The following is a 109,382-nucleotide window of genomic DNA, read 5'->3' on the forward strand; positions in this document are numbered from 1 at the left end:
AAATTAGGCTAGTTTAACTATATTTTTTCTCAATTAATTAAATGTTTATGGTTTTAGTTAACAATAATAACCCTGATCTCTATATGCTACTGAAAAAGCAGTCGTTATACTTATATTTTCAGTGCTTTATATAATAGTAAATAGGCTATCCAGTGTGAGTTTCTCAAAATTCAATTAGCTACAACTCAGAGGATACTGTCAGTGAATTAATTTTTAAATATTAAATTTTTACAAACATTCTATAAATCATAAACATCTTAAAGACATTTTCTAAATGTCTATCTGACAGGAACATTATTGCAAATGAGCAAACACTTGCAGATGTAAATGCAGACATCAAGAAGTCTCCGTGATGCAGCCTATACGTGTGTGTGCTATCCGGGAAAATCCGAGTCACTGGAATCTGATAACAGGATAACATTAGAAGAAGTGATCAAAAATATAGGAAGGCCTATGAACAATTTGTCGGCAGCCTATAAGCAAGAGCAAATGGATGGATGGATGGATGGATGGATGGACAGCATTTTGCTCCACTAGGCTCTAGTTGGGAATTTATATTTGTATTCATTTTTTTTTAATCACTTTCAATTCCTTTTCAGATGTATTAAATATAAAATATTCTAGAAATGTATTAATGATATCATTAAACACATTTTATGTTTCGTCCAAACAACTTTGTTTTCTTCAGTATCAAGATGGGGACATGAAAGGTCAGTGAACAACATTTATGAATTGTGTGTTGCACAAACACAATATCTCTGCTTGTGGATAATCACCTGTGCGATTTTAGATAAATGAAAGATACACTGTGTAAGAATCTGCATATGTGGTGCATGCACAATTTAACAGGCCACACAAACTTTTTAAATATATTTGTCCTCAGGTTAAAGAAAACTGTGTTTTGGATGATGACCTATAGTGTCAGTTTAGTGCTTTGAAAATCTAGTTTTTCGGGAGAGGGAAGCTAATATGCATTCTAAAAAATCACAAGAATTTGGATAAAAATTGTTATTATAATATATAATAATATTGACTCATCCATTTTCTCAAATAATGGTTAAAAGGGTTGAAATGTGATGTTTATTATTTTATATACTTTTTTTGTTTTGAGGACTGCTGATTCTATTTTTCCAAACAGAATTTAAAGAGTATCAATGAGTTGGTCTTCCCCTCCTTCTCACAACCTGTTTCATAGTATGAGGTTATGATGCTATTTTTACTCAATGAGCTGCACAATTTTTTGTTAGTTTAAAACCGAGATTACAATTCAGCACGATTCTGAAGAGACAGCTAAACAATATGTAATATATTTACTAGAGGTTCTGACAAAATGTTAGTTGCTGCAGTCCATTAAAAAAATCTTTAATTCATTTGAATAAATGATTCAATAACTCACTCATAAAGACATCACTTGTTTCATTACTGGGTGAATCAGTGATTTTAATGAATGATTCAATGACAAATACAAAAACAGTCACTTGTCGCCACCTACTGGCGTAACGATGTAATTGATTACATTTTTATTTACTTTCAAAAGTTGATCTACTCTATTTTGATCAATAACAATAACCTCAGTATTTTGAACATTAACAGGATGCAGTGATAACAGAGTGTTGTAAGGCCCGGCTGGATCGGCTCAATGGAGGCATCCGATCGGCGGGGAAGGTCTCTGCGTGTTAATGTCTTTCCGTGTGGCAAAGTAATTTTGATTAAATCAAATGCATTTCTCATATGTATTTTCTTGTTATTTCATCTGACTCCATAAATTAAAAGATTTAATGATATCCGTGCATCATTAAATGTGAGCGAATGTTTGACTATTCTTTTTAAACTCTTGAATGAAAACACTGTCAAAGTCAATTAGAATAATCAAATGTAACAATTTATTAAGTCAGGTAAATGTATCATGCCAATTTCATAATCAGTTCAAATATAATCAATACAATAACATCAAATGCTCTGCAATATAGAGACGAGATGCGAACCCGACATTAGGAAATACATGAAGCTGAGAGTCCCGGTGGCTCTCAACATTCACGGGCTGATCTGAGATACAGAAGGCCCCGATCCTTTTGCTGCATTTCTTTATATAGACAGAACCTCTTTCACATGGAAACATGTGCTAACAATGGAAATTTGCATTTAGAGGTTACACCTTCTGAGAGCAGAGGAACATGTGCCTGAAAGTCACACCCTTCTGTATGCAAGATATTTCTTCAAGATAATATACTTTTGGTTTACTTCTTTGGAAATGAGACATTTGTACCAGTCGCACTGAGACATTTCAAATGATACCAAACATGTATGAAACAGTATGATAATTGTTCACATTAAAACCATATATATTTTGGATGAATTTTAGGTGATCTCAGCATGAGAGAGAGAGAGAGTGAGGGTAGAGGGAAAGAGATGCAGATTAGAATGATTCTGAGGTGAGACTTGCGTCTCGAATGGTGCACAAGAGTGAGTTCAAATGGCAATTTGCTTTGTTTTCTCAGAGAGTAGCCCTCTCTTACAGTTCTTCCAGTCTTACAGTTTAAAGGACTATATTTAATAAAATTATTGGGACAATAAAGCCCTCTACACCAACCCTAACCGATAAACATTTTATTAATAAACAGTCGTTGGGCACTTTATTTCCATTTTTCAAATATTTTCTTAATTTTTATTGAAAATAAATACCTTTCTGATCAGATATGTGATGGGCAAAAGGCGATTTCGAACTCTGGTCAAATGTGTCAAAGGCTACATGCAGGTGCCACACTCCCTACGGCATCCTCCACAGCAGACATTAAGTGGACTGTGTCTTTTAGCCAAAAAAACTATTTACACTTAGAGCCACTCCATTATTAGAAATATAAAAGGGAAAAAAATTGTTTTCTTCCCCCTGCTTGCGCCCCAAGTTCGCATTGGCCCCTGGCCCCGTGCCCATAATGCCCATTGGATAATCCGGCCCAGACTCTCAGTGGCGGCTCGCTCCCATCCCCTCGAACTCCACTGGGACTCCCGCGTCAATGGATGGTACAGCCACTCGCACACCTGGTCAAACGGGCTTCCCTCAGCTCTGATGTTGTAGAAAGTACACAAACACAAAGATGAAGATGAAAGCCAGTCTTTAATAAATCCACACGTGACGTATAGCATAAAGCAGCACAAAGAGAGCAGCATTAAAACACATCTAGACACAGACGAGACAACACAGCAATGAACAGAAACAGGAACTTTGGTACACATGCAAACAAGGATAATTAAAGGGGTCATATAATGGTACATGCACTTTTACAAGTTGATTGTACTGAAATGTGTGTTGGCAGTGCCTGTACACAACCATCATCTAATGATAAAAATCAATCCAGTGTTTTTGTTTTAATCTCCTTATAGGTTTTCCCCTGCCTCAAATTGAGCCGTTCGTTTTTGTGACGTCAATAAAACGGACGCCCCTCCCGCGATTGTTGATTGACAGGAGTCAGCACAGGAGTTTCAACACAGACCCGCCCTCGCTCGTGAGAGCTGTCAATCATAGTCTGCGCGGACCGGCGTGGTCATTGTTGATATGCTGGAGCACTGTCTATGAGCAGAATGGCGTCTAAGCGATTGTGGTGTTCTGTTCTTGGGTGTAATAACGAACACAGCAGTCATTTTAATGTTCCTAAATCCGAACCGCTGAAGACGCAGTGGCTGAGTTTGTTTTCGAAGGGAATATTCCCCACGAGCAACGTCAATGCTCTCATGTTTGCGCGAATCATTTCTCAGTGGACTGCTTTATAAACGAGGATCAGTGTAAAGCTGGTTTTGCTGAGAAGCTGCACCTGAATAAAGGATCGGTACCAGCTATTCGTGTTCCTGCTGAACCTTCAGAAGAACTAAAGTGAGTGTAACGTTTTATTAATCTTTATATTAATATTTATATAATCTTTGCAAATCGCCAGCTGCACGCTTCACGATAAATGCGTCGGTTTACACTCAGGGTACATTACGGCATGTTTTCTATGTACAACGTTCTCAATATAATTCATAATCCCACGTTTATAATGAACAACGCGTGGTTATTGTGTTATTGTGTTACAAACGGTGTACACAGAACAGAGAGGCGGGGTGAGCAAAACTCATTATCATTTAAAGTCATATGCCCTGAAACGGCGTGCTCAAAACAGAGCTGTTTTTGACCAGGTAAAATAAGTGTTTTCTTACAATACTAATGAGAATTTTTAATTAAAGTATATTACAAACTTTTAATTTAGACCCTAAAGAATCATATTAGCTTGTACAAAAATGGCATTATATGACCCCTTTAAAGACACACACCTAAACTGAATGAAAACTAATCTGAAACAATGACAGCAGACTCCACCATGGAAACATTGCAAACTGAAAACAAAGTCCAGTGGGATAGATAGACTGCACACAATATTATAAATAGTAATGTCGATATATAAAAAAGCACTGTTAAAATAAGGTAACATTGGATTTTTTTCTATTATACTGTATTATAGTATATAGGCCTATATACAGTATATGTACAGTATAAATAATTATCATCTCACACATTGTTAATCTGAATTCAGAGGGGGTTTTTTTCGCAACAGGACGTTTTCTATGCATAATGTGAACTATAATAACAACATATATGATATATCTTATACCTTTCCAGCAATATGGAAGCAAAATGACCAAACATAAAACATGAACTTCACAGCCATGTTATCTTTGCAAGCAGAGACTTAGTTTAATCAGTCTTTCTTTTTATTATATAATTAGCATCAAACAAACAATATAGTTCTTATTCACAGTGATTAAATATTATTAAAATAAAATATTGAAAAATGAAATACAACCACCAAATAGGTGGCGATATATTTACCAAGTATCGCCATTAAACAAAAGAAGAAGAAAGTAGAATGGCGCGCTTTCGTCCATTTCCATGGTGACTCGTCGATTCCTGTTGTGACTTGTGAGTTAACCGTGAACAACATACTCTAGGTTACGTTAGCTGATGTTACTCCCGTTCGAGTGTTTAGAACCAGCATACCTCGAGTAAGCCAGGTTTGGTTTATTAAACCAAGAGTTCAGTGTATGTTTGACGGCATAACCTTGCTTTCTTCAGCGGCAGCGCAAATGCATATTTGAATGTACGCTGTGATCGTAGCCTATAGCTATTAGCTGCTAGCTTACTTGTCAAATGTTTAATAGACACAGCTTAGTCGTTAAAGTAAGATCGTGTGTTTGTTTGAATCGAGATCGCGATCTTTTAATTAATCGTGCTGCTGCTATACAATATGTGTCTCAGTCTCTTTTCAGGCTAGACATCATTATTACAAAGAGTTTACATTAAATGCGATTAAACCTGTGTAATTTCAGATAGGCTACGTAAACGCAGTTTACGTAACAAACGTAATCCACATCAAATTTTCAGTTACGCATAAGCCCCGCCCACAGAGTGACGATGGCCAGTGACGCTGAGCCTGCATTGGAATGCATTATAGAACGTGACGTCACAATCGCGGGTCAATTAAAGCACACTTTCGCACATTCTCTTCATACTTTGCTGACAATTTTCTACTGGCATTTATTGCAGCATAGTTATTTAGCATTTGAAAATGGGATCACACTTTTCTTGTGTTAAATGTGTAGATGTTTCTGACAGTGTGGACAATTTACACAAAAAGGAGAAAGGCAAGAGGAAGGCAAAAACCAATAAGACCAGCTCAAGTCAAGGTAAGAAAGAGGACCAGACATGTCAATGTTATTGGTATATGTAGAATATGTAAAGTTCTGTTTTTAAAGTCTTATAGATAATAATAATGCTTAACTATTAATTGAAAACTTTTACTAGAGAACCAGTAACATAATTATACTTGACATAGAATGTAAACTACACACCTTTGATGACAAATGCGTGAATGCCTTTAACAGACATTCAAATGTATTACCTTCGTATTACCTCAAATTTTATTGAAGGTGAAATTGCTCTCGAATTATAATTATGCCGCATGACGTTTGCCCAGTAGGCCAAATTCATTGTCTGAAAATGAAGATGTTGTGCTAATCAGATGGCAAATTAATGAATTCTACATTTGCATGTATGGTTACCAAGCAACATCTGGATGGCCCAATTAAAATTTACACACACACACACACACAACTAAATGAAACTTAATGCAGGGGTCTAGGTGTATGTTTTGAAATTTGAACTATTTTTAATTTGACACTTAAACAGAACAGAACATTTCTGCCTGTGCTCACTTACCGACAACTGAGAAAGCAGAATGCACGAACTAGACCTGTGTGAATGCCCCAAAAACTCGCTTCATAATTTACAGCAAGCTTAGTTGCAGCAATATTAGTGTCTAGTAATGAATACGGTTATGCAATCTTTTATTAATAGTATTTCATTAAAACCAACTCTTGGTTATATCATTTCCCTCTTTAGATCAGACTTCTCAGCATGTCACCAGTACCAGTGAGGCTGAAGTCCTCAGCGTTGCAGAGGAACCTGGTCATGCTGAAGTCGATGACGAGTGGAGTGACGACACCTTCCAGGACTTATTCGGAGATTCGTCGGAATGGGGTGCCGACGTCCTCAACTCTTTGAGCTGTTTCTTGAGTGTTGACGTCCTCCAAGCTACAGTCAGTGCCACATCTGACTATAGAGTTCCAGTCCGAGATGTGGCCTCTTATAGAGCCAATATCCCTCGAGTTCCAGTCCAAGATGTGGCCTACTATAGGGCCAACGTCCCTCGAGTTCCAGTCCAAGATGTGGCAGACTGCAGTGTGGACGTCCCTCAAGTCCCAGTCAGCACCACATCAGCTCCAGGCTTGGATGTGGCTGACTGTTGTGTTGATGTCCCTCGCGTTCCAGTCCAAGATGTGGCAGACTGCAGTGTGGACGTCCCCCAAGTCCCAGTCAGCACCACATCAGCTCACTGTGATGAGGCTGACTGCTGTATTGATGTCCCTCAAATTCCCATCTGTGTAGGCCGGTGCCGGTATCAAGTTTTCAGGCCGTACATCCCAGTCAGCACCACATCAGCTCCAGGCTTGGATGTGGCTGACTATTGTGTTGATGTACCTCGAGTTCCAGTCCGAGATGTGGCAGACTGCAGTGTGGACGTCCCCCAAGTCCCAGTCAGCAACACATCAGCTCACTGTGATGAGGCTGACTGCTGTATTGATGTCCCTCAAATTCCAATCTGTGTAGGCCGGTGCCGGTATCAAGTTTTCAAGCTGCGATTAACTGATTGAGCTTTTATCAAGGTATACGGTATTATCACAATATTTTAATTGCACAAGAGAAACGGATGGATTGGGGAGATGTTAAAAAAAAAAACTTGCATCACAATAGGTGTAATTGTGATTGTCAAAACATTTGGTAACTTAACAGAATTTTATTAAGTTTAGTGACATGTTACAATGTTTACATGGTAGCCTACAATGACATACGTGTTTTGCTACAGACTGTAGTGTCAACGTCCCCCATGTCGGACCGACAGGGGACACTGTATCACCTCAGTTGAAGCAATGAGATTATTAGTAAATTCACTGTCATGACTCCAACATAACACAATGCAGACAAACTTGTGTTGTGATATTATATCTGTCTTTACTCATGTCAACTCCTCCTATTTTTCTTTTAACAGACGTCGGTTTCTGCAGCTATGAAATCGGCAGGATGCTCGGTGAGGAAGCGTTTATGCTGGGATTCGCTTGAGAGATGGCCTTAAGGTATCACACTTGTCTCACTCTCCTTAGTGTATCTTATGTTCACTACTTAGGGCAAATCTGTTTAAATTGTTAGACATGCTCTACATGCTTAGAATTTAAATTCATGAAACTGAACATGTCTATTCAAGGATAATGACTGAAATATAAACTCTGCACACACATTGTAACTAATTCTAACAAAAATCAATTTTGTGTTTTGTTGATCAGGTGGCGCTGAAATTCGCTGATAACGTGGGTATAGATTCATTGGATCGACATTGTAAGTACTCTGTTTCTCTTAGTCCATTTTTTCATAGAGACAAACGGCTATTGTCAGTAGTTTAGTAGTGTTCTACATCTTTTCTCCATGTAAGATCATTAGAATTGTCTTTCTTCTAGGAGGGTAATCCTGAACCCGTTCCACAGGAGATCGGTCTGCTAATTCTTGCAAACAAAGGCCCCAGGGTTCCCTAGATCATCCAGCTTCTGGCGAAATCCTGACCAATGCGGGATAAACGTCCTTTTCTGGTATGTATTATTCCTCAGAGCTGTAATGTGGGTCTCAAACTTTGATGACGAGTCAGAAGCTGTTCGACTTGAATGAGTCAAGGTGTTACAAAGCATCATGTAATGGAATCCACCATTGTGAATCAATAGCATCAAATAATTTCTAGCATGCTAATGAATACTTAGTCAAAATGTTGCTTTACTATCCTGGCAGACACGACCTGTATATGCCCAAGAAGACCCTCTGGAAAAAGGATGGCTTGTCACAAGGTAAGATCTTCAATTTCACAAAGATTACTTGTAATTATGTATCATACAAAACAGAACAAACAAACAGTGCACATCGTCTCCTTCCACAGACTGACAGACTCGTGACAAGGCATTGGGACCTAGGTTGAGACATCCTTTCCTGTGATGTACTTGGAAGTTGAACTGCTGCAACCTGAGAGTCCACCGGGTTAATTGAGAGGAGGTTTTGGGACTCTTGAAGGCCCATGTTAGAGCAGCATGGTCACATCTTCATTTGCTTTTCAAAAATGAACAAAAGTTTTATAGGTTTGACCATTTTCATATTTGGATGAACTAACTCTCAAATGCAATAAATGCAAATCTGCAGAAGCTACGCTGATTCATTTGTTGTGACATGCTGTAAAATTCACAGGATTCATATTTCAGCCCGATATTTTGTTGGCCAATTTGGGGGTTCATGCTTGTCTATCTCTTTCATGTACGGTTCAGCAAAAACATGGATTCTCCAGAGGTGGAAACTAGACATGCTACCAACATTTGATGCTAGTTGATGAACATTATATATTTAAAGATAGCCTATACAGCGATTCATCAATGACAAACTAGATTTATTTGGGAACTTCTGGAAGCTTATATTAAACTATCTGAGAATCGCTTCATACCTTTTGTTTCATTTTTTAATGCTTTTATAATGTTTTGATCTTAGATGACCTTATTAGTAATGATAGTTTGTGATACTCTTTCCTGGGGCTGTCCCCTAATATTCAACGAAACGTTGGTTGACGAGAAGAGGCTTAATTGACCAAATTTTGTTTATTCAGTTTGTCACAAGAAAAAAAGTCACACAGTCCGTGACGGACAGATCATTAACACGGCTGGTCCACATGGTAATTATCTATATTGGTAATTGGCTATTATCAGGAACATATCCAAGTGTTTGTGTGGTTAAATTAGTACAGTACAGTGCTTATTGCATGACATTTAACTTAACATTTTCTCTCTATTAGCGCAGCCATTATTCTGTGTAGATGAGAGTGTCAACAACTTGAGAATCACATTTTTTTTGTTTTCAAACATCACATTTCAGCCACGATTCTTAATAGACAACTAAACAAAATAATATGTAGGCTAATGTATTTACTAGAGGTTCTGACCAAATGTTATTTGCTGCAGTCCATTAATAAAAAACTATTTAATTCATTTGAATAATTAAAAAAAATCAGTTTGAATAAATTATTCAATGACTCACTCATAAAGACATCAATTGCTTCATTACTGGGTGAATCAGTGATTTTGAACGAATCTCTTAATGAATGATTCAATGACAAATACAAAAACAGTCACTTGTCGCCACCTACTGGTGTAAACATGTATTTGATACAATTTTTATTTACTTTCAAAGGGTGATTTACTATATTTTGATCAGTAACCTCAGTATTGTTGTACATTAACAGGATGTAGTAATAACATAGAGCGTAAAGGACTATATTAAATGAATGCAGTTTTATTGGGACAATAAAGCCCTTCCAACCCTAACCTATAAACAGTCATTAGGCCCTTTATTTTCACTTTTCAAATATTTTCTTAATTTTTATTGAAAGTAAATGTCTTTCCGATCTGAGACGTGATGGGAAAAGGAAGAAGATCGAGTTAGGCAAAAAAGGTGATTTCGAACTCGCTTCACTAGTACTGCAGATGTTAAGTGGACTGTCTTTTAGACAGGCTATTTACACTTAGTCATTGAAAAAAAAAAAAAAAAAGGTCTTCCCCTCGCTTGGGCCCCAAGTGCGCATTGCCCCCTGGCCCCGTGCCCATAATGCCCATTGGATAATCCGGCCCAGACTCTCAGTGGCGGCTCGCTCCCATCCCCTCGAACTCCACTGGGACTCCCGCGTCGATGGATGCTACAGCCGTTCGCACACCTGGTCAAACGGGCTTCCCTCAGCTCTGATGTTGTAGAAAGTACATAAACACAAAGATGAAGATGAAAGCCAGTCTTTAATAAATCCACACGTATAGCATAAAGCAGCACAAAGAGAGCAGCATTAAAACACATCTAGACACAGACGAGACAACACAGCAATGAACAGAAACAGGAACTTTGGTACACATGCAAACAAGGATTAATGACACACACCTAAACTGAATGACAACTAATCTGAAACCATGACAACAAACTCCACCATGGAAGCATTGCAAACTGAAAACAAAGTCCAGTGGGATAGATAGACTGCACACAATATTATAAATAGTAATAGTTAAGGTTTTCCAAAATTTTGAATTTTGTTCTACTATACTGTATTTATAGGCCTATATATGTATACAGTATTATGTACAGTATAAATAATTATCATGTTGATCTGCATTCAGACTTTTTTTCGCAACAGGGCGTTTTCTATGCTATGATGTGTTTCTATAATAAAAACATATGATATATCTTTTACCTTTCAAGCAATATGGAAGCAAAATGACCAAACATATTTTTTTACTTTACAGTCATGTTATCTTTGCAAGCACAGACTGTAGTTTAATCGGTCTATCTTTTTATTATATAATTAGCATCAAGCAAACAATATAATTCTTATTCACAGTGATTAAAGATTATTAAACGAAAAGATTGAAAAAGTGCACAACCACCAAATAGATGGCGATATATTTACCAAGTAAATCGGCATTAAACAAAAGAAGAAGAATAAAGAATAGACTATGTGCACGTTAGCATATGCTACTTCCGGCTGCGAAACCGATAGGGGGTGTCTAGTTTCCGGTAGCCTGATGGACGACGTAGAAGTAACGTTAAACATTGTTTACTTTTCACAATGCAGCAGCGCCTGGTTACCGTAATTCCTCAAATAAAAACCGGTATTCAAATAAACGCCGGGCCTCTGATAATGGCCGGGTGCGTGATCAACGCGGACAAATAAAGGCCGGGGGAAAATTAGTGTGGATAATCTCCTAAATGACTTTCATTGAAGAGATGTTACTAGTGATGTGTCGTTCATGAACGATTCGTTCATTTTGAACGAATCTTTAATATGACTCGGGACTACCGAGTTGTCTCAGAGAGTGATTCGTTCATTTTGTGTTGATCGCGCATGCGCATTGCGCAACAGATGGTTTCTGAATCTGTACTGGAAATGATTAGTTCATCTCTCTCGAGTTCGGGTTCGGGCCGGGTCCGAGTCTTTCGTTCTTCCTGTCAGTCCCATAGAGGCTATGCTGTCAGTACCGGAAAGAGTAATGATTAGTTCATCTTTCGAGTCTCGAGTTCGGGTTCGGCCGGGTCCGAGTCTTTCGTTCTTCCTGTCAGTCCCATAGAGGCTATGCTGTCAGTACCGGAAAGAGTAATGATTAGTTCATCTTCTGAGTCTTCGGGTTTGAGTCCTTCGTTCTTTTGTCACGTGACTTGTCACCGTATTGAATAGCCTACTAATTCACAACCTTTTTACAAACAAGCACGTAGTTAATGTATAATATAATAGTAGTTAATTAATGTATAATATATAATAAAACACACCACAGATGCACAAGAAACATTTAAAGAAACGGACAGGGACAATAATAAGATGGAACTTTTATTTTTCAGATAATGTTTATTTCACATATTTTGTATTTTAATTCCTAAATATAAAACAATATACATTCAGACGCAGTCAATAATACGAATCTAATATTGTATTTGATGCGAGATACCAGCGGTCACGTGACAAAAGAACGAAGGACTCAAACCCGAAGACTCGAAGAAAATGAACTAATCATTACTCTTTCCGGTACTGACAGCATAGCCTCTATGGGACTGACAGGAAGAACGAAAGACTCGGACCCGGCCGAACCCGAACTCGAGACTCGAAAGATGAACTAATCATTACTAGAGATGGGATTTATGGCTCTTTGAGGAGATCCGGATCTTTGCGATCCGTTCCTTTCAAAGAGCCGTTCAAAAGAACGGCTCTTTTGGCTCTTTTTAAATATTAAGTCAGTTTAAAGAAGCCAGCTTGGGGGAATCTCAGTTTATCCTGGAAATAATCACTGGGAGGAATGATGAGGTGAGATTTGTAGTCAATTAATTAAAACTCAGATATCACACACCAATATCTGAGTTTGAATTATTCTGAAATATTGATTATTACCTCATTTGTCATGTGTGGACTATATTCCATAGGGTTGCACAACATCCCTCTGCTTAGAAAGTGATATCACTATTTTGGATTTACCTTTAGTACAAAGTATGTGTATGTGTAAAGCTATGTTGACTTATGTTATTCATACAATACCACAAGAACATTTTGATAAAAAACAAAAACTATTTAAAGTTGTAAATATATACTGTAGATACAATAACATGAACACAAAATGCAATGTAAATAAATACAAAGCAGTTCCTTTGTATTTATTTACAAAGGAACTTAGTGTTACTTTAGTGTTTTTTTTTTTTTTTTTTTTTTAACTGGAGTAACCATGTGACGGCATAAGTCATTGGCTCTGCTCCTACCCAATGACAGCACGTAGGGTTTTTTCCCACTGGAGTACTCACGTAAAGGATGCGCGCGCGTGCACAACTATCATCATGCTGTTAGGCAGTAGCACCCCTGCGCTGGGTGCGCCCCTTCCCCTATAACTGAGGAGCTAATTTGTGTGCATCTGTGTGAAACACGCATGAAAAAAGAACGACAGAAAGAACGGCTCCCCTCCAGCCGCGATTCGGCTCCCATCGTTCATGTTTATGAGCCGTTCAAAAGAATCGGTTCGTTCGCGAACGTCACAACTCTAATCATTACTCTTTCCGGCCCTGCTGTATCACACACGGCACGGCCCAGCAGACAGATCAGAGTCAGACACTGACGAGTCGACAACTAACGTTTTGAGACACAAAAGGAGGAGAACAAACCTGATAAATATGAAGTTGCAAAGGAAAGAACGTCTCGGATGAGGAGGTGAGGTGAACTAACAGAATCAGACTGCAATAGCCTGAACTTAAAACCCAACAACTAATCAATTCATAAAAATTTCGGTTTCTTATAATTTGGCTTTGGCTGCATTACCCTATAATTTTTTTTTATTCTTTTTACAAATGTAATCAACATTTTCGTAAGTTCTAGATGTGTTGGGATATTTAACATGCCATTTTAATTATATTATGCTGAAATGAACGAAATGAACGAAATGACTCGAAAAAAGATTCGTTCATTTTGCTGAACGAGACTCAAAGATCCGAGTCAGTAAAATGATCCGAACTTCCCACTACTAGATGTTACACCTGTCCACTTCATGCGTGTTCTGTGATCTGATCGTGAAAAGACCATGTAAATGCCATCCGAAGCACATTCGAGACAATTTAAATCCGATCGCTCAAACCACTTCTTCAGGAGGAGATCTGAGACGAGATTCCAGACGAAACTGCACAAGTGTAAATCAAATGCATCTGATTGTTGAAACCACGTATCTAAATTTTACTCCTCCCAAAAACGCTAAAAAATAAGTGTGAGAGCGTGTTATAGGCTATGTAATGTTATAGCAAGATGTGACAACGCTACTGCAACACGCATCACGGCAGCCGAGCATCTATCCATAAAGCCAACGTGCAAACTATTGCAAATTAAAGTGAAAGTAAGTCGCAGACAATTCTCCTCATCATTAAAAGTAAAGAAACGAATTAAATGATCTTACCAGGCTTGTTGCCGCTCTCGCTTATTGCGGTCTTTTGATTTAGAAATGAGCTGATCTATCAAATGCAGCTCATATCTGTTGCTTTCGGTGACGTCCACTCCATTAAATCCGCATATAGCGTGGGAATTGAAGATTTATATCCGTTTTGCGAAAACGCATTTGTGAGCAGATTTAAGTAGAATTGTTTTGATAAATCAGAGAGCTTTCCGATCTGAGAAAACACATGAAGTGGCCAGGTGTAAACATCCCCTAATATGCATTCAAGTTCATCGTAACGTACAGCCAATAGATGGTAGTAGACAATAGATGTAACACACATATAATTTAGTGCTGCTAGTGTAACGGTCTTTTCAACAACTTTAATGAAAACGAAATTGTCTTGAGGAGCATGGAACCCAGACGGAAATTTGATTTAGATTTTTTTTTAAATAAAGCGCCTGCCTCTAATAAAAGCCTGTTACCTTCTGCAGTTTAGGTAAATAAAGGCCCCAGCTTTTATTTGAGGAATTATGGTATTACCACCGACTGCCCTTTGAAAAGTGAATCGGGTTTTTTTATGTTTTAGGTCCATTGCGAACGATTAAACTAACTTAACGCCGGTCCACTGATGTAAACAAGACGGCAACCGGAAACGAAGTACCCAATTTCCACCCTCAAGCCGGAAGTTAGCATTTTTCTCGTGCACAGAGCGAATAGAACGGCTCGCTTTTTCTTGAGTTAACCGTGAACTAGGTTGGCTGATGTTATTCCCGGACGGACGTGTAGGCTACTTAAACTTTTAAACCTGTACCTCGAGTAAGCAATGTTTGGTTTAATTAACCAAGAGTTCAGTGTATGTTTGACGGCATAACCTTGCTTTCTTCAGCGGCAGCGCAAATGCATATTTAAATGTTCGCGCTGTGATCGTAGCCTATAGCTATTAGCTTAACGTTACTTGTCCAATGTTTAATAGACCCAGCTTAGTCGTTAACGTAACGTGCTGCTGCTATGTGTCTCTTTTCAGGCTGGACCAAGGACCATAGACTGTAAAAATAGAGGGCAGACATCAATATTAAAAACATGATTAAACCTGTGTAATTTCAGATAGACCTAAACGCAGTTTAATCCACATCAAATTTTCAGTTACGCATAAGCCCCGCCCACAGAGTGACGATGGCCAGTGACGCTAAGCCTGCATTGGAATGCATTATAGAACGTGACGTCACAATCGCGGGTCAATTAAAGCACACTTTCGCACATTCTCTTCATACTTTGCTGACAATTTTCTACTGGCATTTATTGCAGCGTTGTTATTTAGAATTTGAAAATGGAATCAGTCAGCACCACATCAGCTCCAGGCTTGGATGTGGCCGACTGTTGTGTTGATGTCCCTCGAGTTCCAGTCCGAGATGTGGCAGACTGCAGTGTGGACGTCCCCCAGGTCCCAGTCAGCACCACATCAGCTCACTGTGATGAGGCTGACTGCTGTATTGATGTCCCTCAAATTCCAGTCTGTGTAGGCCGGTGCCGGTATCAAGTTTTCAGGCCGTACATCCCAGTCAGCACCAAATCAGCTCCAGGCTTGGATGTGGCTGACTATTGTGTTGATGTCCCTCGAGTTCCAGTCCGAGATGTGGCAGACTGCAGTGTGGACGTCCCTCAAGTCCCAGTCAGCACCACATCAGCTCCAGGCTTGGATGTGGCTGACTATTGTGTTGATGTACCTCGAGTTCCAGTCCGAGATGTGGCAGACTGCAGTGTGGACGTCCCCCAAGTCCCAGTCAGCACCACATCAGCTCCAGGCTTGGATGTGGCTGACTATTGTGTTGATGTCCCTCGAGTTCCAGTCCGAGATGTGGCAGACTGCAGTGTGGACGTCCCTCAAGTCCCAGTCAGCACCACATCAGCTCCAGGCTTGGATGTGGCTGACTATTGTGTTGATGTACCTCGAGTTCCAGTCCGAGATGTGGCAGACTGCAGTGTGGACGTCCCTCAAGTCCCAGTCAGCACCACATCAGCTCCAGGCTTGGATGTGGCTGACTATTGTGTTGATGTACCTCGAGTTCCAGTCCGAGATGTGGCAGACTGCAGTGTGGACGTCCCCCAAGTCCCAGTCAGCACCACATCAGCTCCAGGCTTGGATGTGGCTGACTATTGTGTTGATGTCCCTCGAGTTCCAATCCGAGATGTGGCAGACTGCAGTGTGGACGTCCCCCAAGTCCCAGTCAGCAACACATCAGCTCACTGTGATGAGGCTGACTGCTGTATTGATGTCCCTCAAATTCCAGTCTGTGTAGGCCGGTGCCGGTATCAAGTTTTCAGGCTGCGATTAACTGATTGAGCTTTTGCAGTGACGTGCGGTCTGGGTAGGCAAACTAGGCACTGCCTACCCTTCCAAAATTCAAAAATAAAAATGTTTATTAAATAATACACTTGTATTTGTATTTTTACTGTTTATTCTTGTTATTTATATATGCAATATGTGTGTTATTTCAATTGTTTAGACGTTATGATTACAAATGTAGCAGTTACGCAAAATCAAAAAACAAATGGTAGTGTTAAAAATCCCAATAAGTCACTCTATTGGGAGACACGCCCACTTCCTGGAACTTCCTTCACCTGAGGATAATTACCAATCAACCTCACTAGTGTGTCTCTCTTTGTGCTGACTGTTTGCTCCTCTGCATGAGTCCTGGGGCCTGATGTATAAACGTTGCGTACGCACAAAATGGGCATAGAAATATGCGTACGCATTTTTCCACGCACATATCGGGATTTATACAAAATAAACTTGGCGTAAATAAGTGCGCACCGTAAGGATGCTCTTGACCGTGCGTACGTACTCTTTTAGAAGAGAATGTGTTTTGGCAACACCAACTGGCCCAAATAGCAATAACTATTTAAAATGAAAAACTTCTAAATTATCCTATTACATCACCCAATAAATCAAATTGCATCAACCTGAATTATCATTATCAGCATTCTTAACTAGGTGCAAATACTATTTTTTTGTAATGAATGGGCTATAAAAAGGTATGTGCGTATATAACATATCATCATAATGGATGCTCTAGCGCTGTTAGAAGACCTTGCTAATGACGCTCTACGGAGGGAGCGTGTTTTCAGAGACCGTGAAGATTTCCTTGCTCATGATGATGATTGGCTCATGAGCCGATTTCGATTCCCAAGAGCCATCCTCTTGGAATTGTGTTCTGAATTACGGCCAGTAACATGAAATCATTACTGAGAAGTTACAACATTTTTATATTCAATAAATATAAATATTTGTTGTGGATGTGATGCTTTTGAACACTTTTCCTCTGGCATGCTGTCTGTGTTTTAATATGTTAACATAGATAATTGCTTATCATGATAGCAGATTGTCTGAGAAAATGGTTTCGTGCAAATAATGCACAACAAGGTCTATCTGTTTCCATTAAAAATATAAATCAATTAAAATACTATTTGGCCAGTGGAAAAGATTGAGAAAAACTTTCTCTGAAATGCATTTTGCACTATTTTATTTTATTTATTTAAAAAACAAGGGAAGGATGGGCTACTAAATGATTTTTATTAATGTAATGTGACGGCACATCTGTATTTCATATTTTCCTAATGTCTTGTACCGTTAAACATGTTACCATGTGGATGAATAATCATATGCAAATGATATGCAGATGAGGATATGCATAGTAAAACTAGGCGTTATAATCTCCATATATGGTTATTTCGGGGTGGAGACGCATGTGCGCACAATCTTCCGCTGACTGGGATTTATAAAGTGAATTCTGCGCAGGTTCTGGCGTACGCACGGTTTTATAAGTCGGAATATTTTTTTGCGTATGACATTTTTGGCTTTCGGGCGCACGTACACTTTTAGTAAGGATTCTACGCACAGTTTTATAAATGAGGCCCCTGGTGTATACCCCATCATTTAGTGGAGCACAATGGCAAACACCGCCTTGTGTTTAATTGTTCTTACCAGTACCACGGTGAAAACCTTAATGCTTACCTGCTGCCAGGTCCAACATTAGGCCCTTCCTTGCTTGGAGTCCTCATCCGTTTTCGAGAGCATCAGGTTGCCATCAGTGGGGATATTAAAGGAATGTTCCATCAAATCCGCTTGCTACCCACTGATAGGCCCCTGTTACGCTTTCTTTGGCGTAGCATGAAGAGAGACATCCCCCCTAAAGTTCATGAATGGCAGGTCTTGCCTTTTGGCACTACGTGCAGTCCATGTTGTGCCATATACGCGCTCCAAAAGCATGCTCAGAGTCTTGCTGCAGAACATTCGGATCTTCAGACTTCAGTCCTGAGTGCCTTTTACATGGACAACTGCTTACAAAGTCTACCTTCTGCTCTTGAAGCTAAAGCCATGGTCAACAAACTGCGTTCCACTTTGATTGAGGGTGGTTTCGAAGTCCGTCAATGGGCCAGTCACCATGCCTCTGTAATCAATCATTGACCTGTTGAAGCACGGTCTGTCCATTCTGAGCAATGGTTGAGTCATGACTGCTCTGAGCCGTGTGAGGGGACTCTTGGACTTACCTGGTATTGTTTGTATGACACCTTGAGGTTTCAAACACCGTCCAGTGGAGTACACAGTCCTCACCATGCGGATCCTATATCGTATTCTTGCCCGGCAGTATGACCCTCTCGGGTTTATCATTCCATTCACCACTCGTGCAAAAGTCATGCTCCAACAACTGTGGATGAAGCCAGCTAGGGGATGGGATGATCCATATATCCCAGAGGGCATCAGATTGGCTTGGACCACATGGGAGAAGGAGTTACCGGGAATAGTTAACATCCAAGTTCCCCGGTGGTATAACTCAATAGGAACCGATGAGCCGGCTGGCACTCGAGAGCTTCACCTGTTTTGTGACGCCTCTGAACAGGCATATGGGTCAGTTGCCTATCTTCGTGTCACAGATAGACATGGAAATCTGTTTGTTTCCTTTGTTATGGCCCGTTCTAGGGTAGCTCCAAAGAAGACCATATCCATTCCACGTCTTGAATTGTGTGCGGCTTTAGCTGGGTCTCAGTTGGCTTACTTTCTGCAAAGAGAACTTACCTTGTCCATTAATGATGTCATGCTTTGGTCCGACTCCACCTCTGTTCTGACCTGGATTTGCTCTGACACCTGTAGATATAACGTCTTTGTGGCAAACCGCATCACAGAAATCCTTGAGCACACTCAGCCTGAACAGTGGAGGTATGTGGATACCGCCAATAATGCTGCCGATGACATCACAAGGGGCAAGAAGTTGATAGAACTCATGAATACCAGTCGCTGGTTCTCAGGGCCATCTTTCCTGTACTTACCCACAGATCAGTGGCCAAAGTCTCCAGTTTTTCCTTCCAATGAAGCCGTGCCAGAACTGAGAAAATCCCTGTTCTGTGGACATGTAAGTAAGTAAGTAAAATTTATTTATATAGCACATTTCACAGATAAAAATCACAAAGTGCTTCACAACAAGAGGGGAATACACAACATTAATAAATACTTCATATTACTTGATCCAAATAGAACAAAAATATTTAAACACATCAGACCGGCCTAACCACCCTGCAGTCTAACTGAAAGCCTCTTTGAATAGGAGAGTTTTCAACTGTGTTTTAAAATTTTCCACTGAATCCAGGCAGCGTATGGAAGGAGGCAATGCATTCCACAGCCTAGGTGCCACAGCTTGAAACGAGCGGTCCCCTCTAGTTTTAAAAAGTGTATGGGGGGCAACTAAAAATCTCTGACCTGTTGATCTCAGTCTACGTGAGGATGTACGCAGCTGTATCAGGTCCGAGATGTAACGGGGCGCCTGTCCTTGTAGGGCTCTAAAAGTAAGAATCAAAATTTTCAAATGTATTCTAAATTGCATTGGTAACCAGTGAAGTGAAGCTAAGACAGGTGTGATGTGTGCTCTTTTACTAGTATGGGTTAAAAGCCTTGCAGCAGATCTTTCTTATTAAGACAATTAAAAAGACTGTTACAATAGTCTAAATGAGATGAAATTAACGCATGAATGATCATCTCCAATTCGGCCTTTGACACCAGGACTCTTATTTTAGAAATGTTCCTTAATTGAAAGAAACAGTTTTTAATTAGTTGATTTGAGTGTTTATCCAAGGACATGGCAGAATCAAAAACAACACCTAAGCTCCGAAGACTCGGCTGGACAGATGAGCCTAGGCACCGATATGTTGTTTTATCTGAGGGATGCTTTGCTCAGGGGCAATGATTGGTGTTTCAGTCTTAGCGGAGTTCAAAAGTAAAAAGTTATCATTTAGCCACTGCTTGATACTAGTCAGACAATTGATTAGAGAAGACAGTTTATGTAACTCATTAGACTTAAAAGAGCAGTACAACTGAATGTCCTCTGCATACAGATGATAAGAAACATCAGTAAACTGGCAGATTATCTGTCCTAAAGGAAGTATGTACAAAAGGAAAAGAATAGGTCCCAGGACAGAACCCTGTGGTACACCACTCGATATACCTACAGTATCTGAGATGATCTGATTTATAAAAACACTAAAACTTCTACCGGAAAGGTAAGAGGAAAACCATTTCAAAGCTATTCCAGATATCCCCACTAGCTCCTGAAGTTTACTAATCAAAATATTATGGTCAATAGTGTCAAATGCAGATGTAAGGTCCAATAAAACTAACACTGTGTGCTTACCAGAATCAGCTGACATCATAATGTCACTCGAAACTTTAAATAATGCTGTTTCCGTTGAATGTTTTTTACGGAAACCTGACTGATATTTATCAAAAATATCATTTATCTCTAAGAAAGTAGTAAGCTGCTCGGCTACCACTTTCTCTAAAATCTTAGCCATAAAAGGGAGTTTAGATATTGGCGTGTAATTCATGGGTTGTGATGGGTCTAAACTGGGCTTTTTAAGAACAGGTTCAACAATAGCATGTTTAAAAAAGTTGGGAACCACACCAGTTAAAAGAGAAGTATTGATCATTTCTACAACACAGGGGCCAATACAATCAAAAACCTGCTTAAACAGCATACTCGGGAGAACATCACTGTGACAAGAGGAAGGTTTCAACTTATCTAACAGAGTGGTTTCCTCATGTAATGTCACTAGTTTAAAGGAGAACCACAGATGGGGAATATCTAAAATACATGCCTTGATATAGGCAGGTGGAGGTAAAATACCAGCTCTGATATCCATAATATTCTCCACAAAGAAGTTAAGGAATACATTACTGTCTGATGGCGAGAGCACTGCAATTGGGGGAACAGATGGCGAAACAATAGAATTAATGGTGTCAAACAAGAGTTTGGGGTTTTTCTTATTAGAGGATATTAGCTGAGAGAAGTATTTTGTTTTAGCACTTTTCAGAAGTTCATTTAGGGAAACAGTTAGTTTCCCTAAGTAACTATTTAAGATAAAGCCTGTGAACTTCGAGTTTAGTTGTTTTCCATAAGCGCTCTATTTTTCTACGCTTACTTCTACAACTCTGGATAGATTTATTTATCTAGGGACAAGGCTTTTTAAGAGAGACAATGTTTGATTTCACAGGTGCCACCTTATCTAAAATTGCTAAACATTGGCTGTTAAAAGACTCCGCATACACATTTGCATCACTGCAACCCCTAAACCAGCATGGATCAAACAAAATAGAAAACTTCTCAGCAACATCCTGGTTAATAAATCTCCTTTGAACCTTAATTCTCATGGGCGGGGGGTCCTGAGGTAAGTTCAGATCAAAGAAAACACAGCTATGGTCACTCACATGTACATCCTCTACACACACATTTACTATCTCTAGACCTAATGAAAAAACAAGGTCCAGGACATGTTGCGTAAAGTTGAAAGAGTCAGTAATGGATAGGAGATCTATAGCTGCAATACATGAGATATCATCAATATGAAGATTAAAATCTCCAATAATTAAAACTTTCTCCAGCTTGATTATAGAGGATAAAAAATCAGTAAAATCAGTAAGGAAGATGCCTGCAGGACCAGGAGGGCGGTAAATTAACACACAATAAAACATGTTAACAGAACCGACCTTAATCATCTGTGACTCAAAAGAGGAGAAGGTTTCAGAGTGTATTACTCTGCATAAGAATCTGTCACGATACACAACAGCAAGGCCACCGCCTCGGCGTGCCGTTCGAGGTGTCCCAATCACAGAGCAGCCTTCAGGGCAAAGCTCATTTAAGTGTACAGCTTCCTTATCCTTTAGCCACGTTTCTGTCAGAAACATAAAATCCATATTTTCCTTGGTAAAAAGATCGTTGATGGCATGCACCTTATTAGAAATGGAACGAGCATTGAGCACCGCTAAACGGAGCGATGATGGCAGGCCGACCTCCTTAATGCCAAGATGTAGTGGCCGCAAACACCTGGTACAGTCACGTGATTTCCAGCGGTGCCGTGCGATCAATCGTTGGTCAGGCAGGTTGGCCACAAACTGTATTTGCCTGACTGCGTCTCCACCACCGCCCCACGATGACCAAAGGGGATCTCGTCCAACGGCGCCCCCAACACCTATATCCCGGGGGGAAAACCGGCAGTAGCCACCGCGGCCGCCGCCCGTAAAAAAGCTTGGGCACCCCCATCCACGAAGACAGCCTCATCCCGACCTGAACGCCGCCTCTGCAACCCCTTCTCCTTCGTCTCTTCTTGGGATTACCACGGCCCCGAATAGCAAACAGAAATCGGTATTCATGTAGGCTGGGTACACACACATCGGGGGTGGAAAAGTTTGGCTATAACTCTCCCAACTGTTACAAAGTCCTTCCATAAACACTTCAATGTTCATCAGGGTGGAACGATCGTACGTCCGAGCGCCAGTGACACAGTAGTTTAAAAGCAGGGTTGATGTGACCATAAGAGAGACAAAAACAAACACAAAAAAATGACACAAATGTGACGTAGCAGCGGCCATGCCGAACAAAGGCGCCATCTTGCTGACATGTCCAGCAGACTGACAGCCTATTAAAATCTGACTATTCCCAGTTTAGCACCTGGACAGCTTTACTTGATGCTACTGCTGAGAGTATACAGCTGGACTCCACCAAGCCCCAACATGTTCAACCAGAGCTCCATCTAATATGTCAAGCCCAAAAAGAGGATTTCCCTGAAGAATATAGGCTACTTCAAAGTGGCCGAGATGTCCCTCCTCAAAATCGCCTGGCTGAATTAGCCCCAGAATATGACCCGGCTACAGGATTGATTAGAGTGGGTGGCCGACTCCGTCAGAGTGAGGATCTTGAGCCTGATATTATCCATCCCATTGTTTTGGACCCTAAGAATCATATTACCTCACTGATCATCGTGGAAATTGATTCTTCTTTGCGTCACCCTGGGCCACAAAGAGTGTTTGCCCATCTTCGGCGGAGATACTGGGTCTTACGTGGCCGTCAAGCCGTGAAGAGGGTTCGGCAAACATGTGTAGATTGTAAGAAATGGAAAAGCTCTCCTTCTGTTCCCCGCATGGCGGACTTGCCTGCCTCTAAACTCCGTCTCCATAAGCCCCCCTTCTGGTCAACTGGTATGGACTGTTTTGGCCCTTTCACCATCAAGATAGGCCGAAGGCATGAGAAGAGATGGGGCATTCTTTTTAAATGTCAAACCACCCGATGTGTCCATCTTGAGCTCCTGTCTAGTCTCGACACTGACCGAGCTCCTAGCTCTTCGGCGATTCGTAGCCCGGCGAGGACGTCCTCATGAACTTATATCCGACCAGGGCACGAATTTCCGAGGTGGCGAAAGGGAGCTCAGAGAGGCCTATGCTCTACTTGTCCCTCCACTTCAAGAGAAACTGGCACAGCAGCAGATCAAGTTCTCATTCAATCCGCCACATGCTCCTCATTTTGGAGGAACGTGGGAACGTGAGGTGAGGTCTATTAAAAATGCCCTGCGTGTCACTTTGGGAACTCAAGTTGTGACCGAGGAAGTCCTCCACACTGTAATTATAGAAGTTGAAGAGATAATGAATTCAAAACCCCTTGGCTACGTGTCATCGAACATCTCGGACACGGATCCGATAACGCCAAATATTGGGCGGCGAGACGCGTCCCTTCCACAAGTAATGTATGCTGACTCTGAGCTCTTGACCCATCGGAAGTGGAGACACAGTCAGATCCTTGCTGACAGGTTCTGGGTTAGCTTCATCAAGGATTATCTCCCAAGCCTTCAGTCCCATCAGAAGTGGAAAATGGATGGTCCCTCTATCTCACCTTCTGCTGTGGTCATGGTGATGGATCCCCAGCTCCCTCGTAGGTCCTGGCCCACAGGGACAGTCTCTAAGGTTCTGCCCAGTTCTGATGGCCGCATTCGAGTGGCTGAGATCATCATAAATGGCAAACAATTTATCCGTCCAGTTAGCCAATTAACCGTTCATCCTGCCTTTCCCACTGAGCATACTGTATGAGTGGGATTTCTTTGGACAAATATGTTGTCATATTTGGGGCGGCTGTTAAAAATCCCAATCAGTCACTCTATTGGGAGACACGCCCACATCCTGGAACTTTCTTCACCTGAGGATAATTACCAATCAACCTCACTGTTTCTCTTTGTGCTGACTGTTTGCTCCTCTGCCTGCTGCGTCTATGACTTTGTACGTTTATTTAAACCTTTTGTATTGATATTAATTTGATTATTGTTGATTTGTTTAATTTGGTTAAAGACTTTCTTTATGGTTATGTGAATGTATACTTATTATTATAATGATTTGTATTAGTAAAGATAACTTTGTTTGATTTTAGACACCAGCAATATGCAGCAATTAGAAGGAACTGGGATAACGAAGAAAGAAAGCAAATGGCAATAAATCAATTGAGAAGTAACTTCTGGACTCTATGGGTGACGTCAGACGCTTTGTCCATTTTTTTTACAGTCTATGGATTTATCTCATTACCGAATACCGGCACATGTCTAAGTCTCTCAGCTCTCAGCTCCAGTCTGTGCCACTTCAAACTGTAGTGTCAACGTCCCCCATGTCGGACCGACAGGGGACACCGTATCACCTCAACTGGAGGATTATGAGATTATTAGTAAATTCACTGTCATGACTCCAACATAACACAATACAGACAAACTTGTGTTGTGATATTATATCTGTCTTTACTCATTTCGAGGCCACCACAAAGGCACCATCGAAGAGGACGTAGGTTTTTATTTAATTTGATAATAATAATAAAAAATCAGTTTGAATAAATAATTCAATGACTCGCTCATAAAGACATCAATTGCTTCATTACTGGGTGAATCAGTGATTTTGAATAAATCTCTTAATGATTCAATGACAAATACAAAAACAGTCACTTGTCGCCACCTACTGGTGTAAACATGTATTTGATACAATTTTTATTTACTTTCATAGGGTGATTTACTATATTTTGATCAGTAACCTCAGTATTGTTGTACATTAACAGGATGTAGTAATAACATAGAGCGTAAAGGACTATATTTAATAAAATTATTAAATGAATGCAGTCTTATTAGGACAATAAAGCCCTTCCTACACCAACCCTAACCGATAAACAGTCGTTAGGCACTTTATTTCCACTTTTCAAATATTTTCTTAATTTTTATTGAAAGTAAATGTCTTTCCGCTCTGATATGTCATGGGAAAAGGAAGAAGAGCGAGTTGGGCAAAAGGCGATTTCGAACTTGGGTCGAACACCTCAAAAGCTATACATGCAGGTGCCACAATCCCTATCCCTACGCCAATGCAGATGTTAAGTGGACTGTCTTTTAGCCAACAAGACAGGCTATTTACACTTAGAGCCACTTCGTCATCGGAAATAAATAAAAAAAAATTCTTCCCTTCGCTTGGGCCCCAAATGCGCATAGGCCCCTGGCCCCGTGCCCATAATGCCCATTGGATAATCCGGCCCAGACTCTCAGTGGCGGCTCGCTCCCATCCCCTCGAACTCCACTGGGACTCCCGCGTCGATGGATGCTACAGCCGTTCGCACACCTGGTCAAACGGGCTTCCCTCAGCTCTGATGTTGTAGAAAGTACATAAACACAAAGATGAAGATGAAAGTCTTTAATAAATCCACACGTATATAAGTAGCATAAAGCAGCACAAAGAGAGCAGCATTAAAACACATCTAGACACAGACGAGACAAGACAGTCAGCGATGAACAGAAACAGGAACTTTGGTACACATGCAAACAAGGATAATTAATGACACACACCTAAACTGAATGACAACTAATCTGAAACCATGACAACAAACTCCACCATGGAAACATTGCAAACTGAAAACTAAGTCCAGTGGGCAAGACAGACTGCACACAATATTATATAAATAGTAATATCGATATATAAAAAAGCACGATTAAAACAGGGTAACTTTGGATTTGTTTACTGTACTTATAGGGCTATATACAGTATATGTACAGTATAAATAATTATCATGTTGATCTGCATTCAGACTTTTTTTTTCCGCAACAGGGCGTTTTCTATGCTATAATGTGTTTCTATAATAAAAACATATATGATATCTTATACCTGAATCAATACAGTTAAAAAATCCTGATATATTTTGGAAATATGAAGGGGAGATTTTGTGCTGGATGTTTGAAAATTATGTTTTTGCTTGGGAAAAATTTATAGAAAAGGCCTGGTATCTGCGGTAAAGAATTTTGTATCCCATATTAAAAGCCATCTCTATTTGTATGTGTACTTATTTTTAGTGGTTTAGTTATGCTATGTTGAGTTCTGTGTTATGTCACGTGGCTACTTGGAGATATTTGTGAAATTATTACTGTAGTGTCTAATAAGCCCATGAGGGCTGGGCACTATGGTGTTTGACACTTAAATAAACAAATCAATCAATCAAAAAAAATCTAAATATTTTTTTTAACTTTACAGACATGTTATCTTTGCAAGCACAGACTTTAATTAGTCTTTATTTTTATTATATTATTAGCATCAAACAAACAATATAGTTCTTATTCACAGTGATTAAAGATTATTAAACGAAAAGATTGAAAAAAAGATTGCACAGCCACCAAATAGGTGGCGATATATTTACCAAGTAAATCGGCATTAAACAAAAGAAGAAGAATAAAGGAGTAGAACGGTTCGCTTTTTCTTGAAGTCCGTCTCGTGAGTTAACCGTGAACTAGGTTGGCTGATGTTACTCCCGGACGGACGTGTATTTAAATCTATAGCAGCTACCTCGAGTAAGCAAGGTTTGGTTTAATCAACCAAGAGTTCAGTGTATGTTTGACGGGATAAGTTAATAAATCTTGCTTTCTTCAGCGGCAGCGCAAATGCATATTTGAATGTTCGTGCTGTGATCGTAGCGTATAGCTATTAGCTTAAGTTACTTGTCAAATGTTTAATAGAAACAGCTTAGTCGTTAAAGTAAGATCGTGTGTTTGTTTGAATCGAGATCGCGATCTTTGATTAATAATCGTGCTGCTGCTGTACAATATGTGTCTCTCAGTCTCTTTTCAGGCTAGATATCATTATTAAAAAGAGTTTACATTAAATCCGATTAAACCTGTGTATTTCAGTAAAAGTATTTCAGTGTGTATTTCAGTATTTTCATAGTAAAAATTGAATCCACATAAAATTTTCAGTTACGCAGAAGCCCCGCCCACAGAGTGACGATGCCCAGTGACGCTGAGCCTGCATTGGAATGCATTATAGAACGTGACGTCACAATCGCGTACCGGTCAATTAAAGCAAACTTTCGCACATTCTCTTCATTACTTTACTGACAATTTTCTACTGGCATTTATTGCAGCATAGTTATTTAGCATTTGAAAATGGGTTCAAACATTTCTTGTGTTAAATGTGTAGATGTTTCTGACAGTGTGGACAATTTACACAAAAAGGAGAAAGGCAAGAGGAAGGCAAAAACCAATAAGACCAGCTCAAGTCAAGGTAAGAAAGAGGAGCAGACATGTCAATGTTATTGGTATATGTAGAATATATAAAGTTCTGTTTTTAAAGTCTTATAAATAATAATAATGCTTAACTATTAATTGAAAACTTTTACTAGAGAATTCAGTAACATAATTATACTTGACATATAATGGAAACTACACACCTTTGATGACAGATGCGTTAACGCCTTTAAACAGACATTCAAATGTATTACCTCAACTTTTATTGAAGTATTATAATTATGACGTTTGCCCAGTAGGCCAAATCCATTGTCTGAAAATGAAGATGTTGTGCTAATCAGATGGCAAATTAATGAATTCTACATTTGCATGTATGGTTACCTAAAGGGTTACCAAGCAACATCTGGATGGCCCATTTAAAATTTACACACACACACACACACAACTAAATGAAACTTAATGCAGGGGTCTTGGTGTATGTTTTGAAATTTGAACTATTTTTAATTTGACACTTAAACAGAACAGAACATTTCTGCCTGTGCTCACTGACCGACAACTGAGAAAGCAGAATGCACGAACTAGACCTGTGTGAATGCCCCAAAAACTCGCTTCATAATTTACAGCAAGCTTAGTTGCAGCAATATTAGTGTCTAGTAATGAATACGGTTATGCAATCTTTTATTAATAGTATTTCATTAAAACCATCTCTTGGTTATATCATTTCCCTCTTTAGATCAGACTTCTCAGCATGTCACCAGTACCAGTGAGGCTGAAGTCCTCAGCGTTGCAGAGGAACCTGGTCATGCTGAAGTCGATGACGAGTGGAGTGACGACACCTTCCAGGACTTATTCGGAGATTCGTCGGAATGGGGTGCCGACCTCCTCAACTCTTTGAGCTGTTTCTTGAGTGTTGACGTCCTCCAAGCTACAGTCAGTGCCACATCTGACTATAGAGTTCCAGTCCGAGATGTGGCCTCTTATAGAGCCAATATCCCTCGAGTTCCAGTCCAAGATGTGGCCTACTATAGGGCCAACGTCCCTCGAGTTCCAGTCCAAGATGTGACAGACTGCAGTGTGGACGTCCCTCAAGTCCCAGTCAGCACCACATCAGCTCCAGGCTTGGATGATATGGCTGACTGTTGTGTTGATGTCCCTCGAGTTACAGTCTGTGCCACATCAGACTGTAGTGTTAACGTCCCCCATGTCGGACCGACAGGGGACACTGTATCATCTCAGTTGAAGCAACTGGAGGATAATGAGATTATTGGTAAGTTGACTCCGACATAACACAATACAGACAAACTTGTGTTGTGATATTATATCTGTCTTTACTCATGTCAACTCAGGCACAAAGCAGCTTTCATGTCAACTCTTCTTATTTTTCTTTTAACAGATGTCGGTTTCTGCAGCTATGAAATCGGCAGGATGCTCGGTGAAGGAGGCTTTGGAAGCGTTTATGCTGGGATTCGCTTGAGAGATGGCCTTAAGGTATCACTTATTTAACTTACAATATATATATTTTTTAATTGCCCTGTTTTACACTTGTCTCACTTTCCTTAGTGTATCTTATGTTCACTACTTAGGACAAACCTGTTTAAATTGTTAGACATGCTCTTCAAGCTTAAAAATTTAATTCATGAAACTGAACAGGTCTGTTCAAGGTTAATGACTGAAATGATATGAACTCATTGTAAATAATTCTAACACAATTCCATTTTTTGTTTTGTTGATTAGGTGGCGCTGAAATTCACCGATAACGTGGGTATAGATTGGATCGACATTGTAAGTACTCTGTTTCTCTCAGTCAATTTTTCAATAGACAAACTGCTATTGTCAGTAGTTTAGTAGTGTTCTACATCTTTTCTCCATGTAAGATCATAAGAATTGTCTTTCTTTTAGGAGGGTAATCCTGAACCCGTTCCACAGGAGATCGGTCTGCTAATTCTTGCCAACAAAGGCCCCAGGGTTCCCCAGATCATTCAGCTTCTGGACTGGGACGAAGAGCCAGAGCGATACATTATGGTTCTAGAGTGGCCTACACCCTGTGAGAACTTGATCGAATTTCTAGATCGCCACGACGGCATCATCGAAGAAAACATAGCAAAGGTTATTATGCATCAGGCAACACTCGCAGCTCAAACATGCTGCCAACGTGGAGTGTTGCACGGCGACATAAAGCTGGAAAACCTGCTGATCAACCCGTACACCCTGGATGTCAAATTGATTGACTTTGGGTGCGGCGAAATCCTGACCAATGCGGGATACACGTCCTTTTCTGGTATGTATTATTCCTCAGAGCTGTAATGTGGGTCTCAAACTTAGATGACGAGTTAGAGACCGTTCGACTTGAATGAGTCAAGGTCTTACAAAGCATCATGTAATGGAATCCACAATTGTGAATCAATAGCATCAACTCATTTCTTGCATGCTAATGAATACAAGCTTATAAATCAGACATAATCTCTTTCTTCTAGGCACAAAACCGTACTGCCCCCCTGAGTATGATTTAAACGGCGAGTATCACGGGGAACCAGCGACAGTTTGGTCACTCGGGATACTCTTGTTTGGACTGCTGTATGTGAAATATCCAGAGTCAGAAGACTTGGACGAGCTAACTGATAACATCTGGGCCAAAGATGGCTTGTCACAAGGTGAGATCTTCATTTCAGCAAAGGACACTTTTAATTATAAATCATAGAAAATAGAACAAAGTAATAAAATTTGTCGTGTGGGTAATGCAGTAATATTTAGATATTTCAGCTTAGACTCTTAATCAAAGAGAGCGAGTGTGAAGTTTAAGATAATAATAGGACTTCTCTTCTCTTTCTTCACAGAATGCTGCGAATTACTTTGTTCTCTCCTGCAAAGAAACCCAGAGAAGCGGCTTGAATTGGGCAATGTCTGTCTCCACAACTGGTTTAAGTATTTTAATTGTCAGCCTGAGGATAATAAGATTATTGGTAAGTTTGCTGTCATAACTCCGACATAACACAAGACAAACACACGTTTGATACAATATCTGCCTTTACTCACTCAGGCACAAAGCAGTTTTCATGTCAACTGTTCTTATTTTTCTTTTAACAGACGTCGGTTTCTGCAGCTATGAAATCGGCAGGAAGCTCGGTGAAGGAGGCTTTGGAAGCGTTTATGCAGGGATTCGCTTGAAAGATGGCCTTGAGGTATCACTTATTTTACTTGCATTATCTATCAAAGTGTTCTTGCACTATCTTATACTTAAATAACTCTTCTTTTCAAGCATTCTCAGTGTATCTTATGTTCACTACTTAGAGCACCTGACCTCTCAGAACTGTTTAAATTGTTAGACATGCTCTACATGATTAGAATTTAAATTCATGAAACTGAACACGTCTGTTCAAGGTTGATGACTGAAATATGAACTGCACACACATTGTAAATAATTCTAACACAAATCCATTTTTTGTTTTGTTGATTAGGTGGCTCTGAAATTTGCTGACAACGTGGGTATAGATTGGATCGACATTGTAAGTACTCTGTTTCTCTCAGTCAATTTTTCAATAGACAGACTGCTATTGTCAGTAGTTTAGTAGTGTTCTACATCTTTTCTCCATGTAAGATCATAAGATTTGTCTTTCTTTTAGGAGGGTAATCCTGAACCCGTTCCACAGGAGATCGGTCTGCTAATTCTTGCAAACAAAGGCCCCAGGGTTCCCCAGATCATCCAGCTTCTGGACTGGGACGAAGAGCCAGAGCGATACATTATGGTTCTAGAGTGGCCTACACCCTGTGAGAACTTGATCGAATTTCTAGACCGCCACGAAGGCATCATCAAAGAGGACGTAGCATCGGCCATTATGCATCAGGCAACACTCGCAGCTCAAACATGCTGCCAACGTGGAGTGTTGCACCGCGACATAAAGCTGGAAAACCTGCTGATCAACCCGCACACCCTGGATGTCAAATTGATTGACTTTGGGTGCGGCGAAATCCTGACCGATGCGGGATACACGTCCTTTTCTGGTATGTATTATTCCTCAGAGCTGTAATGTGGGTCTCAAACTTAGATGACGAGTTTGAGACCGTTCGACTTGAATGAGTCAAGGTCTTACAAAGCATCATGTAATGGAATCCACCATTGTGAATCAATAGCATCAAATAATTTCTTGCATGCTAATGAATACTTAGTCAAAATGTTGCTTTAATACAAACTTACAAATCGGACAAAATCTCTTTTTTCCAGGCACAAAACCGTACTGCCCCCCTGAGTATGATTTAAACGGCGAGTATCACGGGGAACCAGCGACAGTTTGGTCACTCGGGATACTCATGTTTGCACTGCTGTGTGGACAATTTCCAGAGTCAGAAGACTTGGACGAACTAAATGATAACATCTGGGCCAAAGATGGCTTGTCACAAGGTAAGATCTTCATTTTGGCAAAGGACACTTGCAATTCTAAATTATACAAAATAGAACAAAGTAATACAAATGGTCGTGTGGGTAATGCAGTAATATTTAGATCTTTCAGCTTAGACTCTTAATCAAAGAGAGCGAGTGTGTAGTTTAAGATAATAATAGGACTTCTCTTCTCTTTCTTCACAGAATGCTGCGAATTACTTTGCTCTCTCCTGCAAACAAACCCAGAGAAGCGGCTTGAATTGGACATTGTCTGCCTCCACAACTGGTTTAAGTACTTTATTTATTAATTTAAGCTAAAATCAGCACCCAATGACCGGACGGGCCGGCCCAGCTCCAGAACTCCCTGTCCCCACACACCAATGCACACCCTGCATTGATGTGCAGCAAAAATCAGCACCCAATGACCGGATGGGCCGGCCCAGCTCCAAAACTCCCTGTCCCCACACACCAATGCACACCCTGCATTGATGTGCAGCAAAAATCAGCACCCAATGAACGGACGGGCCGGCCCAGCTCCAGAACTCCCTGTCCCCACACACTAATGCACACCCTGCATTGATGTGCAGCAAAAATCAGCAGCCAATGACCGGACGGGCCGGCCCAGCTCCAGAACTCCCTGTCCCCACACACCAATGCACACCCTGCATTGATGTGCAGCAAAAACCAGCACCCAATGACCGGACGGGCCGGCCCAGCTCCAGAACTCCCTGTCCCCACACACCAATGCACACCCTGCATTGATGTGCAGCAAAAACCAGCACCCAATGACCGGACGGGCCGGCCCAGCTCCAGAACTCCCTGTCCCCACACACCAATGCACACCCTGCATTGATGTGCAGCAAAAACCAGCACCCAATGACCGGACGGGCCGGCCCAGCTCCAGAACTCCCTGTCCCCACACACCAATGCACACCCTGCATTGATGTGCAGCAAAAACCAGCACCCAATGACCGGACGGGCCGGCCCAGCTCCAGAACTCCCTGTCCCCACACACCAATGCACACCCTGCATTGATGTGCAGCAAAAACCAGCACCCAATGACCGGACGGGCCGGCCCAGCTCCAGAACTCCCTGTCCCCACACACCAATGCACACCCTGCATTGATGTGCAGGCACTATCCAGGCAGACACGACCTGTATATGCCCAAGACCCTCTGGAAAAAGGATGGCTTGTCACAAGGTTAGATCTTCAATTCCACAAAGATTACTTGTAATTTTGTATCATAAAAAACAGAACAAACAAACAGTGCACATCGTCTCCTTCCACAGACTGACAGACTTGTGACAAGGCATTGGGACCTAGGTTGAGACATCCTTTCCTGTGATGTACTTGGAAGTTGAACTACTGCAACCTAAGAGTCCACCGGGTTAATTGAGAGGAGGTTTTGGGACTATTGACTTTATGCACAGCTGCACTACTTCCTTAACTTAAGCCAGCTCCTTTATTGCCTGTCTTACATTATTGGACACACTGACTGTGTCTGGTTATTGTTGCTATGACTACTGAGGTCAGGCACACCTGAATCAGTGTGTCCAATAATGTAAGACAGGAAATAAAGGAGCTGGCTTAAGTTCAGGAAATAGTGCAGCTGTGCATAAAGTCAATTGAAGGCCTCAAACTGCCTCCCATCAAGGTAATTCCTCTACTTTTCCACCACCAGGCCACAGCCAGACACTCTTTTTCTGATGTGGAGTAATTTAGTTCTGCTCCTTGTAATGTCCTTGAAGCATATGCTATTACTCTTTCCCCCTCAGGTGTTTGCTGGGTGAGAATAGCTCCCAGTCCCACATCACTGGCATCAGTATGCACCTGAAAAGGTTGGTTGAGGTCAGGCTGCATCAATACAGGTGGGTCTTGCAACAGAATTTGCCAGGACCATTTCTGAGCCGGCATGGAACGGAATTGGAATAGCCCCTGGTTGGTGATAAATGCGGTTTTCTCTTTACTCTCTTCCTCCATATCCACCTGCCAGTATCCTGACTGCAAATCCAATGTGCTGAACCAGGTGGCACCATCCATGGATTTCAGGATGTCATGAATAAGCGGCATTGGATAAGCTTCAGGTATGGTCTTGCTGTTAAGCCTCCTATAGTCCACGCAGAACCTGGGGACGAGGACTACGGGTGATGACCATGGAGAGAAGGATGGCTCAATGTGCTGTCACTTGTCACTGTCTATCTGTTCATCAATTATCTTTTTCTTGAAGGGTGAGACCCTGTATGCCCTGGATTTAATCAGCATTTCATCTGGTAGAAAGATCTTATGTTGTTCCACAGATGTTTTGCTCAGGACATTGGAAGTTATACAAGGCCATCAGCTTCTGTAACTCCTTTTGATTGTCGGAATCCCTGCCTGGATCAACCTCAGGGTTCTGAGAAGTGGGTGTTAGTTCCCAGGTTGGAGGTAAGGTGTAGGGTAGTATATATAACCTCTCTCTATTTTCAGGCCATATCTGCCTTGGCCTTCGTCCACGATGGTTTCAGCGGGTCTCAGGAAGTCCAAGCCAGCTATAATGGGAAAAGCCAGGTGGGCATCCTTCATTATATAGGTGTCCACTCTGCATACTTTATCATGCCACTTATAACTGACTGTTTCCATAGTGTTGGGAACTTTTCCTTCGACGGAGCAGAGACCAGGAGACGTTGGGATATCTTTCAAGCAGATGTTATTCTTTTGAGGACTTCGTGCATCGCTATAGTCATCCAAGTCTGACTAAGGGAACTTTACATTGCAATTTATCTACATTTAGGGGGAGGGATTTACATCGAGGTGGCATGTAAATGAAGTACAGGATTCAGCTCGTTACCTGATCTCATCAGCATAACAGTGTCATTCAAATGCATAGATGCTAATCCAATCAGCCTGACAGTATCACCCATACCTTCACATTATCATAGCTTAACTTTGGACAATGACACTGTTCAGGAGGTGGATATTGCATAATGACAGACACCTGGGTTGCTTGACTTAATCTTCTTTGAATCTCATCATCTATGCCTCAAAATGCCTCAACTATGCCTCATTTTATAAATTTGTAATACAACAGTTCCCCCTTCGAGGGTTCTAATAAGTCACAAAATAAAAATGTAGACACTTAAAAGTTAATTCTTGTAACCCGTGATCGTTACAGGCACATAGCACATGCTCTGTGTTGATTTTCTGTAATAGAATGCTGACACAGAAACAAACATGCAATTAGGGTCTGTGAAGTTCTTAGGGTAATAGTCTTTTCTGGTTCGAACTGTCATTTTCTCTGAGAGGCGTGAGTCATTTGTTGAATGAAACACTTGATACTGTGGACGCATGGATAGTACGCCAGTAGGAGAAACAACAGCAGAATTGCTATTTCCTTAATCCACAGCCTGGGTTTACCTAACAAGTTTCCAAACCATGAAGAATTATCTTCAGTCATCTGGTGTAATTTTGCTTAAAGATCAAGAATGTCTTGTTGGACTTTGTTCAAGTTCTCTGTTGGATCCATTAACCCGGTGCAGCACTCGGGGCCGATAATGGTGCAAGCTCCCCCTTGCGTTGCAAGAATGTAATCCAAGGCCACTCTGTTCTGTAAGATCATTATCTTGTGCGAAGCAAGAGGGTCTGTGATGTTACCCAGGGCCAAAGCTGTATCATTGGCCAATTTCTGTACAGAATTCGATAAGCTTCTGACTTGATCAATGGCCTGCATGACACCATAAGACTGGATTAATGCTCCAAGAGTTCTTGACCACCATGTTTGTGTACAAGTGATTCCTGGAATGCAGCCATCTTCTTTGTTTGTGGTAGAAGCTGAATTTTGTAGATGTGGAGAGCTTGGCGTGGAGTGTGTATTTTCTCTGATAGCCGATAGAACATAAACCAGGGTGCACCTGCCGTTGAATTGGCTGAGTTAGATGTTGTAGACAGAAGTTCAACATAACCAAAAAGTGCCAGTTGGTGGAGGAATCATACACCACTGATTTATTGCAAAGAGTTTCAAGAGGGATGGTGTCCTATGGAGACACGGGGTCCTATGGAGACACCCTTCTAAGTTCCTGGAATCTGTGTAGATTTTTGCAACAGATCCTGAAGCTAGCGTGCCATGCATGCTCTAGTTAAGGCTACTAGTTCTGCAGCTTGTAGCTGAAAAATGATCTGGAAGACAACGCAGCAGCTCGAGTTCTCACCAGAACCAGGAAGTATGACCATATTAGCCCGGTTCTGTCAACACTGTATTGGCTCCCTATTAAACATTGTATACGTTTTAAAATATTGCTGATTACTTACAAAGCACTAAATGGTTTAGCTCCGCAGAACGTGAGCGAGCTCTTAAAGCATTATAGTCCTTCACGTCTATTGCGATCTCAAAATTCCAGCCAGTTGATAATACCTAGAATATCAAAATCGACTGCTGGCGGTAGATCCTTTTCCTATTTAGCACCAAAACTTTGGAACAGTCTTCCTAACATTGTCCGGGAAGCAGACACACTCTGTCAGTTCAAAGCTAGACTAAAAACACATCTCTTTGACCTAGCATACACATAACACACTATAGACTTCTATGTTAGGCTGCATAGATTAGGTCAGCCGGGACCGGGAACACTTCCCATAAATCCTGATGTACTCGTTAGTTACATCATAAGAAGAATGGCATCTACGCTAATATTAGTCTCTCTGTTTATCCCAAGGTTTACCGCAGTCCGCCGGATCCAAGGCCGTATCCAGATCTGATGACGGACCTGCGTCTGGATGCGACGACAACGCAGTCCTGATGTATCAACTAGTCCCTCCCCTGTGGCCTCCTTCCCTTTACCTCTGTACAGATAATTGTTGTAAAATTCTGTATTATAAATGTTAAGACCAGACAATTAGTTTGTTGAGGGTTGTTTTTTTAGGTAAGGACTACATGTGCACATATATTCAAACAGGCATACCTATAAAATGAACTCTTAATACGAATGTGCATCAGCGTTCTTTCGCGTTTTTAAAACGGTGTTTTGTAAGCGGCCCCTAAGTTAATAACTAATGATCGTTGCGACGGAAGTGAATCAATCAAAACTAACTTTAGCTGGAAAATTACTTTATTCTAGAGCTGTCATAAAGCCAAAACAATCTCTGTTACTTTAATTTTCTATTATCACTGTAAAGCCGCTTTGGAACAATCTACGCTAAAAGCGAAATATAAAATGGTAAATGGACTGCATTTATATAGCGCTTTCACAGACCCAACGGCCACCAAAGCGCTTTACAATTTGCCTCACATTCACCCATTCATACACTCATCCATACACCGACGGCGGTGTCAGCCATGCAAGGCGCCATCCAGCTTGTCGGGAGCAGCTGGGGTTAGGTGTCTTGCTCATGGACACCTCGACACTTGGTCAGGTGGAACCGGGGATTGAACCACCAACCTTCCGGTTTGTAGACAACCTACATGAACCACTGAACCACTGCCGCCCTGCTTCATAAATGAAGATGACTTGATGACAACCTGAGGCTTCCACTTCAGTGGTGGACGTTACTGCATAACCTGATCGTCTGTTACCTTCAAGGACTTGAGCTAGGCCATCAACAAACAACTCAAATTCGGATTTTTCTATGGGAGTTTCTTTTACTTCCCTCGTAGGTGTGTATGAAAGCGTAACACAATTGTGAGTCATTTCTCTTTCATCCTCTAACACAACGTCAGTCATTGCAGACATCATACATGAGGATGGGTTCGTGAATGGCACACGCTGTAAAACAATGTTCGGGGCTGTAAGGGTAGTTAACCAATTTCCCCAACGGGAGGAGGTGACAGAAGTGACTTTTGCTTGATTCATTACTGCGGACACTGCATGAGGGCATTTTACGTTTACAGTCTGACCTTACACCATTACTGATGAAGCCTGAAGAGCTAGATGAACTGCCTGCACTGCTCTAAGACATGGGCCCATACCTTGAGCGACTATGTCAAGTTTACCAGAATAGTAATGAATTGGGCGTAAACTGCCCCCATGATCTTGCATTAGACATGCAGTCATAAAGCCTAAGTGTTCATCGACATAAAGCACAAAGGGTCTATCAGATTGGGCAATTCCTAATGCTGGTGCTTGATATAGTGCTCTCTTCAAATGATTGAAAGCTTTGAGACGAAGTTCTTCCATACAAACAGTATCGGAATCTTTAACATGGCCTTTCAACAAGTCATAGAGCGGCTGCACAATCAAGGCATAGTCTTCAATCCAAGGTCTACTGTAACCTGCTGTTCCTAAAAATGATCGGAGTGTTTTAATAGTAATAGGCAGAGGTATGGCTTTTACTGAAGAGGCTCGATCCTGTGTAATGGATCTATTTCCTGCACCAATTGTTTGAGCCAGAAACATGACTTGGTTTTTAGCAGTTTGAGTTTTGTGAAAGCTGCATTTGTGTCCTTTTTTCTGCAAATAGTCCAACAATGCTGCTGTAACGCAGTTCAGATGTTATGGGAAGAAGGAGGCGGGAACCTGTGAACATTCAACAATTTTAATATGAAATAAATAAATATAAATTGAAAGGAAAAAAAAAAGCAGTCGTCCGTGAGGGGCTGCTGTCTTTTACTTTCAATTTGTATTTGTTTATTTAATATAATAAACACATAATAAAACAAAACACAACATAACTTCAGGCCTGTTCCTCTCTCGATCTTCACTGTCGTCGCTCCTCCTTTATGCTTCCACTCCTCCGTGAGAGATACGAGCATACCTGTCAACACTCCCGTTTTTCCCGGGTTTCTCCCGTTTTTTAGCCCTATCTCCCGGACCCCTCCCAGTTTGTTATTTCTCCCGGGAAACTCCCGTAATTTGCATGGCCCAAACTCCTTTATGAATAATCGGACCAATATGTTTGTCTAATGTTGACCAGTTGCCAGATTGTATTAAATGCATTATATTCACACAATCCACAGACCATTTACAATTTCAACCCGTTTGTCACCTCAACCTGGCAACCTATAACCCAGTTGCGCAGTCGCGGAAAATTTAACCCGAAAGCGAGCCGATAGACATGATGGCAGGTGAAGGTTGTGTCCCCGCAATGAAACTGAAGTACAGTTTGTAACGCGTTGCTTCAGGAAGATTAGGGATAGCTCACAACTGAAGTTATTGCATGCAGAGGCCAGACAGACACACGGAGGCGATTGGCATCTCACAACTCGCACTTTATTCCCAAATCGAACTCGTGGTGTAGCCTAACTGCCTGTCACACGTTCTACCGTCCACATCGTTACTTAATAAACAAAATAAGATAAAAATTAGCATCAAACAGAAATTACCCGCATACATGGGGTGTTCGCATACAGTAAAAGGTGTGTTCGAGGCCCAAGGCACATACAATACAATACTGCCGACAGTTCAACAGGGAGCGCACAGCTCTTAAAGTCCCCGTGAACCGGAAGTTGCAAACGACTTTTCTGCAGTGTTGTGACGTATTTCCGAGAGAAACGGAATACTAAATGAGGCAAAATAGTGGGCGTGGCTTTTTTCCCAACTAGCACCTGATTGGATCTAGAAAAGTAGGCGTTTCATTCAGCCTGTCTACTGTCAGTTGGAGGGGCGTGATTACGGATGTTAAGCAGACACCCAAACCGTGAAACCTACGTCATCAGGGAAGGTCCTCCAACGCAGAGGGGAGGGGAAATTTCAGATTTTGATTAAAGATTACAAAGCCCAAAAAAAAATTTGTGTGGATTGACTTGCATGGATGAATTGTTACCCACAAAACGATCAATTTAGGCAAACAAAGTAAGTATGGTCAATTTTGAATTCATGGGGACTTTAAAGGGGCCACACCTTATTTCCAGTCGTTAAGTTGTACATTTACCCAACCAAACCCCAACTCCCATTTTTTCAACACTTCATATTTCTAATTAAAATATTTATGCAAATTAGTTTACACTGACTTTATTTGATACAACAGCCAGTTATTCATTCTCAATTATAAAGTATTCAGAGGAAAATCTAGTCTAGTAGTTTAACTACATCTATGTATATTTAAGAAATAACAGTCTAGTCTAATACAAATACATGTCTATTTTGTTGATTTTAATTATGAATTACCACAGTACTGCAATGTATCATGATACTAACGTTACTTGGTATCTTGATATTTCAGCTGTTAAAGTATCGTAAGATATGTTTTTGGTAACGCGAAAAATTTGACTGGAAGGGTTCATTAAAATACAACTGGTTAGATCCAGCGCTCCATACGCTCTAAATCAGACACAGAGATAAAATTGTGCGGTAAGACTACATTTATTTGAGTGAATTACAGAGATGTACGATTTTGCGTGTGAAGTACATCCGTGCAGCATCTCAACTAACTAATGATAGCGGTAAGTGTAATAATTCAAAAGCAGCGATGTCACCATCTCGCTGCTGGGAAATATAATGTAAGTAGTAGCAAAGTCGCGGGACAGCGTTGACAATCTGTGCTCATATTGGTCTGGGCAGAGCGATCTCCCATCTCTCTCTGTGTGTGTGTGTGTGTGTGTGTGCTTCAACAAAAGCAGCGTATTAATACAGAGCGGCGATCAAACTGACCTACCGGTGCATTACATGGCTTGCAGCCAATCAGAATCAAGTATTCAGACAGCCCATGGTATCAAGCAAAATAAAATTAAGATTATGTAGAACAGGCATTAATAAAAGAACTGTAAAAATTCAAGTGCAATGATTTAATTTTACTACCAAGTTCGAGTTAAAAACTTTTAATTGAGTGAGAATTCTCTAGAAAATTAAGCTGAAAGATATTCACAATAAATTACACAGATAATCTATGGCGGGCAGACAAATGAGCATGCTATGAGATGTAGCAACAACTGAAATAACAGAAAACTGAACAGGAAGAAAAACAATAAAAAAAATTGCGCACAAATCAAGTACCCACAGTCAGTTAATATTCAGGTACAAATCAAATGTAACCTTTTTGTGTTTTTAAAAATCACACGATAGCAGTAAAAAGATACAAAGCACCAAAGTAAAACTACTTACAAAAGGACTGTAGTAAGAGAAAAAAAACACAGGTGGGCAGTAAAAACAGACGACTTGAATTATTTCTTGTTTTTTGCCTGATTTCTTGGAGAGCCTTTTAGTAAATCTCGAATCTTGAGGTAAACCCCCGTTGCTTCAGCAACTTCTGTAAACTCAGGAGTGTCCTCAAAAGGAATTATTCCCTCAGCAAATCTGCTACGGTGCGGGACGAAAGCTACTTTATTCATGGCAGGTTCCTCCGTGTCATCAGCCACTTGAGCGTTCGACTCTTGTGTGCTTATCTGTGGAGATGCTGAAGTTTCATTCGTTGCGTCATTATTACCGTTTTCCTCGTAAATTTCATCCAGGACGATAATATCACTCAAATCGATCACGTTTTCATTGACTGAATGTTTTTCCTGACCATCACAGGTTGTTTTATCTCCTATCTCACCCTCGCAATTAGTTACTGGATCACCGGGTGAAGTTGGTGTGCTCTGGATTTCAAAAGCATGACTCAAGTCCTCCATCTTTTCTCCTTCTTTCTCGGTGTCAAGCTTAAGCGAAGTGACAACACTGGGTGAACTTGGGATGGGGGTCCCAGAAGCTCCAGCTTCAGAATCACTGTTGGTTGTAGTGTCTGCCTTTTCAAGAGCTGCCCAAAGCAGCCGTTGTTGCTCCTCCAGTTCCTCCAAAGTCAGCCCATCCTCTGACTCCTCCCCCTCCGTCATTCCCCTCCCTTGGGTGGATGGAGAATCACTTGTAGGTGGAGTTGCTGGAGGAGTGCCCTTAGGAACTGGAGGTGTGCTTGGAGGCGTTCCCAGCGGTAGAGGTGGAGGAACGCTCAAGGATGAACAACCAGGAGGGAGTGGTGGGTGGAACTGGAAACCATCAGATCCCCTTTGGGGCGTGTCATGATCTGTAGAAGAACGAAAACTAAATCATCATGATTGTCTTTCACGATAATGAAGTATTTATTTAGTGAGACACTGAAATGTCGGCAACCAAAATAGACCCTGACACATTTAAAGGGAAAATTCACCCAAAAATTTAAATTCACAACTACCACTTTGACACTTCAAAAAGTTCATAAAGAGATCGTAAAACTAATCCATATGAATTGAGCGGTTTAGTCCAAACTTTTCTGAAGAGACTCGATCGCTTTATATGGTGAACAGATTAAATTTAGGCTTTTATTTTGAAGATGAACAAAAGTCTTACGGGTTTGGAACGTCACGAGGGCGAGTAATTAATGACAGATTTTTCATTTTTGGGTGAACTGTCCCTTTAAAACGTGCCACCTGAGAAGCGCTAATGAAATGTCACCGCTATGGTCCTTGATTTTGGCCCTACAAAACTATTTCGTCCAAAACCAAAAATTAATCTCTACCACTTTACTACTTGTTACAGCACAAAATAAACATCAAAAGATATGTAATCATGTAATCGCTCAGTCAGTTTCTACAGCGTAAAGACGTCAATAAAACAGCTTGTAAACAATGTCACGAAACATTAGTTACCTCAGGAAAATCATTCAATGTCCACAAACTCAAGAAAAAAATTACTCTATAGTAGGGCTGGGCGATAAAACGGTATCGGTATTTATCGACGGTACACCATTGTCGGTAACAATATAAAAGTGTTCGATATAAAGCTCGATATTTTCATTAAAATGTGCGCGCTTCGCCCGTAGATCTTAGTTCATTTGAATTTGCCACAGAAGTAATAACATCACTGCGAGATCTAGTGAGAAGCATTCACATTTCTCCGTTATTAACCCTAGATCTCTATTAGATCAAACAGCGCTGACGTGGAAACCAGGAGAAACATTGTGCCGTGAATGAACTAGTAATAGGCTTTAAGTCCACAGATCAGCAACATTCACCATGGATTTAATGTAGTAACACTAACCTGCAACCATTCAAAGTTTGGCAGAAATAGTAAAATGCTTTCAAGTACATGTAACATCTTTTTCCAGCACTTCACAACACAAATATTATCATATTTAAATGTTATTTTTAATGTGATGACCAAAAAATCATTTGTTAATCCTTCAAAGATTACCCCCATTCATTAAACTAAAAGTTTCAACACTCACACTTATTTAAAAATAATTTTTCTTTTAATAAATTATTATTTTTAAATCAAGGAAATTTCTCTGGCATTTCTTTCTTTTTGCTGTATCGAAAACGTACAAACCGTGACAATCAAACCGAACTGTGAATTTTGTGAACCGTTACACCCCTACTTATTACAGATGTTGATCTACCTCAAAGTGTGCCTTGATTGTTCTATGTTTACACTTTTTTTTTTTTGAACACATTTTGTAACATTTTATTTAAGTTCAAGAGTTTCTTTAACACTTACTTTTTTATCTTAATATAAAACAAAGAACTTTTCTACTTGTCTTTAAAAAAAAAAGATAGATATGAAACATTATATCGGATACTTTTTTTTGCTATATCGCACTACTCCATAGAGACGAGCATTTTGATAAATATATGCACTATTTCATATTTATTATATTTTTTACTTAACTTGTCTTTATTATTTAATGTATGTTTTAATAAATCTGCCACGAAAACATGTTATTACAGCCATGTCTAAATGTTTATATTTCAACAATGAATTAGAGTAGAAAGTATCATTATAAAGTTAATATAGAACTGCCTTATGTGCAATTTAAATGTTTAAATTAATTCTACAATTCCATTTTCACTTGAGTGTTGATTATTAAATAAATATGATTGATTATTAAACTATTGTTGTTGTAGCCTTTTGGCCAATGAAAACGTTCATTTTGGTGTTTCTGTAAAAAAAAATATATATATATATAATATACACTCACCGGCCACTTTATTAGGTACACCTGTCCAACTGCTCGTTAACACTTAATTTCTAAGCAGCCAATCACATGGCGGCAACTCAGTGCATTTAGGCATGTAGACATGGTCAAGACAATCTCCTGCAGTTCAAACCGAGCATCAGTATGGGGAAGAAAGTTGATTTGAGTGACTTTGAACGTGGCATGATTGTTGGTGCCAGAAGGGCTGGTCTGAGTATTTCAGAAACTGCTAATCTACTGGGATTTTCACGCACAACCATCTCTAGGGTTTACAGAGAATGGTCCGAAAAAGAAAAAACATCCAGTGAGCGGCAGTTCTGTGGGCGGAAATGCCTTGTTGATGCCAGAGGTCAGAGGAGAATGGCCAGACTGGTTCGAGCTGATAGAAGGGCAACAGTGACTGAAATAACCACTCGTTACAACCGAGGTATGCAGCAAAGCATTTGTGAAGCCACAACACGCACAACCTTGAGGCGGATGGGCTACAACAGCAGAAGACTCCACCGGGTACCACTCATCTCCACTACAAATAGGAAAAAGAGGCTACAATTTGCAAGAGCTCACCAAAATTGAACAGTTGAAGACTGGAAAAATGTTGCCTGGTCTGATGAGTCTCGATTTCTGTTGAGACATTCAGATGTTAGAGTCAGAATTTGGCGTAAACAGAATGAGAACATGGAACCATCATGCCTTGTTACCACTGTGCAGGCTGGTGGTGGTGGTGTAATGGTGTGGGGGATGTTTTCCTGGCACACTTTAGGCCCCTTAGTGCCAATTGGGCATCGTTTAAATGCCACGGCCTACCTGAGCATTGTTTCTGACCATGTCCATCCCTTTATGGCCACCATGTACCCATCCTCTGATGGCTACTTCCACCATGTCACAAAGCTCTAATCATTTCAAATTGGTTTCTTGAACATGACAATGAGTTCACTGTACTAAAATGGCCTCCACAGTCACCAGATCTCAACCCAATAGAGCATCTTTGGGATGTGGTGGAACGGGAGATTCGCATCATGGATGTGCAGCCGACAAATCTGCGGCAACTGTGTGATGCCATCATGTCAATATGGACCAAACTCCCTGAGGAATGCTTCCAGCACCTTGTTGAAACTATGCCACGAAGAATTGAGGCAGTTCTGAAGGCAAAAGGGGGTCCAACCCGTTACTAGCATGGGGTACCTAATAAAGTGGCCGGTGAGTGTATATATATAATACATTTAAAAAAGTTTTTTTTTTTAAGTAAATAGTTTCACTGCAAAGATGCCATGTCAAGTATGTATTCCTGTATAACAATCTGTACTCAATAAAACTGACAGTGTTTAACAAAATTGAAGCTGTGTACCTGACTCTATCTCCATATCCGATGCCTGGTGCGTTTGCTCTGAATTAGTTCTCAATTTCTTTGTCTTCTGGGGTGTGGATTCAGACTCTTGACGCCTCTTACTGCAGCTGGTGGCCTGCTGTGCACATACAGAGGTCATCAATTCCTTGGGAAATATCAATAAAGGCAATAAACCAGAAAAAAACTCAAATATATCGAAAAGGGTTTTTACCGATGGAAAGTTACTGCTTAAAAAAGCAGCAAAATTTTGCTTCCATTGCTGAGGCTGCATTGGAATAGACCCGAAAGACCTGTAATCCTGTATATTGGGGGGGGAAACACACACAAACACACACAAGGGTTTGTTGGATTTCAACAGAACAGGCTCAATAGAGGGAAAACAGGTTTTTGAATTAACAGCCATCCACAGACACATTTGTAGACTGTCAGCTTGTAGAAAAAGGCTCCCTAGTTCAGTAATCAGGGAGTCATCCATTTTAAGGGCCGTCTCAATCCCAAAATCCTTCTCGTGCACTGAAACGTTCGCTCCCTAAAACAATCTACTGATTCATGATCTAGGGAGCTGATTGAGACGCACCCAAGATGTTCTACATTTCCTGAAGAGAATGTCAGTGGATGTTACATCATCTTTGTAGCTCAAGTTTGACCATACCAAGTTGTATCATGATGTGGGAACAAGCATTTCTTTGTTAGAGTATCTGCCAGAGCATGTGAGCGGAGTGGAGCGGGAGCGCTACTGGACGGATATTGGACAGAGCGGCATTTTTAAAAGGACGGAGCGTCGCCCTAGCCTGACTTCGTCATACTCATCTTCTAGTCAGAATGTGAGTCTGATACTGCTCCATAGGGCTTTGATTATGAGGCGTGTCTTAATCGAACCAGGAAAAAAAAAACCTCTGCACTCAATTGGATAGACCTACAACCAATCAGAGCAACGCAGTAAGTGATGTATGTTGAGCGACTCATATCAACAGAACTGAACTGCACGCACTCACGAAAAAGTATTTCAAAGAAAAATGAGCGTTAACGACCTTTGCCGGTGTTGCAAAAAGAATTTAAGGATTTGCAAAGTACTTGCAAACTCGAAAAACATTTTTGAACGAAATAGAAAATGTGAATGTATATACGAACAAGTTCTCCGTTTAGGATTAGATCTCGACAGTAAAGCCAACAAATCTACTCGCATTTGTCTGACCTGTCTCAATTTTATAACAGGGTTGGAGCGTGACTTGACTGATTTTAATAAATGGAGAGACGACGAAAGACACCAGGCTGAAGAAGCGTGTTCATTTGAGTCTTCAGAGAAAAGAGACCGGGAGCCAAAATGATGTTTTAATGATGATTTAAATACAAAATGATGAGTAATTCTTGTACTTGTACTTTGTCTTGTTTATTTGTTCTGTCTTGCGTGGTTTTGGACATAAGTCTGGCAAATAAACTGAATTGAGTAACATCATCTAATCTAGTTTGATGTAGCGATGGCTTTGACATGAGTTGCATCGCCCTGATGCCCATTTCGGTTGCTTCTTTTACTTGGTCCTCCATGAGTGCGACCAAAGGAGAAACAACAATGACAACAGGCTTTTCATTGCGTCCCATATTGCGACCATCGGAGCCTGCTGATAAATTAAACTTTTGCCGAATCCCGTAGGAAGGACGGCAAACACATCTTGACGATCGACAAATGCCTTGATTGCAGTTCTCTGTTCGTCTTTTAAAATGAATGCCCTGTCGATTTCTTTTACGACAGACGCGATAGTGGAATCTATACATCTCAATTCTCCAGCGGCTGTCATCTGTGAGGGAAACCAGTTCAACCCAAGCGCTCTTTGATGACGTGAGGATTACGTATCTGCAGATCATCTGTCCATCATCGTATAAAGCCCGCCCTGGCAATTTGATTGGCCCGAACATTTTTTGACTGATCATAATTACTCCTCAATGGATCGAGTCCAGACCGAACTTCCCGACCAAAAAATGTTGTGGGCGGGGTTCGGGCTGGCATCCAGGCTAGCGTCGCCCTATTTCCCGCTCCAATTTCGCTCCGCTCCGCTCACACCACGAGTCTGACTCCACGTCTTTTCCCCGCCTGGCTAAAGAAACTCGCATTGTGTTCAGCATCCCAAGCGGGTCTGCGAGCGCAGAGAGGGTTTTCTCCGCAACCACCGCATGAGTCTGAAGCCACAGACATTGTCCAAACTTGTGTTCTTGAAGGTGAACTCAAAAGAACTGTAGATAAGGAAAGCAATTCATTTTCTTTCTTTTTTTTTTTAAGATTGACAACATAAGCCAATTCAAAGGCGCCATCTTGCTGACATGTCCAGCAGACTGACAGCCTATTAAAATCTGACTATTCCCAGTTTAGCACCTGGACAGCTTTACTTGATGCTACTGCTGAGAGTATACAGCTGGACTCCACCAAGCCCCAACATGTTCAACCAGAGCTCCATCTAATATGTCAAGCCCAAAAAGAGGATTTCCCTGAAGAATATAGGCTACTTCAAAGTGGCCGAGATGTCCCTCCTCAAAATCGCCTGGCTGAATTAGCCCCAGAATATGACCCGGCTACAGGATTGATTAGAGTGGGTGGCCGACTCCGTCAGAGTGAGGATCTTGAGCCTGATATTATCCATCCCATTGTTTTGGACCCTAAGAATCATATTACCTCACTGATCATCGTGGAAATTGATTCTTCTTTGCGTCACCCTGGGCCACAAAGAGTGTTTGCCCATCTTCGGCGGAGATACTGGGTCTTACGTGGCCGTCAAGCCGTGAAGAGGGTTCGGCAAACATGTGTAGATTGTAAGAAATGGAAAAGCTCTCCTTCTGTTCCCCGCATGGCGGACTTGCCTGCCTCTAAACTCCGTCTCCATAAGCCCCCCTTCTGGTCAACTGGTATGGACTATTTTGGCCCTTTCACCATCAAGATAGGCCGAAGGCATGAGAAGAGATGGGGCATTCTTTTTAAATGTCAAACCACCCGATGTGTCCATCTTGAGCTCCTGTCTAGTCTCGACACTGACCGAGCTCCTAGCTCTTCGGCGATTCGTAGCCCGGCGAGGACGTCCTCATGAACTTATATCCGACCAGGGCACGAATTTCCGAGGTGGCGAAAGGGAGCTCAGAGAGGCCTATGCTCTACTTGTCCCTCCACTTCAAGAGAAACTGGCACAGCAGCAGATCAAGTTCTCATTCAATCCGCCACATGCTCCTCATTTTGGAGGAACGTGGGAACGTGAGGTGAGGTCTATTAAAAATGCCCTGCGTGTCACTTTGGGAACTCAAGTTGTGACCGAGGAAGTCCTCCACACTGTAATTATAGAAGTTGAAGAGATAATGAATTCAAAACCCCTTGGCTACGTGTCATCGAACATCTCGGACACGGATCCGATAACGCCAAATTTTGGGCGGCGAGACGCGTCCCTTCCACAAGTAATGTATGCTGACTCTGAGCTCTTGACCCATCGGAAGTGGAGACACAGTCAGATCCTTGCTGACAGGTTCTGGGTTAGCTTCATCAAGGATTATCTCCCAAGCCTTCAGTCCCATCAGAAGTGGAAAATGGATGGTCCCTCTATCTCACCTTCTGCTGTGGTCATGGTGATGGATCCCCAGCTCCCTCGTAGGTCCTGGCCCACAGGGACAGTCTCTAAGGTTCTGCCCAGTTCTGATGGCCGCATTCGAGTGGCTGAGATCATCATAAATGGCAAACAATTTATCCGTCCAGTTAGCCAATTAACCGTTCATCCTGCCTTTCCCACTGAGCATACTGTATGAGTGGGATTTCTTTGGACAAATATGTTGTCATATTTGGGGCGGCTGTTAAAAATCCCAATTAGTCACTCTATTGGGAGACACGCCCACATCCTGGAACTTTCTTCACCTGAGGATAATTACCAATCAACCTCACTGTTTCTCTTTGTGCTGACTGTTTGCTCCTCTGCCTGCTGCGTCTATGACTTTGTACGTTTATTTAAACCTTTTGTATTGATATTAATTTGATTATTGTTGATTTGTTTAATTTGGTTAAAGACTTTCTTTATGGTTATGTGAATGTATACTTATTATTATAATGATTTGTATTAGTAAAGTTAACTTTGTTTGATTGTGGACACCAGCAATATGCAGCAATTGTAAGGAACTGGGATAACGAAGAAAGAAAGCAAATGGCAATAAATCAATTGAGAAGTAACTTCTGGACTCTATGGGTGACGTCAGACGCTTTCTTTGTCCATATTTTTTTACAGTCTATGGATTTATCTCATTACCGAATACCGGCACATGTCTAAGTCTCTCAGCTCTCAGCTCCAGTCTGTGCCACTTCAAACTGTAGTGTCAACGTCCCCCATGTCGGACTGACAGGGGACACCGTATCACCTCAACTGGAGGATTATGAGATTATTAGTAAATTCACTGTCATGACTCCAACATAACACAATACAGACAAACTTGTGTTGTGATATTATATCTGTCTTTACTCATTTCGAGGCCACAACAAAGGCACCATCGAAGAGGACGTAGGTTTTTATTTAATTTGATAATAATAATAAAAAATCAGTTTGAATAAATTATTCAATGACTCGCTCATAAAGACATCAATTGCTTCATTACTGGGTGAATCAGTGATTTTGAATAAATCTCTTAATGATTCAATGACAAAAACAAAAACAGTCACTTGTCGCCACCTACTGGTGTAAACATGTATTTGATACAATTTTTATTTACTTTCATAGGGTGATTTACTATATTTTGATCAGTAACCTCAGTATTGTTGTACATTAACAGGATGTAGTAATAACATAGAGCGTAAAGGACTATATTTAATACAATTATTAAATGAATGCAGTCCTTCCTACACCAACCTTAACCGATAAACAGTCTTTAGGCACTTTATTTCCACTTTTCAAATATTTTCTTAATTTTTATTGAAAGTAAATGTCTTTCCGCTCTGATATGTGATGGGAAAAGGAAGAAGAGCGAGTTGGGCAAAAGGCGATTTCGAACTTGGGTCGAACACCTCAAAAGCTATACATGCAGGTGCCACAATCCCTATCCCTACGCCAATGCAGATGTTAAGTGGACTGTCTTTTAGCCAACAAGACAGGCTATTTACACTTAGAGCCACTTCGTCATCGGAAATGAAAAAAAAAAAAGTTCTTCCCTTCGCTTGGGCCCCAAATGCGCATAGGCCCCTGGCCCCGTGCCCATAATGCCCATTGGATAATCCGGCCCAGACTCTCAGTGGCGGCTCGCTCCCATCCCCTCGAACTCCACTGGGACTCCCGCGTCGATGGATGCTACAGCCGTTCGCACACCTGGTCAAACGGGCTTCCCTCAGCTCTGATGTTGTAGAAAGTACATAAACACAAAGATGAAGATGAAAGTCTTTAATAAATCCACACGTATATAAGTAGCATAAAGCAGCACAAAGAGAGCAGCATTAAAACACATCTAGACACAGACGAGACAAGACAGCAATGAACAGAAACAGGAACTTTGGTACACATGCAAACAAGGATAATTAATGACACATACCTAAACTGAATGACAACTAATCTGAAACCATGACAACAAACTCCACCATGGAAGCATTGCAAACTGAAAACTAAGTCCAGTGGGCAAGACAGACTGCACACAATATTATATAAATAGTAATATCGATATATAAAAAAGCAAGATTAAAACAGGGTAACTTTGGATTTGTTTACTGTACTTATAGGGCTATATACAGTATATGTACAGTATAAATAATTATCATGTTGATCTGCATTCAGACTTTTTTTTTCCGCAACAGGGCGTTTTCTATGCTATAATGTGTTTCTATAATAAAAACATATATGATATCTTATACCTGAATCAATACAGTTAAAAAATCCTGATATATTTTGGAAATATGAAGGGGAGATTTTGTGCTGGATGTTTGAAAATGATGTTTTTGCTTGGGAAAAATTTATAGAAAAGGCCTGGTATCTGCGGTAAAGAATTTTGTATCCCATATTAAAAGCCATCTCTATTTGTATGTGTACTTATTTTTAGTGGTTTAGTTATGCTATGTTGAGTTCTGTGTTATGTCACGTGGCTACTTGGAGATATTTGTGAAATTATTACTGTAGTGTCTAATAAGCCCATGAGGGCTGGGCACTATGGTGTTTGACACTTAAATAAACAAATCAATCAATCAAAAAAAATCTAAATATTTTTTTTAACTTTACAGACATGTTATCTTTGCAAGCACAGACTTTAATCAGTCTTTATTTTCATTATATTATTAGCATCAAACAAACAATATAGTTCTTATTCACAGTGATTAAAGATTATTAAACGAAAAGATTGAAAAAATGATTGCACAACCACCAAATAGGTGGCGATATATTTACCAAGTAAATCGGCATTAAACAAAAGAAGAAGAATAAAGGAGTAGAACGGTTCGCTTTTTCTTGAAGTCCGTCTCGTGAGTTAACCGTGAACTAGGTTGGCTGATGTTACTCCCGGACGGACGTGTATTTAAATCTATAGCAGCTACCTCGAGTAAGCAAGGTTTGGTTTAATCAACCAAGAGTTCAGTGTATGTTTGACGGGATAAGTTAATAAATCTTGCTTTCTTCAGCGGCAGCGCAAATGCATATTTGAATGTTCGTGCTGTGATCGTAGCGTATAGCTATTAGCTTAAGTTACTTGTCAAATGTTTAATAGAAACAGCTTAGTCGTTAAAGTAAGATCGTGTGTTTGTTTGAATCGAGATCGCGATCTTTGATTAATAATCGTGCTGCTGCTGTACAATATGTGTCTCTCAGTCTCTTTTCAGGCTAGATATCATTATTAAAAAGAGTTTACATTAAATCCGATTAAACCTGTGTATTTCAGTATTTTCATAGTAAAAATTGAATCCACATAAAATTTTCAGTTACGCAGAAGCCCCGCCCACAGAGTGACGATGCCCAGTGACGCTGAGCCTGCATTGGAATGCATTATAGAACGTGACGTCACAATCGCGTACCGGTCAATTAAAGCAAACTTTCGCACATTCTCTTCATTACTTTACTGACAATTTTCTACTGGCATTTATTGCAGCATAGTTATTTAGCATTTGAAAATGGGTTCAAACATTTCTTGTGTTAAATGTGTAGATGTTTCTGACAGTGTGGACAATTTACACAAAAAGGAGAAAGGCAAGAGGAAGGCAAAAACCAATAAGACCAGCTCAAGTCAAGGTAAGAAAGAGGACCAGACATGTCAATGTTATTGGTATATGTAGAATATATAAAGTTCTGTTTTTAAAGTCTTATAAATAATAATAATGCTTAACTATTAATTGAAAACTTTTACTAGAGAATTCAGTAACATAATTATACTTGACATATAATGGAAACTACACACCTTTGATGACAGATGCGTTAACGCCTTTAAACAGACATTCAAATGTATTACCTCAAATTTTATTGAAGTATTATAATTATGACGTTTGCCCAGTAGGCCAAATCCATTGTCTGAAAATGAAGATGTTGTGCTAATCAGATGGCAAATTAATGATTTCTACATTTGCATGTATGGTTACCTAAAGGGTTACCAAGCAACATCTGGATGGCCCATTTAAAATTTACACACACACACACACACAACTAAATGAAACTTAATGCAGGGGTCTTGGTGTATGTTTTGAAATTTGAACTATTTTTAATTTGACACTTAAACAGAACAGAACATTTCTGCCTGTGCTCACTGACCGACAACTGAGAAAGCAGAATGCACGAACTAGACCTGTGTGAATGCCCCAAAAACTCGCTTCATAATTTACAGCAAGCTTAGTTGCAGCAATATTAGTGTCTAGTAATGAATACGGTTATGCAATCTTTTATTAATAGTATTTCATTAAAACCATCTCTTGGTTATATCATTTCCCTCTTTAGATCAGACTTCTCAGCATGTCACCAGTACCAGTGAGGCTGAAGTCCTCAGCGTTGCAGAGGAACCTGGTCATGCTGAAGTCGATGACGAGTGGAGTGACGACACCTTCCAGGACTTATTCGGAGATTCGTCGGAATGGGGTGCCGACGTCCTCAACTCTTTGAGCTGTTTCTTGAGTGTTGACGTCCTCCAAGCTACAGTCAGTGCCACATCTGACTATAGAGTTCCAGTCCGAGATGTGGCCTCTTATAGAGCCAACGTACCTCGAGTTCCAGTCCAAGATGTGACAGACTGCAGTGTGGACGTCCCTCAAGTCCCAGTCAGCACCACATCAGCTCCAGGCTTGGATGATATGGCTGACTGTTGTGTTGATGTCCCTCGAGTTCCAGTCCAAGATGTGTCAGACTGCAGTGTGGACGTCCACCAAGTCCCAGGCAGCACCACATCAGCTCCAGGCTTGGATATGGCTGACTGTTGTGTTGATGTCCCTCCAGTTACAGTCTGTGCCACATCAGACTGTAGTGTTAACGTCCCCCATGTCGGACCGACAGGGGACACTGTATCATCTCAGTTGAAGCAACTGGAGGATAATGAGATTATTGGTAAGTTGACTCCGACATAACACAATACAGACAAACTTGTGTTGTGATATTATATCTGTCTTTACTCATGTCAACTCAGGCACAAAGCAGCTTTCATGTCAACTCTTCTTATTTTTCTTTTAACAGATGTCGGTTTCTGCAGCTATGAAATCGGCAGGATGCTCGGTGAAGGAGGCTTTGGAAGCGTTTATGCTGGGATTCGCTTGAGAGATGGCCTTAAGGTATCACTTATTTAACTTACAATATATATATTTTTTAATTGCCCTGTTTTACACTTGTCTCACTTTCCTTAGTGTATCTTATGTTCACTACTTAGGACAAACCTGTTTAAATTGTTAGACATGCTCTTCAAGCTTAAAAATTTAATTCATGAAACTGAACAGGTCTGTTCAAGGTTAATGACTGAAATGATATGAACTCATTGTAAATAATTCTAACACAATTCCATTTTTTGTTTTGTTGATTAGGTGGCGCTGAAATTCACCGATAACGTGGGTATAGATTGGATCGACATTGTAAGTACTCTGTTTCTCTCAGTCAATTTTTCAATAGACAAACTGCTATTGTCAGTAGTTTAGTAGTGTTCTACATCTTTTCTCCATGTAAGATCATAAGAATTGTCTTTCTTTTAGGAGGGTAATCCTGAACCCGTTCCACAGGAGATCGGTCTGCTAATTCTTGCCAACAAAGGCCCCAGGGTTCCCCAGATCATTCAGCTTCTGGACTGGGACGAAGAGCCAGAGCGATACATTATGGTTCTAGAGTGGCCTACACCCTGTGAGAACTTGATCGAATTTCTAGATCGCCACGACGGCATCATCGAAGAAAACATAGCAAAGGTTATTATGCATCAGGCAACACTCGCAGCTCAAACATGCTGCCAACGTGGAGTGTTGCACGGCGACATAAAGCTGGAAAACCTGCTGATCAACCCGTACACCCTGGATGTCAAATTGATTGACTTTGGGTGCGGCGAAATCCTGACCAATGCGGGATACACGTCCTTTTCTGGTATGTATTATTCCTCAGAGCTGTAATGTGGGTCTCAAACTTAGATGACGAGTTAGAGACCGTTCGACTTGAATGAGTCAAGGTCTTACAAAGCATCATGTAATGGAATCCACAATTGTGAATCAATAGCATCAACTCTTTTCTTGCATGCTAATGAATACAAGCTTATAAATCAGACATAATCTCTTTCTTCTAGGCACAAAACCGTACTGCCCCCCTGAGTATGATTTAAACGGCGAGTATCACGGGGAACCAGCGACAGTTTGGTCACTCGGGATACTCTTGTTTGGACTGCTGTATGTGAAATATCCAGAGTCAGAAGACTTGGACGAGCTAACTGATAACATCTGGGCCAAAGATGGCTTGTCACAAGGTGAGATCTTCATTTCAGCAAAGGACACTTTTAATTATAAATCATAGAAAATAGAACAAAGTAATAAAATTTGTCGTGTGGGTAATGCAGTAATATTTAGATATTTCAGCTTAGACTCTTAATCAAAGAGAGCGAGTGTGAAGTTTAAGATAATAATAGGACTTCTCTTCTCTTTCTTCACAGAATGCTGCGAATTACTTTGTTCTCTCCTGCAAAGAAACCCAGAGAAGCGGCTTGAATTGGGCAATGTCTGTCTCCACAACTGGTTTAAGTATTTTAATTGTCAGCCTGAGGATAATGAGATTATTGGTAAGTTTACTGTCATAACTCCGACATAACACAAGACAAACACACGTTTGATACAATATCTGCCTTTACTCACTCAGGCACAAAGCAGTTTTCATGTCAACTCTTCTTATTTTTCTTTTAACAGACGTCGGTTTCTGCAGCTATGAAATCGGCAGGAAGCTCGGTGAAGGAGGCTTTGGAAGCGTTTATGCAGGGATTCGCTTGAAAGATGGCCTTGAGGTATCACTTATTTTACTTGCATTATCTATCAAAGTGTTCTTGCACTATCTTATACTTAAATAACTCTTCTTTTCAAGCATTCTCAGTGTATCTTATGTTCACTACTTAGAGCACCTGACCTCTCAGAACTGTTTAAATTGTTAGACATGCTCTACATGATTAGAATTTAAATTCATGAAACTGAACACGTCTGTTCAAGGTTGATGACTGAAATATGAACTGCACACACATTGTAAATAATTCTAACACAAATCCATTTTTTGTTTTGTTGATTAGGTGGCTCTGAAATTTGCTGACAACGTGGGTATAGATTGGATCGACATTGTAAGTACTCTGTTTCTCTCAGTAAATTTTTCAATAGACAGACTGCTATTGTCAGTAGTTTAGTAGTGTTCTACATCTTTTCTCCATGTAAGATCATAAGATTTGTCTTTCTTTTAGGAGGGTAATCCTGAACCCGTTCCACAGGAGATCGGTCTGCTAATTCTTGCAAACAAAGGCCCCAGGGTTCCCCAGATCATCCAGCTTCTGGACTGGGACGAAGAGCCAGAGCGATACATTATGGTTCTAGAGTGGCCTACACCCTGTGAGAACTTGATCGAATTTCTAGACCGCCACGAAGGCATCATCAAAGAGGACGTAGCATCGGCCATTATGCATCAGGCAACACTCGCAGCTCAAACATGCTGCCAACGTGGAGTGTTGCACCGCGACATAAAGCTGGAAAACCTGCTGATCAACCCGCACACCCTGGATGTCAAATTGATTGACTTTGGGTGCGGCGAAATCCTGACCGATGCGGGATACACGTCCTTTTCTGGTATGTATTATTCCTCAGAGCTGTAATGTGGGTCTCAAACTTAGATGACGAGTTTGAGACCGTTCGACTTGAATGAGTCAAGGTCTTACAAAGCATCATGTAATGGGATCCACCATTGTGAATCAATAGCATCAAATAATTTCTTGCATGCTAATGAATACTTAGTCAAAATGTTGCTTTAATACAAACTTACAAATCGGACAAAATCTCTTTTTTCCAGGCACAAAACCGTACTGCCCCCCTGAGTATGATTTAAACGGCGAGTATCACGGGGAACCAGCGACAGTTTGGTCACTCGGGATACTCATGTTTGCACTGCTGTGTGGACAATTTCCAGAGTCAGAAGACTTGGACGAACTAAATGATAACATCTGGGCCAAAGATGGCTTGTCACAAGGTAAGATCTTCATTTTGGCAAAGGACACTTGCAATTCTAAATTATACAAAATAGAACAAAGTAATACAAATGGTCGTGTGGGTAATGCAGTAATATTTAGATCTTTCAGCTTAGACTCTTAATCAAAGAGAGCGAGTGTGAAGTTTAAGATAATAATAGGACTTCTCTTCTCTTTCTTCACAGAATGCTGCGAATTACTTTGCTCTCTCCTGCAAACAAACCCAGAGAAGCGGCTTGAATTGGACATTGTCTGCCTCCACAACTGGTTTAAGTACTTTATTTATTAATTTAAGCTAAAATCAGCACCCAATGACCGGACGGGCCGGCCCAGCTCCAGAACTCCCTGTCCCCACACACCAATGCACACCCTGCATTGATGTGCAGCAAAAATCAGCACCCAATGACCGGATGGGCCGGCCCAGCTCCAAAACTCCCTGTCCCCACACACCAATGCACACCCTGCATTGATGTGCAGCAAAAATCAGCACCCAATGAACGGACGGGCCGGCCCAGCTCCAGAACTCCCTGTCCCCACACACTAATGCACACCCTGCATTGATGTGCAGCAAAAATCAGCAGCCAATGACCGGACGGGCCGGCCCAGCTCCAGAACTCCCTGTCCCCACACACCAATGCACACCCTGCATTGATGTGCAGCAAAAACCAGCACCCAATGACCGGACGGGCCGGCCCAGCTCCAGAACTCCCTGTCCCCACACACCAATGCACACCCTGCATTGATGTGCAGCAAAAACCAGCACCCAATGACCGGACGGGCCGGCCCAGCTCCAGAACTCCCTGTCCCCACACACCAATGCACACCCTGCATTGATGTGCAGCAAAAACCAGCACCCAATGACCGGACGGGCCGGCCCAGCTCCAGAACTCCCTGTCCCCACACACCAATGCACACCCTGCATTGATGTGCAGCAAAAACCAGCACCCAATGACCGGACGGGCCGGCCCAGCTCCAGAACTCCCTGTCCCCACACACCAATGCACACCCTGCATTGATGTGCAGCAAAAACCAGCACCCAATGACCGGACGGGCCGGCCCAGCTCCAGAACTCCCTGTCCCCACACACCAATGCACACCCTGCATTGATGTGCAGGCACTATCCAGGCAGACACGACCTGTATATGCCCAAGACCCTCTGGAAAAAGGATGGCTTGTCACAAGGTTAGATCTTCAATTCCACAAAGATTACTTGTAATTTTGTATCATAAAAAACAGAACAAACAAACAGTGCACATCGTCTCTTTCCACAGACTGACAGACTCGTGACAAGGCATTGGGACCTAGGTTGAGACATCCTTTCCTGTGATGTACTTGGAAGTTGAACTACTGCAACCTAAGAGTCCACCGGGTTAATTGAGAGGAGGTTTTGGGACTATTGACTTTATGCACAGCTGCACTACTTCCTTAACTTAAGCCAGCTCCTTTATTGCCTGTCTTACATTATTGGACACACTGACTGTGTCTGGTTATTGTTGCTATGACTACTGAGGTCAGGCACACCTGAATCAGTGTGTCCAATAATGTAAGACAGGAAATAAAGGAGCTGGCTTAAGTTCAGGAAATAGTGCAGCTGTGCATAAAGTCAATTGAAGGCCTCAAACTGCCTCCCATCAAGGTAATTCCTCTATTTTTCCACCACCAGGCCACAGCCAGACACTCTTTTTCTGATGTGGAGTAATTTAGTTCTGCTCCTTGTAATGTCCTTGAAGCATATGCTATTACTCTTTCCCCCTCAGGTGTTTGCTGGGTGAGAATAGCTCCCAGTCCCACATCACTGGCATCAGTATGCACCTGAAAAGGTTGGTTGAGGTCAGGCTGCATCAATACAGGTGGGTCTTGCAACAGAATTTGCCAGGACCATTTCTGAGCCGGCATGGAACGGAATTGGAATAGCCCCTGGTTGGTGATAAATGCGGTTTTCTCTTTACTCTCTTCCTCCATATCCACCTGCCAGTATCCTGACTGCAAATCCAATGTGCTGAACCAGGTGGCAACATTCATGGATTTCAGGATGTCATGAATAAGCGGCATTGGATAAGCTTCAGGTATGGTCTTGCTGTTAAGCCTCCTATAGTCCACGCAGAACCTGGGGACGAGGACTACGGGTGATGACCATGGAGAGAAGGATGGCTCAATGTGCTGTCACTTGTCACTGTCTATCTGTTCATCAATTATCTTTTTCTTGAAGGGTGAGACCCTGTATGCCCTGGATTTAATCAGCATTTCATCTGGTAGAAAGATCTTATGTTGTTCCACAGATGTTTTGCTCAGGACATTGGAAGTTATACAAGGCCATCAGCTTCTGTAACTCCTTTTGATTGTCGGAATCCCTGCCTGGATCAACCTCAGGGTTCTGAGAAGTGGGTGTTAGTTCCCAGGTTGGAGGTAAGGTGTAGGGTAGTATATATAACCTCTCTCTATTTTCAGGCCATATCTGCCTTGGCCTTCGTCCACGATGGTTTCAGCGGGTCTCAGGAAGTCCAAGCCAGCTATAATGGGAAAAGCCAGGTGGGCATCCTTCATTATATAGGTGTCCACTCTGCATACTTTATCATGCCACTTATAACTGACTGTTTCCATAGTGTTGGGAACTTTTCCTTCGACGGAGCAGAGACCAGGAGACGTTGGGATATCTTTCAAGCAGATGTTATTCTTTTGAGGACTTCGTGCATCGCTATAGTCATCCAAGTCTGACTAAGGGAACTTTACATTGCAATTTATCTACATTTAGGGGGAGGGATTTACATCGAGGTGGCATGTAAATGAAGTACAGGATTCAGCTCGTTACCTGATCTCATCAGCATAACAGTGTCATTCAAATGCATAGATGCTAATCCAATCAGCCTGACAGTATCACCCATACCTTCACATTATCATAGCTTAACTTTGGACAATGACACTGTTCAGGAGGTGGATATTGCATAATGACAGACACCTGGGTTGCTTGACTTAATCTTCTTTGAATCTCATCATCTATGCCTCAAAATGCCTCAACTATGCCTCATTTTATAAATTTGTAATACAACAGTTCCCCCTTCGAGGGTTCTAATAAGTCACAAAATAAAAATGTAGACACTTAAAAGTTAATTCTTGTAACCCGTGATCGTTACAGGCACATAGCACATGCTCTGTGTTGATTTTCTGTAATAGAATGCTGACACAGAAACAAACATGCAATTAGGGTCTGTGAAGTTCTTAGGGTAATAGTCTTTTCTGGTTCGAACTGTCATTTTCTCTGAGAGGCGTGAGTCATTTGTTGAATGAAACACTTGATACTGTGGACGCATGGATAGTACGCCAGTAGGAGAAACAACAGCAGAATTGCTATTTCCTTAATCCACAGCCTGGGTTTACCTAACAAGTTTCCAAACCATGAAGAATTATCTTCAGTCATCTGGTGTAATTTTGCTTAAAGATCAAGAATGTCTTGTTGGACTTTGTTCAAGTTCTCTGTTGGATCCATTAACCCGGTGCAGCACTCGGGGCCGATAATGGTGCAAGCTCCCCCTTGCGTTGCAAGAATGTAATCCAAGGCCACTCTGTTCTGTAAGATCATTATCTTGTGCGAAGCAAGAGGGTCTGTGATGTTACCCAGGGCCAAAGCTGTATCATTGGCCAATTTCTGTACAGAATTCGATAAGCTTCTGACTTGATCAATGGCCTGCATGACACCATAAGACTGGATTAATGCTCCAAGAGTTCTTGACCACCATGTTTGTGTACAAGTGATTCCTGGAATGCAGCCATCTTCTTTGTTTGTGGTAGAAGCTGAATTTTGTAGATGTGGAGAGCTTGGCGTGGAGTGTGTATTTTCTCTGATAGCCGATAGAACATAAACCAGGGTGCACCTGCCGTTGAATTGGCTGAGTTAGATGTTGTAGACAGAAGTTCAACATAACCAAAAAGTGCCAGTTGGTGGAGGAATCATACACCACTGATTTATTGCAAAGAGTTTCAAGAGGGATGGTGTCCTATGGAGACACGGGGTCCTATGGAGACACCCTTCTAAGTTCCTGGAATCTGTGTAGATTTTTGCAACAGATCCTGAAGCTAGCGTGCCATGCATGCTCTAGTTAAGGCTACTAGTTCTGCAGCTTGTAGCTGAAAAATGATCTGGAAGACAACGCAGCAGCTCGAGTTCTTACCAGAACCAGGAAGTATGACCATATTAGCCCGGTTCTGTCAACACTGTATTGGCTCCCTATTAAACATTGTATAGGTTTTAAAATATTGCTGATTACTTACAAAGCACTAAATGGTTTAGCTCCGCAGAACGTGAGCGAGCTCTTAAAGCATTATAGTCCTTCACGTCTATTGCGATCTCAAAATTCCAGCCAGTTGATAATACCTAGAATATCAAAATCGACTGCTGGCGGTAGATCCTTTTCCTATTTAGCACCAAAACTTTGGAACAGTCTTCCTAACATTGTCCGGGAAGCAGACACACTCTGTCAGTTCAAAGCTAGACTAAAAACACATCTCTTTGACCTAGCATACATATAACACACTATAGACTTCTATGTTAGGCTGCATAGATTAGGTCAGCCGGGACCGGGAACACTTCCCATAAATCCTGATGTACTCGTTAGTTACATCATAAGAAGAATGGCATCTACGCTAATATTAGTCTCTCTGTTTATCCCAAGGTTTACCGCAGTCCGCCGGATCCAAGGCCGTATCCAGATCTGATGACGGACCTGCGTCTGGATGCGACGACAACGCAGTCCTGATGTATCAACTAGTCCCTCCCCTGTGGCCTCCTTCCCTTTACCTCTGTACAGATAATTGTTGTAAAATTCTGTATTATAAATTTTAAGACCAGACAATTAGTTTGTTGAGGGTTGTTTTTTTAGGTAAGGACTACATGTGCACATATATTCAAACAGGCATACCTATAAAATGAACTCTTAATACGAATGTGCATCAGCGTTCTTTCGCGTTTTTAAAACGGTGTTTTGTAAGCGGCCCCTAAGTTAATAACTAATGATCGTTGCGACGGAAGTGAATCAATCAAAACTAACTTTAGCTGGAAAATTACTTTATTCTAGAGCTGTCATAAAGCCAAAACAATCTCTGTTACTTTAATTTTCTATTATCACTGTAAAGCCGCTTTGGAACAATCTACGCTAAAAGCGAAATATAAAATGGTAAATGGACTGCATTTATATAGCGCTTTCACAGACCCAACGGCCACCAAAGCGCTTTACAATTTGCCTCACATTCACCCATTCATACACTCATCCATACACTGACGGCGGTGTCAGCCATGCAAGGCGCCATCCAGCTTGTCGGGAGCAGCTGGGGTTAGGTGTCTTGCTCATGGACACCTCGACACTTGGTCAGGTGGAACCGGGGATTGAACCACCAACCTTCCGGTTTGTAGACAACCTACATGAACCACTGAACCACTGCCGCCCTGCTTCATAAATGAAGATGACTTGACGACAACCTGAGGCTTCCACTTCAGTGGTGGACAGTACTGCATAACCTGATCGTCTGTTACCTTCAAGGACTTGAGCTAGGCCATCAACAAACAACTCAAATTCGGATTTTTCTATGGGAGTTTCTTTTACTTCCCTCGTAGGTGTGTATGTAAGCGTAACACAATTGTGAGTCATTTCTCTTTCATCCTCTAACACAACGTCAGTCATTGCAGACATCATACATGAGGATGGTTTCGTGAATGGCACACGCTGTAAAACAATGTTCGGGGCTGTAAGGGTAGTTAACCAATTTCCCCAACGGGAGGAGGTGACAGAAGTGACTTTTGCTTGATTCATTACTGCGGACACTGCATGAGGGCATTTTACGTTTACAGTCTGACCTTACACCATTACTGATGAAGCCTGAAGAGCTAGATGAACTGCCTGCACTGCTCTAAGACATGGGCCCATACCTTGAGCGACTATGTCAAGTTTACCAGAATAGTAATGAATTGGGCGTAAACTGCCCCCATGATCTTGCATTAGACATGCAGTCATAAAGCCTAAGTGTTCATCGACATAAAGCACAAAGGGTCTATCAGATTGGGCAATTCCTAATGCTGGTGCTTGATATAGTGCTCTCTTCAAATGATTGAAAGCTTTGAGACGAAGTTCTTCCATACAAACAGTATCGGAATCTTTAACATGGCCTTTCAACAAGTCATAGAGCGGCTGCACAATCAAGGCATAGTCTTCAATCCAAGGTCTACTGTAACCTGCTGTTCCTAAAAATGATCGGAGTGTTTTAATAGTAATAGGCAGAGGTATGGCTTTTACTGAAGAGGCTCGATCCTGTGTAATGGATCTATTTCCTGCACCAATTGTTTGAGCCAGAAACATGACTTGGTTTTTAGCAGTTTGAGTTTTGTGAAAGCTGCATTTGTGTCCTTTTTTCTGCAAATAGTCCAACAATGCTGCTGTAACGCAGTTCAGATGTTATGGGAAGAAGGAGGCGGGAACCTGTGAACATTCAACAATTTTAATATGAAATAAATAAATATAAATTGAAAGGAAAAAAAAAACCAGTCGTCCGTGAGGGGCTGCTGTCTTTTACTTTCAATTTGTATTTGTTTATTTAATATAATAAACACATAATAAAACAAAACACAACATAACTTCAGGCCTGTTCCTCTCTCGATCTTCACTGTCGTCGCTCCTCCTTTATGCTTCCACTCCTCCGTGAGAGATACGAGCATACCTGTCAACACTCCCGTTTTTCCCGGGTTTCTCCCGTTTTTTAGCCCTATCTCCCGGACCCCTCCCAGTTTGTTATTTCTCCCAGGAAACTCCCGTAATTTGCATGGCCCAAACTCCTTTATGAATAATCGGACCAATATGTTTGTCTAATGTTGACCAGTTGCCAGATTGTATTAAATGCATTATATTCACACAATCCACAGACCATTTACAATTTCAACCCGTTTGTCACCTCAACCTGGCAACCTATAACCCAGTTGCGCAGTCGCGGAAAATTTAACCCGAAAGCGAGCCGATAGACATGATGGCAGGTGAAGGTTGTGTCCCCGCAATGAAACTGAAGTACAGTTTGTAACGCGTTGCTTCAGGAAGATTAGGGATAGCTCACAACTGAAGTTATTGCATGCAGAGGCCAGACAGACACACGGAGGCGATTGGCATCTCACAACTCGCACTTTATTCCCAAATCGAACTCGTGGTGTAGCCTAACTGTCTGTCACACGTTCTACCGTCCACATCGTTACTTAATAAACAAAATAAGATAAAAATTAGCATCAAACAGAAATTACCCGCATACATGGGGTGTTCGCATACAGTAAAAGGTGTGTTCGAGGCCCAAGGCACATACAATACAATACTGCCGACAGTTCAACAGGGAGCGCACAGCTCTTAAAGTCCCCGTGAACCGGAAGTTGCAAACGACTTTTCTGCAGTGTTGTGACGTATTTCCGAGAGAAACGGAATACTAAATGAGGCAAAATAGTGGGCGTGGCTTTTTTCCCAACTAGCACCTGATTGGATCTAGAAAAGTAGGCGTTTCATTCAGCCTGTCTACTGTCAGTTGGAGGGGCGTGATTACGGATGTTAAGCAGACACCCAAACCGTGAAACCTACGTCATCAGGGAAGGTCCTCCAACGCAGAGGGGAGGGGAAATTTCAGATTTTGATTAAAGATTACAAAGCCAAAAAAAATTTTTGTGTGGATTGACTTGCATGGATGAATTGTTACCCACAAAACGATCAATTTAGGCAAACAAAGTAAGTATGGTCAATTTTGAATTCATGGGGACTTTAAAGGGGCCACACCTTATTTCCAGTCGTTAAGTTGTACATTTACCCAACCAAACCCCCATTTTTTCAACACTTCATATTTCTAATTAAAATATTTATGCAAATTAGTTTACACTGACTTTATTTGATACAATAGCCAGTTATTCATTCTCAATTATAAAGTATTCAGAGGAAAATCTAGTCTAGTAGTTTAACTACATCTATGTATATTTAAGAAATAACAGTCTAGTCTAATACAAATACATGTCTATTTTGTTGATTTTAATTATGAATTACCACAGTACTGCAATGTATCATGATACTACTTGGTATCTTGATATTTCAGCTGTTAAAGTATCGTAAGATATGTTTTTGGTAACGCGACAACCCTAGATGTTAGCAGCGAAAAATTTGACTGGAAGGGTTCATTAAAATACAACTGGTTAGATCCAGCGCTCCATACGCTCTAAATCAGACACAGAGATAAAATTGTGCGGTAAGACTACATTTATTTGAGTGAATTACAGAGATGTACGATTTTGCGTGTGAAGTACATCCGTGCAGCATCTCAACTAACTAATGATAGCGGTAAGTGTAATAATTCAAAAGCAGCGATGTCACCATCTCGCTGCTGGGAAATATAATGTAAGTAGTAGCAAAGTCGCGGGACAGCGTTGACAATCTGTGCTCATATTGGTCTGGGCAGAGCGATCTCCCATCTCTGTGTGTGTGTGTGTGTGTGTGCTTCAACAAAAGCAGCGTATTAATACAGAGCGGCGATCAAACTGACCTACCGGTGCATTACATGGCTTGCAGCCAATCAGAATCAAGTATTCAGACAGCCCATGGTATCAAGAAAAATAAAATTAAGATTATGTAGAACAGGCATTAATAAAAGAACTGTAAAAATTCAAGTGCAATGATTTAATTTTACTACCAAGTTCGAGTTAAAAACTTTTAATTGAGTGAGAATTCTCTAGAAAATTAAGCTGAAAGATATTCACAATAAATTACACAGATAATCTATGGCGGGCAGACAAATGAGCATGCTATGAGATGTAGCAACCAACAACTGAAATAACAGAAAACTGAACAGGAAGAAAAACAATAAAAAAAATTGCGCACAAATCAAGTACCCACAGTCAGTTAATATTCAGGTACAAATCAAATGTAACCTTTTTGTGTTTTTAAAAATCACACGATAGCAGTAAAAAGATACAAAGCACCAAAGTAAAACTACTTACAAAAGGACTGTAGTAAGAGAAAAAAAACAATGCTTATTGTCCACAGGTGGGCAGTAAAAACAGACGACTTGAATTATTTCTTGTTTTTTGCCTGATTTCTTGGAGAGCCTTTTAGTAAATCTCGAATCTTGAGGTAAACCCCCGTTGCTTCAGCAACTTCTGTAAACTCAGGAGTGTCCTCAAAAGGAATTATTCCCTCAGCAAATCTGCTACGGTGCGGGACGAAAGCTACTTTATTCATGGCAGGTTCCTCCGTGTCATCAGCCACTTGAGCGTTCGACTCTTGTGTGCTTATCTGTGGAGAGGCTGAAGTTTCATTCGTTGCGTCATTATTACCGTTTTCCTCGTAAATTTCATCCAGGACGATAATATCACTCAAATCGATCACGTTTTCATTGACTGAATGTTTTTCCTGACCATCACAGGTTGTTTTATCTCCTATCTCACCCTCGCAATTAGTTACTGGATCACCGGGTGAAGTTGGTGTGCTCTGGATTTCAAAAGCATGACTCAAGTCCTCCATCTTTTCTCCTTCTTCCTCGGTGTCAAGCTTAAGCGAAGTGACAACACTGGGTGAACTTGGGATGGGGGTCCCAGAAGCTCCAGCTTCAGAATCACTGTTGGTTGTAGTGTCTGCCTTTTCAAGAGCTGCCCAAAGCAGCCGTTGTTGCTCCTCCAGTTCCTCCAAAGTCAGCCCATCCTCTGACTCCTCCCCCTCCGTCATTCCCCTCCCTTGGGTGGATGGAGAATCACTTGTAGGTGGAGTTGCTGGAGGAGTGCCCTTAGGGACTGGAGGTGTGGTTGGAGGCGTTCCCAGCGGTAGAGGTGGAGGAACGCTCAAGGATGAACAACCAGGAGGGAGTGGTGGGTGGAACTGGAAACCATCAGATCTCCTTTGGGGCGTGTCATGATCTGTAGAAGAACAAAAACTAAATCATCATGATTGTCTTTCACGATCATTTTTTTTAGTGAGACACTGAAATGTCGGCAACCAAAAATATTCAGGATGCAACAATAGACCCTGACACATTAAAACGGAAAATTCACCCAAAATTTTTAATTCACAACTACCACTTTGACACTTCAAAAAGTTCATAAAGAGATCGTAAAACTAATCCATATGAATTGAGCGGTTTAGTCCAAACTTTTCTGAAGAGACTCGATCGCTTTATATGGTGAACAGATTGAATTTAGGCTTTTATTCTGAAGATGAACAAAAGTCTTACGGGTTTGGAACGTCACGAGGGCGAGTAATTAATGACAGATTTTTCATTTTTGGGTGAACTATCCCTTTAAAACGAGATGTCACCGCTATGGTCCTTGATTTTGGCCCTACAAAACTATTTCGTCCAAAACCGAAAATGAATCTCTACCACTTTACTACTCGTTACAGCACAAAATAAACATCAAAAGATATGTAATCATGTAATCGCTCAGTCAGTTTCTACAGCGTAAAGACGTCAATAAAACAGCTTGTAAACAATGTCACGAAACATTAGTTACCTCAGGAAAATCATTCAATGTCCACAAACTCAAGAAAAAAATTACTCTATAGTAGGGCTGGGCGATAAAACGGTATCGGTATTTATCGACGGTACACCATTGTCGGTAACAATATAAAAGTGTTCGATATAGCGCTCGATATTTTCATTAAAATGTGCGCGCTTCGCCCGTAGATCTTAGTTCATTTGAATTTGCCACAGAAGTAATAACATCACTGCGAGATCTAGTGAGAAGCATTCACATTTCTCCGTTATTAACCCTAGATCTCTATTAGATCAAACAGCGCTGACGTGGAAACCAGGAGAAACATTGTGCCGTGAATGAACTAGTAATAGGCTTTAAGTCCACAGATCAGCAACATTCACCATGGATTTAATGTAGTAACACTAACTTGCAACCATTCAAAGTTTGGCAGAAATAGTAAAATGCTTTCAAGTACATGTAACATCTTTTTCCAGCACTTCACAACACAAATATTATCATATTTAAATGTTATTTTTAATGTGATGACCAAAACATCATTTGTTAATCCTTCAAAGATTACCCCCATTCATTAAACTAAAAGTTTCAACACTCACACTTATTTAAAAATATTTTTTCTTTTAATAAATTATTATTTTTTAAATCAAGGAAATTTCTCTGGCATTTCTTTCTTTTTGCTGTATCGAAAACGTACAAACCGTGACAATCAAACCGAACTGTGAATTTTGTGAACCGTTACACCCCTACTTATTACAGATGTTGATCTACCTCAAAGTGTGCCTTGATTGTTCTATGTTTACACTTTTTTTTTTATTGAACACATTTTGTAACATTTTATTTAAGTTCAAGAGTTTCTTTAACACTTACTTTTTTATCTTAATATAAAACAAAGAACTTTTCTACTTGTCTTTAAAAAAAAAAGATAGATATGAAACATTATATCGGATACTTTTTTTGCTATATCGCACTACTCCATAGAGACGAGCATTTTGATAAATATATGCACTATTTCATATTTATTATATTTTTTACTTAACTTGTCTTTATTATTTAATGTATGTTTTAATAAATCTGCCACGAAAACATGTTATTACAGCCATGTATAAATGTTTATATTTCAACAATGAATTAGAGTAGAAAGTATCATTATAAAGTTAATATAGAACTGCCTTATGTGCAATTTAAATGTTTAAATTAATTCTACAATTCCATTTTCACTTGAGTGTTGATTATTAAATAAATATGATTGATTATTAAACTATTGTTGTTGTAGCCTTTTGGCCAATAAAAACTTTCATTTTGGTGTTTCTGTAAAAAAAAATAAATATATATATATATATAAAATATACATATATCTATTTTTTTAAGTAAATAGTTTCACTGCAAAGATGCCATGTCAAGTATGTATTCCTGTATAACAATCTGCACTCAATAAAACTGACAGTGTTTAACAAAATTGAAGCTGTGTACCTGACTCTATCTCCATATCCGATGCCTGGTGCGTTTGCTCTGAATTAGTTCTCAATTTCTTTGTCTTCTGGGGTGTGGATTCAGACTCTTGACGCCTCTTACTGCAGCTGGTGGCCTGCTGTGCACATACAGAGGTCATCAATTCCTTGGGAAATATCAATAAAGGCAATAAACCAGAAAAAAACTCAAATATATCGAAAAGGGTTTTTACCGATGGAAAGTTACTGCTTAAAAAAGCAGCAAAATTTTGCTTCCATTGCTGAGGCTGCATTGGAATAGACCCGAAAGACCTGTAATCCTGTATATTGGGGGGGAAACACACACAAGGGTTTGTTGGATTTCAACAGAACAGGCTTAATAGAGGGAAAACAGGTTTTTGAATTAACAGCCATCCACAGCCACATTTGTAGACTGTCAGCTGGTAGAAAAAGGCTCCCTAGTTCAGTAATCAGGGAGTCATCCATTTTAAGGGCCGTCTCAATCCCAAAATCCTTCTCGTGCACTGAAACGTTCGCTCCCTAAAACAATCTACTGATTCATGATCTAGGGAGCTGATTGAGACGCACCCAAGATGTTCTACATTTCCTGAAGAGAATGTCAGTGGATGTTACATCATCTTTGTAGCTCAAGTTTGACCATACCAAGTTGTATCATGATGTGGGAACAAGCATTTCTTTGTTAGAGTATCTGCCAGAGCATGTGAGCGGAGTGGAGCGGGGAGCGCTACTGGACGGATATTGGACAGAGCGGCATTTTTAAAAGGACGGAGCGTCGCCCTAGCCTGACTTCGTCATACTCATCTTCTAGTCAGAATGTGAGTCTGATACTGCTCCATAGGGCTTTGATTATGAGGCGTGTCTTAATCGAACCAGGAAAAAAAAAAACTCTGCACTCAATTGGATAGACCTACAACCAATCAGAGCAACGCAGTGATGTATGTTGAGCGACTCATATCAACAGAACTGAACTGCACGCACTCACGAAAAAGTATTTCAAAGAAAAATGAGCGTTAACGACCTTTGCCGGTGTTGCAAAAAGAATTTAAGGCTTTGCAAAGTACTTGCAAACTCGAAAAACATTTTTGAACGAAATAGAAAATGTGAATGTATATACGAACAAGTTCTCCGTTTAGGATTAGATCTCGACAGTAAAGCCAACAAATCTACTCGCATTTGTCTGACCTGTCTCGATTTTATAACAGGGTTGGAGCGTGACTTGACTGATTTTAATAAATGGAGAGACGACGAAAGACACCAGGCTGAAGAAGCGTGTTCATTTGAGTCTTCAGAGAAAAGAGACCGGGAGCCAAAATGATGTTTTAATGATGATTTAAATACAAAATGATGAGTAATTCTTGTACTTGTACTTTGTCTTGTTTATTTGTTCTGTCTTGCGTGGTTTTGGACATGAGTCTGGCAAATAAACTGAATTGAGTAACATCATCTAATTATTTATATTTAAAAAATAAACCACTCATAAGGGGTACAGTGATTACCGGTATGGGTATGGTGTGCGAGTACAGTATAACAAAGCGTCACCATTGTTTGATGTAGCGATGGCTTTGACATGAGTTGCATCGCCCTGATGCCCATTTCGGTTGCTTCTTTTACTTGGTCCTCCATGAGTGCGACCAAAGGAGAAACAACAATGACAACAGGCTTTTCATTGCGTCCCATATTGCGACCATCGGAGCCAGCTGATAAATTAAACTTTTGCCCAATCCCGTAGGAAGGACGGCAAACACATCTTGACGATCGACAAATGCCTTGATTGCAGTTCTCTGTTCGTCTTTTAAAACGAATGCCCTGTCGATTTCTTTTACAACAGACGCGATAGTGGAATCTATACATCTCAATTCTCCAGCGGCTGTCATCTGTGAGGGAAACCAGTTCAACCCAAGCGCTCTTTGATGACGTGAGGATTACGTATCTGCAGATCATCTGTCCATCATCGTATAAAGCCCGCCCTGGCAATTTGATTGGCCCGACCATTTCTGAACCGATCATAATTACTCCTCAATGGAGCGAGTCCAGACCGAACTTCCCGACCAAAAAATGTTGTGGGCGGGGTTCGGGCTGGCATCCAGGCTAGCGTCGCCCTATTTCCCGCTCCAATTTCGCTCCGCTCCGCTCACACCACGAGTCTGACTCCACGTCTTTTCCCCGCCTGGCTAAAGAAACTCGCATTGTGTTCAGCATCCCAAGCGGGTCTGCGAGCGCAGAGAGGGTTTTCTCCGCAACCACCGCATGAGTCTGAAGCCTCAGACATTGTCCAAACTTGTGTTCTTGAAGGTGAACTCAAAAGAACTGTAGATAAGGAAAGCAATTCATTTTTTTTTTTTTTTTTTTTTAAGATTGACAACATAAGCCAATTTAAATTGTAATCCATGTGCACTCTGCGCAAAAGTTTAGTTATACGAATTTTGGCCTAATAGTTCATTTAGCCTACTTTTAAAACTATGATGTAGCCTATACCCTGTATATTTTTATTAATATAATTAGGCCCATTGGTTCGTTTAATTTTACAGCAATTTTTTTGTACAATTGATATAAGCCAATTTTTATTTTAATCGTGTGCGCTGTGCAAAAGTTTAGTTATCAAAATGTTGGCCTAATAGTTAATTTACTTTTAAAACTTTTATGTATATTTTTGTTTATATCAAATTTATTCATATTATTAGGTAAATGTATTCGTTTACAGGACGTTTTGTATAGGCTATATTCCTTCTTACAGAGGCTAGGCCTTATTTGTAATTTGAAATAAAACATTTCTATTTGGAAAATGTTGTTGTTGCTCTTCAGTTCTTTGTGAGGTAAGCCTGTGGTCTAAGCTAAAAGTGAAGTACATGCAGATTTTTTTCTTTTTTTGGAGCGAGCGGGGGGCGATTTGAGTGGAGCGCGAAGCAAACTGAGTTGAGCGCTGAGCAATAATGAGCGGAGCGGCCTGATGTGGCTTTGAGCGGCGGAGCGGAGGGGTGAACAGCTCCGTGAGCGAGGAGCTGAGATTCTCACCGCTCCACTCCGCTCATATGCTCTGGTATCTGCACACTTACATCTCTTATGTTGGGTGGCGTAGAGACATTGAAGCCAGGAAAGTCAACCAGCTTGGAGACATCATAAGATGTATTTTGGCTGGGGTGATTTTCATCTTCATCATTTGATCCTTGCAAAGAAAAGTGAATGAGTCAATGGCAGTATAGTTGTATTTAAAACACTATTCTTCCTTAATCACGCTTATGAAAGGTGAAGGTCTTGCAGTTCTGTGGTCAGCTGCAACAAACACCTCAAGTATGAAAACCCTTAGTAATAATATACTTACAATTATGGGGTTTCTTAACCTAAGAGATTTGTTGCTAACACTGGCCACAATAAATACCAAACTCAGTCTTACCATCATAGAGAATCAGGCCTGAGTTTTCCATTTCTGCCTCTTTTAACCAGCCAGGCGGGTAGCCGAGCTCCCTCATGCGGTAGATGAATGGAGGAAGGGTGTTTACAGTGATCCCAAGAGCATCAAGGAGGTCTTCACTACACAAAGACAGTCGACTTTCAGAAAAATGACATTTTATAGAGCAGGCATAAGCATGTTTGAGCTGTTTTAACTGAAAGCAACTTGCTCTGATATATCTTAAAATATGTCAGTTCCATTGTTTGTCTCAAGGTGCACACCAGTAACGTTTCTTTTTTCTAAGGCACGTTTATAAAAGCTACTTAATTGAACTAAGGCCTCATCCTGGCTTAATCTGAGATCTGTCTGTGAAACCAGGCCTAATCCTCCCAAATTAAAATATTTGGGCAAAGAAATGTGGGTGGAAAGGCAAAATGCCTTTGTTATGTTATCAGTACTTGAATCAATTGTATGTACAAGTCTATCATTTACATGCAATATTTATTAACCCATTTCCTAAATCAGTAAATATATAAGCTTGTACTAATTTAAAGCAGCTACATAATTATCAGATTTGTGATTCAGTTAAAAGTAGATGGGTAAAGTTGGTAAGACAAACTTAGATGTTGGCTAACATTGAAAATATCTTTTGTGTTTCAAAAATGAACAAAAGTTTTATGGATTTGACCATTTTCATCTCTGGATGAACTAACTCTCGAATGCAATAAATGCAAATCTGCAGAAGGTCCGCTGATTCATTTGTTTGACATGCTGTAAAATTCACAGGTATTGGACTCATATTTCAGCCCGATCTTTTGTTGGCCAATTTTTTGACATTATGTTATATATATTAACATTTTGTTAATGCCTGTCTATCTCTTCATGTACGGTTCTAGCAAAAACGTGGATTCTCCAGAGGTGGAAACTAGACATGCTACCAACATTTGATGCGAGTTGATGAACATTATATATTTAAAGATAGCTTACAGCGATTTATCAATGACAAACTAGATTTATTTAGGAACTTCTGGAAGAGTCAGTCATCAACTTAATCTTTGCAGCCGAGAAAACATTATAAATTATTAAAATGTTTTTTTTCCGACACATTCACAATCATTACTTCTGCTAGTGCGCTTGAGCGCTTGATTTATATTTTAAAGGCTAATTATTTCTCTAATGTAGAACAACAATGATAAATATATGACTGAAGGGGGACTTTAAGTGTTTGCCTTATTTGAAAACTAAAAAATGACTAAACAAAAAATAGAGAAAGAAAAAATGCAAAAATTGCCACTTCATAAGACGACTGACCTCATTATTCCTGGCTTGTACTTTGCAAATCGCTCCTCGACCTCTTCTGCATGGTAGCGTTGGTTGCTCGGACTGCTGTTCTGTGAAAACTCCTTTCTTTTTTCATTGATACGAGCCATATCTTTGGGCTTAAACAGTAAATATAAAAAAGGTTAAAAGGTTTAAAAGGCTCAAAGTTTGATTTATAACCATATGTCGATTTCAAAACATAATGCAACAGTAAATTTGAATCTAGTACATATATAGTCAATAATTGAAGGAAAAAACACCTTGGGACAGTCTCGGAGTTGATGGTCCTCAGAACAGCAGTTAAAACAGCATGGTCTAGGTCTGGAAAGACAACACAAGCAATCGAAAACAAGCTTGTTAAGACAATCATCAGTCTTGCAATACCATCAAAATATCAATTGTAAACTCTTTCCATACCTTTTCTCCTTTACCTGCACCTCTTGGCCCTCGAGGGCAATGATCTGGCCAAACACCTGCTGGTATCTTTGCAAAAAAATGATTCAGGAGCAGTGCTGTGCATAGATGTGTAAAATAGAGTGAAAGCATTATCTAGATTATGAAAAGCACAGTAAGTATAAGCTGGCTATAAGCTTTTAGGATACTTGGGAACTTCCCATCCCTCAGTCAGCTGGGGGTTTTCATTCAGCAGCGGCTGGCCAAGTTTATCAACACAGAAGTTGGTGAAGTATAAAACACTCCCTATTATCTACAAACCAAAAGCAAGTGTGATTAGCAGTGGTTTCAATAGTCGACTAATTGAATATGAATAATGTGTGCTGCGGTGTCACTCACACTGAAAGCATTTTTTATAAGTTGGGAGTCACTGGAAGTCTTCGCTTTATAGCTCTCCTCCATGACGAAACTCGAATGCTACAAACAAGGAAAAAACAGAATTTGTGATTACTGATGACTGAGACTATTGTATTAACTTCCTTGTCCAGTGATATTAAAGATGTACATGTGGGTTGACATGAAGCGCAGAGCCTTCTGGATCATTGTTACACTCATGTAGGCGTTTCTCGACAAGACAGTAGATGAAGTCTTCGATGTCTTTCCGACACTGCCTAAACACACACACAAAAAGCATATAAACAAAACTACATTTTTTAAAAACATTATAATCAAGGATGTTACAGGAAGTACCTACTTGGAAATGATGCTGTTTCCATAATTAACCTGACAAAGTGGTCCATCGGTTTTGGAATCTGCTATTTTTATACCCCTGGCATAAAAATGACCATTAAATCAAATCAATAACTGCAAATGCCCTGTTTAACCATATATTGAAATAGAGTGTAAATAATTATTATTAACTCACGTAGGACGACTTAATATGTTCAACTTTCTCTTCAGTTCCTCATGTGGATCATCATTAAGGTACAAAATTCAACACTCAATATAAAGACAGACAACAAGCAGTGGGAAAAAAAGAGAGTAAAAGTACACCATATATAGGTATTGGCTATTATTGAACAGTATTAGCATTTTTCATCTGTTTGATGAGGCTATATAGAGCATATTTATTCCAGTGAACTAACTTCCCGTCTTAATTCTTGACTGAAGATTTGAAAAAGTTACATATTACAGAAAACGTTTCTAAGTACTAAACATTCAATCTTCTTTTTTCCCTGTGTATTTTCAGTCTTGATGCTTGATGTCACTTGCAGCATGTGAAATTGTGAGTTTGAGTAGGCTTTTTCTAACAAAAACATTCAAAATAGCAGTTATTGTGTTGATTTTCGACCATAAAAAAAAAAACTGCTGTCGGTGCAATCTTAATGGCATAGTTCACTCAAAAATGAAAATTCTTGTCATTAATTACTCACCCTCATGTTGTTCCAAACATAAGACTTTCGTTCATCTTCAGAACACGAATGAAGATCTTTTAAATGAAATCTGAGAGCTTTCTGTCCCTCCATTGACAGCTACACAACTACCACTTTCAACCCCCAGAAAGGTAGTAAAGACATCATTAAAGTAATCCATATGATTCCAGTGGTTTAATCTCAATTTTACGAAGCCATAATTTACCTTTTTATTTACAAATCTCGCTTTCACAAGAGCAGCACAACACGTGAGTGTTGTTGACACGAGACGGACGTTGTTAGGTGAGGGCACGTTGGAGATTCATATTTTCTAAATAAGGGTGTAAATTATGTTGTTGGTTTTTTTGCGCAAACGAAGCACTTGTCGCTGGGGCTTGAAAGTGGTAGTTACGTAACTTAGCTGTCAATGGAGGGACAGAAAGCACTCAGATTTCATCAAACATATCCTCATTTGTGTTCTGAAGATGAACGAAAGTCTTAGGGGTTTGTAATTATTGACAGAATTTTCATTTTTTGGGTGAACTATCCCTTTAATCATACTTTCATCGTAACTTAACTAACGTTAAACACAACCGATCTGAACTAAACATAACTGATCTAACGTTACACAAACATCAGACATTGCCTTTTAACGTCTGTTGAACACAATCGAAAGTCCAATAATAGATACAGGTATTTCCATTGATACAGCTATATTCAACACGAATAAAGCAGTCAAATATATGTCAGCCGTAAACGAAAGCCAGCACGCTCACTGGATGAAACACTATAAGGATATTCTCTGCCTTCAGACGCTCTACTGTTTCTTCGCACACTTCTAATGTCTGCCGAAGCCCCCGGAGTCGGTCTGAACTCTCACCCTCTTCCTCATCACCTTCATCTATTATACGAATGTGCGTTGGCGCTTTTTCTTCGAATTGCTCGAACAATTCTACATCTCCAAAATCCACCGCCGCCATGTTTGATGATCACAAAGCGGGTCCGGTTCGAAGGGCAAATCCTACAACGCGCTGACGCTTGACTGTTGATTGGCTAGAGACCAGAATCAGGAAGTAAATATACACTCAACTGTAGAAACAACGGAATACTTCATACTTAAAGCATAAGCAGGCTATATGACCGTTCCTAAATGATAGTTTGCGGTTTTACAATGCTCTTCTGTAACCACGTTAAAGATTAACTTATATCTGGCATGGCAGGGCGTTTGCAATAAAACCATTCATTTCTTCACTATTTTAACATTTTCCTGTCTGTAAATCATCATGACATCTGGAGGAGTTTCTCTCATCAATATGTCTTATTGGGAGAGTGGGAAAAGGAGGATACGATTCTTGTATCTTACAAACAATAACACCTTTAACGTTACTAAACAAAGCACACATGAGGTGAGTGTACCACTAACAAAAGTAACATAATTACTGTTGATTTTTGGACAAACCCTGCTGGAAAAACTGCTGAATTCAGCCTAAGCCTGGGCATGTCTGATTTAGTAGGCTAGTTTTAGAGGGGTTCTGGACACTTTTTGGCTAGCTGATCGGACTGGGACACCAGCTGAACACAAGCTTGACTAGGCTGGGAGACCAGCTTGAAAACTAGCCAAGGCAGATTTAGCATTTTTTTTTTTCTTCATGGACAACTGCATCATAGTAAAGCAGTGCGTCTCCCTGCTGGAAAAAAAACCCAGCCAAAACCACTCTACGCTGGTCTTAACTGGTTTAAACTAGACATAACTGGTTTAGTTTTAGATGGTTGGTCAGCTGGTCTACCAGCCTGACCAGTTAAAGAAGTGGCCGAACGGCGAAACACCCTTCTAAAACCAGCCTGCAAAACCAGATGTGACCAGGCTTGAAGACAAACTAAAACCAGTCAGCCAGCTTTCCCCACTTCTCTTGATTATTGATCAATTAAATACACTTTAATTCATATCAGTTTAACATATTTTTGTATTCAATTTATAATAAAGAAACTATAGAGATACCTGAAAAGTACTTTTTGCTGTAAAACATTTTTGTAGGACCTGATGATACCTAAAACAAAAGAAAATGCAATTTAATTTAGTCATTATTTAGTATGTACAATTATTTTGTATGGTTCCTCAAATAAATAACATTTTGTTTATACATTAATTTGTTGATTTTTCTAGGATCAGATGATCCCTCTCTTTCTTGGAGCTGATCTGTTCTCAGACACAGACGTTCGCAGTGAAAACCAACCCAGATACCATGCGAAATATGCTAAACGAGGATTGGCAACTAAACTGGTTTTCTCATCAGGTATGTGATGATCATTTTTTGGCCTGGGCATTGGATGATAATAGTTCATTTTCATTAACTATTAGAGGATAATATTTACCTTATTGCTCTCTAGACTTCAGATTCCAAGGGCTACGACTTCCCTTTTCCAACAACAGTCTGTGGTTCTATAGTGTTCAAGGGGTTTTTCGAGTGGCATTTGACCTATATAGCAAACAAGACCAGCTCTCAATTATGGAGTCATTTCAGGTAATATGAGTTTATCATTATATTTTATGTTTTCGGATCTTCACGATTTCTAATAAGTCTTTTTTTTAATTAATTTTCCTCATAAGGATCTATGGAAATCTCGAATAAATGACAACAACTTAAACACGACCTATCATCTGGGTGCCCAGGATGTTCAACCCCAAAATGATCAAGAGGCACAAACAATTTTGGCAAATAATAAAACATGTACATCATACCAAGGCCATCAACACTCTGACGGAGGGGAAATGAACATCTTTCCAATAACCACAATTCAGTCAGATATTTCATCATCTACAGATCATGACTACTGTTCCTTAACAGAGCAGACGAACTTAAGCCAGTGTCGTTTACTTGCTGATAAACTTCACAGTCTAGCGGAAAAACTGAAGTTACTTACAAATATGGAAGCAGAACAATTAAACACTACCACAAAGGTCTTGGACTATGTTGAATACTCTATTACCGGGATGATTGACGAGGAAAGACTGACGGATACTGTGATGGCACTGTTTCACTCTCATTTTAAGAGCTACTCCATCTACTCAAGCAGTCTTTTAAAAGCTGTGGCAGGTTGGCTTGGCCAGCAGTTCAATGCAGCCAACAGCACCATTAGCCACCGGGTTGAAGGTTTTAAGACCCAACACATTGAGCACATTACGAACTTGCCACCTCCAGAGGAGCTGGCAACTGAACTTTTCCCAGAGGCAATGCGAAATCTTCTTGCACACTGGATGGGTCTGAGTGACGAGGCAGAACACTGGAAACGACACAGCGAATATCCAATTTTATTGCTTATCCTAGAATTTGCCAATCACAATCTTATCACTGGAGTGGCCCATGTATTGTATTCCAGTCTAATATGCAAATAAGTGTAGTTATTGAGGACCTGAGGACCTTTAAACAAATTATTCCAGATCAATAGTTTACCGTTAAAAGTCAAATGTTTTTTGTGTGTCTTTTCCACACATGTTGAGGGCACAAATGTAGTATTTGGTCATAAAAAAAGAAGTCTTGTGATTTTAGGCCAAAATATTAAGAATTTAAAAGGAAAATGGCTATCTCTCGTAGTTCATATCTTCATATTTTTAACTTGAAGATATAGCTTCACATCCTTTTTGCCATGCTCAGCTTAAAATGTGTTGAAGCATTAGACGAGAATGTTTTGGTTTATCAATTAGCTTTTATCCAGCATGGATCAGAGAGACACAGTATAGCTGGTAAAACAGGCAGAATCCAAATACATTTACATTACATCTCAAATATAGTTACAACTGACCTACCAAACAGACCTACTAAACATGGGGAAGAAGAGGCGTAGTGAAAATAAAAGTAACAAACCTGCAAAGGAAGCTTTACAGTGAGATGGAATATCTCCCTTTTTTCAGAAGGAACCTAATATGGAAGAAATGTCCATTTTCAAGCAGAAGTACATATTGTATGCTTTGTTTAGATAAAATATGCGTATTTGATAGTTTGTATACATTTAACCCTTGCAATGCATTAAAAAACTGTATACACCTGTTGCTTTACCGTGTCTGTTTGGATCCAGTGGAATTTTTTATAAAACAGTTATAACTTAATATTTTTCAAGTAAAACCATATTGTATCTGATCAGTAACTTCTCATAATGAGTGAATGCACACTTCTCCTTTTTTTAAAAGTTTTGAATGTTACCATGTTTTATCATGCTATTATTACTGTACATTTACCCCCTTTTTATTAATTAAAAAAATGACATTTAAAATGTTACAAGAACTACAGCAAAAATAAATAAAAATAATGCAAGAAAATATTTGTATCAATATTTATGAGAAATTTTATTTGAATATATCATTATATGAAATGTATTAAGAACATATCATATGAGAACTACTAGTATGAACTCTATTGACTTCAATGGATTTGATTAAATTACTTTTAACTTAAAACCTACGACTGCTCAAAACAGTCTAAATGTATTTAAAAAGTCCCAAAAAAGCACACCATCCATTATAAAAGTAATCCATACGGCTCCAGTGGGTTAATAAAAGCCTTCTGAAGCGTAGCGATTCATTTTTGAAAGAAAAATATCCATATTTAAAACTTTATAAACTGGCTTCCTGTGACAGCCGTACACGAGTCGTGTTCCGGCGGAAGAGTGACCTCCGACCCGACATATGAAGTAGGATGTAGCGTAAGCTTAGGTGAGAGTAAACGCTTCTCGTGGTTCAAACAAATAGAGCTGAGCAACAAACTCAAGATCCTCTTCTCTCATATCGAAATCCTCTGACATTTCTCTTTAAAAATTCTCGTTTTAGACTTCTAATTCGTGACCGGTGTTTTGTTTTGTTCTTTCCTCTGCGCTTCCGAGTTCATCAATACATCATGCGTCGGGTCAGAGGTCACTCTTCCGCTGGAACTAGACTCGCGTACGGCCGTACCGGAACCAGTGATTACAGTTCATGAAGTTGTAAATATGGATGTTTTTCTTCCAAAAATGCATCTCTGCCTGGCTGCACATGGGTGGAAATCTACACCATCGCTTCCCTCAAATCCGTGCCGTACTACCGTCCATATCGCTGACAAAGTGTATATGGCAGTCAACCAGGTAATATCGGCCATTCACACAATGGTGGTGCTCCAGGTTTTTCAAGCCAAGGTGCTGCAGGCTTAAGATTAACGGGGTCCGGATTCTGAGTCCTTCGGGAAAGTTGCGCTTGGACCTGGTGCTCAGGGTGACTAAGGTATTACAAACTCAATGTATTGGACGCAGTCTTGTTGTTTTTCAGTGTCACTTATGGCTCATGCTGACAGACATGCAAGATTCGTAGAAGGCACTGCATTTGGACGTGCCCATAAGCCCCTGTAGTCTCTTTGGCGATGCTGTGGGATTTACATTACATTTATTCATTTAGCAGACGCTTTTATCCAAAGCGACTTACAAATGAGAACAATAGAAGCAGTTAAACTAACAGTAGGACAACAATATGCAAGTGCTATAACCCCTCTCAGTTTAATTTTGGTGCAGGTTTTTTTTTTCTTTCTTTTTTTTTAATAGAAGAGAAAGTGTTAGTACTACTGAATCAAGTGCTGCCGGAAAAGATACGTCTTCAGCAGTTTCTTGAAAGTGGCTACTGACTCAGAAGCTCTGGTTGAGTTAGGCAGATCATTCCACCAGCAGGGAACAGTCATGGTGAAGGTCCGAGAAAGAGATTTTGTGCCTCTTTGAGATGGTACCATTAGACGACATTCGCTAGCAGAGCGCAAGTTTCTGGATGGCACATAAGTCTGAAGTAATGAGTTTAGGTAAGAGAGAGCAGTGCCAGTGGTTGTTCTGTAGGCAAACGTCAGTGCCTTGAATTTAATGCGAGCGGCAACTGGCAACCAGTGGAATTGTGTGAGGAGAGGAGTGACGTGTGCTCTCTTTGGCTCGTTAAAGACTACTCTGGCTGCAGCATTCTGGATCAATTGTAGAGGTTTGACAGAGCAAGCTGGAAGACCAGCCAGGAGAGCATTACAATAGTCCAGTCTGGATAAAACAAGTGCTTGGACAAGGAGTTGTGTAGCATGCTCTGTAAGAAAGGGCCTGATCCTCCTAATGTTGTGCAAGGCAAATCTGCAGGACCGGGCAGTTCTAGCAATGTGGTCTGTGAATTTCAACTGATCATCAATTACAACCCCAAGGTTCCTAGCTGACCTTGATGGAGTTATGGATGACGAGCCTAGCTGAATGGAGAAGTTGTGACGAAGTGTTGGGTTGGCCGGGACCACAAGTAGCTCTGTCTTCGCAAGGTTTAGTTGAAGGTGGTGGTCCTTCATCCAGCCAGAAATGTCTGTCAGGCAGGCTGAGATACGAGCAGCTACCGTCGGATCGTCAGGCTGGAATGAGAGGTAGAGTTGCGTGTCATCAGCGTAGCAATGATAGGAAAAGCCATGTTTCTGAATCACAGATCCTAGTGATGTCATGTAGACGGAGAAGAGGAGTGCTCCAAGCACTGAGCCCTGAGGCACCCCAGAAGCTAGATGTTGGGTCTTAGATGCCACACCTCTCCACGACACCCTAAAGGACCTACCTGAGAGGTAAGACTCGAACCATTGGAGTGCAGTTCCTGAGATGCCCTTCATCTTTAGGATTGACAGGAGGATCTGGTGGTTAACTGTGTCAAAAGCAGCAGACAGATCCAGCAGGATGAGCCTGCTTCGCCAGGGTTTGTCGTTGGGATCTTTCTCAGAAAGGTTTTTGGAGATCTTTCTCAGAAAGGTTTTTGGAGGCGCAAAAGCAATCTAAGGCGCTGAGCCACTTTGTGCCTAAGCGGGCTTCAGTTCCAGATCTTTCTCAGAGCAGCGCTCGTCTCATCTTAGCGGCAAGACACACCATATGCTGCATCTTCTTCAGGCTCGAAGAAGGACCCGGAGCCTGCCGTGAAGCCCAAGTCCAGATACTTCAGGCAGGAACCCCACCAATCAAACCCTACGACTGAGCTCCAACCTCGTTCCTGTGCTTTTCCCCATCGAAGCGGAGGAGGATCACAGAGCAAGAGAGTTCGTCTTGCTGTGTTACACCCATCCCTTGCTGGTTTCAGGCGACAGGAGTGGGGGGTTGAATAATGGTTTGCCAATAAAGTTTGCAATAACAATAAAAGCAAACATCTCAGAAAAAGGGGTCTTTTCCTCCTCATTCTCATTTGCACAGTATAACCAGGATCCCGCCATCAAGCTGTGTCACGTGTGGCGCACGCTTCCGGTGGTGTCGGAGTGGGTAATGAATACAATTGTGAACGGCTCTTTAGTTTTGTACGCAGACCACCCCGCTTCTGTGGCATGATGCTGTGAGTGGTGCCAGATCGGGATGCGTCTATTTTGCGAGCAGAGATTCAGTCTCTCCTGGCGAAGCAGGCGATAGAGATAGTGCCACCAAAGCACAGGGAAGGCGGTCTATATAGCCTCTACTTTCTATTCCCCAAAAACGACGGAGGTCTCCGGCCCATTTTGGATCTGAGACAGCTGAATCGTGCACTGGTGAAAAGCTTGTTTAAAATTATTACTGTGCAACAGATCCATGTGCACATTCAACCTGGGGACTGGTTAGTGTCAGTGAATTTAAAAGACACTGATTTTCATATCCAAATAGCCTTTCGTCACAGAAGCTTTCTGAGATTTGCGTTTGAGGACGCTGTGTATCAGTTCAAAGTCCTCCCTTTCGGGCTGGCCCTAGCTCCGAGTGCCTTTACAAAGTGCATGAACGTGGCGCTTTCTCCTCTCAGGCAGAGTGGAATTTGCATTCTAAATTATCTAGATGTCTGGCTTATCATACCCAGTATCCGGATGTGTTGGAAAGCCACAAGCATCAGCTTCTGGACCCCTTACAATCTCTGGGGCTAAACGCTAAATTCTAAACGCGAAGAAAAGCGTACTTCAACCTTGGCAGAGCATTGGGTTTTTGGGGCTGAACCTAGATTCACGTGTAATGCGAGCCACCTGTCTCAGGTGCGTGTGCAGTCCATGCTCAGAGCCCTCGCCATATTCAAGCCAGGGGATCCGTTTCTCTGAAGTGTTTTCAGAGGTTACTGGGACTGATGGCAGCTGCAGCGGTCGTGTGCCGGCTGGGACTTCTGCATATGAGGACGCTTTTGCTTTGGCTAAAAGCCTGTGTGCCACACCTTGCGTGGCAGAGTGGCCAGCTGCACGTTATGGTGACTCGCAATTGTATGCGCACATTAACCCCTTTGGCTCGACAGGACCATGTACGAGCGAGGGGTTTCCGTGGGCAGAGTGGTCAGATGAAAAGTCATGATGACGGATGCCTCATTGATGGGCTGGGGAGCCGTCTGGCTTACAGCACTTGGACGAGTGCGCAGTCGAAGCTGCATATCTACTTCCTTGAACTGAAGGCAGTATCTTTAGCTTTGCAGCACTTCTTTCCATTCTTGAAGGAACGCCATGTTCTCATTCAAATGGACAACTGGGCAGCGGTATCGTACATCAATCACCAAGGTGGTATTCATTCTCGCCAGCTTCAGATTATTAGAGGTCTTCACGGGTCCACTTGGATCCGAAAACCCGAGGTCCGACCCGAGACCCGAGCGGGTTCGGGTCCAAAACTCCGACGAGTGTCTCGGACACGGGTCGGGTTCAGTATTAGTGGCCTCGGGTCTCGGGTAATTTAAAATAAATATGCCTTTTCCAAATGGACCCGAGAAGACCCGAATTCTTTTAAACTATGTTGGGCATTTAAGAAAATTGCAGTATTTAAAACAACTCTATGACACCGTTCTCTCACTTTTTCTAAGTGAGAGAGCGAATCCGCGCTTCTACGTGCAAATGGGCTATAAGCATAAGCAGGGTTACCTCCGCATTTATTTAATCAGTTGCTCGCTCCACATAAACCAACCCCTCCCTTTGCCAAGAAGAACTAGTGCGCCATCATGTGGATGGATGTTTGACTAAATGCAAGTATTTGAATTGTCGTTTAGCCAGGCCTGTCAATCAATTTTAAAAATACGCGACACTGTCAGAAAAGCATGGAGGCGATAACAGAAATTCCGAAAAAAAAAATCCGGAAAACGAATGGTGGTTCTAATCATCGTATGGTCCGGTAAATAACATTATGCCAAATTTTATAGGACGTAATGGGTTACAGTGTGATTGACATTTTAGCACTTCGGCACGCTTACACTTGCGCGTCTAAATGTGCATTTTTGAGAAACGCAGGGCTGCAGGCTGTGCACAATGTAAATGCCGTTCAGGTCCAGTCGGGTTCTAAAGGAAATGGGGTCAGGTCGGGTCGGACTCGGGTCTAATTTTATCGGGTCTGTCTCGGGTCGGGTTTTTCTTTAAAAAAAATAATTTATGCACGTCGGGTTCGGGTAAGTAGTGATTCGGGTCGGGTACAGTTTTTAGGACCCGAGAAGACCTCTCCTTCAGATGCTAAGACTTTTATTCTTATGGGCAGACAAGTGCTTCCTGACGATACGAGCAGTCCACGTCTCGTCGTCTGAACTGCGTTGCAGACATGCTGTCCAGAGGCGGAGCAGTCCGCGGAGAGGACCTCAGAGTTGAACGCACAGTTCTGTTCGCTGACCAATGACTCCTTGGAAGGGGATGCTCTATCGAGTCGCTGGCCAAAGGGAGGCAAATTTGCTTTTCCCCTGACCAAGATCATGGGGTGCTGCACAAGATCAGGGAAGGGATTCATTGTCAGTCAGTCAAATTTATTTATAGAGCACATTTAAAAACAACAGCTGTTGGCCAAAGTGCTGTACAAAGTGTAGACAAGTATCCATAAAACCACAAATAAACAATGCACAAAACAATGCAATACCACTACAGCCGCTTATGACAATAAGCAGCAGTAAATAAATGGGTTTTAAGCAACGATTTAAAATCAATGTATGAAGGTGCAGTCTTTACATAAGATGGGAGATTGTTCCAAAGCTGTGGAGCAGCCACAGAAAAGGCACGATCTCCTTTTAATTTTAGACGTGTCCTCGGGACAGTCAGCTGTAGACTACTGGTTGACCTGAGATTTCTAAAAACATTATGGTGGGCTGAAAGGAGATCAGAGATGTATGGAGGACCCAGTCCATGCAATCCCTTATAAACAAACAACAGTGTTTTGAACTCAATACGATGTTTAACTGGAAGCCAATGGAGAGAGAACAATACTGGCGAAATATGTTCTCTTTTCCTTGTTCCTGTCAGCAATCTAGCAGCAGCATTTTGGACCAGTTGAAGACGTGACAGTAGGGACTGTGAGACATCCAAGTATAGTACATTACAGTAGTCTAATCTTGATGAAATAAAAGCATGTATCACAGACTCCATGTCTCTGGGTGATATTGTTGGTTGCAACGAACTGGCCCAACCATCCATGGTTTCCAAAGTTAATAAATCTCCTGTTAGCCCCCCCGTGGGTGATTCTGTTAAGCAGGGACCTGCTATCTCAGGCGATGGGCACGATATTGCATATCTGGTAGGTCAGCGGGACGGCCAGACAATAATCATATTGCTTTGGACACGATTGCAGAAACAAGAGCCCCTTCGACCAGGTGCCTCTATGCTTTAAAGTAAATGGTCTTTGTGTTGGAGGAAAAATGAAGACCCGGTGAGATGTGCTGTCTGTGTCATCTTATCATTTTTACAAGACATAATAATAAGATAAAGGGCGTACATCTACTTTAAAGGTGTATGTGGCCACCATTTCAGCTTTCCACAGAACAATCACATCCACAAATCAAATCAGTCAATAATATCGCCTGATGTAAGACCAGTCCGTTAAAAAAAGTTTGAGACTAGAAGAGCGGTTTATCCATTATGGCTGAAGCAACTCAGAATGTAATAACTGCACATAATGCAAGTCAAATGTAACAAATGTTCATAATGTAATAATTTTTTATCAAAATGTAATAAAATTGTGAATACAATGTTTTTAATAATGTTATGAGAAATGCATAATGAACTCAATTTATAAGGGAAAAAAGACATTTTGTATTCATTTTATAGTAATCCATAATTATAATTTCCCAAAAGTGCACTAAGTTGATTTAATTTTAGTCTTATACACTTCTAATATAGTAATCACAATAATCATGTATATTCATGTTAAATGAGGCACTTCAGTTTGAAGATGAATTTTAAATGTTTTTCAATTTGATTTTGGATTTTGATTGAAACGGTTCAACAAACATTATGAGGGAACTAAATCAGACCCATTATTACATTTAGTATATCAATCATTATGGTTGTGTCCACCTATTTAACTTAATAGGTTGGTCTATTTGAGCGTCAGTTTACCACTAAGATTACATCAGCCAAAAGGTAAAAATTAGGAAACCTTTATTCGGGAACTCTCTAATGACCACACTAAACAAGTGCAAATATAGGTGTGTTGCTGACCTTCAGCTGTAACACACACAGCAGCAGCTATTTCTAACTATTTGGATGGTATGCATATTTTATTAAGTTAAGCTAGCTAGGTTTAACTTGCCCATTAAGAATCACAAGTAACACTGCAATAATCTAAGATCGCACAAATGGTGTTAAAAGTGGGGATTTCAGCTGTTCTAATGTCAGTTTCTCTTAACGTAATAAGAACAAGCCAAATATCAAAAATGTTTGATCTTCATTTATGATGAGAAGTATTTTACATGATAAATTGTTTTATTGTTTCAAGTGTGAAATGAATTGGTGTGGTTTTTTGTTTCCCATCCGAAACTAATGAAATGTCTGCCATGTTAATTTGTGCCCTTAATATATTTATGTACCGTAGTAACCATTTTATTAAAAGCAATAAAGCATTAACAATATAGCATCGCCCCTAGTACCCAAGGCAGAAATGGATTCACACCCGTCGCCGGTCGTTGATATTTCAGGAATCGCTAGCTTCAGGGAGTTTCAGTACAAACACAGTGAAATATACAATCACATTCCCCACCCAAAATCCAAATGGAAGCTTTACAATATTAAACACTTGTCAGAGACCAAGCAACAATATATGTTTGTGCAATCAACTGTATTTACATGTGAATTTTGCAAAATGAATAAAACAACAGGTCTGATGAATTATACATGCAAGCTAATGCACCAGCATTCTCTACAAGCACGTACAAACCAGATTTACAGGGGCAACACCGGCCAGAATTTACAGAGACGAGAAGCACAAGTACAGAATGTTCAGACAGCATCCATGCCCCTTGATGAAAAAGAGGAGGAGAAACCAAGGCCCATTCCCCTCTGCGTGTGTGTCTGTGAGCGGGCCATCTCGTACTGGACGTCCAGGTTGCGAAACATCTCTTCCTGCTGCTGCAAGGTTTTAAGACCTTCTTCGTTAGTAGCTCCTGATGAAGTGCCTTCCTCTTCACCCTATGGGGAACACAATCAATCAGAACATTTCTATATTAAAGAGGACTTTATTATGCCCTTTTTCAAAGTCTTGATTTTGTTTTTGGGCTTGAACTGCTTCGAGCGAGTTTGGTAAATGTCCCGCCTTTTACCACAGCCACCCGTTTCAATACACTACTAACTCAACCTTATTCTATGTTTGCCTTGGGCAGGAATTATTTAAATGAGGAATTTTGTGACGTGTTTGTTCCCGGAAGAAAACTGAAGACTACAATGGAGGCGTTTCAGGGAGTTCAGAAACAGTGACACTGATATAGAGAGAATAACTCCCGCTGGAGTGACTTTGTGCTTTGTAACTTTGCAGACCCTTTTTCATACTCAAACAACAACATTACAGACTAAAGAAAGTTGAACATGTTTAACCTCTGGGGTACTTCGGGACAAAAATGTTCCGATGCGTTTTTAAAAAAAATGTTAAAAATTGTAGCTTCATCGGAATGGTCCGAAACTTGGTGACTTTTTTGGTACTTGGTATATGAACACCCAAAAAAATTGGGGACAGGATTTGAAAAGTCTAAGTGGTCGTAAAAAAAAAAAAGTCACACTCAGGACCTTCGGGTCAAAAATGACCCCCATTGGAAATGAATGGGAAATTGGCAAAAATTTGAAAATAGAGTTTTTTTGTGCATACAATCTACAAAACAGCCAGGATGCAGAAAAAAAGCACACAACAGTGAAGGGGTGAATCTCTTAAAACAATGGGTGACAAAATGTTTTCCATTTGTTCTCTTTATAATGCAATGTTCAGGTTTGACTGTATTATAAAGTAAAACTGCCACTTCAAATTACCATTTAAACCAACCAAAAACTTTTTTTTTTTTTTTTTTTTTTTAAATGACAAAAATAGTCTTTGAGAATCTGTTATTATATATTCAAATCAACAACCTGAAAAAAATTAAACAATATGTGAAAAAATCACTAAAGTGTTTCTACCATAGGTTTCTACAGAGAGCTGTAAATCCACTAGTGGTAAAAATGTGCTATTGCTTGATAAAAATGCTCAGTGTGTCCACCAGATGGCTCCGATCTCATTTCAAAAATTGCTTTCATGAGGCCTAGACTTGACTCTAAAATGAAATACAGCTTTAATAAAAATTTTTTTTTAATTATATATATATATATATATATATATATATATATATATATAAATTTTTTATTATATTCAATGGGGAAAAATGGGTCTTAATTATTGCATAAATATTAATTATAAATCATAAAATTATCTCAAAACACCAAAAAAGAAAAGAAAAATATTATTGAACAAAAATATATTTCATTGATTTTACTCAAATAAAATGTATCTTAATGCCGCCCTCCGGGTCATTTTTGACCCGAGGGTCCTGAGTGTAAGTCTAAAATGAAGTACCCCAGAGGGTTAAAAAAGCATAATAGGACCCCTTTAAAATATGAGAATTCTCCATTTCACATATTAAGAACATTTTAAATAGATAATGTAATATTTAATACAGGAAAACACTTACTTTAATTCCCATAAGCTTGCGAAACTTCACATTTTGGTCTTTATTGCCAAAATTCAGCTTCTCCCAAAGCTCAGCTGTCTGTGACTTGTCCTACAACATAAACATATATTAATACTGGACAAATGCTTCCATGTCTGAAATGCTCTGAAAACATACTATTACATAATGAAAATAATTTATCAAGCTCAAAACTGTATTTACAAAATTCAGCATTCTTTATTGTCTGCCATTAATAAAGGCTATAGTTATGAGACAAGATTATGAATGTTAAACTACATGACGTCTCTCCAACGGAGCACTTCCTGTTAGGGTGCTTTTACGATCAAACGTCATGATTATCTCTGTTTCAATTGTTGGTTGTTTGTTAGTTGAACCCATTTAAGAGATTGACCAATGATCATAAAGAGAAAACAGGCCTTCATAGAGTAAAAGTAAAGCACGATTTCTTTTCAAATCAAAAGAACTGGAGTGTTTGATTTTGTAAGAAATGTGTACTTTTATAATTTTAGGATGCAATAAATCGATCAAGATATTTGTTACTAATAACTATTTCTGTCTGAATTAAATGCTAATACTAAAACTTTGTTTAAATAATATGTAAATAATAAATAAATAATATTTTAAATAAATGTGTATCATGTTCTTAAACTGTATTGTATTGGCATGTTTTTTGCAACACTAACACAGTCCAACAAGACAGACAACGACACTGCATGCTCATTTTGAATTCAACTGAACGGTTCTGTAGTTTAAAGAGATATTACACGTAAACGTTAATAAAAGCCTAAATCAAATCTGGTCACCATCTAAAGCAATTCAGAAGACTTGAATTAAACCGCTCCAGTCATTTGGATTTATTTTACAATCTGTTTATGAACGTTTTGAAGCATCAGTGTTTTGGCTGAACAGACTTTCAAGGTTGAGACAAAAATCTCAGATTTAATTAAAAATATCTTCATTTGTGTCGTGAAAATGAATAAAAGACTTAAGGGTTTGGAACGAAATGAGGCTGTGTAATTGATGGCAGAATTTTAATTTTCCATTTAAACCATTTTAATGTTATATTGCACTATAGCGGCCTAGCCTTACAAAATTGTCAAATTCCGTTTAAGATTTACAGCTATTTATATTTATGTGCATTTACAACCCCCCACATCTGACTGTGTTTGTTTTGTATTGTATAAAATGTATAATGTAAGAAACAGAACTAACGACCCATCCAAACAATTTAACTGATAACCTGACAATTTAACAATATAACTTGGCAACAACCCTGTGCTAAAATCTATTTATTACACGCCTCTAGTAAAACCTAACAACACAGGCGCATCTAGGTAACAGAAGTCAGCGCTTTACGCTTGCTAGGAACTTTTATTCCTCGTGGAAGTTTTGCGTTTGGTGAGCTAATAAAATATTAAAACTCAAATCAATATTTTGTGTAAAGTTATTTAATTATATCATCCGGGTATCGCAGACTCACTTGTTTCGTACAAACGCAGCTGCTGCCATTTTGTTAATGGATTTTAAGATATATAAAACAGGTATGATTTTAAAACAGTTTCATATCAAATCAATATCTCTTATCCCCATAATTATTTATGTGGTGAAATGCAGTGTAATAAGTGGTATGACTATACCGTATCCTTAAATATCCGTCTAGTTTGAACTTGCCGCTCTAGCAACTGCTCTCTCCGCGGAAGCTTTGCGTTTAAAGAGCTATTAAAATATTTTGACTCAGATCAATATTTCATTTCTAAATGTTTAGTTATGTGACAAGTAGCCATGTAATAACTGGATTATGTACATCCAGACGGTTGTTATCGCAGAATAAACCCCTTCAGGCTGATGATCCTGATCTCCCTGTCCGGGTTTATTCTGTGATAACAACCGTCTGGATGTACATTATCCCTCACATAGCAAGCAACTCTTGTCCTCACCCCTTCTTTCTTCCCCTGCCACAACTTTTTCCTCTTCTTTTCCTGCTCGGCAAACTTCATTGGGTTGACCGCTGAGGGATTGTAGTAGCTTGGCACAGCAATGCCAGTCTCGGCCAGCGTCTTGGCCTGAAGCGCTGCCATCTGAGCTGCCATTGCGATCTGGGGAGTGACCTGTGTGCCCGAGGCCAGCAGAGCTGCGACGTTCAGCGCTGGACTGGGAGCAGTGGTGACCGGATCACTCAACGGTGGAGCAGCCGCTGGTGGAGAAACAACCAACAGAACATCAGACGGAGCGGGTCAGATGTCAAGACATTACACCAATAGCCATGTGACTTGTGGGAGTGACTTGCCTGCTGCTTGCTCTTGTTGCCGTTTCTCCAACAATTCTTTTTCTTTCTGTTCTTGAAGCTTCTTTGCTCTCTCCAACCTAAGAGTGTGAAGTGAATGTGTTTACTGAACATGACGACTAGAAAGCAGTTTAAACGTCACTGATCTGCTAGAGGTGGTTTTCACACTGGGCACGTCTGCTGCGGTCCGAATCAGAGTGTGATTATTCCCGGCACAGTTGGTCTGCTTTCAAACCCATTGGATTCTGTAGAACAGTGGTGCATTTCCATTCATTTTGGATTACAAACGGGCAAAGCGTGCGCAATGCAGGTCGCTATATATATATATATATATATTCTTTTAATTTGGTTCCATTATGCGCAATAACAGACCCAAGACGTAACTTAACCCTCAGACGGTCTTCGGTCATTTTCTAAAAATCACAGCTTCATCGGAATGTTATGAAACTTGGTGACTTTTATGGTATGTGAATACAAAATAAAATTGAGCTCATGATCCGAGCATGCTAAGTGGTCGTAAAAAAATAGTCACACTTGTGGTCTTCGGTCAAAAATGACCGACCCATAGGAAATGAATGGGAAATTTACAAAAACACAAAAAATCTCTGAATTTTTGTCTGTACAATCTACAAATCGGCCACGATTCTAAAAAAAAGTACACCGCAGTAAAGGGGTGATACTCTATAACATCAAGAGTGCAAAAAAAAATCACACCCACCCACACACACACACATACAAACACACTTTTATACACATACACACCAATAAATTCAGATTACAAAAAATCTGTTTGAATTTTTAAAAATCACAGCTTCATCGGAATGTTACGAAACTTGGTGACTTTTCTGGCATTAGGTATGTGAACACACAAAAAAATTGAGTTCATGATCCGAGCATGCTAAGTGGTCGTAAACAAAATAGTGACGATTTTGGTCTTCGGTCAAAAATGACCCCCATAGGAAATGAATGGGAAATTGACAAAAACACAAAAATTATCTACAAATCGGCCACGATGAAGAAAAAAGTGCTCAGCAATGAAGGGGTGAAACTCTAAAACATCAAGAGTGAAAAACATAACATAATTAAAATAATAATATATATATATAATTAATATAATAATTATTAAAATTATTAAAATAATAATTAATTAAATGTTATAAACCTTGGCAAAAAGTATTATTTGAGAATTTCTAAAAAAAATACATACAATCCACATCTTAAAAGTAATTTGGTCCAAAAACAACTAGAATTCACAAACATCTCCATTTAGAGCTATACAGGCATCTAGTGGTAAACCCATGCAATAACATGATTTATTTAATTTTATGTTTAATAAATTGATTTTTTTTTTTCCTGAAAGCCTAGTCTCTATTTTAACCGAAAATACTGCATAGAAGAAAAATAAAAAATAAAATAAAAATAAAATAAAAAAATCATTATTTTCAATGGCAAAAAATGTACCATAAATATTGCATAAATATTAATACGTTCAATCAAATTGTCTCAAAATACTAAATTAAAAAGAATAAATATTATAGAACAAAAATAAATTGCATTGGTTTTACTGGGATGGAGGAAGTTTCATTTTTAGGTGTCCGGTCACTTCTGACCGGGAAGGCCCAGGATGTGACTCCGAAACGAAGAACGTCTGAGGGTTAACAGATCTCTGGGGGAAGGTGGCTTTATGCTGATCAAAGTCTTTTTTTGAGGATACAGCTGATTGTAAGCAATTCATTAAAAACGCAAAAACGCTGGATGGAAATGCACAAAAATGCACATGCGCTCAATTGAGGCAGATAATTTTATCCATTATTTACTGAATAAACAGAGGACGTGATTGGATAACTGGACTAACCAGCAGATCAGTTTCATTGCACAGCTTCTCAAATGTTGGTTTGATCATTCTGAAATGCCAGAGCCAAAGTCTGTCATCAGAAAGTGTCTCTCAGGATTGTGTTTTCATACGCCAGGCATCCGAACGCAAGTCAATATGAAATCAGTTTATTGTGTTGCATCTGTGTGCTTTGAGGCTCAAGTGATTTATGATGCATGGAAAAAAGCCACCGTTGCTTTCCCGAAAGCAGCAGCTTCCATTTTTATAACGGATATCTTGCACCAACTTCCCAGGAAGTTAAGAGTTTTGTTCTCTTGAACAAACAGGACAGAAATGGTGCTTTATTGCCAAACGTTTTGTGTGATATGCATATTTTGCGCACAAGTTAAATTCGCAACTTTGGATGGAAAAATAGCAAGTCTGCCTGCTGATCCGCACATCAGCATTCAACATAACTAATCTGTCATGCAAACCGTGCTCTTTATCAGACTAAACTGCCAGTGTGAAAGCCTGCTTATTGTACTAACAATCAGCTTGATAAAACCCTCTCAGAAAAGTTCATCTCTACTTCAACAAATGTCAAAGCATTTAGCAGTGTTCACATTAGTATGAAGAGACTACAGGTTTGTGAGGTGTTGTTGAGACAGTAAGTTGCTTATACACTGAACAAAATTATAAACACAACACTTTTGTTTTTGCCCCCATTTTTCATGAGCTGAACTCAAAGATCTAAGACTTTTTCTATGTACACAAGAGGCCTTTCTCTCTCAAATATTGTTAACAAATCTGTCTAAATCTGTATTAGTGAGCACTTCTTTGCCGAGATAATCCATCCACCTCACAGATGTGGCATATCAAGATACTGATTAGACAGCATGATTATTGCACAGTATGATTATTGCACAGGTGTGCCTTAGGCTGGCCACAATAAAATACCACTCTAAAATGTGCAGTTTTCTCTATTGGGGTGCGGGGGGGCATCCGTGAAGAGAACACCTCTCCAAAGTGCCAGACGCCATCGAATGTGAGCATTTGCCCACTCAAGTCGGTTACGACGATGAACTGCAGTCAGGTTGAGACCCCGATGAGGACGACGAGCATGCAGATGAGCTTCCCTGAGGCGGTTTCTGACAGTTTGTGCAGAAATTCATTGGTTCTGCAAACCGATTGTTGCAGCAGCTGTCCGGGTGGTCTCAGACGATCTTGGAGGTGAAGATGCTGTTGTGGAGGTCCTGGGCTGGTGTGGTTACACATGGTCTGCGGTTGTAAGGCCGGTTGGATGTACTGCCAAATTCTCTGAAACGCCTTTGGAGACGGCTTATGGTAGAGAAATGAATATTCAATTCACGGGCAACAGCTCTGGTGGACATTCCTGCAGTCAGCATGAATGAATGTGTTTCGGATGCTCTGGATCGGCGTATACGACAGTGTTCCAGGTCCTGCCAATATCCAGCAACTTCTCACAGCCATTGAAGAGGAGTGGACCAACATTCCACAGGCCACAATCAACAACCTTTTTTGTTTTTTCAATACAGTAAAACTGCACATTTTAGAGTGGCCTTTTATTGTGGCCAGCCTAAGGCACACCTGTGCAATAATCATGCTGTCTAATCAGCATCTTGATATGCCACACCTGTGAGGTGGATGGATTTCCTCGGCAAAGGAGAAGTGCTCACTAACACAGATTTAGACAGAGTTGTGAACAAAATTTGAGAGAAATTGGCCTTTTGTGTATGTATAAAAAGTCTTAAATCTTTGAGTTCAGCTCATGAAAAATGGGGGCAAAAACAAAAGTGTTGCATTTATAATTTTGTTCAGTGTATGTTGTTTTAATAAACTGGGGCCGGATTCACGAAAATCTTAAGAAAAGACAATTCTTTAAAACAAAAAAGTTAGTAAGAATGTTCCTAAAAATTCTTAAGAAGTTCTCAAATATTTTATTAAGAACATCTTAAAAATTTTTTACTTAAGAAGAAAATGAAAGGTGTTATTTGATTGATATGCTATTTTGAATGATTTGTTATTTGGCTTAATTGCTGAAGACTCGCTGAATGAAAAACACCTCAAAGCCCGTCTTTTTGCACTGCCTGCAGATTACAGTAGATATAATAAGCGTACAAATTTTCATCGCGACTGGTTTGACGAGAGTTAATCACTCAGCATCGTGTTTTTTATGCGTCATGTCAAATTAAAATCGCTATTTTAAAGTCCCCCTGTAGTCGATAATTTTATCCCTTAAAACTCATCTTTGATCACCAAAATGACATATTTAAAAGTTTTTTCCTGTGAAAAAAAGTTCTTCATGCTTCAAATAGCTTGAGTGTAACTAACGTTACCCTTGCTTCATTTAGTAAACGTGGATATATGAATATTCAAATTAGCTCCGCCTCCACTCCGACAAGCTCAGAGATTCACATTCAACTTTACTGAGGTAAACGCTGCACAATGGTATCGCTCTTTACAACGTCGGACACATAACGGTAATTGATTTGATTAGCCTTTGCTTGACTATTTTATCAAACAGCTAATAATGTTACACAAACCATGTCCCCAATCGCCATCTCAGTCTGCCTTCTAAAAATCAGCATCCTTAGAAACGCTTTGAACAACTCAGTACGTCAGTGGAGAAAGGCAAATTCATCATAACATCGTAATATACATCATATACATCATTCACCCGTTATGTTGCTAGAAGTACCTGATTTTTCATATCAACAGAAAAATATAGCAGGATAACCTGGCTTCTCTTGAGACTCCTCTTGAGACTCCTCTTGAGTGCGTCATATACGCGCAAATGATCAATCGGTGTCACTTCAGACTGAGTGCTCGTCCACATTCATGGTACTATTCAGTAATATGCATTATATTTAGCTAGTGTTCTGTTGTACTGCTTAATATTTGAAACAACCCAATAAATTCATTAAACATCTTACATTTGGGTATTTAAGCCAGGTTGGAAGTTATCCTACCTTTGAGAAGTTATTTATGATGATTTTTAAGAACATTCTTTTTCAGGAATACAAATACTTAAATTTGATCTTTAAGAACAATCTTAAGAAAAAAAAAATAAGAACATTCTTGGGAAAGGTTTTTGGGAAAACAAAATATGATATTTTTTTCTTAAGTTAGAAATTAAGAATGTTTCGTGAATCCGACCTGTTAGGTAGAGTGGAAATACAACCGATTTTGACAAAATTTCTAATCAAACAGTTATAACCTTTTCTGGGAGTATATCTACACATACACAGTATACAACAAAAGTGAGTAAACCCGCTTTAATTATAATTTGACAAGTATTTCCTCTGATGAACAATCGAAAACAAACACCTTGAAAAAACAGGCCACAAGGTACAAACTCAATGCAAAAAAAAAAAAAAGTGAGGAGACCTGTTTAACTTAGAAGTAATGCAATTACTGTAAGGTGATATAAGTCAACATGAAAAAGAAGATGCGAGAGTCTTTTCTTCCCTATTGTGACGTATATCGAGTGAAATGGCTTCTAGGGCAAGAAAAAAAAAAAAAGTAGGACGGGACTTGATTTTGTCTATTGGGAATTGATTGGATGGTGGTGGTTTGCTATTGGTGGATCTCATGTGAGTGACAGGTTGCCCCGCCCTCTCGCCAGTAAACACATCATCAGAGAAGAAAAGGGAGATGTCACTGCAAGAGGGAGGGGAAATTATTTTCATTAAAGATTATGAGGGCACATTTTGATTTCATGGTGATTTGAAGTAATATTGCACAGGTGCGTACTCACTTCTGCTATATACTGTGTATAAAGTCCAAATAGTTTATTTTGTGCTTCCAGGCAACAGATGTCACTCTACCTTCTAGCCAATGCTTCCTGAGCATCCATGGCTGTGTTTCTACCCCTGAAGGTCACAGGGCTAACTGACCGACTGCGACTTTTTCTCCGCGCTTTCTCTGTCCTCTTCTTCTTCTCCCTAGATAAAATCGGACCATCTCACGGTTTAAGCACAAATCAGCATTTTCATTCAGTTTCACTCACAAAAAAGATCCCAAACACAAAATCTTTGTCCACCTGCTCTTGCTCCGGCTCCTGCTGTGATGTCTGTGTTTGCTTCTGGAGTTTGAGCGAGACCTGGCCCGTCTCTTTTTCTCGCGACTCCTCGATCGCCGTTCACCACTGCGTGAGCGAGATCTTCTTTTGTCCCAGTTTCGACCGTGATGTCGTCTTCGGGGAAAACATTAATTCACATCTAAGCCTTCACATACTGACACTTTGCATGAATGAAATCAAATCAAAATGACAAACGTCAAATGAAAGTACCTTTCCTTTGAACGTGATCTTGATAGGCTTCTCGGTCTGGAGGACTTCTTGTCTTTTCTGCGATGTCGTTCCTCCACTTCTTCAGACAGCCTGTCTCGGCCTTTATCTGACATCTCCATCTGCTCCTCTGATCCACTCTGACATTTCAGAGCTTTCTCAGAGTCTTTCTTCCGTGCCTGTTTTAAGAAGAATTGGTCTCTTTCAGGAAAATAGTGCAATAAAGAGAGTTAGTAAGTTGATTTAACAACAAACTTAATTCTGACAAGAAAAACACTATTTAAATGATTATTTAAAAAGCTCTTCCACCACCATCCGAGTGCAGCATGTACAGTTACATTTAACACAAATGAGTGCACTTAACCAGCACATTTACACCTAGTTCAATACCAAAAAAAAAAAAAAAGCACGGGAGATCTGTCTACCAGAGGGCATCATCTTCATTGTGAGATTTCATTCATTTGAACTGGCATTTTCTTTTCTCATTTTTCTCTTACACAGTCAACATGAAATCAAAATGCACCCCATTTACTTTGCATGTTCCTGGTCTTATTCTCCTCGACTAATCGGTCACATTATAGCTTTGGGATTTGTTGAGTGAATTTGAGCTAGCCACTGTCTTGTTTCCCAGCAGGGAGAGTCTCAAAATATGGCCTAATTTTACATTTATATCCTCCATACATCTCCACATATCTGACCACAAGCTCAGATTTGACCTCTGTGGACTACTTGCGCTGAGCTTCGTGACGCACTTCCGTTTTGAAAGAGTGCAACACATTTGTTTCCGGTTATGTATATTTTTCAATGTGCTGTCACCTAGTTGACTAAACGCTTCCCTAAATGAGTGTCAGCAAGATGATTTAAAAATATGGACAGGAGAAGAGATATTCTGATGACTACAGTGTAATGTTTTAATCCAACCCAAGCTGATCTGAGAAAACCACAGGTCGTCAGAGCTCGCCTAAACTAGTGACCGCGATGCTGAAGTGTGTGACCTGATGTATACGATCAGTACAAACATTTCTTTTTATTAAATATTTTAATCACTAATCTGTCTCATTTTTCATTGTCAGTCATTTCACTGTATTTACGTTTAAGACAGAATTAATCATTTTTATTCAAAGTAGTAGCGCTGTCAATGCATTACCGTTAAAGATGAATTAAATATCAAATATTGTTAGATTTATTTAATCGTGCGCATTAATATTAAACTATTTTAAAAGACTGGAATAAGAGCACCAATGCACACAAGCAATCCTTATCATTCAAATTAATTTAAAAATGTAAACTCAACAGGTATGAAATATATTCAGTAAAAGAAAAATGCTGTTAATGAGAAGACGAGCACTGCTGCAGGTTAGTGGGGGAAATATATTGATTTATTACTCTGAATTGAAAGAAAATATATTTATAGGAACATTTCAGCAGGTTCAAGATAATGCATGCTAAAGCAGAGATCATGATTCATTGTTTTAATCAGTTGACAGCCAAAAAACGTAGTAATAATCTGCGTTGTCATGAGTAATTGTCTATGTAGGCGCACTGAACGCTGTTACTGGAAACTCCCGAGTAGCGATAAGTAGAAAGCGCAAGTAGTCCACTGAGTCAATTCAAGATAAAGTAAATAGGGTTGGGAATGCTGTTTCATGTTGACTTTAAAGGGCATTTTACATGATACGAGAAAAACTTTTCTTGCAATCTTGCCATCTCTTATGTGTACAGGCACTGCCATACATGTAAGCAATGTAAAACACGGAAGCGCAAGTGGCTGAAATGGTAATAATTAATGATGCCCACTTGTGCAAGTAAACGAAAAAATCCTATTCTGACATGATTACACACATGATTTAAACATCGCATTGTGTTGCACGAAAGTGAGAGCTAATAAAAGGTATTTATAAATTTTAGGTGTAATGGCATTTATTTCTCCATAAATGTGTGGGTGTTCATTTGAGAAATGCAAAGATAATACAGCCATACAAAGGCAAAACAAAAATGGCTTTAAAGTTTGTGTTAAAGTGGATCTTATATTTACTGCAGCAGGGTTATTATAGTAAACTAAATTAAAAATATGGTAAAACTTTATTTTAAAGTGACGTAGTTACTACATGCATAATTATAAGTAAATAAACCAAAACCAAACCCTAACACTATAGTATGTACATGTAGTTAACATTACTCGCTTCTTATATGAGTAAGTACAATGTAACTTACTACGTCACCAAATGAAACCAAAAATATTACTGTTTATTGAAAAAGCTCAAATAAAACATAAATATTAGTTGACAATATACTGAATTAAGTTTATGTTGTAGAACTAAAACTATTAACTGGAAATAAATAACTAAAACGTAAAGTAAAATAGATTAAACCTAAAGAGCAATATTTAAAAACAACAACAAATAATAATAATAAAATGACAAAAGCACATGAACCATTACTTGCAAGTAACTAAAATTAACATGCAAACTAAAAAAAATTAAATATGATTAAGACTCAAACTAAAACAACACTTCACTGCAGATTTCACAATTTAAAAAAAGATGTGTTTAGGATTTGTAGGGCAGAATAGGTTAACTAAATATTAAATATAATATAATTTGAATAAATCTCAACGGCTGCGGTTGTACACAACAAAGTGGCATGATTCCTGTGAGCGAGCCTGTTCTACCTCCTGCCCGGCTCTCCCATTGAAAGTGAACTCACGGTCACTGTGTACAGCGTAAAAAGCCAATTATGACCAAATTCATCTTAAAAATTTTTTATTTCAGTGGTTTTAAAACAGATTATAACATTTTGCAAATCTGCAAGCATTTATATGAGAAATGACCACTCATTTTTTTCCTTGCAATTCTGAGCTGGTATCTACAAAAAAAGGGGTTGTGAGACAAAAAGAGATCTATTTATAGGCAAATAAGTTTAAATGACTGATAGTTACCTGTCCAGGTAGTAGGCATATAATTTTGCTATCTGTCAGCAGCGTCTTCTGTTCAGAGTGTCTCTTCGTGCATTAGCACGCTGAGTGTAATTTATTATACAAATGTTATCATATGATCTAAAATACAGGACGTTAAAAAAGCTCCCAAACAGACATTTCTCTCCATCTGTTATCAACATGAATATTATTTAATATTACATGCACTTGTGATTATATCAGTGCTTTTCCTCTCAGTCTGGCATTTCATTTCTTACTGTCTAAGCTGCATACTTACCACCGGCTAAAACTAGAAATGCCAGCTGTAAAACTACTGATGATGATGTGACCAGTTTAATTTAGGTCTACATGACATCAATGGACTAAAATTAGTTACCTCTTTGCTTCTGCTGTGGCTTCTTCTGTGTCTCTTGTCTCCTAAAAGACAAAAAGATACAAATAAATGATTGTTTGAAGGACATTGGAGGATTCAACTGACATGTAACTTTTTTTTTCCCTCTGCTGACCGGTTTCCTATTGAAACAAAGTTGGGAGAGAACATAAAAGCCTTTAGCAAATAGCAACCTGGTAAAAACAGAGGTTGGTGAAATTGAACTTTTTCATCATGCATCTGATGAAGAGGCCCACAGTCATCACTGGCACGGTAATTAGGGGTGGAACGGTACATGTATTCGTATTGAACCGAAACGGTACGGGCGTCACGGTTCGGTGCACGAATTTGCACGGAGAATACACGGTACGAAAAAAAAAAACAACTCTTAAATAGCGATAAATTTCGCTCTATTCGCTTTTGGTGTGACTGAGCGCAGCAATGAACAGGCTGCGATCAAGATTGCAATGCTGGAGTGTGTGTGTGTGTGTGTGTGTGTGTGTGTGTGTGTGTGTGTGTGTGTGTGTGTGTGTGTGCGAGAGAGAGAGAGAGAGGGGCGCGATGAACAGTGTGTGTGTGTGTGTGTGTGTGTGCGAGAGAGAGAGAGAGAAAGGCGCGGGCGCGAATCGCGCGATCGAACAGTGTATGTGTGTGTCAGAGGCACGGCCGATCGAACAGTGGAAACATAAAAACATACTCCGTCATTTTTTTCCTACAGGACATCATTAAAACTGCAAATTGTTTACTTATATTTGTGTACACTCGCAATAAAACACAACTGTGCTTTTGTCACACTCTAAACTCTTGTCAAACTGTAACCTACAACTGTTAACAAAAGTTTTGAATGGTAGTATTATTTTATACGGAAATCAACTATTTATAATTCAGATGAGAATAAAGTTAGGGTTAATTAAAATGAAGGAAAACAAATATATTGATCTGAAATAGCAAATTAATTTTAAATTCATTCAGGTACAATTACCAAACATATCTCAAGGTCTTTTCGTCTTTTTAATCATTTAATTAATAAACTAATTATATAAAACTACTGTCAGTGCACTACAAATAAACTGGTTCTATGCCTTTATTAATAAAACTTATTTAAAAAATACAAGGCGTAAGACATTTATAAAAAAGCCTTCTGCATTTTTGTTTTGCTATTCACTTGTACCGAAATCGTACCGAACCGTGATGTCTGAACCGAAGTATGAACCGAACCGTGACTTCTGTGTACTGTTCCACCCCTAACGGTAATGTATCTGAAATTCAGCAGACTCTTTAATTATTTGTTAATTATTTTCTTACCGCCGCAGAATTTAATAAATGAGAAAAGAAAAGAACCTTTAGATGTTTGCATAGTAGTTTTTAGATGGACTCAAGGCTAACAGAAGCTGGGATTTGATTCTTGACAAGGTAAGGAGAGACTATTTTGATCATAATTTATATTTTTGGGCACAATGCAGCCAGTGGAGTGTCCATGTAGTGCCCTAAACTGTCATTGGCCACCCAAAAAGTTTACTTTATTACTGGGCATCTTTCAAGATTGAGGTAGGACCTTCAATAAGGCAATATATAAACTCCTTGGTTTTAAATGCTTGAATTTAGTCAAGGATAGACAGTGAAGATCAGTGACTGATGGGGAAATAACAGCTAATTTATTACTTGTGTAGCACTGCATCACTATTATTATCTCAAATACTGCTAGACAATATAAATGTTGGGCATAACCTGTATTGAGGAGAAAACTGCGATCTGGCGGGAAAAAACGGCCTAAAATTCACACTTTGACATCGGCACGTAAATTTGAGAGATCATATTACCAGATCAGAAGGTCATTGAGAAGGTGTTGTGCCTCCCTCTCTGCCTAGCAAGCAGCCAATAAATAATGACATAGCAACTCCATTGACACACCTTGGGGCACCCTAGCAACCATTTAGGGCACCCTAGCAACCATTTAGGGCACCCTAGCAACCGTAAAGCTAAATTAATAACAGCATCTTAGCATTTAATCATCATAGAGACGTGTGGGTGGGCTCTTTTAAAAAGGGTGTTAACTGGCTATAGGTATCACCCTGGCAACTGCCTTGCTACACCCTAGCAACCATTTAGAAGACCCAAACAACATGAACAAGCCATAACCAGACGCAAGAACGTCACAGAGATATGAGGGTGGGCTCTTTTGACCTAGACTGTCAAGTAGGCATTAAATATCACCTTGCCAATGTTGTAGAAAATAAGTCATCTCTCTTTGCAGAAGAAGTCACTTCCTCAAAGAGCATGCACAGAGAAGTCAAAATTAAACATGATTTAATGACTCGTAAATGTAAGTACACATTGATGGGCTAAGACACGAAACGAGCGGTTTGTGTGAGAAAACGAACAGTATTTATATCGTTTTTACCTCTTGTAAACACAGCCATGTCCAAGTGATCTGAGGGCGCGGGTTCGGTCTTTTCCGGAAAGCGCCGGAAGTGATCTCTCGCGCACGTGTACGTCACTCATTGTTTACACAGAACAAAGATTGTAGGTAAGACGGCTAATTAAAATGGTACTAAATTTGCGCTTATCCGGGATGTTTAAACCGTCGTAAAAGAAAACAATAATAAAATAAAAAAACAATTGTATGAGTGACGTACACGCGCGAGATATCACTTCCGGCGCTTTCCGGAAAAGACCGAAGCGCCGGCGCCCTCAGAACACTTGGTCGTGGCTGTGTTTACAAGAGGTAAAAACGATATAAATACTGTTCATATTGTAGGCCATCAATGTGTACTTACATTTACGAGTCATTAAATCATGTTTAATTTGGACTTCTCTGTGCATGCTCTTTGAGGAAGTGACCGTAGACCTGCATTATATGACTGACAGACAAGAACGGTTTGACCTAAAAATATCAATTTAAACTACTGCGGAAACAAAGACACCTACATCTTGGATGCCCTTGAGGTAAGCTAAAACATACCAAAAATTTATTTCAAAGTGAACTATCCCTTTAAAGACAATCCAGAGCATCCCACTCGTATTTACGACTTTGTGGTGGCGTTCATGCGAATTCAACTCGTAACGATCTTTTTGACATGACTTGAACGCACCATAAATTCAACCTGCACTGTAAAACATAATTGTTGGTTTAACTTAAAAATGTTAAACCTTAAACTTAAAAATGCGACCCGGGCCTGGACTGCACCAACATGTCATCATCAGCAGTGTTGGGGAAGTTACTTTTAAAAAGTAGTGTTTTCTCGTTACTCGTTACTTCTTAAAAAAGTAATCCGTTACTTTACTTAGTTACCCCCTTTGGAATGTTACTTTTTATGTTACTCGTTACTTTTACGTTACTTTTATGTTGCTTGACTTTGGGCAGAACCCAATATCTGTTCCTAAATGTGTAGGCCTACATAAAATTCTACTATGAACTCTACTTATTGAAAAACTAGAAAAAAAAAAAACTAGAAAAAAAGAGAGATTTTGAGATAGAAAAAAAATATATATTTACTTAAATAACATTTGAAAAACCTGTATAAACTGAACACCAAAGCACAATATTAACTATTGAGCGGTGGTGACGCGTTCATGAAAAATGTCACAAAGAACCGGCAAAAGAAATGATTATGAATATCGAATATCAAATATAGCAAGGAGACATAAACATAAACATTATTAATAAACAAGTGTTTTCTTTGTCAGTCAGTGTCGGCTGCAAAGATAAAGTTGACGATGCTGACTCGCGATCTTCACAGTAGTGAACGCGCCAGAGAGAAATGCACATTTCATATGGATTACATAAGCAGATAGTCTGTTTTCTCTCGTTTTGAATAGTTTTGTTTTAAAGTACACATTTCAAGCTTTCTATATATTTCTCAGATCTTTGAGGCAAGTAGCTTGCGCTAAGTTTCGGTTCATTTATGAGACGAGCTCAGTCCAAGCGCCGGTGTTCTGACGATTCATGCTACCCATCGAGATTTGCTACTTACTGGTTATGCGCATGTGCAGACTCAGTTTTTTTAACAAAAGGTAAATTTTCATGTGTTATAAAGTATTTTTTCTTTTAAAAATGATAACTACCATATGAATATTTGTACGGTCAGCCAGCTGAAGAAGAATAATTGAAAGTTTCAGTTACTAAGGAAAGGTGTGCTTTGACAAGTCAATATTTGATAATAATTTTTACTTTTCACACCGTTTAAAAAATAAAAACAGTAGTCTACAGTATACAGTAGCTACTCATAACTTAGAATTGTATTATAATTGTATTTCATATAATATATAATATTAATATAGATCGATTCGCACTACGGTAGCATTTTTCGACAAGGCAGCACAAATCGTCAGAACACCGGCACGGAGCTCCTGAGAAGTCCTGATTATATTGCCTGCTATATTTACTGCTTATTTATTAAAGACAATTGGTTGATGAAACATTGATTAAAATTAAGATACAATTAATACAAAACGAAATTCACTTTAAAGAAAGGCTTTCTACAAAAACAAACTTAATGAAGTGGTCAAAATCATGTCTGCCCACTCCATTTGTCTCCCGATTGCGCATCTTATGCTCTTACTCATGCTTTACACTTTTCATATAATCAACATTGATGAAATAAAAAAATAAATTATTTTATTTAAACATAAATATGAAACTAAATCGTTTTCTTTAATGACTAGGCTACAACACGCAGTCTATACAGAGAAATTTAATATCGGAGCGGGATTTGAGCGAACCCCGTCTATACTGTAAGCATGTGGGGGTAGAGGTACGATTTTCGAGCAATCATCGAATATTATTTTGCTTGATATGCCAATCCTTAATATTTGGTGTTTTAAATGCCTGTTTGAGGTCTCTGTGAAAGATTTAAAGCAGTCTTTTAGTGCCGCTTTCAGAGCGGTCAAGTCCGAAGAACTGTTACGTCCATAACATTGTTTCTTTCCTCATAAATGCGAACACGAAAAATTCAATACAATTAATATTTTATGTTCTGTGGAGAGCCAACCCTTCTTCATCCGGTGGGAGTATTACTTTTTGTTTGCGCAGTGTAATTCACAGAATTGATTGTTTTGCTACCAGCCTCTGTCACGTAGGCTACCATGTGGAGCTTGTGACGATTGCAAGCGCACAGCTGAGGAGACAGTGTTGCTGTCAAATCTGTCCATGGGAAAAGTAACGTTGTGCGGAATTGAAAAAGGAACTACGTTTCGTTACCAAATTTTCAGTAGTAACGCGTTACACTACTTGTTACCCGAAAAAGTAGTTACGTTACTGTAACGCGTTACTTTGTAACGCGTTACACACAACACTGATCATCAGTAAGTCTGGTTTACCTGACTTGCGCTTCCGCTCCACTGAGCGCGATCTGGACCGTGAACAATGCTTCGAGCTCCTGGATGTTTTGCAGGTTTCCAACCCGAACTCAGCGTCATTTGCCTGATAAATCACAAAACCAATATAAACATCGAGCCTTACTGTTTTGTTTACAATGTAAAGAATACGAAAAGCATTAAAACACTCGATTATGAACATTCACACTGGAGTGTTGTCGACTACTAAAGACGGTAAGTCGAATTATCCAGCTAATCGCCGTATGTTTGTGTGCATTGCGTGCTGGATAGCAGATTCCAACTAAATTATATTACTTGTTGACACTAAAATTTTGAACACAATAGGTTGCCATTTTAGTTCACAGCATTGTTTTGAGCCGTGCGATTAATTATTTTCTATTTAGCTTAGAATATGAAATCCGCCATTTTCCGAGTACAGAGTGCAGCCCATCAATCGCTGTTTCATTAATTATGTGCTTCTGTCGAATACGATCTTGCCCAAACAATAATCAAACAAATGTACTTGCCGCCATGTTAACGAATAAAGAAAGGCTGTAGTTATCGGTAGAACTCGTAAAGATCTATCCGTCTTTCATCCGTTTCTTTAGCGGTGGCACAACAATACCCGGATGTTTCTGTCTTCTTCTTCGGATATTCGCACAAAGCTGCAAAAGCACAGCGCCACTTGCCGCTGGACACTATAACTACAGGTTATAGATTATGAAGATATATGATGTGTTTGGAGAAAAAGCTTTGCCACACCATAATCATTACAGAAGAAATTATAAATGTAAGCATTTTCAAGTAGGCCTACTGCTTTTCAGCAGCGGTGCTTCAATGTGGTGAGATTTAAAAAAAAAAATAGCGTAAAGCTATTTGAACTGCCTCTTTGTGGGTCAAAAACACAGCCCAGTTCATTTAGTCCTACTAATTGTTTTTCCAATTTGTTGGTGAATTGGAAAATTACTGCTTCTTCTCAGCTAATTTAGAAGTCCTCTGAGAAATCTAATTGCGTCGGTATACATGTGTGAGATTTATTTCGTAATTGTTAGTCGACTTCATCATGGACAGACCTTTTTTGCCATCAGACGAATGAAATCAATAAGAAGATCTCGATAGCAGAAACTTATAGCAGATTTAGGTAATATAAGCGCATTGCAGTTTTTCTCGATTACACATTACTGATTCAGCCCAAATCTTCCGAACCATTCATTAGACACATTTCTCAAAACGAATGACTAAACATTAAACTGATGACAACAATTTAGAATTTTTGCATCCTGGAGAGAGAGCTGAAAGAATCATCAATTACAGTTACCAGTACTTTAAATGAGGGAAATTAAACTATTCTAAGTAGGCCTAGGCTACTCTCTTAAACTTATTGTCAGTTAGCCTAATTGCAGCAATTTTAAATACCTACTGTATTTCTGCAGAACTGAGAAATTACTGTGTCAGAAGACTATAACTGCTATAGTACTGTATACGGTAATGATATTTGACCATGAAATATGCATAGGATCCTGAATATACTTTTTTTTTTTTTACTGTGTATTGTGGTGCATATTTTACAAAACATGTGGTGTATGTCTATTAGTAATAGACAATGAGCTGCGAAATAATTCCTGAATCCCAATAAGAGATTTTTGTTACAGTGTATTAGTGTTTTGTTTTATTTTGACCTGGAAGTTTGAGGTTGCAATTTGAGTTTTGAGATTGTGTGAGAAAACGGTGAATTGTTTCATGAATTGTGTGTTAGTAGCAATCATGCAAAACTGTAATAACTAGATTGAAAAGCAGTGTTAATTTTGTCAGCAAATTTTGATTTAGTTTTAGTTTTAGTCTTAGTCTTTTGACTAAAATGCCATTTAGTTTTAGTCATATTTTAGTCATCTGAATTGTTTTAGTTTTAGTCTAGTTTTAGTCGACGAAATACAATAACATTTTAGTCGACTAAATCTACAGTAGATTTAGTCGACTAAAATATAATGGGTTTAGTTCAATTGTAATGCGTTAATTTAGAATTTCTCTAAAATTTCCAAACCCATATACTCCCGGAGAAAACATCTATTAACCTATTAATATGAATGATTTTTAAGTTTGAACATGCAATACAGATACAGATTTAACTACTGTGACTTAAAAAATATCTTAAAATGAAATAAAACCACTTTTTCTAAAGTACAACACAGTCTTCTTTACAATGAATGATATATGCATTCCTTATAACTACTTACACATCATTCTTTATTCTTTCAAGCAGACATATTTATTTGTATGAATTAAATATAATTAATCCTTATTAAAGCTATTAACAAACAGTGAATGCTTTTCTCTTTTTCTTTTGTTGCTTGATCAAAATTAAGGACACAGACCGCATTAGGTTTATTGCCACTGTCACTTTAAGACGTCGGATCATGTCCAATGACATGCGGATACAATTGCACTGATGCACATCCGACACACTCACAGTTTAAGACATAACCAGCATAGTTTACATGAATACTCTCCAAAAAGGACATTTAGACATACTGTTGTGTATTTCTCCATTCAGACACGAAAGAGAGCTCAATTCAGTAGCCTACTCGCGCGCTGTAGGTGTATTGTGCATGACTGCACGCTTCGGGTTAGGTGTGTGCGCACAGAAAACCGCACCGAATAAAGCTCTTTTTTGCATCGTCACTCTTATTCAGAGATCTATATGTCTGCTCTACTCATTCTCCCAGACGTTCACATTTTTTAACGTTTTATGACCGCGGGGTAGATCACGTTACAGTAGCCTACAAATGTGCGCATCTTCCACACACGCAGGACATCAGTTCTGACGGATCGCTTCCCAAATCGTCACTATCTAACATTTTCGTCTAGTTTTTATTCGTTGA

At 39.9% G+C, this 109,382-nt stretch overlaps 5 protein-coding genes, 1 long non-coding RNA gene and 4 pseudogenes across 12 annotated transcripts; 6 read left to right on the plus strand and 4 right to left on the minus strand.

Annotated features, from left to right (window-relative positions):
• Nucleotides 1-5,560: 5,560 nt before the first annotated feature.
• LOC130082515 (uncharacterized) lies at nucleotides 5,561-7,499 on the plus strand. The gene is made up of 3 exons (XM_056247382.1): nucleotides 5,561-5,715; nucleotides 6,431-7,036; nucleotides 7,082-7,499. Exons 1-3 carry the CDS (start codon nucleotides 5,598-5,600, stop codon nucleotides 7,240-7,242), a joined length of 885 nt encoding a protein of 294 aa, XP_056103357.1. The 5' UTR covers nucleotides 5,561-5,597; the 3' UTR covers nucleotides 7,243-7,499.
• Nucleotides 7,500-12,019: 4,520 nt separating this feature from the next.
• LOC130082520 (uncharacterized) lies at nucleotides 12,020-13,699 on the minus strand. The gene is made up of 2 exons (XR_008806780.1): nucleotides 13,221-13,699; nucleotides 12,020-12,243 (listed from the first exon to the last, which is right to left on the minus strand). It is a non-coding gene; the product is annotated as an uncharacterized LOC130082520 (long non-coding RNA).
• Nucleotides 13,700-29,227: 15,528 nt separating this feature from the next.
• On the plus strand, nucleotides 29,228-31,242 carry LOC130082431 (serine/threonine-protein kinase pim-2-like; annotated as a pseudogene).
• A 143-nt stretch (nucleotides 31,243-31,385) lies between these two features.
• LOC130082517 (serine/threonine-protein kinase pim-2-like) lies at nucleotides 31,386-32,628 on the plus strand (annotated as a pseudogene).
• An 8,731-nt stretch (nucleotides 32,629-41,359) lies between these two features.
• On the minus strand, nucleotides 41,360-45,928 carry LOC130082510 (zinc finger CCHC domain-containing protein 8-like). 2 transcript variants are annotated; one of them, XM_056247376.1, is made up of 3 exons: nucleotides 45,707-45,928; nucleotides 45,496-45,610; nucleotides 41,360-42,224 (listed from the first exon to the last, which is right to left on the minus strand). In XM_056247376.1, exons 1-3 carry the CDS (start codon nucleotides 45,908-45,910, stop codon nucleotides 41,386-41,388), a joined length of 1,158 nt encoding a protein of 385 aa, XP_056103351.1. In that variant the 5' UTR covers nucleotides 45,911-45,928; the 3' UTR covers nucleotides 41,360-41,385. The 2 variants fall into 2 exon arrangements, with proteins under 2 accessions (XP_056103351.1, XP_056103350.1); XM_056247375.1 differs by having other exon boundaries at nucleotides 45,496-45,613.
• An 8,089-nt stretch (nucleotides 45,929-54,017) lies between these two features.
• Nucleotides 54,018-56,032, plus strand: LOC130082432 (serine/threonine-protein kinase pim-2-like; annotated as a pseudogene).
• A 143-nt stretch (nucleotides 56,033-56,175) lies between these two features.
• On the plus strand, nucleotides 56,176-57,872 carry LOC130082433 (serine/threonine-protein kinase pim-2-like; annotated as a pseudogene).
• Nucleotides 57,873-65,821: 7,949 nt separating this feature from the next.
• Nucleotides 65,822-79,473, minus strand: LOC130082505 (zinc finger CCHC domain-containing protein 8-like). Of its 3 annotated transcripts, none has more exons than XM_056247364.1 (14): nucleotides 76,389-76,607; nucleotides 75,105-75,145; nucleotides 74,934-75,008; nucleotides 74,745-74,850; nucleotides 74,579-74,656; nucleotides 74,389-74,492; nucleotides 74,204-74,269; nucleotides 74,047-74,107; nucleotides 73,778-73,905; nucleotides 72,470-72,606; nucleotides 72,132-72,241; nucleotides 69,291-69,377; nucleotides 69,080-69,197; nucleotides 65,822-67,036 (listed from the first exon to the last, which is right to left on the minus strand). In XM_056247364.1, the coding sequence occupies exons 1-14, from the start codon at nucleotides 76,569-76,571 to the stop codon at nucleotides 66,198-66,200; spliced, it is 2,133 nt and encodes a 710-aa protein (XP_056103339.1). In that variant the 5' UTR covers nucleotides 76,572-76,607; the 3' UTR covers nucleotides 65,822-66,197. The 3 variants fall into 3 exon arrangements, with proteins under 3 accessions (XP_056103339.1, XP_056103340.1, XP_056103341.1); XM_056247365.1 differs by having other exon boundaries at nucleotides 69,080-69,194; nucleotides 76,389-76,606; XM_056247366.1 differs by lacking the exons at nucleotides 74,934-75,008; nucleotides 75,105-75,145; nucleotides 76,389-76,607 and adding an exon at nucleotides 79,455-79,473.
• si:ch211-110p13.9 (uncharacterized protein LOC562347 homolog) lies at nucleotides 76,800-79,006 on the plus strand. The gene is made up of 4 exons (XM_056247374.1): nucleotides 76,800-76,997; nucleotides 77,756-77,885; nucleotides 77,980-78,113; nucleotides 78,200-79,006. Exons 1-4 carry the CDS (start codon nucleotides 76,875-76,877, stop codon nucleotides 78,983-78,985), a joined length of 1,173 nt encoding a protein of 390 aa, XP_056103349.1. The 5' UTR covers nucleotides 76,800-76,874; the 3' UTR covers nucleotides 78,986-79,006.
• An 8,114-nt stretch (nucleotides 79,474-87,587) lies between the features above and the next one.
• On the minus strand, nucleotides 87,588-106,609 carry rsrc2 (arginine/serine-rich coiled-coil 2). 4 transcript variants are annotated; one of them, XM_056247371.1, is made up of 10 exons: nucleotides 106,507-106,607; nucleotides 101,194-101,234; nucleotides 100,821-100,900; nucleotides 97,886-98,083; nucleotides 97,637-97,789; nucleotides 97,422-97,538; nucleotides 91,764-91,840; nucleotides 91,414-91,670; nucleotides 89,477-89,566; nucleotides 87,588-87,956 (listed from the first exon to the last, which is right to left on the minus strand). In XM_056247371.1, the coding sequence occupies exons 4-10, from the start codon at nucleotides 98,002-98,004 to the stop codon at nucleotides 87,768-87,770; spliced, it is 1,002 nt and encodes a 333-aa protein (XP_056103346.1). In that variant the 5' UTR covers nucleotides 98,005-98,083; nucleotides 100,821-100,900; nucleotides 101,194-101,234; nucleotides 106,507-106,607; the 3' UTR covers nucleotides 87,588-87,767. The 4 variants fall into 4 exon arrangements, with proteins under 4 accessions (XP_056103346.1, XP_056103345.1, XP_056103347.1 ...); XM_056247370.1 differs by lacking the exon at nucleotides 100,821-100,900 and having other exon boundaries at nucleotides 106,507-106,609; XM_056247372.1 differs by having other exon boundaries at nucleotides 97,886-98,061; nucleotides 100,821-101,234; nucleotides 106,507-106,609.
• Between the last annotated feature and the right edge of the window lie 2,773 nt (nucleotides 106,610-109,382).

Source organism: Rhinichthys klamathensis, unplaced genomic scaffold (genome assembly GCF_029890125.1).
Source record: "Rhinichthys klamathensis goyatoka isolate OS25496 unplaced genomic scaffold, OSU_Roscu_1.1 h1tg000046l_1, whole genome shotgun sequence".
Taxonomy (NCBI): domain Eukaryota; kingdom Metazoa; phylum Chordata; class Actinopteri; order Cypriniformes; family Leuciscidae; genus Rhinichthys; species Rhinichthys klamathensis.

What these genes read in the sequence shown, in the direction of transcription:
- LOC130082515 (XM_056247382.1), top strand. Translation starts at nt 5,598, where the DNA reads ATGGGATCACACTTTTCTTGTGTTAAATGTGTAGATGTTTCTGACAGT. An exon ending in TAAGACCAGCTCAAGTCAAG is followed by an intron (nt 5,716 to 6,430) that starts GTAAGAAAGAGG and finishes TTCCCTCTTTAG; the next exon opens with ATCAGACTTCTCAGCATGTC. An exon ending in CAGCACCACATCAGCTCCAG is followed by an intron (nt 7,037 to 7,081) that starts GCTTGGATGTGG and finishes CTCGAGTTCCAG; the next exon opens with TCCGAGATGTGGCAGACTGC.
- LOC130082510 (XM_056247375.1), bottom strand. Translation starts at nt 45,910, where the DNA reads ATGTGTCTGTGGATGGCTGTTAATTCAAAAACCTGTTTTCCCTCTATT. An exon ending in TAAGCAGTAACTTTCCATCG is followed by an intron (nt 45,614 to 45,706) that starts GTAAAAACCCTT and finishes GTATGTGCACAG; the next exon opens with CAGGCCACCAGCTGCAGTAA. An exon ending in GGATATGGAGATAGAGTCAG is followed by an intron (nt 42,225 to 45,495) that starts GTACACAGCTTC and finishes GTTCTTCTACAG; the next exon opens with ATCATGACACGCCCCAAAGG.
- LOC130082505 (XM_056247364.1), bottom strand. Translation starts at nt 76,571, where the DNA reads ATGGCGGCGGTGGATTTTGGAGATGTAGAATTGTTCGAGCAATTCGAA. An exon ending in AACATATTAAGTCGTCCTAC is followed by an intron (nt 75,009 to 75,104) that starts GTGAGTTAATAA and finishes TTTTTATGCCAG; the next exon opens with GGGTATAAAAATAGCAGATT. An exon ending in TTATAAAAAATGCTTTCAGT is followed by an intron (nt 74,493 to 74,578) that starts GTGAGTGACACC and finishes TTTGGTTTGTAG; the next exon opens with ATAATAGGGAGTGTTTTATA.
- si:ch211-110p13.9 (XM_056247374.1), top strand. Translation starts at nt 76,875, where the DNA reads ATGACATCTGGAGGAGTTTCTCTCATCAATATGTCTTATTGGGAGAGT. An exon ending in TAAACTGGTTTTCTCATCAG is followed by an intron (nt 77,886 to 77,979) that starts GTATGTGATGAT and finishes ATTGCTCTCTAG; the next exon opens with ACTTCAGATTCCAAGGGCTA. An exon ending in CAATTATGGAGTCATTTCAG is followed by an intron (nt 78,114 to 78,199) that starts GTAATATGAGTT and finishes TTTCCTCATAAG; the next exon opens with GATCTATGGAAATCTCGAAT.
- rsrc2 (XM_056247370.1), bottom strand. Translation starts at nt 106,605, where the DNA reads ATGACGCTGAGTTCGGGTTGGAAACCTGCAAAACATCCAGGAGCTCGA. An exon ending in AGATCACGTTCAAAGGAAAG is followed by an intron (nt 97,790 to 97,885) that starts GTACTTTCATTT and finishes TTTTCCCCGAAG; the next exon opens with ACGACATCACGGTCGAAACT. An exon ending in GCAACAAGAGCAAGCAGCAG is followed by an intron (nt 91,671 to 91,763) that starts GCAAGTCACTCC and finishes TTTCTCCACCAG; the next exon opens with CGGCTGCTCCACCGTTGAGT.